At 37.8% G+C, this 107,001-nt stretch overlaps 6 protein-coding genes across 14 annotated transcripts; 4 read left to right on the top strand and 2 right to left on the bottom strand.

Moving 5' to 3' along the window:
* The first annotated feature begins 3,094 nt into the window (after nt 1–3,094).
* Nucleotides 3,095–40,007, top strand: dnmbp (dynamin binding protein). Of its 2 annotated transcripts, XM_079476438.1 has the most exons (17): nt 3,095–3,428; nt 12,292–12,491; nt 12,579–12,701; nt 14,219–16,435; nt 30,916–31,112; nt 31,201–31,300; nt 31,386–31,533; nt 33,471–33,488; nt 34,575–34,774; nt 35,189–35,319; nt 35,412–35,516; nt 35,687–35,818; nt 36,170–36,502; nt 36,585–36,764; nt 37,297–37,495; nt 37,614–38,227; nt 38,951–40,007. In XM_079476438.1, exons 2-17 carry the CDS (start codon nt 12,347–12,349, stop codon nt 39,134–39,136), a joined length of 5,028 nt encoding a protein of 1,675 aa, XP_079332564.1. In that variant the 5' UTR covers nt 3,095–3,428; nt 12,292–12,346; the 3' UTR covers nt 39,137–40,007. The 2 variants fall into 2 exon arrangements, with proteins under 2 accessions (XP_079332564.1, XP_079332565.1); XM_079476439.1 differs by lacking the exons at nt 3,095–3,428; nt 12,292–12,491; nt 12,579–12,701; nt 14,219–16,435 and adding an exon at nt 21,414–23,208.
* Nucleotides 40,008–42,817: 2,810 nt separating this feature from the next.
* habp2 (hyaluronan binding protein 2) lies at nt 42,818–46,936 on the top strand. Its single transcript, XM_079475684.1, has 12 exons — nt 42,818–42,987; nt 43,062–43,239; nt 43,463–43,573; nt 43,653–43,769; nt 43,876–43,992; nt 44,083–44,236; nt 44,317–44,411; nt 44,512–44,746; nt 44,875–45,017; nt 45,944–46,078; nt 46,179–46,324; nt 46,586–46,936. Exons 1-12 carry the CDS (start codon nt 42,919–42,921, stop codon nt 46,757–46,759), a joined length of 1,674 nt encoding a protein of 557 aa, XP_079331810.1. The 5' UTR covers nt 42,818–42,918; the 3' UTR covers nt 46,760–46,936.
* Nucleotides 46,913–50,515, bottom strand: srsf2a (serine and arginine rich splicing factor 2a). 7 transcript variants are annotated; one of them, XR_013787712.1, is made up of 5 exons: nt 50,008–50,483; nt 49,111–49,430; nt 48,178–48,284; nt 47,587–47,676; nt 46,913–47,192 (listed from the first exon to the last, which is right to left on the bottom strand). XR_013787712.1 is itself a non-coding variant. In XM_079475685.1 (3 exons), the coding sequence occupies exons 1-2, from the start codon at nt 50,364–50,366 to the stop codon at nt 49,118–49,120; spliced, it is 672 nt and encodes a 223-aa protein (XP_079331811.1). In that variant the 5' UTR covers nt 50,367–50,515; the 3' UTR covers nt 46,913–47,676; nt 49,111–49,117. The 7 variants fall into 7 exon arrangements, 2 of the variants coding, with proteins under 2 accessions (XP_079331811.1, XP_079331812.1); XR_013787713.1 differs by having other exon boundaries at nt 47,587–48,284; nt 50,008–50,473; XR_013787714.1 differs by having other exon boundaries at nt 46,913–47,676; nt 50,008–50,473.
* Nucleotides 50,516–51,653: 1,138 nt separating this feature from the next.
* rnf157 (ring finger protein 157) lies at nt 51,654–64,830 on the top strand. The gene is made up of 19 exons (XM_079475703.1): nt 51,654–52,167; nt 53,411–53,529; nt 54,362–54,450; nt 54,793–54,939; nt 55,096–55,213; nt 55,455–55,521; nt 55,609–55,652; nt 55,879–55,926; nt 56,038–56,109; nt 56,516–56,675; nt 57,018–57,130; nt 57,394–57,629; nt 57,899–58,007; nt 58,462–58,570; nt 58,657–58,838; nt 59,250–59,312; nt 59,414–59,462; nt 60,239–60,358; nt 61,728–64,830. Exons 1-19 carry the CDS (start codon nt 52,080–52,082, stop codon nt 61,874–61,876), a joined length of 2,082 nt encoding a protein of 693 aa, XP_079331829.1. The 5' UTR covers nt 51,654–52,079; the 3' UTR covers nt 61,877–64,830.
* Nucleotides 64,831–66,224: 1,394 nt separating this feature from the next.
* On the top strand, nt 66,225–69,430 carry lrrc59 (leucine rich repeat containing 59). Of its 2 annotated transcripts, none has more exons than XM_079476887.1 (8): nt 66,225–66,402; nt 66,625–66,735; nt 66,970–67,029; nt 67,119–67,277; nt 67,398–67,502; nt 67,612–67,684; nt 67,985–68,176; nt 68,321–69,430. In XM_079476887.1, exons 2-8 carry the CDS (start codon nt 66,637–66,639, stop codon nt 68,575–68,577), a joined length of 945 nt encoding a protein of 314 aa, XP_079333013.1. In that variant the 5' UTR covers nt 66,225–66,402; nt 66,625–66,636; the 3' UTR covers nt 68,578–69,430. The 2 variants fall into 2 exon arrangements, with proteins under 2 accessions (XP_079333013.1, XP_079333014.1); XM_079476888.1 differs by having other exon boundaries at nt 66,290–66,402; nt 66,629–66,735; nt 68,321–69,194.
* On the bottom strand, nt 69,164–71,311 carry nat9 (N-acetyltransferase 9). Its single transcript, XM_079476895.1, has 7 exons — nt 71,146–71,311; nt 70,984–71,070; nt 70,791–70,900; nt 70,530–70,670; nt 70,398–70,457; nt 70,228–70,322; nt 69,164–69,798 (listed from the first exon to the last, which is right to left on the bottom strand). Exons 2-7 carry the CDS (start codon nt 71,058–71,060, stop codon nt 69,640–69,642), a joined length of 642 nt encoding a protein of 213 aa, XP_079333021.1. The 5' UTR covers nt 71,061–71,070; nt 71,146–71,311; the 3' UTR covers nt 69,164–69,639.
* Nucleotides 71,312–107,001: the final 35,690 nt, after the last annotated feature.

The following is a 107,001-nucleotide window of genomic DNA, read 5'->3' as shown; positions in this document are numbered from 1 at the left end:
CTGAATAACAGGAAAACGGAAAATGTTCTCCAGGAATTTTGTGAACCAGAATTAGAAGACTCCACAGCTGGAAAATACAAGCAATGCTTCAAATGTCATAGCGAAGAATAATATATTGGAAGAGAAACGCCTACAATGACACTGAAATTGAGCCAGGAAAAAGAAGGCTGCATGCCAACTACGAGCAGATCACTTCCAATTATACCGTTAACAATTTATGTCATTTACGATCTGTGAATGCATTTGTCATAGCAAAACTGAGAGGATTTCATTATTTGTAAATGTGTTTCAAACCTCTTGACGTACTGTGGAGTGAGTAGACAAACAAGAATAAATGGCAACAAAGAGCATCAAGCTCACATGGTCTTTCTCAATGAAAATGTCTCTGTAGGAGTGACAACAGAAGCTTGTCATGCTTCCAGGATATGACAGATCTGGCATTTTCTCATAGATGCAGTGGGCATGTTGTGTCAGAGCGGCTTACAACAGAGCTGAGTGCAACAATGTGACCCACACGATACAGCATACAGTTGTTATGGCCTTCACTGACACATAGACTTTTAACTGAATTTTAACAGGGAATCAAAGTCAGGTGGTCCATGTCAGGTGACATGAACTGGAGATGGCTAAATCATGCAAAGAATGATGCCCAGAGGTCAAGGTAATCCTTAGATAATCCTACACCGGCACGTTAGAAACCTGACCGTGCAACTGTTCTTTGTTTCAATACTTTCTGTTGTAAAATAGAATCATAACACAGTGTTTTTTCTATGTGTTATACACAATGTTCAATCTGATACTGACTTTGAAGTGTCAGTGACCTGTTTTTGCTTAGTTTCTGCAGGAATTAATACTGTCACCACAACCTATTAAGCAAGGGCCTCAAATGCATCTTCCTTTCATTGTTTCTTAATAGTAAGGGAAGTTGTGGTTAACACAGACACAGCAAAAGTAATCTTACCTTCAAGAATGGTTTTGCAATTCAAACTTCATGTTCCCTTGTAGCAATAATATCGACTCTGAAGGTCCATCTCCGTCCCTTACATTAGCTGTCAGCAGGTTCAAATATCTCAGTGTCCTTATTTTCGAAGGCTGAGATAATGTGCATGAAACAGACATTATACCAAATTATCTTTGGAGCTGGTTTCTGACTGAAATCTCTGAGATCTTGAATATTAATGAATAAACGTAGATAGTTTCAGCGGCATAAACAAACATTATGCGGCCCAAACACAACTTCCGGTAAAGCAATTAGGTTGGCCATACGTCCGGCTTTTGGCCGCACAGTCCGGATTTTAAGACCCCTGTCCGGCGTCCGGCGTCCGGCGCAGCCTCAAGCCTTTATTGTCACATCACTTTAGGCTTGTTTGAGATGAGCAAAAAGTCATCTTTTTTATGGTTGCTCATACTGTATAACATTCTGGAAAAGTGTTGAAAATTATATGGCTTCTAAAATAACACACACAATTGTACTTAAAGGGAAACAGATTATCACTTATTTTGATTGTAAAGATTTACATTTATTTATTTTATTAGGTAAATTCCATATTCATGAAGCAAAATTTTCCAATTCAAAACCAAATTTTAAATTATTCCAAATTGAAATTGATTTATATATTGAGTCTCTTAAATTAGTTAAAAATAAGAAAGCTTTACTAATAACTAGAATATATTCAAATCTCTTTAATTAATAAACCCTATTATCATTATTATTACTGATGTTTGTAAGTCTGTTTATATATATATATATTTTTTTTTCTTATTATTGTTTATTGCATGCCGGTTAGAAAAGTGTCCGAGTTACGTCAGCCTTGCTCTGACGTCATGCTGACGTGTGCCAAAAACTTGGACATTATTTGACAGTACATTCAGTGAATATTATTGTAACCATCTTCATGTAAAAACAGTGGTATTTCGATTACATCCACTTAGTCTGCGATAAAAAACGCGAACGCGATCTCCTCCACTGTTCACGTTTGCAAGCGACAAAACAGCGAGATTCAAGTGTCCGACTTCAAAGGTATTTAACATTTCAGGCGAGGCAAGGCGCATCTCAAACAAGCCTGTTAACATGCCGAAACCTCCGACATCATTTAATCCGGAATGGACAAAAGACCACGAATTCATATAAAAAGCAGCAGTGATGCTTTCCATGGATTTTGCACACTATGTCGCTGTGAAGTGGACGTTAGTTGTAAAGGGAAAGCCGCCATTAACCGACATGCCAGCACTGAAAAACATAAAGGTAACCGACGAGCTGCTGTCTTCCCTTAGGTCTTAATTTCGAGAGGCAACATCACCTCAGGATGACAAAATTTCTAAAAGTCTATCATGCAGTCAAGCATCACCAGTCATACAGGAGTATCTTGAATAAATACAAATACTGTGAACAAGCACTTTCATGCCTCTTCTGTTATAGGTCTACATCAAGATAGGTTGTTGATCAAATTGTCTAGAGTAGTCTCTCAGAATCACTGTATCATGATACCATAGATATGATAGACAAAATTGTATTGTATTTGCCAGTACACCAGATGCAGTAATTCTTGCCTCACTAAATGCCGCAAATGCCTCCTTTTTGGTGTTATGGAAATGGCCACCCTAAAAGCAATGAATAGTTTAACTTTTATTTAATACAAATAATGTACAATAAAATATTAATATGTACATGAAAATGTGTGTAAATTAAATATTAAATAAATCGTTTTTTATACGTTTTATACCAAACACCGATCGGAAATTATAACTTCAGGCCATTCTCGTGCGCCCGAAACCTATATTAAAAATAAATTGTCCCTTATATTATCCTCACGAATAAAATGATCCTCATTATAGTAAGGTTATTTAAAGGAAAGCTAACGATTTCGTAAAAAACCTATCACGTGCACACTACACAAGATGCCATTTTTATGATTTGATCTATTCCTCTCAATAACGTTTCTAGATCGTTTGACTCAATATAACGATGCTGTTTCGGCAACGTATAATATCGGATAGGGGAGTATATGTACGAAAACAGGGTTGATGGAGAGCATGAATTTCTTTCAGGCGTTCTTTGAAGTCAGCCCCGTGCTCAAGATAGGTCCTTGTCAGCAGTGGGTAGTGTGTTGATGTTGATGTCAGCATGGAGGGAGTAGAGGATCAGCCTGGTGGGACTTGCATTGGGATGACAGCTGATCCCGCCGTGGCGTAGAGATGACCAGCCAGATAGGATCATCTGCAACGTGTGAGCCAAGGACTGACAGGCAGAAACGACGCCTGTCGCGCTGATCCGATGCGTGTTCATGAGCGATATTTAAGCGATAGAAAGAGCAAAAGGGAAACAGCAAAGCATCCGCTCGTATTGAAGAGCTCCTCTGCTTTTTGGTCGCGCCTTTTTAACAGCGCTGTGTAGCCACATTGAAGACACATGACTCGAGGAAACAGAGGTAAGTTGAATATTTTAGGATGGATGTTATTACGAGTTTTAAACGAAGTTCATGGTAGCGTCGTTACGCGTTAATGTTCCAGAATGGGGAGTTACACCGCTGATCTATACAGTAGATACATTTGTTAGTGGAAACATTTCTTCCGTTTGGGTTTGCATTTGTTAATGTTACTTATTTTGCATAAAACCAGCAAGCAAATCCCCGTTCTAGTTATTATCGTGATAAGTAAGGGTGCCTGTAAAATCATGCATTTCAAACGTAGACATTTTATAATAACTTTCAATCATAAACCTCAATTAGGAGAATTGTCTGTGATTTGATTATGCCAATAGTATGTTGAAGTAGTTTGCAATACTCGTCACCTGGCACGACAACTGTTGTCAGTTGTTTCGTCTCTTTTGCTAGCATGCCAGACTTTGGGGCACTATTCATGAGCGAAACATAGTATGCATACTACTCATCAGCACAGTCTAAACTTGCATATGTGTTGGCATGCTGTGTTTACCCAACGATTAACGGAACTCGGTTGTTTTCTATTTTTGTAATCCAATATTGCCATTATCACATTAGTTCCTCTTATTGACATGACAGTATTTACATTTGACACAGGGATCCATAGCACACATAGATCTGGCTTACGTCTATTTGACGTCTGCATTTACATTTGCAAGACATCCAGGATACTTGGTTTGCTCATCTGCAATACGTCTCGGAGATGTCAGACGTCATAGACCTCTACAAGATGTCTGTACGATATTTATGACTTCGAATGGATGAACAACAGCTCTTTCTAAGATGTTTTAGCAGATGTTTTTACGCAGCAGTTGTTTCCAGATCTTTAGCAGATGTATTACAGACGTTCAGACGTCTCATAGACGTATTGCAGATGTCTTTCAGATGTAAATGCAGACGTCAAAAAGACGTAAGCCAGATGGATTGTGCTATCTGGGATGCTTACATTTTGGAGTTTCAGTAAAGTGTAGCATTTATTTTTAAATGCTCCACTGATTTTGAAATACATCATCCAATATATAGCTTGCTGACAAAATGGAATCAATCACAGGAATCAAATAAATTATCGGTTATAATGTGAAAATGTAGTTGTGGTTCTCTACGGGCAGTGTGTTGGGATTTTATTTGGAACCAATAGATCACCATTCAATAGTTTATCACTTTTTAAAGTCATCAAGTCCTATGGAGATCTGTTTACAGAAAACTACATGAGACTTGATTCCTTGTTACACACAAAGAGTTTGAATTATTGATTTGGTGGGCAGTGGTATTCCCTGTCATTGGAGGCTTGTTTTGTCAATGTTGCAAAATGACAGCCATAGTCCTATACAGTAGCTATACAAAATGATATCAACTCAGACCACCAAAGAGAGTCATACAGAATATTGTTTAATTCGAAAACTATAAAGATGGCCAAGTATTGGCCAGTTCATCTGCTTGGTCAATATATTTTGAGATTGATAGGCATCTTACTTCAGTCTAAATGTTCTTCAAAACATCTTTTGTGTTTCACCACAGAAAATCATACACAGGTTTGTAATGACAGGGGGATGAATAAATGATGACAAAAATGTCTAAACCTGTACAAACATGCCTCCATAGTACTGGAAACAATCAGATCCCAGAGCAGGAACATTCCTAACATGCTTTTTCAGCCAGAACTGAAGTTTAGGCTTTATGACTCAATATTGAGTTTACAATGTCTCTCATCATTGGTTCTGTCATTGATATCAGATGTAGCCGCGGTTTGTTTTTACATTACCTGCACAACTCATTTGACAACATTAATCTCACAACAACTGATGGATATTTGTCTAGAACACCAGCTGTGTTCTTGTTACTTTAAGCTGCTGTCACAAGACTCTCTCTCTTGGACTCAGATGAAGTTCAAACTTGTTAGATTAGGGTAGGCCTATATAATACAGGCCCCCGGGCTTTAATGTGGGTTAGACTCTGGGTTTGTTTTAATTGGGTGACCCATGCACCCACATCATGCATATGTGCTTGTCGCAACCCCACAGCAAGCCATTTGACATTTGAAATAGTTGCAGCTTTAAGTAGTGCTATTGAAAGTAACAAGAACTGTTATTAGATCCTTTTTTCGGACTTGTTCCTTGAAACTGGGTACACAGTAACTGGAAGCATTGCTGTCTAAAAGGCATGACAAAGCTGAGAAATCTTCAACTTCATGCAAATGAAGAGCGATTTTTCAGAAGAGACAGCCAAGAGGAAGATGGTAGAGCTGACGTTATCCTTCTCTAGCTCTTGTAGTAACGTAAAGATGGAGGAGAGACTGGTCCTTGCTGTTAGTAATTTACCACTAGCGACCTGAACCATGTGGTATGCAGTGACAAAGTCGCTTATAATCTGAATGCAGCTTTAGCAGTGGGCAGAAGTCCAATAACCTCATTCGATTCTCTGTTGGAGATTAGCCTATAGATAAAAAACAGCCTCTCAAGGTTGTGCTTTTGGATGGGAGGGATGGGGCTTGGAAGAATTTGACATTTCAGAAAGTCTTCTTAAACAGGCCTGCAAGCTACTTGGTTTCCACGGCAAACTTTTCACTTTGGGCTGGCTCTCTCTTGTCCTCTGTCTCAGGGGAAATTCTCCACCCCATGCATGGTCTCTTTAGCACTGGATTTCGCCATAAAACTGAGCTCGGACCAGCCAAATATACACCTTCAACCCTAGTTCTTGGGAAGTCAGCCTAGAAATATGGCACTCAGAGGAAAAAAGAAAGAATGAGGCAAAAAAGAAGGAATGAGGAAGTGTACTTAAAAAAATGTTTAGAGATGGGAAAAGAAAAAGCGTTGTCTTCAATTACTTAAAAGCAAAGCTGAACTATTCAGACACTTTTCAAAAAACAAAGAAATCACACAAATGTAGTTTAAGAGAGTGTGTTCCCCAAAATGTCTTGTTTTGCAGAAGACAATGTTGGCCCCCATTGACTTCCATTGCATGGAAGAAACCACTCTAAATATCTTCCTTTGCGTTCCACAAAAGAAAGAGCCGTATAAAATTTTTTGGAGATGAGGTTGACATGTTTTAATGACATGAGCGTAAATAAATGACGACAAGATTTCCATTTTTAGGTGAACTATCCCTTTACTTTCATTGTGACTGAATGTTCTTTTTATTTCATAAATATAATAGAGAAAATATAAAGAAATATTTTAGTTCCTTGTATTTGCATTTCTTATTGATATGATCTCATTAAAATACATTATTTTCATCGCATTCTGTTTGACGGGAGTAAGCCACATAATTTGGAGCTTACATTATCTAGAAGGATCCGGTGTTGGGACTGTTTTGGAATGCTTTTAAGAGAGGCGACAGCCTCCGTGTCACAATGTGGGCACGCACAATGCAAGAGCGATAAACACACAACAGTTGTATAAAAAAGCAGCAGAACGTGTTACAATAGGGAAGCTTCCAGCCCTCAGTTTGTGTTGCAATAGCCCCCTCTCACCACCTCCCCACATTTCCCCCTATTGTTGGCATGAAATCGGACCTGTTCAATAAATAAAAAGCAGGCGGTCAGCAGATCAGGTTCCAGAAGGGAAACACTGTAGTGGAATAGGAACAGAGGAAAGGAGTTTGCGTTGGATTTTAGGCGATTGTCTTATCCGAATAGAAACCGCTGACATGTAGCTAAAGAACATTTTTCTGCATTTATACAACATTCAGGACCGGCTCAGACACAGTTATGAGAGTGAGAAATACAGAATGGAAAGAGATGTCAGGGTTTAGAAAAATCAGCAAGGATGATATATAATGTTTATTCCACTTGGGCAAAGCAAAGCCAGATGTGTGGGTTGTGTTTTAGCCAGATGTGTGCAAGTCTTACACCGTGCCCTGTCCCTTTAATGTTCATACTATGCAATATTATTAATGATAATATTGCAGCATGTCAATTCAAAGATTCCCAGATTAGGACATTAGTAGTTGTTGCATGTCATGTAGTGTCACATTTGGTTGTTTCCTGGTTATTGTAATGGCTGATGCTATTGTACATAAGAGAGACAGGGTCAACACCATGCATAGACACCCACAAACAAACTCAGCCGCATACACAACAGTGATCTTATGTCACTCTAATCCACAATGCTGAATCTTTCGTCTAATGCACAGTTGCTACTTTGTTTTGAAGCCAGCTGTTCTGTGCGTGTGTGTGACCTCTTTGAAAGACTCCAGCGTGAGTGTTAGACTTGTGTTTACAAAGCTGACTGTTGTAATGCCACCGCTATCACCCCAGTGCCAAGTGTCTCACTCACACACAAACACACACACACACACACACACACACACACACACACACACACACACACACACACACACATGCAGACTTTCTAAGAGCCTTTCTCTCCATTTCACTAGTTTTCGTTGTTCATTCATCTTTTTTTATGAGCTCAAGAGTTTTGCCCGTCATTTTGGATGACGAATGCAAGCGTGATGAGTTGCATAGATACAATTTGGGAAATTAATATATGAAAACAAGTCAATGGGTCTCATTCACCAAGCAGACATACACACAGAGCGCTTTTACAAGCACATCATGATTCACAAAATCTTTCGTGATAAAATGTATCCTAAACATAAGAGAAAAGATAGGAATAGTTAAAAGAACCCGTACGCAAAAATCACAAGTCTCTTTCTTTCCTTCTCTCTCTCGCCCTCTCTCTTTCTCTCTCTCTATGACAAAATGCTGGTTTCATCTTGTATAATAGTTAGATATTTTAAATAATATATATCTTAATTTATATATATAACAGCGCTTTTTCAGCCGGCTAACGAGAACTCTGCAAACTGCGTGTCTGTATAAAAGGTGTTTTATTGTATATGAACTGACTTTGAGGACAGTGCACTTCTACAGCATCACATGACTGAAGTGACGACAGGTGGTAAAGGAAAGCTTAGGAGGAAAGCCCTAATATGGGGGTTTTTATGCAAATGACTAAACTTGTGCACACGGGCCACTCATTTAGAATACTCCAAATTCAATAACATTTGGACGGGGTTAAGAACAAATTCACGTGCGTACACACGATTTGTGAATCAGTCGGGACGTTTTCGTGGAAGGTTCAAATGTGCGACACAATTAATAGTGAATGAGACCCAATGAATGTAATTCATTACACAGCAGATGCATGCTGGAGTGTGTTATCCATTGAAACAGTAGGTGCAGGTGTTGATTGGTCAAGCCTTGGTTACACTTTATTTGGATATTCCTAAGTCCCATTAGAGTATTAGTAGACTGTTCAGTAACGGCAGGTCAATTTATTTGCCTAAAGAAGGGGTCTTCGAGCTTTTCGGGGCAAGGACCCCTTAGATGAGAGATGCAGGGAGCAGGGACCCCCTTATACAAAATGTGTGAACAGAGCTATTTAAATAGAAACAACCCTTATTGTCATAGCAATATAATTTAAATTAATTACATTACCACTTTTATGCATGTTATTGTTGCACATACTGTACACGTTGTCCTGAACCTTAGTTTTTATTGAGGCCAGATGACTGACCCTGGTTAATGGCACAAAGACTATTCTAGTGGAGGTAGAGGTTGTCTCTGGATGCGAACGAAATCAGTGCAGATGTTATGCATTCTGTTGTAAAAGCAGGCCGTTTTATAAAGTGTAAATCTACTTTTTTTTCTGCTTCTCTGTGTGTGGTGCAGAACACACAGCTATTTTATAATTCTGACCTCCATTGTCTTTCTCGTGGATCATTGTCGCGGTGGTTACACGAAAAGTCTGCGTACGTGTGAAGCTTAAATAGAACATTGGTTGTAATATAATTTTCTTTTACAAAAAGTTGCCTAAGAGTAAACTGTCATTAGAGGACACCTTGCAGTTCCACCGCGGAGACCCCGGTTGAAGACCCCTGGCCTAAAGGGTTAGATTTATGCACATATGTTGACATGTTGTCTTTTGGCGGCCTATCATAGTATAGTGTTAGCAGATATTAGAGAGAAAGGGTTTACTGATTTTCAAGAGTTGAACTTGTTAACATCAAATTATTGAACAAACATCCCTGGACCCAGCTGTTGCTGTTGCACAATTTGAAGTTTATTGGACATGAAGAGGCAGAATTTAGAATTTTTGTAGTGAGTTTGATTTTAATAAATTGTTTTATAAAGGCCTTTGTCTTATTCAGTTTCCCAGCTTCTCCTACTGCCGTTTGTTTACAACACAAATGATACACATGTTAGTATACAAGCTGTTTGATGATGTGTGCCAATAATCTTTTATTCCAAGAAAATGTGTGGTGCATTTTAAATTAAATATTTGGTCTGTTAAACACCAAAAATATATTTTGAGCCATTTTTATTTGTTTCTATTATGGTAGTCAGTAGTGCCCCAGAAATGTCGGTTGTTAAAATTCTTCTGAATATCTTTTGTTGAACTAAATACATTTTTACAGGTTTAGAACAACTAGTGAGTAATTCAGGAAGTTACCGGTTTTGTACATGCGGTAGATGAGTGGTATATGCTATTTATTCTCAAATACAGGGCATGTTTGCTCATCAGTGCCGACCTTGTTCTTCTGCGTCAGATGAACTGAGTCAGAGGGACAAGAAGCAAAACATAAGCAGACACATGTCCTTTATTCTTTTGTCAAATGATGGAGATAACAACATTCATAAGTATAAGGTTCAATTTATATAGTAAATATAGTAACTGCTGTTAGGCGCAACATGTGCTTGGTAGCACTATTTAGAGAGGTCGCAAGTACATTATAACTTTTAAATGTGTTATAAAGTAGGTCAAATTAAATGAAGTTATCGTAAAACATAGAAGGCAAGGCAAAGCATAGAATTCATTATGAAATAAAGTGAAATAAATCTTAGTCAAAAGAGATGCAGGAAGTTTTTAAAAGCATACAAGTTCTCTGTCTGACATGATGACTCACATAAACTGAACTGTGTAGTCAGCTGGAAATATCCAGAACTTCTTGGAATGACACACTGGGATCTCCCAGTTCTGTGGGATTTTTTTCCTAAAGCAGAGAGACGCTACCCTCTCTTTCTAACACACCCACACAGATGTGTGTCTGTGTCGTTATGCTCATGTGCCTGGACATGTTCACATTGAACATGCCTGGACATCCCTTATGAAAGCAACTCACTTGACTTTTGAGGTTTGGTCAGCTTGATGTGGTGTTGAAATAGTGCGACAGCGACAATGAAAGGTGTTTAACACTGAGACAAAAAGTCTCCATTTTTTCTGTTTTACAGGGATTCCCATGTGTTGATCGTGGATCACAGCACAGCGGAAAATCTCGGGTTGTGAATGCTCTCCAAAGATGTAAACAAATGATTTTTTAGCTTCACACTCCTTTAGTAATGTTAATGTTCGGTAATGTTATAATTAATCTGTAGTTTACTGTTTACTGTCGTAGAGGATTGTGGGATTGTGAGAGTTCTATCAGTGCACATTTTTTTCGTAACTGACACGCATTGCTGTCTAAAAGACTTTGGAGATAAAGGTGTCCATGTTGCTGCCTGACTAAAAAGTTTTATGACGTTGTGCAACATACCTTGCAGATGCACATTAGTGGATTTTACCCACTTCTGTCGCTTATGCATTCAGGTTTATTGTGATTGTTTTTTTGTTTTTTTTATTACTAATTTACACCACTAATCTTACATAAAGTATAGTGGGAAGGAACCGCTCTATTCCCGTCAAACCAGCCTCATAAAAACAGAGAAATGTAGCTAACTTTCAGACACAAACTTCACACCTGAAAACCGTTACCATAGTAACTACACAAGTCCTGCTGTGACCCACATCACCCACCGGTAGGGTCACCTGTTACCCATCACCCGATACCATAGAGGTCCCTAAAGAGAGACACACTCACGCACACAGAGAAGACAGAAAGCACTTTGAGCTTCAGAAACATGTGTATTTTAGCTCTCATTTCCTCTCTTTCTATCATTCTCTGTGTGACATTCACACTCTCACTGTGGTATTTTGTCCTCCTTTCATTCTGGATTGGCAGCGTCAGTGGGTGAGATCAATCTCTTCATTTATTTGTAAATGAGGAGGACCAGAACAATATAACTTCTATATCTATATACTATATAACTTCTCGCCATCCATAAACGCTTTTATATCCTTTGGCAGTGTTCATAGTTCATATTAGTGTGAACGTTTAACAGACTTTAAATAGATTTTTCTACAGAACACACATTTTGCTGGTAAACGCCAGCACACAACATTGGCTCCTTGACTTACATTTCCACAAAACCATCAAACATTTCTCAAAATATCCTATTTTGGTTTCCACGGGAAAGAGACGTTGACACATCTTTCAAGTACACTGTCCCTTTAAGAATTTATAAAATATTTTCTTAAAGGCAAAAGTTTTTTCTTTGATTTATAGTAAAACCATAATAACCACTTGTCGCTAATAAAACCGAGGCAAATATTTTCTTAGGGCTCACAAGTAAAATTTTGTAGTTTGAATGTTCTTGCTCAGAGTTTTGACTCATTGTGATGGCATGTCCCTCGGGGCCTCCACCCCATTATTGCTCTTGTGCAAATTACTAAATATCTCTTGGTTTGGTTTATAAACACATTTCTGCTTGTTGTGCAGAGAGGTGAAATTAATCTCCCTTTTCCTTTTAAATAACAGTCACAACAAGTTTGAAGGAGAAATATTAAAACGACTAATACTGTTCTATTCCCTGGTTGCTCATTCTTGCATATTTCAAACATCTGGTCTGAAGTCATTATTTGACTTCATTGCCTTAGAATGGGAAATTGCTACAGATCTTTAACAGTAAACAGTGTAATACCCTATGGATATGCAAACCATCGATTATCCTGTTTATTTGTTTGTTCCTTAGCAGCTCCATTATATGAAGATTTCTGATGCTTGTGGCAGTCAGTGGATAAGTAAACATGGAGGCTGGATCGGTGGTGCGTGCTGTGTTTGAGTTCCTACCTAGCGTCTCAGAAGAACTTCCTCTGTTTACTGGTGATGTCATAGAAATGCTCAGCGTTGTTGATGAATTCTGGCTGCTTGGTATCAAAGATGGAGTCACAGGTAAAATACTGCATTAAACTCACTACCCGGTAGTCTCATGCCTTCTATATTTAAATGTTCATTTTCTTTCCACTGTCTTTTTTTCAGGACAGTTTCCAAGCACTTTTGTGGAACCAGTTACAATTCCAAGCATCAAGACAAGAGAGAATCTCTATGTGTGCATCAATGACTTTAATTCTGTGGAGTCTGGAACCTTACCCTTAAAGAGAGGTAAATACAGCACAAGTTTAATTGTTGAACATGCCATCACTTCTTTTTGTATTCCTATCTTCTCTTTTTTTTAGCCCAAGTTCTGCCTGAAAGCAGCATAATGCCTTTTGTGAGAGATAAATGTATCATTTTAGAGTAGAGAATAGAGCTCAGGCCAAATGCCAAGAATGCTGAGAAAACCAGCTTCTATGATCACGTTTTAAGGTTTATGCAATCTTTTCGTTATTTCATGTAGTAGAGATGTGAATCAGAAATGGAAGCTCTGACTTGTAATTATTGAACAATCATACGCATTATTTTTATGCTTAATAAGTTTTGTCCTACTTCATGGTTTCCATTTCATTGAAACTGTCTCTACAGGTGGTTTAAAATAGCATTTTTAGTAGCACTGATCCCAGTGCCCCACTAGATGTCACTAGCTGTTTTAAGAGTATATACCAATCATCCCAATAGGTTTATTATAAATGTGAAAACCACGTGTTTGTTTTTCTATTGTTTGCCTATTAGCTCTGTATTGAATCATGAATTGATTGAGTTGTCTGTCTTCTCTTCATTGCTTCAAAAATAAATGTGCATACAGTATCATACTGTAAATGTTGTAGCAGGACAAAGAATCTACTGGTTCAGACAGAACCATGTGTGGAAATTGTATGTGAAATACTGTGACCCACTTCCTTAGTTTTTTGCGAAAAACTTGATGTATTTGGCATATTCAACGAGGATCATAAACGCTTTTTTAGTTTATGAGTTGAACACAATGGGAGGAGGAGCATGTCGGTGTGGAATGTGACCCCTGTGATCCTACTGGACATTCTGGCTCCTGCTGGTGTGTTTGTTGTGCGTTTCAGACTGAAACCACAGCCGTGACTTCTTTACTACTGTCCAAACTGACCTGAGGTCAGAGGTGAGCTTCACACAGCTCCAATTGCATTCACAAAAACAGCATAAAGATATAGTGTTTTTCTTTTGTGCTGTTTGCGAACAGAAATTTTATTACAATTAAACACCTGCTGAATATATTTCTATGTACATTTAAGTCATTTAGCAGATGCCTTTATGCTTTTACACAGCATGATTTAGCATGAATGCAGTGCTACTTATATAAGTAAGTACTAACTAATGCAGATAAAACAAACACATTGTGCAAATCTATCTAAATCCATAATCTAATCCACTTTAAACCTTAAAAGTAATGTAAATATTTGTATAATGGGGACCATTTTCTCAGCGGCAACTTACTGAGTTGTAAACGTAATAATTTTTTGTGTACTGTAGTTGTGTTAGTAGTTAAGTTTATATTTGGAACAAAAGAAAATCGCTATATGTGAAAAGCAATAGAACTGTGTGAAGATCAACTAGGCATTTTGCTCCCTCTTAGAGTATATTTTCACATTCCCAAAGTTAATATATTCCATTTGCTGGAAGACCTGTCAAAATGTATTTGCTATTGCGAAGTAATTCTACAATTCATGTTTCCAATACCCATTAAGTGTTTATTCTGCTCTCTCCTGTTGTAGGTGATGTAGTTGCTGCTGAAGACAGCGTGGAGGAAGTTTGGATGAGAGGCCGTAATGAATGGGGCTCACGTGGCCTATTCCCCATGTCATGTGTCAAAGAGTTGGAACTTTCTGGTCGATCCAGGCAGCTGTCGGAGCGTAGTGCAGCTGCCCAGGCATCCGAACTCCCCCCGTACGCCCTGGGTCAGGCCCGCGCCCTGATGAGCCTCCACGCCCAGCTAGACGAAGAACTTGACTTTCGTGAGGGTGATGTCATCACCATCATAGGCCTGCCGGAGCCTGGCTGGTTCCAGGGTGAGCTGGACGGCAGGACAGGGTTTTTTCCAGAGGGATTCGTGGAGCCGCTTGGACCCCTGCGCTTGCCTCAGGAGGAGCCTGAACCTCAGGTATTGAAACAGTATTCGGCTTACAGCATGGAGGAAGAAGAGATGAGAGAAGAAGAAGAGATGAGAGAAGAAGAAGAGATGAGAGAAGAAGAAGAGATGAGAGGAGAACAAGAGATGAGAGAAGAACAAGAGATGAGAGAAGAACAAGAGAGAGATGAAGATAATTTGGTGGAAACTGAACAACAGCAGGAGAAAGAGGAGGAGGAGGCTGAAGAAGGAGCTGTATACGGTGTTGCCCTTCATGAGTTTCGGGCCCTTGAGCCCGGCGAGCTGGACTTTGATGTAGGAGATAGGATCCGTATCCTGGCCACGCTTGAGGATGGCTGGTTGGAGGGGCAAATACATGGCAGAAGAGGTGTTTTCCCACATCGATTCGTCAAGATGGAAGGACCACAACCTGAAAATGAAAATTGTGTTACTGGCAGAGAAGAGTGTTATACACCTGAAAGCTTGGTTGGACATGATCACATGGTTCCAGAATATGGGCAGGAGTGGGCAACCCAGGAAGACCACACTGTATGGGACCTGGATTACTTCGAACGCAGAGACGAAGAAAGAAAAGAGGAACGTGTTGACTACACACACTCCGATATAACTTCCCAAGAGAGAAAGGCGATGCAAAATCAATCACAACTTCAAACACAAAACCGAAGGATAGAGAGACCCCCACCACCTCAAACACAACCCCACAGGGGAGTTCAAAGAAGCAGCTCAAGCAATCACTCTCGACCCCGGTTGCCTCCTAGACCCAGTTTGCATGCCCTCAGTAACAGGCAATACAGCACCAGTTCACACACCATCTTACGGGAACCTCCACCAGCACCCATCACAAGGAATCAAAGTTTAAACCCACTAACAAAAACCTCACCTAATTCCACCTGGACAAGAAACAGTGGCCGCTATGCGTCTTATGACAGCAGGAAACCCTTCGGTAGTAAAATCTCTGGTGAAAAGAACAGGCAGAAGAAGGTGACACGCCACGCAAGCGTCAATGATGCTGATCTAATATCGAATTGTCGCAGGGACCGGTTTGGGTCGAGTTCCAATGGGTTACCTACATCTCAGACATTGGAAACTTTGTCTGTGTCCGCTGGCGATCTTGAAGCCAAGCTTTCCCAGCAGCTGATTGAATTCGAAAACAGTTTACCAGATCGTGTCAACGATCCAACCGAACAAAGCAGATGGGAGGAGATCAGCGGCGGATGCGGCAACAAAGTTTCCCGCCATTACTCCATTCTGGACTACAGCAGTGAGAATGACATCATTCGTGGATCCTCCCCAATCGACCGTCTGTTCCCCCACACATCCTCCCCAGCAAGCTCCGCCTCCTCCTCTCTCGAAAGACTAAAAAAGCTACGCCCACCTCCTCCTCGTCCACGGGTCCTCCGGCCACCAGCTCCTTCAAACCTGCAATGTCTTGTCACCAGCAATGGGCGCCTTGCTCCTCAGCCTTACAGACCTGCACGGCCAGCACCACGGCCACCTCCTCCATGCATCCACACCAACACTGTGATGCCCTGTCAGCCTCTGCCTTCGTCCAACCCCTTCTACCATTCGCCGGAAGAGGATGAGGTAGTAGAAGAGGTGGAGGATGCAGAGGATGCTCTGGGGAAAGAGATAGAAAGAGAGAGAGAACAGGAGCAGTACAGGTCACTCCTAAGGTTGGAGGAGGTGGAAAGAGACATTGATATGTACTGCCATACAGCCCAAGAGCTTAAGGCCATGCTTGAAGACGAGCAGGATGAGACCTCGAGACAACAAGCGCTAGAGAATCTAGAGTTTTGCACATACACCATGGAGACACTGACTCTGGAACAGCAGCAACTACAAGGTAATCATTTCTTTCTTCACACTCGGTTGAATATTATAGAATGTTTTGCTTTTTAAAGTAGGCACTAAGCTTTTTTCTAGTTACCAATATGAAGGACAACTTTTTTGTTGTTTTATTTTATTCAGTACATCATTCGACTGAAACGATGAAAACAAAATATCCATTCTAAAAAGGCCTGCCAAACGATTAATCGTGAATATATGTCTATGTGCATATTAATTTTGTTATTATATACACATACACGTATACATATTTACAATATTTACATGTATGTACCAATAATTTAAATTATACATAAATGTTTATTGATTTTTATATTTCTTAAATGTATGCATGTTTGTGTGTGTTTTTATAAAAACTAATTTTATATACATAGTACACAGACATATTGTGTGTAAACACAAACTTTAATTCTGGATGCGATCAATCACCATTAATTGTTAGACAGCCGGAATTCTAAAATGATTTAATAGTTATAATAACATTAATATTTATTTTATAATAATAATACAACAATAATAATATTAATTATAATTGTTTGGTGGATTGTTATATAATTATATACTTCATTAGACTCAGTCAATGAACACAAAATATTTTTTTAATAGAAATAATAATTATATTATATGCACAATACAATTTATTCAATAATAATAATTGTTTATACATTTTTAAGGTATAGTTTTATATTTATTATAAATTGTATTTATTTTCTATCTTAATATTCTACTTAGTTGCTTTGTGTCTAAATGTTTGCAATTTTATTTAATCTGTTGTGTCCTGTGTCTTTGTTAACTGTTTAAATGCTACTTGCACTAAAATCTAATGTTGCCAGTAGAAACTGCTTTGATCTGTTATCTGTTGGGTACACTGTCGGACAGAACAGACATTTCTAGTATTATTCCTAGAAACTACTACCTGCTACGAACTAAAAGCCCCTCAGGGTGTTCAGTAATGCAGAGATTTATTTTAAATAACTGGATACCTGAATTTGCACAGCACCATTCTTGCATGTGACAGGGATTTAAAAACGTATAAAATATCTAAAATATCCACATCCACAACAGTCTGCTGTTTGAGGTCAAGGGTATGTTACAGGTTTTCAATGTGTTGTTGAATCAATCATCCGAGACAGAGTTTACTTAAGTGGGTGTGTTGGTACATACAGCTTTTATGTTGAATTTCTCTATGTCGTGCGTTTCAACATGACTTATTTACTATGAAATCTATCTTTATCAACATGTACTGGTCGGATATAATGCCATCTGAGTGGTATTCTAAGATTTGATATGAATTATAGAAGTGTCTTGGAATGGTGACTCATGCCGTTTCTCAGTGCTGTTGTGTAATATTCAGCGATCTCTCATTGATGCTCTCTGATTGACCTTCACACTTTCTAGGTTATAGACAATGGGAGGTTTTCATATAGGTAAGCCAGATCAGTTCTTATGGTTTGATATTTTTCTGATGTCTGGCCGATGGTTAACAGGTTCAGTCCACACTTTCTTCTGGAAAAAGTTTCATATTTCACTAGCAGAATGCTTTTTTTGGAGCCTTTAAGCACAGTTAACATTATTAATGATTGTAAAAAAAAAAAGAAGCATTATTTTGCTGAAAACGACTATGCTAAAAATTAAACAGTGAGACCCTTCATATAGTTCAGTGTTCATGGTTTTGGTTACTGATGCAGTTTCATTGTATTGTAAACTAAAAAAATAAGTCAAAATATATTATAAATTGTTACATTATAACCAGACACAGACCGGAAATTAACTTTGACCAGCACGTGCCATGAAACAATCTATAGTTACGGACCTGTAAAGGCATTCACTTTGGTTTATTATATTTAACATGTGGAATGCTGGACCTGCCGTCTAGACCTTTCCCACGTACATATGAAATGCATTCTAAACCTATAGCGAGAGGGAGCCAGGGGCCCCTTTCTTTGCACCCTTGTGTGTCTCTTTCTCTATACCTCTGTCTATATCTCTATACCCTCATAAATCCTGTCTCAATCTTGCTTTAGTCCTATGGGAAAGTGTTGGACATGGGGTCCTGTGCACATTATGGGCACTAGTGGATTTAGAGCTCGTCTCTGGAGCTCTCTGCTCCAGCCAGTGGTGCGACTCACAGCTCTTTTTAGTCATGTTCTTAGAACCAAGACCACTCAAGTAACAGGTGAGACTTTAAAAATACTAAAAATGAGAGAGATTGTAAATTGACTGCTCAGTATGTGCTGTTTGGCTTAGTATATTACTTTATCTATATTTATGTATACTTAACTCTATCGTTCAAATGTTTGGGTGCACTAACTTATTATACTAGTTAACTCTATAACTATTCAATAATGTTTAGATTTTTCACTTCTATCAAGTGAATAGATTTTTTAGCAGTAGTGTATACTGTATTTATATATATATGTGTAATTTATAATAGGCTATATTAGGTATTCCTAACCATTTTGATTAGAGATTTATTTAGTACTTGTTTAGTTTTTCTATTTTTTTTACTTTTTCTATATTGCTGATGTATATATATTTTTTCTACATGCGTGTTTTGTTTATCATGTGACATCGTTATGTCACATACACTGTTTGCCTATGACTATGTACACATGTAGCCTGCTTTCTAGTAAGTGTAGCCTGCTTTCTAGTCATCTATTTTCAGATAAAGGACAAGAAGGAATTGGTATTTTAACATATCTTGATTTGTATTTAATAAAGGGACAATTAAGGATTAATTATTAAAGCGGCATCATCTGTGGTTAATTACAAATTATTGTTATGCATCTGGGTCTTTGTTTTGGAGCTCTGCCTCGGAAATGCTGAACACCAGCATTGTGTTTTCTACGATACTACAGTAAGTCTGAGCAACACAATTTATTTACTACTTAAGAGCCTTTTTGTTTTAAGAAAGTTGTGTAAAATATGTTAAATATATTAAAAAGTAATATAATCAATCAGTTATAACGTCCATGTTTATGACTATAGCAATGGCTGTCAGGTCTAGTAAAAACTCTTTTCATGGTTTAGTCATGGTGTTAGTTGCAGCATTTCCTTTATCCATTTATCCATCCGTTTCTACAGGGAGGGTAGAAACAATGGTTATTTATTGTTTTAGTGCCGGGAGTCGGACAAAAACATATTGCATGTAAAGCGGTTTGCTGCACAGTGGTTTTCTGCATAGAGGAAGAGACAAACTTCTTATGTCCTTATCCGTGTAGAATTTTAATAAAACTATAACGGAAATACCTAAGTAAGAGAAAGAATAAAAGATTCTGACTGCCATATTTTGTCTATCTGTAAGTTTGTGTGTGTCCCATTTAAGTTTTGCAATCCCCCATCTATAGCCTTGCTTCTAATTGGGATCTATTTGGGTGCTCATCAAAAGCATCAAGAGCTCATTTGTGTCCTGGATCTAATCTCCAGCTCCCAGTTTTTTTTTTCTGTCTCATGCACGAAAGCCTATTCAGGTTAACAGAGGACTCTTTAGAGAGCTGCATGATCCCATCGCCTGCTGAAAGGTTGTGAGAGTTTGAGCGTAGGGCTGTTCTAATAACAGATGAGAGGAGTGGAATCCAAGACCCATATGTTCACCTCTGTCACAGGAATGATTATAGATGCTTCTTGGCTGTTATTGCTTTTTGGGGTCCTGTTGTGTTGTGTGATGGGTTTGGACTAATCAAAATGTATGAAACACATCGAGGGACATTGATGTGCTTATTTAGTGTTAAGGTGTCTCAGTATCTCAAATGAGATTCTTAATTTTATTTCAACTAGTGTTGACTCTTATTGAATGTCTAGGGCTACTAACAATGTGTTAATGACGTAATTTAAAATATCACCCTAAACACTCAAATTTTCTTTGGATGAAAATGTATGAAAGGCACCAGGTGTGTACCATGCACCAAAGTGTGTTAAATTCTTAGTTCAAAGGGTTGTACTTGGGTAAACAAAGTAAACATGCGCCTACCATTACAGAACAAGAATTTCACATCTAATGTCCCTGAAGTGTGAAAACAGTTTCGGTCTGCCCTGTTTAGAGTAAAGTGAGATCTTAAACACTGATTATCAAAACACCAGTGCAATGAGAGCACATGTAATACGGATCTGCAAAATCCAATATTCTCACTTTTCATATGTAGTGTGTCTATAATCCTATAGTACTTTCCTTAACGCTTATTTTTTACTCTTTTTCACAGCAAGTTCACCAGAATGTTTAGTAGGAAATTATAGTTCTGTGTACCTTTTTGTCTTATTGTCGTGGGGAGTGATATACTATACTAAAGCGCATGAATAGCTGTTTTTTTTCTTGTCATGAAAAGATGCCGTAGCCTGTGTAACCAGGGGCAGTCAGTAACAATGGCTCATTGTGGAATATGTAGGCACTCAATAGTGCACTCTGCAATAATCAGCCTGCGTCCAACTTTCCCAGGTCATCTTGTTGAAACACGAAAGCAGATAATCAAGAAATCATGGGAACTTTTAATCTGTTATCAAGCCGGTTCACGATAAGCAAGTTACAGCAGATTCAAACTTGTATTTGAAAGAACAGAAAATCTATTCTCAACAAATACATCTGCTAAACTTGTTAAATAAAAGACATCATGTCAAAATTTCAATTTTAATTTTACGACTTTAAAGACTTAAAATGGACAATACACATTGACAAGATGCAGAAACAATGCCAAGTTTAAGGACGCCTTAAGATTGTGGTATGAAAGAGGCTAATGCTTCCTCCCCTTTCATGTGGTGGGGGGGCGGCAAAGTCCAGCCTGTGTTTGCTTGCAAACAGAGACTTCACCCAATCACAGCCTCCCTATAATCCATTCATGTGACTAACTTGAATGATTAACGCTAAACGCCTCCCCTTGCCATCTCTCTGCGTGTGTCCCTCCCCCACCTCCTTCCTCTCGTCTTCCTATTGGCTGGGTAGGCAGAGAGAGAGAGAGATTGAGTTTCTCAGCTCTGAACTAGACAGTCCTGTTTAGTCATCTGTTCAAGAAGGAGAGTTTTAGCGAGACAGATAGTTTAAGCATGTCTGACAAGTGGATTCTTCTACATCTGGAATGTGAAATTTGGGGAGGCTAACACAGCTTGCCCTTGTTGTGGGAGTGACTTGAATTCTCACAGCTATCATGAAGGGACAGGTGGTCCTAGGACACCCTATGCCGTTCGCTCCGGTGCCTTGGGAGATCAGCAAGGCTCCTCCCAAGAGAGGTAAGAGCGTAGAAGAACTGGTGAGCGAGAGTTGGGACAAGGAGATATGTATGCAAATGCTGCATCTTCAACAGCAGCAGGTTGTGAGCCAGCAGGACTTCAGACCTGCGCCTGGACACTGGGAGCCCCAGGCGCACCTTGCACAAGCCAATGGGATACGTCAACAAAGTTGGGAATATGAGGACTGGGACAAGGTCCCTTATCGAGAATGCCCGCCTCAGCAGTTCTTCTATCAATCTCCAGAAGCGGTCTATGAGGAGCCGAGGAAGCCACAGGAATTGGCACGTAATCACTGTTTTTACGAGCACAAAGAGGATTTGGATTATTCTGATCGTAGAGACCACAGAGACTACGTTCAGAGCCCAAGGACTAGAGAGCGGCCTGACCATGTACACCGGTACCGAGCTTGGGAATCCGACGATTGCTACGAGGACAGGGAGCCATATAGTCGTAGAGATCGGTATGCTGACAGTTTGGACCGTGATCATGTGGATTACTATAAGCGAGATGTTTACAATGATGTAGATCGAAGGGATCGGGGTTACCATGAACGCAAAGACCTGGATAAGTATGACCGTTACAATTGTAGGGACAAGCATTACGATAAAGAACACTATGAATCCAGAAAAGATGACAGGTACAGATATAGAGAAATAGACCGATATGACTCCCGAGACAATGACCAGCGCTATGATCGTAGAGAGAAAGACCAGCGCGATCACAGAAAATATGAACGTTATGAGCGTTCATACTTTGAGGATGACCGTCAGATATGCGACAGGTATCATTACAAAGAAAGAGACTCACGTGAACGAAGAGACTATGAGCGATATGTACAAAAGAAAGATGATCATGACCACAGAGAGAAGGACAAGGTCCGCAGGGACCATAGAGAAAGGACAGGTGCAGAACTTGTAGAAAGAGACAACTGTAAATACAAGTCAGACCTAGATACCAAGGACTTGTACGAACGCAAGAAAGGTAACCATTATGATCGGTACGATTATAGAGAAAATATCCTGTCTGAGCAGAGGGATCGCTTTGAGATTCAAGATAGAGACTCCCTTGACCCCCATAGACAAATAGACCACTATCAGTACAGAAAGAGGGATCCACAGGTTGACAAAAGTTATCAGAAAGATGAACGGTATGACAGTGGTGTCAAAGACTGCTATGAAGACAAGGTTTGTGAAAGCGATCACGGTGACCAAAAAATCAGGGAGCGATATCGGGATCTAAGGTCTGTTTCAGAAGAACACAAACAGGAGGGTTACAATAGTGACCACAGCAGTGGAAGATACAGTAAGGAGTGCGAAAATTATGTTTATCAGAAGCAAGCTTTACGAGGGATACGGCCTTACGAGGATCCTGTCCATCTCAGCTCTGAATGCGAGGACCAGGTCGGCAGACATCCAGGAAAAGATGTGGAAAGTCAAAGCCGCATGCGGAAACCCGTTTATGTGGGTTCACTAGACAGGAACAGCTTCTATAGGAAGACAGCACCCAGCTCGCTCAGGAAGTCAGATTATGCCACCAACAGGAAAAAGAAACAAGGTAAACCCATCAATACCAGCAACACATCCAGTACTATTATAGCAAAACAAAGTAGTGGTGGTGCAACATAGTCAAAGGGTGTTTTGTGGTCTCCTGGTATGAGTTGGGAATAAAAAAACAAGTGTTGGAAATGTTTTCGCCAGCATTTGACCTTCAGCTGACTTATTTCAAATCAATTCAGGAAATGTCAAAGGTGCTGATGGTGCTGTCACCATCTTAATGCATAGGTATGCATGTCTGTGAGACTGCTCTATACTGACAGCTTCAATAGCCTGTGTGGAGTTTCATGTGTGTTTTTTTCGTTAGTGTGGTGAATTTGTAAGCTTGCAGGGGGGAACTGGTCGAACTTGTTTGGTTACTTTTCTTAGCTTTTGTTGTCTGTCTCTTCACCCCTTGCTCTTTGGGTTTCTCTCACTGTTCTATTTGTTCTTGCGTCTTTTTGACTACTGTTTGATAGAAATGTGAAATAAAAAATCGTAAAAAATGATACAATAAGAAATCTATAACAGAAAAATAGTAATAAACCTTTAGATTAGATTATTTCTAACATGTATGACTTTCTTTCATCTGCAAAACACAAAAGTAGATATTTTGAAGAATTTTGCTAACTGAACAACAGCCAATTGATTTCTAATGTATAGACACAAAACCAATGGAAATCAGTGGGTTCCGCCGTTCTTCGATTACCAACATTCTTCAAAATATCTTCTACAGAACTTCTAACATTCCCTTTAACATCAATATGTGTAAGGTCCACATCTTTAAGTGCCCACTGTGTGTCAGTTATGTTTAAATAGTATCCATATCTTCCTTCAGCCATGTCAGTATAATGAACTTTTTAGTACGAGGCATCAGTGGTTAATTTTTTTGTGTCAGTGTTTGTGTGATGGCTGTTCCAGAGGGAGATGTGGTCTGTGTCGTGTCTGACACAGAGCAGGTGGTCAGTTCAGTCCAGGGTAATCTTGTATGGCCCAGTGCTCCAGTCAAGGCCTGAAGGGTGTTTGATGATGACACAAGACTCCAGGGGAAATCTGGGACTAGGATGTGCATGGTACAAAAGCCCTCCCCCATTTCTGTAGCCGAGACTTCTTAATGTTTAGTTAGGGGCACTATGAAGAGGAGACTGACTCATAGTCTGAGGTTATCATTGTCAGGCTTGATAGAATAGTACTCCCTTTTCCTTTTGGCTCATTTTTACGGTCTTTAATTGTTTCTTGATTTGGAAAATGGGCCTCGTGCTTTCAAGTATCAATTCCTACAGAGATACATCTGTATGACCTTTTATACTCTTCTCTAGTGTTCCATTTTCCTTATTTTTAAAGACAATCAGTTTTTTAAATATTTCCTCCATTTGCAGCTATAAAATCTCCATGTTTCAAAACCTGCCATTTCCCCAATATCAAATTATTATCAATTGATATTTTCAGATGGTTTAAAGATTAGGTACAGTATAGGTGTTTACTGAAAATAGCCTACAAGAAGACACAAACATTTATGTGATTTTGTGTAGAGTAACACTAAACACAGAATATTATTTTATTCAGATTAATAGGCTTTAACCCATGTTTTTTAAATTGGAATTTGGTGAGATTTGCTGGTAAAAGGAAAACACAGCAAATTAATTCACATTCGCACTGTCTCACACCTTGTGTGTTTGTGCACGAAACCGTATGTGTTGGTGTGTCATCTTTTGAGTCGCCTGTTGCTGGTCTTCATAATCCCCGTGCAACTGCCAATGCCAGTGTGCTGGAAAGGGATTAAGTGGAAACCTTTAGCCAACCCTCATGCAACATTTGTGCAACATTAAGTCAAGGGCCAGCCTGGCAGACAAAAGCCTCAAGTCACAGGCTGAGGTGGGAATTAGCAAGTTAATGTAGGTCAGGATTTCTCACACACACCGTGAAAAACAAATGCTGTAGGTTACATTGCGCCACACGCCAGTATTTTGACCTTGACTTTTATTGAACATGAGCCTCTTCTGGGTATTGAAATTAGAGATGGATCGTGATGGTCAATATTTTTCAAAATAGTGCTTTAAAGTAATAGTTTCATTCTTTCATGATTTACACATTCTACAGAACACAATAAAATATATTTTGAAGAACATTGGAAACCGAACAACATAAACCTCCCTTGACGTCCATTGTATGTGCACCAAAACCACTTTTGTGTTCCACAGAAACAATGAAATCATACAGGTTTTGAACAAATTGAGGATGAATAAAAAACTGACTTTTATTTTAAGCTTAGCTGTTTGACATAGTGCTTTGCCATATATGTGATGTTCCATATCTGTGATGTTCCAGACGTGTTGGTCTGTGACATTGGGTTTGGAGATCTATGGCAGTAGTAAAGCTCTTCTTTGTGCAGCTCTAGAGGGTGGGCTCTCGAAGGAGCCGTACATCACATGCTTGGACATCTTGCTTTGTCCTGGTGGGCCCCCCAATAAAAAGACTCAGGGTGTTAGAATGCATGTAATTATAACACACCTCTGTAATGCTAATCGCAGCCTGTTGAGAGGATTATACATGGCCAAAATGCTACATCACTGTATTTACTGTCATGAGCGTGAAATTTGCCTAGGACTGTGTAGCACTTCACATTGTTTCAAAGCATTGCTTTAATGAAAACCATTTGCTTCATTTGTGCCTCTCAACAGAGAAAGAAAGCCTTTTTAAACGGATAGTTCACCCAAAATTTTTTATAATTTACTCACCTTGCAGAACACGAAAGAATATATGTTTGTAAACGAACAACTAACAGCGATACCAATTGACTTTCATTGTTTTTGTGTCCGTACAATAGAATTGAATGGGAACCGCCATTGATCAGTTACCAATATTCTTATATAATATATCTTCTTTGTGTTTTGCAAAAAAAAGAAAGTCATACAGGTTTGAAGTGACTATCCGTTTAAGGTTCTTGCACAGTTGTTGTGAAGGTACGCAAAGTCAACACTGGCGTATCAGTTTTACTGCAATAACTGATTCCTTAAGACAGCTCAGAGCCTAAATCTCTTGAAGAGCTCCTCTTGACATTCCTCTTACTTTGCCTCTGACTACCACAGGACAAACACGTTCACGGATGTCATGAATTTGAGATGAAACAAATGTTTTTACAAACTTTAATGTTTTCGGTATTTTCCAAATAAGGCGTGCAGGCTGGATGTTTTGAAAGCTATCGAGTGGTTTGTTGAAACACTTGCTCAAGTTTATTGCAGGTGTGTCACATCCCACGTGAATCAGACGTCTGACTGAAGACTAGAGGCGTGGAATGTGAAACTGCAGCCTTTTGAACAACAAAACAAATATTAAGAAACAGTATTTGTGACGTAGATTCCTGCACCGGAACGAGTGTATGTGTAACTCGAATACTTTGTAGGAAACAGGGCTTGGGGAAATTTCTTTACAAATTCATTTACGTAGAATTTCATCAGTAAGCACTTTTATGTCATTTTCCGAATGTTTATCTCATTCTTAATGTTGACTTATAAATCTTTCTGAAGGTTTCTTGTTGTGGCTTTAAAAAGCATGGAGCTTTAATTTTAGATGCACTTTGTCAGACTCGCATCCACTTACTCTTTGTAAGTTGCTCCCACACTGACGTGTCAGTTGCGAGTAGTTTCCGTGGTAACTGGGCATTCTTGTGTGAACTTTGTGCTGAACATACTGTCCTGATAATGTGTGTGACCTAATACTGGACGGACACAAATAGCCCATTGAGTTTTGGTCGGACCATTAAACACCCTTCAGTTTTACATGAAGGACAATGATGTTAATTTTTTGCAGAACACAAAAGAAGATATTCCAAAGAACGTTTTTGACCAAACAGCTATGGTCCCCGTTGACTTCCATTGTGTGGACACAAAATCACTGACATTACTCCAAACATCTTCTTTTGTGATTCGTAAAAGAAAACGTCAAATACATGTTTTGAAAGAAACGAGGGTAAATAAATGATGACAATAGTTACATTTTACTGTGATCTATCCCTTTAAATATCATATAGCGTAAGGATTTTTGCTTCTCTTGTCTCGAAAGTGTCGTAATCTCAAATCTGAATAACATTTCAGCGTGTTTTCTCCAATATTGATATTATATTTATATCTGTTCATAGCAACTAGAACCAAATGTCACAGATTTCAAAATGATCTCAGTTCCCATCAAATTCTTCCAAGACTACATTTTACTGCACCTTGCTGTCCACATTTATATTATAAATGAATGCTATTTCTAACTTTATGTCGTTAATTTAGTCTCATTTGTGTTCATTTTCAGTCCCCCTTAGGAAAAGTGTTGATGCTTAAATGAAACTTTAGTAGGAAGTAACATCTTAAGCTATTTACTTTAACAAAGCACTTTCATTTGTTGATCGTGTCACTGAACATCATCATTTTCAACACCAACATCATCAGCGTTTACATATTATAGTGATTATTTTGGTGATTTTATATTTGTTAAAAGACATTTTTTATTACCTTTTGGAATGTTTAGTGTCTCTACATGTTTATGTATGTATTGGGATTTGCCATGCAAACACATATCAGTCTAACACTAAATATTCACTAATTGAAATTCAAAAGGATCTCGAAGCACATAAAATGAGCGCCCACCTGCTCCACTGATACACCTGAACAAAGAATCCCACTTTACACAGAAAGCCTAAGAGCGCTGAGAGGCAAGGGGATCTTGGCATTGAGAGAACTTCAATCTTGATGGAATGCAATATGAATGAGGAGGGGCCAGGTCCCAAAAGTGCCGGCCACTCCAAAAACATGGAGCAGACCTTTTGAAATGAGCGACCATTGAATCATCACTTCCCTGTGTGTGTAAGATTCCAGCTCCAGGCTTTAGTGTGCTGTGGCTACGTTCACTCAGTTGTGTGTAATAGCGCGGGTTCCCATGTATTCAGATGGTAATAGAGCACCAGAATGGAGTTTGTGTCTTAAAGAGAAAGCCTTCCCTGTTGATACAGTAGGACGGGGTGATTCCTCTTCGGTTAAGATGAATGCTCCTGTGACCTCTGTTGGTGTGTGTTCGCGTGTGGCAGTGACGACGATAAGTTTGAGGGGTAACAGGTGGGTGAAGTTTGAGGCCCCGTTCTTTCAATGTTTTTTGAGTGTTGCCGACACCGAGGCGCTAGAAGAAATATCAGTAAATTCTATTGCATGGGAACCTGGATAGATGAGTTAAAGTATGGTCAGTTCAGATATGTTACAAATCATATATGGATTATGTGTTTCTTAATAGAGGGTGTTATATGTTGTTTTGACTTTAGAAGACCTTATGACGCTTCAGTAGTAAAAATAATTGTATTCGGCATTTTAAAAAGAAATCCTTGCAAAATATTACATTCTACGCAATAATCTAGTTTTTATTAATCTTTAAATTACACTGATATTTGTTTTGTTAAGTATACAGTGAGTTTACTGGGTCAGAAAAAAAAGACAGCCTCTCTGTCCACCCTTTGGGTCTGTGTCTTTGTAGAAAATTGTGAGCCACATAGAGAAAGCTGGCTGGAGCGCGACCCTGGAACCTGACCAAACATAATGTCACAATGAATGATGTCCACCTAGATAAAAAGAGAAGCTTTTTGTGTTTGTGTGTGTGTGTCTGCTCAAGATTACTGTCTCTGCCATTGACCAGGCCATGGCATATACTTTGATCTCTTTCAGTACTGGCACAGGCACATATGGTTTTGAGGTTAAACCGTAGCTCTACTACACCACAACACAATGGACCTTGTCACTTTAGCTTCTCTTCCTATCTCTGTACTTATCTTTCTGGGTGTCGGTCTGTATTGCGCTTTTACATCCGTTTTCACCTTTGCACTTTCACAATTCGAAATTATCACACGCCCACAGTGTGGCGGCCTGAAACATCGCTTGCGTTTTGGTTTTGCTTCATAGAAAGTAACCATGAAAGGGTTTCTGACTCAAATCTGTAAAGATATAGCTATTTGACATACTCTACATATGGGACTTTCTGAAGTGTAATATAGTTTTTTTTAAAACAAAGAGAGCAAAATAGTCTTAGTCGTTGATGGGGAGACTTCGTAAAGTTCCATAAAGGACCTGAAATGCTAAACGAACCATTGAGAGAGAGTTTGTTCTACTAAAAATATTTCATCGAGAACAATACATACACTATGCCTGTTAACTAGATGTTGGTCAAAACAGATTGCATTGAAGGGGTTGTGTGTGTGTGTGTGTGTGTGTGTGTGTGTGTGTGTGTGTATATGTATGTAAACTAGAACAATTAGCACATGGATGGTTGATGCTGTATAGACCAAACATTGTTTTTTTCCCATTGCTTGAATGGACCACACACTCTGCTCAAGGCCATTCACATGACCTAAAGTGGCTACATTTCCCCCAAAAATGAAAATGACGTCTGTCATCATTTACTCGCCCTCTTGTCATTTCAAACCGTTTTACTTTCTTCCGCAGAACACAAAAGAAGACATTTTGAAGAAAGTCGTTAACCGAACAACTCTGGCCCCCATTCACTTCTATTAAATTGACATAAAACCAATGCAAGTGAATGAGTGTCGGTCTTCAAAATATCTTCTTTTGTGTTCTGCGAAAGAAAGAAAGTCATACTGGTTTGAAATGGCAAGAGGGCGAATGATTTTTGGTTGAACTATCACTTTAAGAAAAGTAACTTTATAGTAGAGTATATAACTCTTTATTTGTCATATGGTTAAAAAACAGTGTATACAGTTGATGCCATATCTTTTTTTAATGTCCCCGGTTTTGACTGTACATAATAAATGAACGTAAAATGATTATGTTTTTGCTTTATAAAACATTGAATTTGGAAGTTTAATGTTTTGTAAGTGCTGATTCGTGTTTTGTTTATAATGTAAATTAAACATAATTGCTCAAAACAGAGGCACATCCTCTCTCGTATTCTACAGAATATGAATTTTCGTGATTTTGGTTATGCTGTAACGTTTCAGAGGTCAGATTTGCAATGGCATTAAAAGGCCATTTGAATTTGATTTTCCAATCTGTTATCAGTCTTTTAGCGAATCAACAACATTAAAAGATTTATTGTAGCGTGATGTGAGCATGAGTCACTGAGTCAGATGACTTGCTAAATCTCCTTATCTCTGTTTTGATTATTAACCTCCTCACAAACACACACATACACACAAAAGTATACAGATTTTATGCTTATTTTATTCTTTTGAATGTATTATTTAAATACATTTTTTACATCTTGCTGGTCAGAGTCAATGCAGCCCTAGGTCCCATCCCAAATGCCTCCCCCCAACCTACAATGAGCACCCATGTCTCGCAGCCTGCTTTGACAGTCTTTTGTACTTCTATACACTGTACCATTTCGGGATGCATTGTGGGAAGGCACCGACGCGTGAAAGCATATCTCCCTCCCACACTCCCCTGCCCCAGAACCATTTCTGGCCAAAAAGAACTCATAAAACTCCAAGCCATGACATCCTTTTTCTGGCCAATGTCAAAAAATCATAATATCTCTCTTTTCTTACTATTCTAATTGGCATCTTTATTCATGCCCCCTTGTATTTTATGAATGATGTTTGTGTTTTCAGATGGCTATGAAAGCCAAGACTACCTTATTCACAAAATAGCTGTGTGTCTGAGGGAATAGGAGCAAAAAGCGTGGGGGACACATTAAGAACTTTTCATTTCTGACGAAATTCTCTCGTTTCTTTCTCTTGTATCAGAGATGACCCTGCTCGCCTCCCAGCCCAAGTCTCTGGAATCATCCCCGGCGCAAGCGTCCGCCACTGAGGATCCTGAACAGAGGATGCTGGAGAAAAGGTCAAAGGTCATCGAGGAGCTTCTGCAGACCGAGCATGACTACCTCAAGGACCTTCAGATGTGTGTCAAGGAGATCTATCAACCTCTGCAGAAGAAACAGGTTAGTTAAATTCCAAATAACACCAACCGTGTAAGCACTGTACACTGTACAGTACAAACGTCATCTATAATATCTGCATACCTCGTAGGTCCTGGGTATCGACTTGGATGGTCTTTTTGGAAACATGAACTTCGTGATCGACCTTTCCCGTCGACTCTACAAGAACCTCCAGGACACAGACTCGATAGGTCAGGCGCCAGTCCCACTCGCAACATTCGTCTCACGATTTTTCATATTTCTATTTAACCTGATCTCATTTATTGACTCATCCAGGTAATGTGTTCCTCGAGTACAAAGTTGAGTTAGAAGAAGTTTACAAGGTGTATTGCCAAAATCACAATGATGCCATCTCTTTACTGGAGACGTATGAGAAGGATGAGAACATCCATAAGCACGTGCTGGAGTGTCTAGAGAAGCTCAGGTAATTTAAATCAATGACACTTACAATTTCTCATTTATACTTAGAAGATTGCATGGTGTGGTTACTATTAAGCGCATGATCTCTGATCCGGTTAAGTATGCAAATGCCAGTTTTAATGTAGTGACTCATAGTTTAACCGTATGAGAACATACTGTACTAATTGTGTGGTATGCAATCTTACACATAATTCATCTGTTTCAAAAGTATTTGGAGACGTGAGTTACGTGGCTCAGAAGATTTATTTCTGCTTCATAGTATTACAACAGGGTGTGTCTTACTCGCGTCATCATTAAGATATGTGTCAATGTCGATGGGATCTTGAGAAACCAGTCCATTTTAATGTAACACTCATCTTGGTTGGATATAGGATGAGTCGAGGCATCTGCGGAATTTCAGAACAGGAAACATATTTGTCCTTTATCATTGTCTGCCTCTGAAGTTTGTTATACGTTGGCTTTCCAGCGTGGATTAATGTCAGGTAAAGTGGAGTTTAGAAAGTTTTTAAGAAATGTATTAGATTGAATAAAAATAGAGAAGGCTTTGTCTCTCTTTTTGCAGCCTTTGATGTGTATAATAGTGCTTCAATAATGCATGGCCAGAGAGGAATGTGCCTCACCTAGTTTCACCGCTCTGTTGGTTTCACTGTTTTCACGAATGCTACTGGTCAGATGAGTTAAAGGAATAGTGCACCCAAACATGAGAATTGTTGTTTATGCGCCTTTACAGTATGCCTTTGAAATCCCATTCTTGTTTTGTTTCTTTTTAAGGAATAAAGCTTAAAAAAATATAGAACCGTGCTCAAAACAGAATAGAAAATGGAATGGATTTAATGGTTATTAAGGGAATTCCATTAATGATTTTAATCTAAACTATAATGGTGTCTATAAACTATAAATGGATTCTGTAGGTGTGATTTTATCTGGCAAATAATTCACAGAACAAGCTACAAAAAGACATGTTTTAATGGGAACAGTGAATGGTTCATAATGGTATTTTAATGGAAACCATTAATGATGGTTCTGTGATGGTTTCTATGTTTTTTTTCAGCAGGGTATTAACAATTTTAAAGAAACACCTTTTGTGTTTCATTAAAAAAGATTGTAATACGTGTTCATTAAAAAGATTGTAATATGTGTTTTTGAAAGACTTTTTGCTTAAAGCAACATCAGCAATTCGTGTGAAGGTTCCTTTTGTAAACATTAGTGCTCTCAACTACCGTACTTCTTTTCAGCGAACACATTTCCTGTTAGCTTAGCGTTTTATGTTTTCTTTATATTTGCTTTTGCACTTTGCTCAACACAAGATCAAACAGAAGTAAAAGGAGATATATTTATAAGGCTCAGAAATGTGTTTTTACTCTGTTTGTCTCAAGTATGAAGGCATTTGCAAAATGAGCATTTACTTTGCCAAGATTGCAGCTTTGCTTTATCCCGAATGGCTCCGGTCGAGAAGTCGCTGTTGATTCCCTGGCAAGATGGTATAGAGCCACCCTTAAATTAGAAAAATAAATCCTCTAAAAAGCTTCTTTAGGATGATCTGGTCTCCGTGATGCAGAAATGAGTCTACAAAACTTTTAGATTCGCCCACACTCGAATGCAGTAAACTGACTGACGTTTCATTTCGGCTCCCTGTGGGAGATCAGAGAGGGGCCGTCGGAGGCCCCAGCACAGTCTCTTAGTGCTCTTCTGAAGCGGGTCAACCACGGCATGTGTCGCCTTAGCAACGAGCAGCATATTAATCGAGCACTTGAATAGTTTTGGATTTGTTACCTTACACTATTACTCGCCGCTGAATTATATTCTTTAAAATGGCGAGAGTTATTTTATTTTATAATTTCTTTTTTGAAACATTATATATATCAGCTGCTGTGTAAGGTGCTTTAACCCAACACTGTGTGTTTTCTTCTGTTTCTTTCCTCTCTCTCTTCTCCCTGACAGAGGAATATACCGCGAGTGGTAAGTTTAAAGTGACTGCATGTGAAGTGCCTGACAGCATGCCCAACATTTATTAACCTGCGCAACCCTTTTCTCCTTGCGTTTGTGTGACCAGGGTGCCTTGCTATGTGTGTTTTGTTGCCATTTCCTTATCAGGAGTCATATTCTGATAAATGTGCACAAATTGTGCATTGGATTTACTTTTTTGTCTGCTATAAATTAAATCAGAATATGATCCTAGTGGGAAAAAGTTTTTTAAATCATTTTTATAATTGTCTCTATTTTTTTGGCAGCTGACCCTAATGCTTTCTGGTGGCATGTTAAACATTTATTAACACAATCTCTAAGCTGATGATGTGGGAAATAATGAAGTTAATGGGTACCGAAAACATCAATGTTATGTGTTTTTGTTCTGTAAGAAATGTTAACAGTAGTGAGAAAGTTGAAGTTATATGTGTTTATTGTTGCTTTTTGCTTGATAATGTTAAGGCTTTCAGTATATCCAATAGTTAAAATGTTTAGGAGTTCTTAAAATAAGATATACTGTTTTAAAAAGAGAAAATGTGCTAGTATTTTCTGCTAGGACGTTAATTTTTGGGACATTTAATTTAACCATAAAACACAGTACAATGCAGTGCAAAATTCACAATACAAATGAAAAGCTGTAAAAAACTAAATGGGGGAATTCCTTCATATAAAAATAGTACATTGTTCCCTATTTGTACAGTTTTTTTTGCAGTGCATTTCCTTTTTCTAAAATATATGGAGAAATGTCTAAAATACATTGAAAACTGTAAGACGTGTTTTCAGTATATCCTATTGTTTAACTATCATCAAAAGGCTTTTTGCAATTTAAGTGAACGTATCTTGTTTTTAATGTGCTTAAATTTTTACTAGAAAACCTACTGTATAAGGAACAATTTTTTGCAGTGCTTACACCTCCTACTGTGTTTGCTGTAACCATGTTTTAAAAAGGCTGACAGTTTGCCAATGGATAATTGATGGATGAAAGCAATGTGTGTTCTGTGACCCAGTCACACTGTCAGAGGAGGATGAAGAATGCAACCTTGATAAGTATCTAAATATCTCCCTTTTGTTGTGTCACAGGGGAAAGACAAACTACATTAATCTGGGTTCCTTCTTGATAAAGCCGGTGCAGAGAGTGATGCGTTACCCGCTACTCCTCGTGGAGCTTTTGAACACCACTCCAGAGTCACACCATGACAGAAAACGGCTCACAGAGGCTGTGAGGTCCATCAAAGAAATAAATGTCAATATTAATGAATTCAAGAGGAGGAAAGACCTCGGTACGTGACTGGCTGTAAACACGCGGGATAGTTTCACAATTAAGCAATAATGTACAGTATAAAGCTGTCATTTTATTCAAAATAAACCTGAAGTTAAACAAACCGTTTCTAAATTACAAATACAATAAAGGAATAAAAGTGATTTTACTGATCAAGCTTCATACAAGCACTATGTTTCTGCTCAAAGATAATGGTCCCGGACTTGAGGTCAATAGTTGGCTTCTTCGAGTGCTGCGCAGTGATATAAACATTAACGTGTTGAACAGGTGTTTTGCGTCATAATTATTATTATTTAGTATTTGTTGCATTGCACCCAGTTACCATATTATCAGCTTCAAATAATATCATGGTTATCTTGCCATCTGTGCCTTCACAAACTTCCGATAACTCACCAGCGCCATCTGTTGTCTTTAGTGGTGAAGTACCGCAAAGGCGATGAAGATCGACTCATCGACAAGATCTCGAAGCTGAGTATGCACTCCATCATCAAGAAGTCCAACCGAGTAAGCAGTCATCTCAAGCATCTGACTGGAATCTCATCTCAGGTACCTCAACGCTGTTATCACTATATTAACATAACCCGACCTGAGAGACGTTACAATTTGTATTTAGCGATTTTTCCTTCATATTTTGTTAGATCAAAGATGAAGCTTTCGACGATGCAGAGAAAAGATTCAGACTCCAGGAGCGACTGATCAAATCCTTCATCAGGGACATCTCTCTGTATCTGCAGCATATAAGGGTATGGAAACTAATCTTATGCGTTGTACGTTGACATGACACGCAGTTATTGCGAAATACTAATGTCATGTGTTTCTATTGCTTAAAAAGGCAAATGTATGAATGTAAACTATTCACTATATTAATCTATAGTAGATTAAGGAATTTTGTTGTATCTTTTATATTAAACAGGAATCTGCTTCAGTAAAGGTGTTGGCCGCGATAAGCTTCTGTGACATCTACACAGAACGCCATCAAAAGATGGATCCTGAACGTTTTCAGAGAGCTCATCGTTGCATCAGCGACAAACAGTTTACGGAGTTTGTGAGTACTGAAGCCTCTTACTATTGCACATATGAAATGCCTGACCCTCTGTATTTAAAGGGATAGTTCACCCCCGAAAAATTGTCATCATTTATTTTGCCTCATGTCGTTTAAAACGTGTACATGACTCTTTCTTATGAGGAACACAAAGGTGGTTTCGTGTCCATACAATCGAAGTAAATGGGGGCCTATATTGTTTGGTTACCAATGTTTTTCAAAATATCTGTTGTATTGTGCAGAATAGAAAGTCATACAGGTTTGGAATGACGTGAGGATGAGTAAGTGATGAAAAACATGATTTTGTGAACCTTTGAAATAGTTCTTCACCCTCGTGTGTCTTTCTCTGAGCAGAAGGAGAGGACAGAAGCTCTGGTCATCACTCCTCTCACCCAGCTGCTCAACATGTTCGCCGGGCCGCATAAACTTATTCTGAAACGCAGAGACAAGCTGCTTGACTACGACAACTGTAAGGAGCGCGCCGAGAGACTGAAGGACAAACGCGTGCAGGAGGAGCTCCAGGCCGCAAGGAATAACTACGAAGCGCTAAACGCCCAGCTACTGGACGAGCTGCCGAAGTTTCACCATGCGGCCGAAGAGCTCTTCACCAGCTGCGTGAGAGGCTTCACACAGGCCCAGAGAGACTTCATCTCACTCACGGTGGGAGAGCTCAGACCACTACTGCAGGTGAGGAAATTGCCCACTGAATAATCTCTGAGGTTTTGTGTTGTATTCCACTATTTGATATTATTCTGTTTCTTTCTTATAGCTGTCTGGATTGGCGGGTACAGAAGGGAATCTGGTGTCCTTGTTTCAGGAGGAACACACACGTGTGTTGGATTTACTGCAGAGCTTCAGTTTCTTCCCTGACAACCTTCCCACTACCGTACGCAAGACATTTGACAAGAAGACTCTGGAAAAGCAGAACTCCAAGAAACCGCAAGGACTTGTGAGTTTAACACCGCAATCCAGACACCGGAAGTTTTGAAGCTGTTGCTGGAAGTTTGGGATGCATTGTCGGATATGAGGCTTTTTACATTACATTGCTTTTTTCATTATTATCTGGGTAACATTTGCTCAAACTATAGACAAACATTAAATGCAACAATTTCTATTATAGGAGGGGTATTTGTATTAAAATCATAATGATAACTGAATTGAAACAGCACAATGCTATTTTAGGATTTACTGAATTCACCCTAAAAATAAAAATTCATAATAAAAACATAGCAGACTCACCCTCATGTCATTTTAAACCTGTGAGACTTTCTTTATTCAAAGATTTTTTGAAGAATGTTAGTAAGTAAACAATATTGGCCCCCATTGACTTCCATTGTATATTTTTGAAATATCTCTGTAGTTTTGTGTCCCACAGAAGAAGAGCCATAGGATAGGGTAAATAAATGACAGAATTTTGTGGGTGAACTATACCTAACTTAACAACCGTTTTTGTCTTATTAACGGCTCTCTTTTCTACATAGCCGAACTACGTACTACAGACGGACAAGCACCGTGCCAGTCTTCTGGCCAGATACGGACCTGAAAAACTCTACCAGGCTGAAAGGAACTTTAATGCGGCGCAGGACCTGGATGTGTCCGTACTGGAGGGAGACATAGTGGGTGTCATCAAACAGCAAGACCCAATGGGCAGCCAGAACCGATGGCTGATAGACAATGGAGGTTTGTGTTGTATTCAGTGTTTGTGTGAGTCCTTGTATGTGCTTCCATTGCCAAATACAGAAACTTTATAGAAAACGTTTTTGGCTTTAACTTTGGCTTCTTTTTCATTTTTCTGCAGTTACGAAGGGCTTTGTGTATAGTTCCTTTCTAAAACCCTACAACCCACGGAAGAGCCAGTCAGATGTTTCCATTGAGAGTCAGTCATCAAATGAGTCGGGTTATGGTGGCTCGTCCCCAATGTTCTCACGGCAGAACAGCAACAGCACTCTTACCTTTAACCAGGAGACATCGACTGTCAGCTTCTCAACAGCCACTCCCCCACTCCAAGCTCGCGCGAGCCAAGACACCACGCCCAGGAAAAACAGAGAGGCTTCCAGCAATCATAGGGATTCCCTCGATGCTATTTACAGAAACTCGCCCAATCTCAAAGAACTGTCTGAGACAGCTTATCAAAATAACAGAGACTACTCAGAACCTTCTTACAGAAATACCACCAATCGCAGAGACTCTTTAAACTCGGGTCAGAGCACTCCAACCAATCAAAGGGACCTTTCAGACTTCTCTGAGACAGATTCCTCCGATAAAAACTCGTCTTCCAGGTACAACGACTCACATGGTTCTTACAGCTCACAGCCGATACAAAACGGAGACTGTTTGGTACAGAAGAGCCCACAGTGTGCTCCTGAGGAATATATAGATCCAGAACCTGAAGCCGAGCTAGATGGCCACCAGGTATGTTACAAATAGTCCAATTAATTTAGTAAAAAACAAAAATAGTGCAAAAATGAGAATTGAGTGTCAATGCCGAATTACAGCAGTTGCCAAAAGTGATCTTTTGGGGGGGTTCAACAATATTTTTGGGGTTAGATGAAACTATCAACATACAAGGTTTGTGATTCTAATTTTAAAACTTTTAAAAATGCATAGAAAACAAAAAGCATGCAGGAAATACACCAAACATCCATGTTTTGTCAAACTTCTTTACACACGAAGCTCAACTACACACCTGGATACAAATGCTTTATTCGTCTGTAATAATACATTCAAATAGCTTGCAAAAACATCAGTTGTCTAAAGTTGGACATATATCACTTTTGGTCACTACTGTACTGTAGAAAATAGTATAGAACACTTACATTTTAAGTGCCATTTCAGAGACGAAGCAATTTTGATTCATTTAATGTTAGTATATTTTTATTACATTTCAAGTTTTTGACTTCTACAGACCACTTTGCAAGATCTGAACTCTGATACATTTTTAATAAAAAAATTGTAGTCCTTACATAACTAAATCTTAAAGATATTCATTTAATATTTTGATTCAAACGTTTGTGCAGTGTTTAAAAACTGAACAGGAACAGGCAGTTCTTCTGTTGGACCAGCGTTGTTTACGTTTTCTGAAATGGTCTATAGTTTCACAGTTCTCTTTTAATTGTGCCTCTTTTTTTCTCTCAGATATATTACGCAATCTACTCATTCAGTGCACGGTGTGCCAATGAGCTCAGCATTTCAGCCAATCAGAGGGTCCGTATCCTCGAGTTCCAGGACATGAATGGAAACCAGGAGTGGTGGCTGGGTGAGGCAGGGGGACGAAGAGGTTACATCCCATCCACCTATATCCGCAAATCAGAGTACACATGATCCCCAGCTATACCAGATCCTTACAGCCAACTCAATGAAAAACACTACAAGAGGACATGTATGTGCCTTAACTGTTGAGGAGATGCACTGATGTGGTGAACTGCTTATTGAAAGAAAATATCATCACAATGGCATTTAATGCTTCAGTCTCTGTAGGAGTGAATGTAACTTCTGTGTGCCTCCTATTGGTCACAGAAGGAATATCAGACGACCGTGCATGTGAAACCTGAAGTGGAAAACAAATAGTTGGGACTGTGAAATATTTTCGGGTGGTCTGACTTGCTCTTCTCGAGCACTCCAGTTATAGTATTAGCGCTTACATGCTCTGTAGTGAGCGTAGATCTTTTGAATGTTTGAGAGTGGATGACTTGTTTTGGGCATGTGCATGAGACACTGGAAAGAGACTGAGGTTGATCGTCCGGGACTGGCAGGGTGGTGATGCCCTTACGTGTGAGTGTGTGTTGTGTGTGTTAGTCAGAGGTTAGGTTTCTTTGAGATGTTTCCACCCATCATTTGACAATCAGTGAAACTAGAGAGAAAAATGATGGTAACTTGCCATGTGATCAATGTGAAAAAATCTTTCATATAAAGTGTTTGGATTTAGCCTCCGTTACGACTCTCAGATCATAGCGATATTATCGCTGTTGACCATTTCATATTCCTCAAAAACATGAAATGCAAACGACACTTTTTTTAGGTACAGTGTTTTTTACCTTCTTATTTTTTGATATCGTTGAGTTTCCACTTGTGAATGAATTTGCAAGTTAATACTGATATTTTGTGCCGTGGCTGTTATATACTGAGAATGTACTTCTGCACTCCAGTGTCAACTGAACTGTTTATCCTCTTTTGAGTAAAAAAGAAAAACATCTGTTGTCTACAGTGTTTTATTTGACAATACAGTACCTTTCATTTTGATAATTATTTGTTTTTGGAACATGTCACTAAATGCACATTATCCCAAAATATTAGTTTAAAGCTGTGTGATTCTAAGGTTCATGTAGTTTCTCCCTGCATTGAATATTTCTCAATTTGATCTGTTATTTGGGTGTATAACAGGCCTAAAGTACACAACAAAATAAGCTTCCATGGCACCTGATGTAGATGATTTATGTATTCTAACATTTATTAATTTGATTAATGCAGAATAAAAGCAGATTAAATTCGAGTTTTATTCTATTCTTAATAATGTTGATTTTTAAACCGTCATATTGGCTTTACATAGACTTCAACTGCAATTCACCACTGGCCAAAATGTACAGCGGTAAGTTGACATGAGTTGTTACACCAATTTGATTGCAACATTTTAAAACAAGGGCTGGAACAACTTCCCCCCGGCACAAACCACCCAACTCCCCTACAGCCATTTGGTTTTTAGATTTCCAAACAATCTATAGATTTTATTACATTTAAAATCTGAAGCAAAGATGCTGTCCAATCGTGAGGAAACTGAATACTGTTAAAAAACTGAATAGGCCTACTGGCTGTGTATTGTAGCTCGGCTCCTAGCAATATGGTCAAATAGGGACAAAATGTGCTTGAGGCAAAAAGACATCCGGAAAAAATCCTAACTGAAAAAAGCATTGTATTAACAGTGCTTGCATTTTAAGGTTCTGCAATTCAACATGGTTGCATATTTAAGCATTTAAACTCGTTATTAGGATGCATCGTGGGATTGAATGAGTGCAATCAATAATGTCCACTACGAATTCTGACACCACTAAAAATGGATGTCCCCTCAAATAGTGCACTGCATTAGGGAAAAGGGGGCTATAACGGACACGGCCCTAGATTTACTGATGGCAGTGATTGTTTGCTGGTCAAACATTTGTTTTGTAATCATTCTAACGTTTGTACAAAGTAGTTTATCCGAAGCGGTATAAACATATTTATCAGTAAAGCTTGTTGCGATAACATGTCATATTTTCGTCGTTGATTAATGTTTTGACCGTTTACATTTTTTTATAATGATATAACAACATTGATTTTCATGATTCCTGACTTAATCATTAGTGACCAGTAGGGGGAGGTAGAGGGAGCAGGGGAAGATAATAAATGGAGGGAGTAATAAATTGAGCTAACATGTGCGTGGGGTGGATGAATTATACTACAATTACAATCATAACATGAAACATTAAGAGAAACTGCTTATGAAAAGAACCCAATGGTGTCTGGTTAATCCGTTCTTTTTTATAATTGCCTTGTTCTAGATAAATGTCTTTTATAAAGAACAGATGTCAATGTGCACACAGTGTTGAAACCAATTGAATACCTCTGCCCTTGAGACTGAGTTTTAAAAACTGTATACATTCACCTTTTACCTTGTTATTTGAGGGGAAAAGCACACCAGTTCTTAATATGCAAATCAATTATTAATTAAATACATTTAATAGAACATGTTATTTGTTTTTAGTTCGTTTGACTAAAATGGTGGTTTGATGAAACCTTTTTCAACATTTATTGTCAGTCCAAAGGCTATATTGATTCAATGCAAATAACATTGACATATCAGCTATTTTTAACTATTAGCTTTTGCAAAACATATATGAGACATTACATAAAAAAGTCTCCTTGTGTTCTCGTCTTGATTCAAATGCATAAAACCACAATTCATTTTGACATTACGCTTACTACTTATTATTACTTTGTTCATGTTTTATTCTTAGTTTTAATAGAAAACTTAATAATGAATACGTGAAATACTCGTATGTTGCTTGAGATGTGATGGTTTATTCAAAGACTGCCCCACCATGTGATGATGGAGAGGGCAGAAAAGGACTTCACCGTGGTTTTACTTCATGAAAAAGTCTAAAGCTCAGCAGAATGCTCGCAGTGATGGCAGTCAGTATAGCCCTAAGAATAACGGTATTTACAACTCTGTTGCATTGAATCCGTGTTGAAAGTATGAAAGGTCACTTAGTGACAATAGTGTTAACTCCAGTTTAATGGGGGTCAATACTAATTCTGATTATAAGGGTCTGTATTTCAGAAAAGTGGTTACATTTCTGTGCATCATCAATAAAGACATTCTGTTATATTATTTACAGGAGTCAACTATTTTCATAGTAAATCTAAATTCATGTTTTGCCGGCACTGAATTGAATTGAAGGGTGATGCTGCAAGCTATAATAACACAAACACCAATTGGGAAATTAATAAATAAACTCAAACACAATTACTTGGCTCATTTTTGCTTCCACTCAACAGTAAATATGACTCAAATGCAATTCATATATTGTTTTATTATAAAAAATGTTGAATATACAGATATAACATTGGTAACATACTCTAGATGTTTCATGGTTGTGCAAGGCAACACTAAACACTTTTTAACTATATACGTTCTATAATTACATAACATTGAACCAATGAAATATAATAATTGTTAACTTTTATAAATCTTTTTTAAACAGAAATAATATGGAAAAATATTTAATGTTGTATTTTAAAAGAAGTTTTTTGTATTTTTCAATTTGAAATATTTACAGCTTAATTGTGCAACCATATTGAATTGCAGACTCTAAACATGCAAAAACTTGTAATGCAAAAGATTTATTTTTCATTAATGCTACTTTAACATGCATTTTTTTAATGACTAATGTCATTAAAGTACTTCCATAGACCAACTTAAAAATCAATGTTGTTAGTTTAATGATTACCGAATGCATGACCCATGGAACTACAGAAATGCAGTTCCAGGGGTTATGTAGGCTTAGGTCAACTTAATAACAGCCCACAGTTAATTTGGTGGTAGTGGGGGATGTGCATCTTTTACTCCAAAAATGATGTCTCCAATCATTTTACTTTTAATAGGCATTTCTGACCTAACTTCACCAGTGCAAGCAGTGCCGGTATGTGCCCATGTGTGAATGCTTTGAAAATGTTTCATTTATAGCTATGGCTGAAATTGTTTCTACTGATTCAGGGTCTATTGGACGATCTTTTGACTTTAGTTGATGATGTGGAAGTTGCTTTTTCGGACTATTTTATTTCAACCAAAGAAATATATGATTATGGTTTCAATGATACCGAGGAGGAAGCATCTTCACCTGATATTATTGATGAAACCATTGACTGGATTTTTGACCTCTTTGATGAACCAGGCAAGTATACTTTTAATAGACGATAATTTACGACTATTACAGGGGTTCAGTTTTGTGAATTATGTCCTGAACCCCACCCGCATGTGCTTGTTTGTTGTTCATGTATTACGAAACATTTTTTCCCTGAAATTTTAACCAATCAGTATTCTTATCTGTAATAACATGCAGTTAATACTCCAAATTTTAATACACAAATTCATGTTAAAAATTGATTTATCTTAAGATGAGTGTGACCCAAATCCCTGTGAGAATAACGGTGTATGTGAGGCTTTGGAGAGCGGCGGTTTTAAATGCATCTGTCCAGAGCCTTTCATTGGCAAAAAGTGTCAGGATGGTGAGATCATCCACACACTAAACATTATTTATTTACTTATTTTGTGATTACATTATTCACAGCATGTTTGTGTTTTTAGAGAGGAATGTCTGTAAGAATGTGAACTGTCATAATGGTCTATGTGTCAGAATTCAAAAAGCACCATTCTACGAATGCGAGTGCTATCCCCCTTTCAGGGCCCCTAGTTGCAAAAAACGTGAGTATCTCCAATTTATAAAGACAAACAAATTACTTTAAATTCGTTTTTCAGCTTGGGGTAAATGTAAATTTGTTGATTTATGTAATTATGTCTGGGATGTTAGCCTCTGCTTGTAAGCCAAGTCCATGCTTGAATGGAGGAACGTGTGTTAAAGGCCGAACAAGATCCAGCTTCAAATGCGAATGTCCTGGAAACTACACTGGGAGATTTTGTCAAGTTGGTAAAGGGCTGCATTGCTAAAATCCGTATCTATACAGTTAATTTTTGTCAGCCAGGATAGCCTAGTCTACATAAGACATTGTGCGTTCAGGTCTGAATGACTGCTATGAGGGAAATGGGGAATCATACCGAGGTTTCGTAAGTGAGACAGTGGAAGAACTGGGATGTTTACCTTGGAACTACCATCGTATTGCAGTTAAAGACTTTGAAAAGAATGATGGCATCGGACCTCACAGTTACTGCAGGTAAGAATTTATGGAAATCTTCCTAAATCTTATAATGATGTGTGATGGTCACTAGTAGTCTTGAGATTTATCTTTGTCAGAAATCCGGATGGAGAACCACAACCCTGGTGCTTTGTCAAACAGAAAGGCAAGCTGCGTTGGGACTACTGTAATGTCAATCCCTGCGCTAAAGAAGGCATTGATTTTCTTCTACTTTCTTTTATATACACAAACCCATGAATGCATATCCTTGCCTGTTTGATCATCCGTGCTAACACTATCTACTGCATTTACAGTTCCAGTAAAACCCACCTTGGCCCCTACAAAGCTTACATTTTCCGGCTGTGGAAAGACGAGTCGGTCCAGTATGGCATCCCCAAGGATATTTGGTGGGAGAAAGTCCCTGCCCAATGCCCATCCCTGGCAGGCCTCTCTTCAGTTTCGTCCTTTGGGCTCTAATGAAACCTTTAGTCATGGCTGTGGAGGAACTCTTCTTGACTCCTGCTGGCTCCTTACAGCAGCTCACTGCATGCAAGTATCACTTAAGAATGGATGAGACATTGTGAAAGATAATATTGTCAACCTCATGGTTTGGATGTTTGATAAAATCCCCTTGAATCCATATGTTTTCATGCCTGTTTATGGCTCAATCACCGCAGTGATCAGAAAGAAGAAATAAGAGTGGAGCTGGGTGGTACTAACCTTGAAAAAGATGACCCTGCAAAGCAGTTTCTAGAAGTGGAGAAAGCCTTTGTTCATGAGAACTATAAGGAGACAGATGAAGCCCTGTTTAATGATATAGGTCAGTGATTAATCTGTCTGTATTTATTTTTGTACACTATTGTTTAATAGTTTAGCTAACTTTATCTGAATTTTAATAGATATAGAAATAGAAATTTAAGCTTTTTAAGGTCTCACCATGAGATGCTTTTAAAACAATAGTAATATTTCCATCCATGCTGGGCTTCTATTTTGTAATTCAAGAAATGAATACATAACAATTAATTTTTTGCTTTTAATTCACCATGAAACGGATGCAATTTACTTCTTTTCTGTATCATTACGTGTATCTGAGTGAAACAGCTTCTGAAATTAGAAACAAAGTGTAGTGCTTCCCTTTTGATTAGTTTGTAGTAAGTTGGGCCTGGAGGGAAGGGCTAAAAATACCTGTCCATTGGACAGCCAGTATAGTCCTACCTCTGTTTTTAGTTGCTGACTTCATGTGGCGAAGAGTTCTTGTTGAGAGGGGGAGAGGAGCTTTTGATTAAAGATGTAATTTTTTAAAATAATGTTGTGCACGGATAAATCATTTATTATAATCACTGCAACACTGTGTAAAACCCTAATAATTTTCCTGTTTGATAGCATGGTGACTTTAAACATTATTAAAAACATTTAAGCATACATATCAAATGTTCTTTTTAATTACTATATCTACATTCAACTTTACAGCGATAAAAAATAAATATTCTGTGAGTAAATACTCCCCCTCTTGTCATTTCAACGGCGGTACCCATTCACTTTATAGACACAAAACCAATGGTATGGGTACCGCAGTTTTTCGATTACCACCATTTTTCTAAATATCATCTTTTGTATTCCGCAAAAGAAAGTCACACAGGTTTGATATGACAAGAGAGTAAGTGAAAAAAAACATTTCCTGTAAATATTTATTTGGTCGACTAACGTTTCTAAAATTCTTTTCATGGTGTTTCTTACTCATGGCAGCTTTGCTGAAGCTAAAGGCAAAAAACGGACACTGTGCCTTAGAGACTGACTCTGTCAGAGCAGCATGCCTTACCAGAGATTCATTCCCGGATGGAACACAGTGCACAATATCAGGCTATGGAGTCACTGAGAAAAGTGGGTTTACTGTATTGTTTTTCAATTGTTACAGATCTATTAGTCATTAAAAGCCCAGTGTCAATGCAGTTTATATCTGCCCCATCTCTCTTTATCACAGATGACACAATTTCTCCTCAGTTGCTGGATGCCAAAGTTCTCCTGATCTCACAGAGGCGTTGTATGTCTCGTAATATCTATGGGAACAGAATGGATGACAGCATGATGTGTGCTGGATATGTGCAAGGAAAGACCGACTCTTGTCAGGTGTGTCCAGCGACCGAATAAAATGACTTTCAACAGATGGTGTAAATTATAATTTCCATTACAAAGACAACTTTTTCTGTAGGATATAACAATGGTCTATTGGTTGGAGCATTGGACTATTGTTGTTCCAAATAATGTCTGACTTTTCAAAAAGAACATGACCGAAATGATCTTTTTATACATTTTCTAATCATTTGATAAAGACAGCAGTTATTTGAATTAAATGTAAATTACAATTATAAATGTTTTAAATGTATTTAGGGTGATTCTGGTGGTCCACTGGTTTGTAAGAAGGATGATACACACTATCTCCACGGAGTGGTGAGCTGGGGCGACAGCTGCGGAATGAAGAACAAGCCCGGAGTCTACACACGCGTCAACAAATTCATAGACTGGCTCCGTGAAAGATTTGTTCAAATTCATGAAATATATTGAGAAATAAATTTACAGAAAATGATCTTCTCATTTCCTTATAGATTCATGGTTATGTACATTCTGTAAAGGATTTGCATCTATAGCAATGGAACAAAAGCCTCAAATCATTGTGTAGTAATAAATGTTTGACAAAAAACAAAGACGACAGAACAATGCAATAAAATGTTTTATTCAGAGAAAAAGACCCTTTATTGGCATTCACATATCTTCTATAACTAATTTCAAACAATGAAAATTGCAGTCAAATGGAAATCTTGCATAACTTCCGAAAATGTGCAATAAGCTCCGATATTAGATTACTTCTGCAAAAAAAAAAAGCTGTAGCCAATCTTAAATCAAGGTGCAAACAGGAGAATACTGGAAACAGCCAAGCACTCTGCACCGCATCACCTTAACAGCTAACCAGCAAAACTCAACTGCTATGCAACTGCACCTAGTGCATAAAAATACACAAGGGAGAATATCAGAATCATTTTGCTGTGAAAATTTCATTTAAACCATAAGATACCTGCACAGTAAGCAACATATGCTAAGAGTATTACAAAATCTACACAGTCTCTACCATTCTAAACCCAAAGAAAATATTTGCACAACATTCCAAGTTGTCCATTAATGTGTATTAAAGGGACAAATAAGTTGTGGTTAAAATGAACTTACTGTAATCTGGAAGTTTCAATAACATGAGGAAATAAAATGCAAACCAAAACATGAAATGACTTCACCTAGTAGCCCCGTTTAAGCATAAAGATCATTTAATATCACAGAAGTATGAGACAAAAACAAAAAGCAAAATTCATTAAAACAAAAGTAGACCAAGTCACATTAACCTTTCGGTCTGATATATGGATTATCTGGGTATCCTCAAACAGACGACATCATTCAACGTGATCCTTGAAGGTTCTACCATGTGACATCATCTAGAGGAAATAAAAGAAAATCAGTATGTTTCCAAATAAATTCAGGGGGAAGGATCTTTTACTCCTGATGTTACAAAACTCGATTTTGGTCTTCGCTTATACAAAACAAAGACAAAGTTTCTCTTTATTTGCAGAAAGAATTAGTTTAATATGGACCACGCTCAGTTTTCTAATGTACCAGATTTTGTTCTGAGAGAAACCTTGAGCGAAACGAACCTGAAGGTGGAATACACCTCTCTCATAGCTACTTTAAGTGTCAGAAAGCTGAGGCACAGTCCAGATATTGTCATAACTTTTACATCTTATTACTGGGTCTATATAAAACTCATGGACAGCAAGCAGCACGACAGCTTAAACCAGCTCTGAGAACACACCCCCTATCCATCCTGCGTTTGCCTATGCCACGATAGACATGAGCGTGTGCCTAGGATGATGAAAAGGTCTCAGTCCATTGTCCTTCAGACGTACCTCAACACCACCTCAACACTCAATGAGACCAACCTGCTCCATAGCAACCGCCAATCAGCAGCAGGCAGCCAATGGACGGATCACACACTAACTGCTCTCAAACTGCCCCAAACTCCTCTTTTGCAAACAGGAATCAGCAGCTTGGAGGAAAGAATTCCACATTTAGATGAAACGTGTACTACCCATATCCATTGATTTCACAAACAAAAATACTTACCGTGCGCAAGATAGCGCCAAACCCCATTGTGAGGTTTAGGATATGCATTTTAAAAACCCTTAAATCATGGAGGTTTGATATCAGCTCGAACCCTGTATCTAGCACTGTACTGAACATTGGAAGGGACACGACATCCTCAAAGGCAGAAGGTGAACCGGGTTCGCCCAATAATGAAAATTCTGTCATTTACTCACCTTCGCGTTATTCCAAATATGTTTAAACGTCTTTGTTCTAATGAATACGGACAAAGATATTTGGAATAATGCGATGTGGGGCTAGATTTGTTTGGTTATAAGCATTCTCCCAAATGTCTTTGCGTCTATCAGAACAAAGAAATTTATACAGATTTGGATCAACTTAAATGTGAGTAAATTACCATTAAAATGTTCAACCTATGGTGGTTTGTTACAGTCCCGATATAAAGGGCAACACGTGAAAGCATGACGCACCTTTTAACCTACAATAAATTTAGCTCGGTGTACGAATGTCCTGAAGTACTTTGTGTAAGAGAAAAGCAGAGCGGGGGAAATGGAAGCAACACGCATTCGCCCCAAATTTCAAAGTGACTCAAAAGACTGAGTTCACTTTTCCAACTTTTTAAAAAAGGTCTGCAATTAGTGTTCTCAGAGAGCAATGTGTGTAAAAAGTTGATTTTTAGAAGCTATAAAGAACAATGGAAAAAGGAACAAAAAGGTTTTTGTTTTAGGAGATTCTATAAGTTTACTCTTATACCAGACTCTTCAGCTTACCTAAATTTCACGACTCGGCCGTAGTTCCATTAGCCTCTGGAGATTTGGGTCTGCTTGTTGATCTGGGTCTGCTTGGTGATCTAGATCTTGATTTGGACCCTTTGTTTGATCGTGGAGTGGGACTCCTGGAGCGAGACTTGGACTTGGACTTAGACTTTGAAGGCGATTTGGACTTGCTCCTGCGTGGTGTGCGGCTTTTAGATCGGCTTTTAGACCGAGAATAGGACTTGGACCTGGACCGGCTGTAGCGAGATCTACTGCGGGAATGGGATCGGCTTCTGCTCCTGGACCTGCTGTGCCTCCTGCGCCGAGGACTACGGCTAAAATCAGAAATGGTACAAATAACAACCTTAGTTTCATATGCGCAAAAGAAGTGTTTCTTCACCTTTTGAGGTTAGTTGTGGCCAATATAAAAGTTAAAACTGTTTATAACTGCAGCACCTATAACATTCTGGTGGTAACTATCAGGCAGTTTACAAATCCAGACTGAGATCAACAATAATTCACGTAAAAGAAACATTAAAAAGATAAGTAAAAGTAAAGTTCAAATTACTAAACCTCTGTAGAAAAGTTATTTAGATGATAAAACAGTAACTAGGCGATCAACACGAGGCACTCAAGGCCTCATTTTATACATGTAAAAAAGTATGTACAATTATAAATAAATCAACACAGTATTTTATAAAGTACTGATATTTTTTAAACGGTAGACCATTTAAATAAATAAAACATTAAGTAAAGTAAAGTTCAAACTTCTAAAACTGTAGAAAAGTAATAGATTATAAAACCGTAACGTTAACTAGGCCATCAACACGAGGAACATTACAAGTACGTTACAGATATTTTCTAAATAGTAGGGCATTCGATTATATAAAAGGACATGAATATAGGCCTTGCCTGCGGCTTCTCCGACCGTAGCCTCCTCCGTGTCTCCTCGGCGGGGGACCGCGGCGGCTTTGGTGCGACTCCGGCGGACGCCCGTATCTCGCCATCTGCACGCGCAGTTCACGTCCGTCCAACAACGCGCCATCCATGGCGTCCATCGCGTCTTCCGCGTCCCGTTTATCGTGGAAACGGACGAAGGCGAAGCCACGGCTTTCTTTCGTGTACGGGTCTCTTGGTATGTAGATATCTCCGACCCTACCGTACTTTTCGAAAACTCGCCTTAGCGTTTCTGGAGACGTGCGGTATGTTAGATTGTCGACTTTTAGAGAAGTCATGCCCTCAACGTCCGGCGGAGGCCTGCCGTAACTCATCTTGGATTACTCTAAAAAACAAAAGAGTAACTTGCGAAACAAACAGAGAACGTACTTAAGCCCAGACGAACACGCTGTGCGGATGACTCTGTAAAATGGCGGTAACCGGATTTCCGCGATAGGAGCTGGTTTTTATTTCCTGCGCGGGGACAAAATGCTGACACCTAAAGGCCATTTAGTTACACTGCAAGTTTCATGTATAGGAGCAGAGCCAGATGGGGTCCCAAAAAATGCAAGAATTGTACAACATATAGTAGTACTCTGTGGTAATTTATTTTATATATTACTTATATAATTTCTGTAAGAATGTATACTTATTTACTTTCGGATTTCAGTTGTTTATCTACTTTCCCATTTATTTCATAATTGATCCATAGGAATGATATGGAGTAGCAATCAAATTCTGAAGTGCATCCGAAAAACACTAGCTTATACAATCTTATTCAGATTCCGAGATACGATATTTGTTACAGATGTGGTGTATTTTCAAAATAAATATTCTGAAAACGTCCATTGAGTAATGAGCAGACCTACAGCCTGTAATCTCAAATAAGAGGCGATCTTTTTGTTTGAAAATATCGAATAATCAGACATCACATTGACACTAATAGCCCCAATAATGCCCTTCCGGCCTGCGGTGAATTTCTTTACACTTTGAAGCAAGGTCACGTTTCACGAGGCAGTATCTGTTTTGTACTGCGCAAAACCTCAGGTCTGGATTTAAGCCTGACGTCAGGGGTGGCAAATAGCGCTTCTGAGGACAGTAATACAGTACTGATCATTGGGTGGCAGGTCTTATTCGAAATCTGTTAATGATGTACAAAATGGCGTTCTTTCTCTAGGGGGCGCTCGGCGGCTCAGAAAGCCTAACATGCCATTGAGTTGCGTTCAAATATCAGGGCAGGTTTTTTTCACTGAAGGAATTTCTTCACAACAGTTTTTATGTACTAATAACTATGACCGATACAAGACACATACATGTCTATTTATTCATATTTTAAAACCTTCATCGAGGAATGTCAAACGACTGTGATTGGCGTATCCTGACCAGCGCAGGGAAAAGTACACTGCGCCACGTGATGACGCTGTCTATCTGCTACTCAAGCTGCGGTCTGGACCATTTTTATCCCGAAAGGCACCAATAGAAAACTCAAGAACCTAAAAAGAAAGCACACAAAAATATTACAAGTAACCCATCCTATGTGACGAATCAGAAACTAGGCACAAGATTATTATCTCCGCCCACTTTTTTATTCTAGCATCATAGTCACCGGCATTCTACCCATTGCATTTCTATGGCACCAATACGCATCTGCATCCCATCGCTCAAGCGCACGGAGAACACAAGATACAGGGATGATGATAAATATACAGAGAAACTGTGTTATTACAGACAACATCTCACTTAGTTTGGAAGGCGGTATTTACGCCTCATCTTGGCCAAAGATGCCGACCACGGCAGGAAAGGCAGCCTTGTAAACGGGAGACAGTTGTAGGACGCAAAAATCAGCTTGTGTCTGCGGACGAAACAACGACTGCGGGACTCTGTGCGGAGCTTATAGAGCATTAAGAACACAAACTAATCCCGTGCATTGGTTAAAACATCAAAACTAAGAGCGATTTGACAAAGGAAAGATGATGTTTGTTTAACGAAGATGGAGCAGCAGTAGTATTGCGATCATTTAGTGTCATTTTAATCGTAGCCTGTGTGAAATGGGAGCTTTGACAAGCCGTCAGAATGCCGGAGTCGAGGAGGTCGATATACCGTCCAATTCTGTTTACAGATATCCACCCAAAACAGGTGAGTTTTTTTTAATGAAATCACTATATAATTTGCATTTACTTTAATCATAATTTTGTGCAAAGTTAAAATACACATTTAGGTTACAATTTAATTTCTTTATGACTTTTTCTTGATTTTAAAATGAGATGGGCCCTCTGTTCCTCTTACTAGAGGCACAGAGCCACCACCCACTGTGTCTTGGTCAGCAAGTCTGTCTCTCAGAAGAGCAAAGCAGGCCCACAGATGCTTGCACTTACTGTATATTCATAGGGGCCTCTTCATTCCCATCAGTGCCGTGTCTATTGAAATATAGATTTGCATGCATCACCACTCAACATCCAAACGTATGATATGAAAGCGCAGTGTACATAGTGGGTCAGAATTGTTTATTGTACAGTAGATTTGTTTTGTCGGGTATCCTAAAAAGTCATTTTTTATTCAAATCAAAACATTATTCAAATCAACATTGTTATGCCAGGGGGTCAAAAGGATAGTTCACCCAAAAAGAAACATTCTGTCAAAATGTATTCACCCGATGTTGTTCAAAACCTGTATTTCCATCTTGCTGGAATACAAAAGGAGATATTTTGTGAAGAAATGGTGGTGTTTTGTCCTCACAGTGGAAGTCAATGGGAGCCAGTGTTGTCATTCTTCAAAATATCTTCTTTTGTGTTCTGCAGAAGAAAGCCACACAGGTTTGGAATGACATGAATGTGAGTCAATAATGAAGAAATACAATATTTGGGTGAACTATCCATTTAAGGTAATATTTGAATGTTATGATATTTTACAGTGCAAAATAATAGAATTTTACACCAGTTAATATTGCCTTTACAAAAATTATAATTACATAAACATTGGTGTGTCAACCAGGTACTCAACAGTCTATGCGCTGTGATCATTTTAAAAGTGGTACTTATGTGTAGCTAACACCCACAACCTGCCTTTATGCAAGAACTACTGGGAAAATGTTTTGTCACCTTATTAATATTCATGAGTTGTGGAGGTTACTAATGCCCTATCGGTAGCTATAGAATACAATAATGTATTTCATACCAATAGTTTTAGGATGTACCTCATGTGGTAAATGAAGAGAAAAGCATTACTAAATATTACAGAACTACCCTGAATACATACGGTTGTGTCGGGTAGGTTTCAGTGTACATCTGGACATGAATGTATTTTTAGTATCTGGAAAATCTACATGGAAGTTATGTTCTGTATCAATATAATTTCATTAAAATATTTTTTTGTCATACAGGGAGTTATTTCGCTAGTCACTTCATAATGGGAGGAGAGAAGTTTGAATCAACTCATCCTGAAGGCTATCTCTTTGGTGAAAACACTGATCTTAACTTCCTAGGCAACAGACCAGTAGTGGTAAGATTTTATTTACAATTCTGGTTACATTTGAATACGATTTGCAAGGGGTACATTTTGCAGAACAAATGTTGAAATGTCATAAAAGCAGATACAAAAATTGCATTCTAAATACTCAAATATTTAGAAAAAACATGCAGAAAAGTATGAGCATACATTTATAAATAATGTTTTATTGAGGTCTAGCAATGCATGTCATGTGGGCATATTCTGGACTTCAATTTATTACAATTAATTGATAAATTAATATGTGTATATTTATATAAATTTCTTATAAAATACTGTATTTTAAAATAGATTTGTCTAATTTTCCAAAGTCATATCTATGTCTAAATGTGATTCTGTCCTAATGTCATTGACACTAGAGTCTTTGTGAGTGTTTATTTACAGTGTGTGCATTAGCTGGTGGGCCAGTATCAAATAGACTAGCGATGATGTGGATTTAAGCAACAGTTTATATAGAGAGCCACATTCAGTCTGAACTCCGGGTTGGGGGAAGGGGAGGGAACAGGCTCTCTCAATGTTGACCTACGAGTATACACACGCCTGTGGCCCCTCAGACACGTGGACATGCCTGTGTATCGCTTTTTTAGGGAGACACACACCCACACACACACACACACACACACAAACACATATGCATTAACAGAACAGCTTGTCCAGAGATTAGCATCTTTGTAATGTGGTCATTTTGGCAGATAAGGAGATCATATGTTTGCCGCATTTGTGCGTATGTCATGTATTATAATCAATAATTTTACCTTGACCCCAAAATTCACTTTCAATAATAAAGATTTGTTTATGCTAAATCTGTTGTGAATATGATTTGTAGTTTCCATACAATGCCCCCCCTCCACATGAGCCGGTCAAAACCCTCCGCAGTCTCATCAACATCCGCAAAGACACTTTGCGACTTATACGGTAAGATTTCTCTAAACGATATGTGCCAATGCTTCCCAAGACTTCCTGAAATTATTTGATAAGCACAGATCTTGCGATAAAATAATTTCTTATTAAAGTTTAGTCAGGGCATATAAAGGGGACCTTGCCAGCTGTGAAACATTTTTCGTTTTGTAATCTTTTGAAAATGATAAGACATTGACAATTTTTTTAATATTCATAGTTTTATTCCCCTTCATATGGGTCCTCAAGTGAACAAAAAAGGTCATATTTTGTACATTTATATTATATATAGTAGGCTACATCTTTCACAAACTTCACAATGGTGTCAAACTAATATTTTAACCGTGATATTCTCTTCAGGTGTAATGAAGACATGAAGCTGCCGGGACAGGAAGCTGGGAAGAGCCACAGCTGCTATAATATTGAGTTTACCTTTGATGCCGACACACAGGTCGCCATCACTATATACTATCAAGCCATTGAAGAGTTTCACAATGGTGTGCCAATGTAAGTTTAGACACACTTTAATAAAACACACATTTAAAAAGTCTGTTTATCAACAAGTTAATCTTTACGAGCTGATCACAGGGCAGCAGGTTAGGACATGACAGCAAACGTTGGCTTTTGATTGTTTTGCTCTGTTTATTGTTCACATGTTAACAGATACTTGCCACAGGACAGCTCTCTGCAGTCAGAGACGGTGCATTTCAAACGCGGCGTCTGCCAACAGTTCTGTTTACCTTCTCATTACGTCAACCTGTCAGAATGGGCAGATGAAGAGGTATCATTTACATTTATTCATTTGGCAGGAGAGCATAACCTTTTGTCAACACGCTAAACAGTACCGTATCACATCTGTAGATATCACATCTGTTATCCTTGCCCTTGTGTATGTGTGTGTTCTAGTGAGAGAGGCTGGAATAAGTCAGGTTGAAATGATGCACATCTTACTGAAGAAATGATTGAATGATTCGTTACGCATGTGTGGTTATGGCGGCTAACTGTGATGTATTATTACTCAGCTTTTGTTTGATATGGATAAAGAAGTCTTCCCCATGGTTGTACAAGCAGTAGTGGACCAGGGAGATGGTGAGTATGGCGTCATTCTTTTTATTAATATAAATCATAGTTCTAAAAGCTAAAACTCAAACTGGAATTTATTTTTTGGTTACGCAGATCACTTAGGACACTCGCATGTTCTTCTCGCAACCTTTGAGAAGGTACGTTGTTTTTGTTGTGTTAAAATGCAATCCATCCTAGATTGTTGGTATTGTTGTGTATTTTCCAGAAGTACATTTGCCCTTATCATTTTTCTACATAGAATTAAGGCTGACTAATAGTACTGCATGTGTATGTCTGCCTGATCTGAGTCTCTAAAAGACTTTTAAAAGATTAATTTTTACAATTAATGTTGATCTTTAAATGATTACTTTCCTTTTCTCCCAGCACATGGATGGAAGTTACTGCGTTAAACCTCTAAAACAGAAACAAGTGGTAAGTCTTGACTTCGATGGCTTTGTTAGGAGTCCTTTAATATCAAAAGACACATTTCCAAAAGACATAACTGTTCATTAATATCATAAACTTGTGATTAATCTCTTTTAGGTGGATGGTGTCAGTTACCTACTGCAAGAGATCTATGGGATTGAAAACAAATACAACAGTCAGGAATCAAAGGTTAGTTCCGTATGTACAAAACATAATAAAATCTGAAAACTGTGAAATGACTTATAGTGTCATATTTATTTATTGGTGTAAAAAACATTCATGAACATTCAAAACATTCATGAGTGTTATTATTCTAAAGTAATATTATATGTAAAATGTTTAAAAACAAAATGGGCTATATGCATGCGTGACTTCCGCGTTTCACAGGAAGAGCCCTTGGCAGTTTCCGTATGGGGAGACTTAATGCAGAGAGAAGTGGGAAAATATGAAAATAGTTACCAAGGGTTCTTCCTGTGAAAAGCAGAAATCACGCATGCATAGAGCCTATTCACATCGATACGGTTCAAGGTCTGTCATTGCTTTCATTTGATTCTTTGATAGTGAAATGTGAAACAATACACATTATTGTTTACAGGTTACTGAAGATGAGATCAGTGACAACAGCGCTGAATGTGTAGTGTGTTTGTCAGATGTGCGGGACACACTTATCCTACCCTGCAGACACCTGTGCCTGTGCAACGCCTGCGCAGACACACTGCGTTACCAGGCCAACTGTTGCCCCATCTGTCGACTACGTAAGCCCCAACCCCTGCACGACACTCATTCAATAGGACTCTTTGATTGAGATTAAGTTCCATCAAAATATAACGTGCAGCCTGCATCACGAAATAAACCCGAAAAGGTCATCAGAGCAAAATATCATCCGATTTTCTTCCATCCACCGTTTCAATCTGTGTTTCTCATCAGGTTTTTTGTGTACGGTTTTTCTTTCTTGCTTTATCTATAAAATATTCACACTTACAGTAGTATATATTATAATATTAATATTGTAATTTTCATACAAAGGGAAATTATTTTCTACAATACATCCACTACCGCATCAATCATTTAAAACTTTCTTTTCCAAATCCCTGCAGCATTCCGCGCTCTTCTGCAGATCCGAGCGATGAGGAAAAAATTGAGCCCGCTCACTCCAACCGGATTCAACCCTGTCATTACTTCCCACACCTCAGACTCAGAGGAGCATTCGGTAGCTCACTAAATCTGCTTTATTGTGGTTTCTTATGTAATCAAAACATTCATGGCCATCATTGTAGAAAGAATGTCTTAAAATCTAAGATACTATTCTTACAGATACATTCTCTCATATCGCCTGGCCTGTATGACATTTTTTGCTAAACCGATGAAATATTGCATACAGCTAATATAAACATTGAATTGTTTGTGTGTTTTTACTGCCAATATCTATACATTTCTGTCATTAATTGTACTACACATGTATGTTTACTACAGGCATCAGAGCACATCCCACCAGGCTATGAAGCTGTGTCCCTGTTAGAGGCCTTGAATGGGCCCCTGAACCCGTCTCCATCTGCTCCTCCGCTGCAGGGGCTCACCAGAGGCCATGTTTCTGGATCTGTGTCCACATATGGCAGCGATAGCCACCACACTCCCGCACGCTCCCTCTCTCCACTAGAACACTCTGTCAATTCCAGCCAGAATGTGAAACACAAAAAAAGTAGCACTAAGTGAGTGAATGCCAACTAAAGGGTAAATTATTGACTGAACAAAACTGTGGACTAAATTATTGACTGAACAAAACTGTGGACTGTTATTATGCTCTGCAAAAATACTAATTAACATCTACTAAACATTTGGCAAGTGTCTGTTCTGGTACACCTGGATATTATAAAAAAGATAGTGTCAGCTCACTTAATTACCTGTGGAGGTTAAATTATGGTCTGAGGAACCACACAGGTAAAGAAGTTGTTGCTAATAATGTGTTTTGAAACTCTAGATCCCTTTCCCAGAGTTCTTCAGTGCTTCCTGAGGAAGAAGATGAGAAATCATGCAGTGAGTCTGAAGTGCAAACGTGTAGAAGAAAACTACACGTGGAACAGCAAGAGGTACAGTCATTCTTAACATAAGTTGAACCTTTATATCAAAACTTGGGTTAATCATAAGAATAAAAGAGGACAAAAGGTATGTCTTATAGGATAAATAGTTTGCATTTACTTTCTTAAGCTATGTATTTTTTATAGAAATGTGAAGAAAAAAAGAAAACAAAGGCAACACACTATAGGCAAAAACGTGATCAGTCAATATTAAATATAACTGCTTCATAATTTATTTTTATGTAAATTCATTCATTCACCAAACCCTCTTGGACTACGTACAATACAATAAAATAAAATGTTGAAAAATATATAATGCCCACTAATATATATATATATCAATTAGTAGTGCTTATATCTTATAGTCAATAAATGAGGCATACGAATAAACTTAATAACTAACCATCCACACTTCGCGCATGATGGCTAAATGGTTATCATTGTGTGTGTGTGTTTTTTTTTGCAGTCTGGGGTGACCCCAGAAAGTGACAACCTCACCCTGTCATCCTCAGGGGCAATAGATCAGTCCTCCTGCAATGGGACCCCCCTCTCCTCCACTATTACTTCTCCAGAGGGTAGAACTCTTCAGTGCATTCCAGTTAACCAACAGTAACACAGAGTTCGTTTTCACATTTATTTGCTTATTTCCTGTCATTTACAGATCCAGTAAGCAGCAGCCTGGCCCAGTCTGTGATGTCGATGGCATCCTCTCATAGTCAGCATTCACAAATCAGTACCGACACACTTTCTTCCATGTCTGGATCTTACATGGCTGGGGCCGAGGGAGAGGAGGTACCTGAGACACCTGCAGACAGCAGGGCTCCATCCCACCATGAGGGTGAGGTAAGGGATGGTGCTGACATTATAGTTTTACAGTAGGCTTAACATTAGTATTTAAACAGCAGATGCTTTTATTTCAAGCGACGTACAAAGATGAGGAAAACATGATGGTCCTGGAAATGTCTTAGAAGGAAAGAAAAAATGACCAGGAAAATAACACAATAAAAAATTAAATATAGATTAAAATATAAAAATATAATAAATTAAACAATTATATGAATGTAACTAATACAATATCATATAACAATGAAAAGGTCCTTGACAATTCTGAGGAAGATAAAAATTTATCATAATACATGTTATGTAATATATGAATTAAACTTGACCTAATCTATAAAACATTGACTTAAAATTGCTCTTTGAAAGTTGTTTGTGCCAGTTGACATAATGAAAACTTGCAAATGTCCTCTACAGAAAATGCCAAATTTGGAGGCAAAAGGGCTTAACTTTGTGGCTGCAGAAGAACAGGATTCAGAGGTAAAACATTATAACAGCAAACCGTCTAATTAAACCCAACATATTTCACTCGTTTAGTTGTTTTATTGTTTATTTATCCAGCTCTCCATTTTTTTCCTCAGGGAAATGATGTCACAGAAGAAGATTGTGGATCTCCCACCAAAGAACAGGGTAATTGTAACCTCAGCTTGGGTGATTATTGCCTTTGGATATCACTGCACTGTGTACTATATTACACTTACTTTACATTTATGCATTTGCGTTGCGCTTTTATCCAAAGCGTTGTCAATGCCATGCCCTTACCACTGAGCTACAGGAAAGCTATTTAAAAGAAGGAACACTCTGCATTAATGTGAACCGTAGGTGGTATTTCACCCACAGAGCTTCTAACCCACTGCCTACACACCCGCTTGTTTTAAAAAGGAGTGTTTGCAGGTGGGCCACAGGTTGCTCACTACAGATATAAAGGTCACGTGATTCATTTGTGGTGCATTCAATTCGGTTTCGTGTTTTATTAATTCAGCCCACATCAAAGCACATTTGTCATCTGCCTTTTAAACACACATCCAGTATGCAGCCTATTCCTTTAAACTGTGTAGGGTAGTATGATTTATCTGGTCAGACTGGTCTGGAGACCACCTTAAACCAGCTAAGACTAACGAAGTGAATTTTATCATTTTGAATGACCATTTGGCATTAATATGTTTCGTCTGACATCATTTGTTGTGTATATATTTTGACAAAAGTAACGAATGTCTATAATAGGCCATTTGTCAGCACTTTCATATGCACGTGCCAATCGCTTCCGCTCTGCTTTCACACAAATATATGTGCATCCATCAACACAGCCATCACAAAATGGCTGCCGTAGCATCCTGCGCCCCGACCCACTCAGCCGCTCTGCCCTGCCTTGGCTGCTCTTGTTTGACCTCTGACCTCGCTTGCAGGTGGGCGCAGGAGGAGCGAGGTGCCTTGTCCAGAGTTTGACAATAACAATCAGGGACAGTCTGACACCCACATTATGACAGGCCTGGACAATGAGCAGCCTCCTGACGGCCGATTCGCTGGTGAGTGGCAACCCCTCGAACATGGACTTTCAGATTGGAAGCAATTGGGTGAGGTGTCCCTTTAAAAAACGTCACTGGCTCTAAAACCCTATTGGCTTTCTCTGCTCATGCACATTCTTTGACCCTGCTGTAGTTTTGTTTGGCGTGAATTGGTATTGTGGCCAGTGAACTCCACCCCCCCCCCCTCTTTTGTGTGCGTATGTGTGTGTGTGTGTGTGTGTGTGTGTGTGCGACTTGTATCTTTCTCTCTGGGTCACACTAATGGCTAAGTTCATGTTCAGTGTCTGCCAGCTCAAAGTAGCTTTGCAAGTCCCTTTCTTTTCTACATTCATCTGTTCATTTTCTGCTCATCCTTACTCTGTTTCTAACCAGCATATTCGATCCATTTTTAACATTCAACATGGTTTATGTTATCTAATGAAAATGTTGAAGAGTCAAGGACAATTCCTTTCAGCAATCACCAAAACTACAAATTTCTTCAGGTCTCCAGTCTGCATTGTTCTATAAATATCATGTCTCGCTTTTAGAGGAAAAAGTAACACTTACTGTTGGCTAATATGAAAATGCACTTAAAAATGTATTAACCTTGATTTAGCATCCATTAAATGCTATAAAGATAAAATGCTGTAGTGAAAGTGCGGTTTTCTCAGAGGAACATCAGCTACCAGAAGCATCTTCTCTCATCACCTCATTGCATTAGATTCTTTTCTCCCTCTCAATCCCACTCTTTAGTTTCTGTGGATGGTTGATTCTCTTGATGTGCTGTAAATGTGCTGTGTTCTCTCTCTTCCTGTATCTGTTTTCCCCATCATTTCCCATCTCTCTTTCTCACTGTCTACCTGGATGTCTGTGGAATGGACAGATGAGGACTCGTGTCCTGTTGACATTGAGGAATAGGTATGGACTTGTAGCAAGTTAATGCACAGAGGTCACGGATTTTGTCATTCACTATTGTCATCCGTTGGATTCTTGCCTTTTGACCTCTTTGGGGTAAAAGAGCCACATCATTTATTTAGGATGCATGGTGAATAGTCAGGGCAGGACCTTTCGGTTTAGAGAAGTCTTGGAGAACAATGCATAAAAGTGTTGGTCTTCTTGAGGGACATTTTGGCTAAATTACTTTAAAACCTCAAACGGACGCTTCGAAGAAAGATTTATTTCCATTGATCTCCAAGAGCTACTCCAATACAAGTCTTGGAGGGCCTAGTTCTGATTTGTTCATTTCTTTCTTATCTTCATTTCCATGCATCGACTACACAATCCGGATATTTTTAGCCTTCACAAATATCACTTTTTTATTTCTCGTCTTTGTTTCACACCAATCTCATATGTAACTTCTCACATGGGTTCTTTCTGTCGTATCTGTTAGGTCTGTTATACCTTGACATATACCGTCACGGACGAGATCCTTTGACACACCATGCGTCCACCAGCAATATCAACCTGGAGGAGCCAGAGGTCACCAATGAGGTGTCAAACCCAAAGAATAAATCTCACCGTGGACATCTGGCTGTGTGAAATCCTCTTAGCCACTGTGCTGTCCTTAACCAAGAACAGACCAACACAACTTCTAAGACGTCTTCATGCCACCCAAACTTGTGTCTGATTTTAGAAATTCCCATGATTCACATCCTACATGCAAACCAGGGTCTTGGAGGATGAAGTGCGTTGTTTCCCCTCTCCATTGTTCTAAGTGTTGTGTTTTCAGTGCTTTTTGATGTTCACACTGTAAAGCACCATGTTTACACCAACGCTCTGCCCTCCTCCATATGTACGAGCTGAGGGAGGACTCGAGCAGCTCTCCTGATGAAATCTTGAAAAACGAGGTCATGGTTAAGACTCCAACCTCTGATCCAGGCAACACTGCAGTCTCTAACAACCAGGCAAATTTCACGGCTACGCTTTTGGAACGCTCAGATGAAACATGTTCACAGAATAATCTATTATATTTAACCCACATAAACACGAATCATCGTCAAATCCTGTTATCTGAATTAACAACAGTTTTGTCGGGCACTTGTGGTTTTGAATACATAACTACAATAACTATAGTGACATCACATCAAACTCAAAAATGAAAATACTGTCATTATTTACAGTTCACCTAAAAATAGAAATCCAGTCAAATATTTTCTCACCCTCGGGTCATTTTAAATTTGTATACATGTCTTTGTTCTGATGAACACAGAGAAAAATATTTAGATGAATTCTTGTAACCAAACAGTTCTTGGACCCCATTGACTATCATAGTAGGAAAAATGACGATGGTTGTCAAAAGTGCCCAAGAACTGTTAGCTTTCCTACATTCTTCAAAATATCTTGTTTTGTGTTCATCAGAACAAAGAAAGTTATACTGATGTGAAACAACTGGAGAGAGAGTAAATTATTACAGAATTTTCCATTTTAGGTGAACTATTTCTTTAAAGGTCCAGTGTGTAATTTTTGGGATGATCCATTGATAGAAATGCAATATAATATTCATAGCTATGTCTTCAGAGGTGTATTTAGAGCTTACACAATGAAGCATTATGTTTTTATTACTATAGAATGAGCTATTTATCTATTATCTACATACACCGCGGGTCCCCTTGCATAATTCGCCATGTTCTGTCAGCTGTCGCAGTGTTTCAAAAGGGAGGGGTGGAGTGAGCGGTTGGTTGCAATTCCCAACATTGCCGCTAGATATTACAGACTGGACCTTTAAGACAAAGAACAGATGAGAAAACATTGAGAATTGGAAAATGAATCTAAACACAATTTTAATTCCAAACATTTCTGCCCTCCTAGTTTGCTGTGGCTCACTTTGAGCGATACATACGGCCCCATGCATGTCACAAATATACTAGGCTACTGAGCTGCCAGATCTGCATCACACATTATACCGGCCACGGAGAAGACACTTAACTGCTTATTGCTGAGCCTTTTGAAACATTTTTGTACTGGGTTAACCTGCCCATGAGGTCCACATCTGTGGTCATATATCTCTGCTGTTAATGGTATCCTAAATGTAACACAGCTACTGTCAAGATTTTCGTTTGTTTAACAAACAGGTATTCATGTCATGTGTTAGGTGCAATCTAGCATATACATAAGCTATACACTTTAGTCAATTTATATCCAAGCCTTGTAATTACAGAAAAAGCAAAGCTAATGTATTGTAGCTCTTCAAAAGAGTGTTGTTGGACTGACATGTCTTGGTATGTCAAGTCATCTATGTAATGCTCATGTATTGCTTTTGAAAAGTGTTGCACTTTTGGGGATACAGTGTTTGCTTAGTTCTTAAAGTCTTGAACTGTAAGACAAGATGTTGAAAAGTGTGCCACAACTTAAAAAATAACAATTGATATTAACAGTTCTGCCAAACATATTTAATAGAAATATGACCTGTTTTTCTGTGGGTTCACTTTACACAATTCCTTTAGCTAAGACGGTAATGTCTGGCTCCTTTTTTAAGCTATTTGAACAACAGAGAGGATTAAAGTGATAGTTCGCCCAAAAATGTCATAGTTTATTCAGCCTCTTTTCTTTTCATACCTGTAAATTACTTTGTTCTGATGAACATAGAGAAAGGTATATGGAAAAATGTTAGCAATTTCCAATTCTCTGACATCATTGACTGCCATAGTAGGAAAAAATGTAAAATTGTACTAAAACAATTGTAGGCCTATATGGTAGTCAAAGGTGCCCCAGAAGTGTTTGTATTCCTAAGTTCTTCAAAATTATTTTTTTGGGTGAACTAGCCTTTTAACAGTAGGCCTACAGTCAGATATCGATATGTCTTCAAAATGTCTATCCTACTTTAGAAAACAACCTTTCCATTTGTGTGCAAAATATTTTCTATTTGTTTGTTAGATTAGCTCTTGTTATCAATGTATCAGTCTGTTAAATGTGTGGTTTAGTTAGTATATGAATGGTGTGGATTTGCTCCAAACGGGATTGTGTACTTCACACGTGCACTAGATTGTTTCTCCCTTGACCGCAAATGTGCGGTGCATGAGGTAAGCGCATGGTAGTTGCAGTCAAGAAAAAAAGAAGATTTCCATCTCTCGTTTGCACTATTATGTCTAGCTCTTGCACACCGAGCTTACACACACAAACACATACACACTGTGTAAGAAGTTTTAAATCACAAGACAAGCAATACACGGGCATAACAACACGCTGTCTTAGAAGCAATACAGTTAAACACTGTAGCCGGATGCATTGAATGTTTTGCAGCGGAATGTCAAATTTACTTGCTTCTTTTAAGGGGCCTAGAAACTAACATGCATACAGCATGTATGTATTCAAGGGTTTTCTCGAATTCTGTTATCTATTGCTTTTATGATTCTGTTTTGTCCTCTTTCTGCACCAGAAGGAGTGACACTAATCTAATGCTATGTTAGGAATGGGTTTTATCAATACTTCATCACTTTTTTAGAATGAAGATTACAAAATGTCCAAAAAACACAATAAACATTTTGTTAAAATTGTTTTGGTTTGGAGCATCTTCTATGAAAGGATATAACATATGGATGGTTGATATTTATAATTGCATATGTGCTCACCCAAATTTTCATTTTGGATATATATAATGTGCCTTGCATTATAAAATCCCTACATCTTTCAATCAAGCTGTTTCTTTCCCAGAAGATTGACTTTTACTGTGTGGTTAGATTTGTTTAACATATAATAGGCCTATACTGTAGTAAAGTAGGCTATACAGAGTCATCCAGGTGCTTGCGGCCCTGCCGATGGCGACCTTTGCAAGCGTCGAAAAAGTAAAATAGTGATATAAAATATCTTACCTACATAACATAGCTACTGTAAAATATTTTCCATAAGCCCACAGTATAATATTTTCCTAATATTGTATTCTGTATTTATTCACTGTATATCCTGCACTTAATAACACTTCTGGTTAGACCTAAACTACATGTTACACTGTCCTTGTATATGTGTAATGACGATAAAGTTGAATCTAATCTAAAAAAGAAAATGCTCGATTTTCAAGATTTTTTATTTTCCCAATGCAAAAGAAATATTGAAAAACGATCAAATCCTTTTATTGTTTTTTACTTTTTGAAAGAACCTTGTAGGTATTCTGATTACCTTTGGTGGTATTACTATTATAGTAGAGATCTATGTATTCATAGTCTGTGTTATTTTACCTTGTAGGTATTCTGATTACCATTGTTGGTATTATCATAACTGTACCTGCGGTAATATATGGTGTATATCTAAGATATGTTGTGTTTTTTTTGGGGGGGGGTTCCCCTTATTTTCTCTCTTTCATGTTTTTTCTCATATGAATATATAGGCCTATATAAAATTGTAATCGAGTGTTTTGGATAATGTCAATAAGGAAGCACTATCTTTGTTTCTCGTTTTTTTTCTGTTTGTTGTTTTTTGTTGTTTATCCTGTGAATTGCAACCGGGGTGGGTTTGGGTTTGAATTCTACCCACTCCTTTTCGAGCAAAAGTTGGAATTGTGATGTTAAAGTATGATGAATTTAAAGAGTTGTACAGACTTATCAAAATACTTTATTTCCTTTGTGTAATTATTGCTCGAAATAAAATAAATAAATAAATAAAAAAGTAAGTAAGTAAGTAAGTAAGTAAGTAAGTAAATTCATTCATTCATTCATTCATTCATTCATTCATTCATTCATTCATTCATTCATTCATTCATTCATTCATTCATTCATTCATTCATTCAAAGTACGAATATCGAATAACCCGAAAATAGAGAGATTGTTATTTTTAATTTGCCTCCGGAAAGCCAAAGTAGCTTCAAATAAGGACTGAACGCGACCCAGAAAACGAAAACGGCAAAGTTTGAACAACAGCAGCGTACTCAAAAGAGACCTCTAGGCCTCCCGCCGCTAGGGGGCGATCATTGCAGGCGCTCTTCCACACACGAGAAACGATGTCAGCTGCTCCTCCTGGCACAAGCGAGCGATGACGTGGATTTTCATCCATTGCTGTGGCAAATCTCTTTGCTGACTCTCCACATCAACAATCACTGCAGGGACTTTGGAGTGTTTCTGAGCATATTTATCAAGGTAGTAACTTTCGCTATTCACAATTAGACGTAATAGTAAACATCTGTTGTTTTGTTTGTAGTCAACTTTATCTACGAGAACCCTTTCGCTTTGCTCAAATCACGAAGCTGTCAAAAGTTCTTCCATTTATTCTTATTAATGCATTTAATAAAGTGGTACCTTAATAGACCAGTTTAACTTCTTCTTGTTTCTTCATTTCATCATATTTGTTTTTGTGTCTAGTAAGGAAGCAGCATGAATAAAGGCAAAGTTGAAAACATTAAAGACAAAATTGATGGTAATGAGGTTGATCTCAGCCTCAGCAACCTCACTGAGGTGCCAGTTAAGGAGCTGGTAAGTGTGGCTAAAGTTCTTACGTTTATAATGATTATGTTATTTAAACAAACCAGCATTAAAACCTTGGAGGAAATCCAAATCTAGACCCCAGAGTTACATTGTCTTTGTTAACTACACATTATTTGTGTGATCACTGTTTACGCTTTGGTTGTAAAACACATTTTCACATTCAATTAGCCAAATTCAGTGTGTGTGAAGACTGACAATACAAAAACATTACTTTTTCTACAGGCTGCATTTCCAAAAGCAACAGCGTTGGATCTATCCTGTAATAACCTCACAACCTTGACTGTAAGTAGAAACTCTAAATCAACAGAGTATATTACAATGTGTAAATTAGAAGCACGTTTTAAGTAATGTTTTTATTGTTACTTCACCAGCTTGAATTCTGTAACCTGACTCACCTTGTCAAAATCGACCTCAGCAAGAATCAGCTTGTCTGCTTACCAGAAGAAATCGGACAGCTCTGTAACCTCCAGCATCTGGATTTATACAACAACAAACTGAGAAAGCTTCCCGTCAGCTTCTCCCAACTAAGGGTGAGTATAGGGTCTCATGGCTAGGACCCCAGGACATTACCACTTCCATGCGTTAACTTGTTTAGTGTATGTCAATACGTTTGTCAGCAGCGGATTATTACAATGCTTTTTTTATTGTAGAGTCTGAAATGGCTGGATTTGAAGGATAACCCATTGGAGGCAACGTTGGCCAAGGCTGCAGGTGATTGCTTGGATGAGAAACAGTGCAAACAGTGTGCGTCCATGGTGAGTAAAAATAAAAGCATTCGACCAAATGAATACGTTTTTTTACGACCAAGTAGACTTTGGAACTATCTGTCTCAGTACACTAAAGAAAAATCATGTCTGTATTTAGGTTCTCCAGCATATGAAGGTCCTTCAGGGGGAAGCAGACAGGGAACGAGAACGTCAGCTGTTAAAGGAGAGAGGTAGGGGCTAGTAGTCCGAGCTACAGCTGTGCATTAAAACGTCCAACTAATCTAAAGTATTTAGCATTTTATTTAATGTAATCTCTTATTCACAAATATATCAACAGCATAACACTTTCAGATAGAAATTAAGATACATTTGAGTATTTTAAATGTCATTTGAAATAAGGAAGTCTGACAATTTAATGTCACAAATTAGTTTGCTTAGTAAACTTGAAATAGGACTGGATCCTAAATATTTCTTCCTCATTTTACATGACTTATCCTTGGGTTTATTTCCAAAACATGAAATGATTACAGAACAAGAAAAGAAAAAAGAAGCTAAGCAGAGGGAAAGGGAAGCCAGGGAAAGAGAGGCACAGAAAAAGAAGAAAGCTGAAGAAAAGGAGAAGAAGAGGCAGGAGTATCAGGCTCAGATGTCTGTTCTCGCTTCTCAAGAACAACAAAAAAAGAAGAGGGAAGAGAAGAAAAAGAAGGCTTCTCAAAATGACGGTATGTCCATGCAATAAAAAATATTTATGCTATTAAATGTTTGTTAAGAATACGCTATAAGTTGCTTTATCAAAATATGTGAAATGTGCCAATTTTATTTGAGCTTAAAACATTGTGACACTTGTTGCACTCTCTTCTTCACAGGTAAAAAGGCCAAATCAGAGTCTGCGTCCAAAGGCAAGCGGTCCATCTGCTCCTTGTTCTTCTCTTTCCTCCTGAAACTCCTCCTTCTGCTAATTGTGGGAGTTTCAAGTGTTTTAGCAGTTTGTCAGTTGACTGAACTGAGAAAAGAAGCATACTGTGTTCCACTAAATGTACACTTTGGGGAAACCGTGAGATGGGCTCAGGGTCTGGACATCGTGCAGCAAGTCGTACAAAAGATTTCTGATCTCAGAGCGTGAGATTGACACGTCTGTCAATAATCCATCCTGCCCTGGATCTGAGTCGGCATGCAATGCAGTGGGACCAAGTCACAGATCTGTCTGCTCAAATTCCTATGGAATTGATTTTCTCTTATTTTTTTAAATGATCATTAATACTTTGGATCAGTCTGTGAATAAAATCTGGCCCGTGTGTCTTTAAACTGCCAAATCAGGACAGGAAAATACCTTGAAAACTTCAAGAAACAGTTTGAGTTATTACATTTGTGACCTTTGTAGTCTGATGTACAACAACATCTTATAATAAAGGTTTTGATGAATTTTCACATGCTTACATATTTGCTGTCCACGTTTCCAGGGATAAAAGAAAATTAAACTTTTAACCAAATGTAAACTGGGAAACACTTATCCGTTGGTTTTCTCAAACAAGTTTGCAAATAATCATTATCTTGTCCTGAGTAGTGTGCGCACCTAAATGTAGAGTCTGTATGCGTTATAGGGTGTTACAAATGCTTAAGATTAAAGCTGTAAATTCATAACATAATGCATGTAATATTGAGGTAAGCATTTTTAATGTTAAAAAGAAAAACAGCCACAAAGTATTTTTAAAAAGATCTTTATGTATTTTGATGGAGGACATTAATACCATTTACTTAAACTAAATTTACTACAAGAGAAACGGTATGTACATAAGAATACCTCTTAAACTAAGTCATTATTATATTAAAATATTGGCTAAATCTATCATTTATATTCACTTTTCAATATTGATTGTAATCAAAACAACACCATGCAGATGGAAGGCTTTAGATTGGAGTTTTACAATCCAATTTCTTTATATATGCCTTAACAAAATAAAATCACACAATATGACAACATACAGTACAATGTTTGGTTGCTTTGAGTTATAATTCTTGTTACACTTAAACATTACAGACAAATGTCACCTACTGGAAGTATATCAGCTTTTTGGGACACAGTGAATCATTAATAATTAATATGCACCATAAGGCTTTTTTAAAAACGGAAATCAAATCTTCTACGAAAGCCAATTCTGCCTTAACTGCATTGTATTAAGGCTATTCACAGAGAGAAAGGCTGATTTGCGGCTTGTCTACTATCTCTTGCCTTTCCGTATTCTCTCTGCAGCATGAAGTCCATGTTTCCAAACAAAACTTTCCGTACATTCTCATTCACAGTGACCCCAAGAGTGACCTCCTTAAAGACTTCACTGACAGAGAGCTGCAAAAACAAATGAATAAATCGTTTTATGCAGTATTCTTTTATCGTAAGGTGTCATGCGACAGTAAAATGTAAATTCGCTCTTCAAGTACTCACCCAAAATTTTTTATTCTGTCACCATTTACCCACCCTCAGATTGTTCCAAACCTGTACACATTTCTTTGTTCTGATGAACACAGGGAAAGATATTTGAAAGAATGTCAGTAACCAAACAGATCTCATCCCACATTTACTATTATAGAAGGGAAAATAAATACTATGGGAGTCAATGGGGAATGAGATTGGTTACTGACATTCTTCCAAATAGCTTCCTTCATGTTTAGCAGTACAAAGACATGTATACAGGGTCGGAACAACCCTGAGGGTGGGTAAATGGTGACAGAATTTTAATTTTTGGGTGAACTATCCCTTTACGTTTATTTCTCTCACCTCCTTAAAGTGAAATTTCTTGAACATGGCAATGCTGGTTTTATTATCCAAACCAATCTTCACCTCGAATTTTTGAATTCCAAGCATGCTGATGCCTGTTTGGATAAAACAGAAATACTGTAGTAACTGTAGTAATGGTTCCTCATTAAAAATCATTAGCTTCATCTCACCATAGCACATCATCATCCGAGTTACTTCTTTGCCAAGTCCTTTTCCTCTATAGCAGGGCACTAACAAAATAAAAACTAAATGTTACTGCCAGACCTAGTAAAGCTTATTTATTAAACAAACTAAACGCATACCTGCGACCATGATCTCCAGTTCAGCCAAAGTTGGGTCACTGGGGTCTGTCAAGAAAATGTTGACATCTCCCACCATGCATTCCTCTTCTGGTATACTTGCATCTGCCCATTTCTGTTTGTCCAAGACGATGAAGGTGCACTCTATTATGGGGGAGAAATCAAAGACGAATGAATACAGAAACATATCAAGTAGAGAGCATGTGCGTGAATGACAACAGGACACTAACATGAAACATGTGCATGTGTAAGGTGGAAGCTCACTGTCGGTATCTTCTTTCCAGCTCTTTTGCATGTCATATTCCTGCTCCAGGGTCAGGGGCTCTGATGCGGTCAGCTTCTGCAGATCGGGAGACGACATCCATTGATGATATCTAAACAGGGATTAAATTAATAGATTTAAATGAACTGCTACCACCATCACACAAGATGACGTCCTGAATCCGCTATTCGATACCTGGGAACATGATCTGCGTTGTAAGGTACCAGTACAACCCTCTGTCCCTCTAGTAATGTATCTTCATTTATCCTCATTATAGGTAGCCTGTAAAATACAGCGCTTTAAAAACATAACATGGCAATCTAAATAGCTGTGTATCATGTTTTGTCGCTGTCATACCTCAGATTCAATTTTGTAGAATAGTCGCTAAAAACTGTCCATCTGTTTAATTTACGTATTGAATTTTAAATGAAACGCACACTCTATGAAAAAATCTTCACATCAACAGCGGCGCACGTAAACTGCGTCATCGCCATGAGTCGAAACGACATTTCCACTTTCATCCGCAAGAGGGCACAACTCTCAAAGTTAAAAAAACTCAGAAATTAAACAATGATTATTATAGTAAATTAGACAAACATTGCTAGATTTTATTTTATGTTATGCCATTTAAAATAGATTTAACATTTAACTGTCAGTTTTTAATATTTAATGTTTAGTTGTGTTTTACGGTCTTCACATATAAACACAAGGTGGGGCAAGAGGTGCGCACAGAAGACAATGGCAGACTGGAGCAAATAATGATAGGTTCTTACATCGCAATTTCACAATTAAAAGGATCATAAAATATACTGTTAAATAATCCTAATCTTTATTTGAAAGTAAAATAAAACTATGAACAACCTTTAGCCTTTTCTGTCGCTGTGATCCATTTGTGGTTACCAAATGGCACGCCTGCGTTGATAAGAGGCCAACGTCACCCAAAAATAAATATTACACTATTTACTCATCTAACTTTGTTAAAAACCTGTATGACTTTCATTCTTCTGTGGATATCAAATCAAGATATTTTGAGAAATGTGTTGGGACAATGGGGACCATGAAGTGTTGTTTTGCTCATTAGACATTCCTTGAAATATCTTCTTTTGTGTTTTGCAGAAGAAAGTCCGACAGGTTTGAGATGACAAGAGGGTGAGTAAATGATGACAGAATTTACATATTTGGGTGAATTTGTCCCTTTTAGAATGAAAGGGATACTCCACCCAAAATGTTTCCAAACGTGTTTACATTTTTTTGTTTCTTTTGAGATATAATGTAAGCAACCAACAGTTCTTAAGCACCATAGACTGCCATAGAAGGAACAATTTAAATGGTAGTCAAAAGTGCCCCAGAACTGTTTGTTTTTCTACATTTCTCAAAATATCTTCTTTTTTATTCAACAGAACCAAAAAAAGAAAAAAAACGTTTTCCTATATGGCAGTCAATGGTGCTTCAGTACTGTTGGTTGGTAACATTATTCCAAAATATCTCTCTTTGTGTTCAACCGAACAAAGACATTTATACATGTCTGTAACAACTAGAGGGTGAGTCATTAATGACAGAATTTCCATTTTTGAGTGGAGTATTCCTTTAAGGGCCGCTTTGTTCTTAAAGTGACCAGCTCCTCATATGCATTTCCCTTCACCCCGTCTATACGGACTCTCTTTTTGGACAAGTGGTGCATTTGGCATCATGTTCCTGCTATGCCAATCATCCACAGTGTCATGGCGATGAGCCGTCACTCAATGCTAATGAAAGGGATTCATTCGGCTCACTCGCTGGGAACGCGCCTATCACTCCCCTTCTCCGAAATGAGTCTAATGGAGTCCACACAGCCTGATTCCTCTGAGGTAATGAATTAAGTGACAGTGAAGGGGCCATAAGTACGGGGCCAGCCTGTGTGATAGACACTCAAGCGGACAAGACAATCCATCTCTCGATCTCAAAGATCTGCATCTCGTTGATGTGCCTGTAGATACAAATAAACACAAAACAGCCGACAGGCTGCAGACCCAGTTCGGGAGGGGACATGTGAAAGATTTATTTCACTGACAGGCTTCCCCCCAAAAATTCTAGCACAAGGTGATTATTTTGGTAATTAATATTTTCCGACTTAATGATCCTTTCCGACGTGCCCTGTTAAACTGCAGAAAATGCACAGGAGAAATCAACAGCCTGTTATAGGGCTCATATTTGAACAGAGAGTCGTGATTGATGACTGTCCTCTCTTGTCATGTCAGAAATCTTTTGCAGGTGCCATTTATTTTGACGGCTTTATAAGTTATGATACATGCAGAATTTGTGATACAGACATTTTTGTGTCTAACTGAACGCAAAAGGCGATTTCATTCGATTTAAACACATCACATCTTTCACAGGCTGTATCGCTATTTGCTAAGTAGAGTCACAACAGCATAGCAATACATCTCTTATTTCTGCCTTGTGTGTGTGCTCGAATTTACTTTTTACATCAAACTAATAAAATTAGATGATACTTGCAGGTACAAAGTATATTCTTATTTTTGCCCCACTGTAAACCCGACTAAGTTGGGAAAACAAAAAAAGATACGAGGTAATCAGTTACATAAAAAAAATCTTAATTCCTTTTAAAATTTAACCATTCGGAAGGTAACTTTTTTATTTACAGTTTTATATAAAACTTAAGTTACACTACTTTAACTATTTAATTACTTTGAACATTACAGTCCAGAAAAAGTTATTTGGACATTTAAACCACTCAACAGTGCATAATAAAAAAAGAATAAATAGGCCTACATAGCCAAGCAAAACATTTAGAGAAACAAAACAATAGATATATTGTTCAAGTACAGTATTTAAGCACTATTTGTGATACTTTACACAACAATAAATTCAATTTGCAATTACTGACTGAAAGTATGATTTTAAGAGTAAATATACACAGTCAGGTTTACACTGAATAATATTACACCTGTCCCTCATGAACCCTTCTTATGGGACGTTGTTGTTTGTAAAATCATGACTTAAAATATTCAGTTTATTCCATTAGGACATATAAATGCGAATTCTTACATCTACTCCCGCACTCTAATGTGAAATGTAATTTTCTTTTTTCTTGTGCTTCATATTTTGCATTGTGCAAAAAACTTTGCTGCATACTTCTTGCCCTGAAACTACATCAATGTAAGGTAAATTGATGTGAAATCTAGTCCATGAACTTTATGAAAAGCTGCGTGTCATTTCAGATGGGTTTTTAAGCATCCCCATTGCACTAATACATTCATGGCTTACTTCGGTGTTCCATTGGCTTTGAAGATGCTTTAAAACGGTCCAGATTGAAAATTCATTGGAAGGACTAGATATGGTTCTGTGCATTTGTCAATCTGACAAGACTTATAATAATACCAAAGAAAATATACAGTATACATCAGATTTCAGGGCTGTGCATGCATATAAAGCTAACTACAGCAAGAAGTCAGACATAATATTTACAATATCAATGGATTACATAGCTTGAAAGGGATATTTATATTTATACGAAGTCAATAATAGTAACTGATACAATCTAAAAACATGCTTCTTATGTTTGTTTTAAGATGAACATTTTTATGTTATACCAAAACATTCATTTAAAAAGCAAATGAAACCTTCCAAAATATGTAATTATTTTTTCCACTGTTGACACAGATGCAAATGAATCCATTAAAGTTTAATAGCCTAAAACTATTGCTTCTCAGAGAACAACGGCACATAATTACACTTGTGTTGTATTACTGCATGTCTGATGCTTGTCGCAATTATTTCCATAATCCAATGACAGCTGACTATATATTTTCCACATAAAATGATGCTCTAAGTTTAAGATGTGTCTATACTTTTAAATGTTGTAGTCGCATAATCTTGCACACAACATAACTGCATTTATGTAAATATGGTACACTGTCAATTTTTTATAATTAAATATAATTAAAATTTTATATAATTAAAGTTTCATTTTTATTACAATAATTATGAGGAAATACATGACAATAAGATATCACAACCACTTTCTTAAGAAAACATAATCAAAGTCTATCTAAGAAAACACAAGTTCGTATATAAATGTTCGTATATAGAGTCCATCTCCAACCAACCAGAACATTATCCGAAAAGTCCACACAATGAATCTGACAACGTTATCTTCTATCTTTGACCTTGTAGTTTATGTATTAATTATTGAACAAGAACTTTGCACCATCCCCTTTACTGATGGATGTCAGTGTTCTGTCACCTCACCCTCAATGAGCACATGCGTCATTCTCTTAACTCTGCGGACAGACCTCCACCGGTTTCCGCTCTGATATTTTTCATCATCATTGCCAATTATGTCATAGGAGGTGTTTTTTGTGTGTGTTTGAGGTATTGAGGCATTGTGATGGCGTAGTGGGGATGCAGCAGGATGACGTGGCAGATGGTTTATTAGAGATGATCTCAGCTGGAAAGCCTGAATTATGGAGAGGGCAGAGACATTCTGACAGCCAAGACACACACGTATACACACACACATGACTTGGCCACTTTCTGATCTCATAGAGCGTTTCCAAATCACACAGCGATCTCAATGACCACATATGCCCGACACATATTTATCACGGACAAACATGATAACCACTGTCTGTTTATTATGTATCTGAATATTTCACTCAAACAGTTATATTTGTGTATACTTGATTTATATATGCTTTTACTTATGGTTGGGGACTTCCATAAACCCCTGAAATTCAAACTTTGGTCTGTTTACAACAGAAATGAATGATGCCTTGAATGAATTCAATTGTGTAGCTTGTTGAGGAGAGGTGTGCTATTTTTTTTCAAAGCAATTAGACTTTTTTTCAGAAGTTTTGTTTGGCGAAAGATAACACAGATGAAAAGATTTATAGTAGGGATTCGAGATTTGGGGATTGGTTCTTTTGACAAGTTAGCAAAGAATCTAGCAACCATTCTAGCAACCATCCAAGAGGTCTTCAATGGCATCCTCCCAGACGCTGTGATTGGGTGACCTCTGAGAGAAAGGACAGATGGTGTTCGGGGAGAGAGGGGTCTTCAGGATCACACTGTTTACCCAGGACCATCATATCAGTGGTGGGCCATGCAGCCTCTTGCTGGATGATATGGCAGTGGTAGTTTGTCTTTGGGTTATCTGACATGTCTTTTGGAGGACACAATGCACAAGCAAAGCTAATGAGAGGTAATAAAGACTCACGTACACAGCTGTGAAAATGGGCTCATGCTGGGTACAAAATTGCAGTGGATGTGAAAAAGTGGCTGTGTCACACAAGGACGGAGCGGGTGATCTGACCACAATCACTTATTTAGTCCTGGAAACAGTATTCTTAGCAACAACTGTGTTTTCAATGTATTTAGATTGAATACAGTATGGAAGGTGCATATCATTCTAGTTTTTCTTTGTAATGCGAGTTTATGAAAGTTATGAAATTGTAATAGGACACAAATTCATTCTCTGACATGTAAACTGAGGGTTGGCAGATATGGTCGCTGTAATATAAGTTAAAGGCTCGATGTAGAACCTTTTTATGGGGGGTTAATTCTAGGGTCGGAAGTGTTACAAAAGTTACAAAACACTCTTAAAATATGAAATGTTACTGAATTCTACATTAACATCTCATGAAGTTACTAATGTGTTTTTATGGTGTGTATTTTTATATAAATATCTTTAACTTTAATATGGTTTAGTATCTCTCAGTGAAAGAAAACCAGCTGATTTTAGCCTTCATTGAAGCCTGTTTGACCCTTTTAACCTTTTTATTTTATTTATTAATCACAAGCTAATGATACTTATGATTTATTTCAGAATTGACTTAACCTGAGAATGATAAAAATAAGATTAAAGGTGTTAAGATTTAAATACACACTGTAAACCATTCAAGACTTATTATAAAATAAATACTTAAACATTTTACAATAAATTGAATGATTGAAATGAATTGAATTATTTTGTTTAGTGATACTATCAAAGGTCAAAACAAACCTCTTAAAGTTGCACCAAAGTTAATTTCTGATTCAGCCATTCACTCTTATATGAGTATTTCGTATCTTTATGAACAAACAAACAAATCAAAATACTGTCAAGTACACCGCTTGTCTTGTTTAAGACACCTTAAAGAGATTCAAAATGTTTTGTGAACTGAGAAGAATCGTGTTTTATTCATGCATGATTCATCATAAGAGAGTGTCAATACAGGACTAATCCCTAACTGAGACTTTCTGGGAAAATGAGGTCCATTTAATGAGATATGTAAAATATAATTATGATTATGACCCCAAGATGCAGAAATCCCTGCATTATTAAAATGACAGCTGGAGATATTGTAGCCCAGCAGCAAGAAAACAAAGCACCATTGAGGAGAAAAGCGTATTCAAAGTCTGCTTACAGAACAGTGACTAAGTTCAGTTTTCAACAATATTCAGTGGATCATCGCAAAGTAATTTTGCGTTTGTTCAAGTTGTGAAGAATAATAAAAAACTAGATCGAGTTTTAAAAAGTGCAATGTCGAGAATTTTGCGGGATCTAGTGGCGAGGTTGCGGACTGCAACCAACGGCTCCCTCCACCCCTCTTTTTCACTACGGTGACTGACACACGATGTCGTCGCATTTTCATTTCGCCGAAGCAGATAATAATTTACAAAACCTGCTTAGAGCAGTCTGTCCGTTTAGGGCTAGAAACAACATACCATGTTAAGGGAAGCGTTTGTGTACTGTATGTAGATAGAAATAGCTCATTCTAAGGTAATAAAAACATAACACTTCATTATGTAAGGTCTTTATAAACCTCTGAAGACATAGTTATGTATATTATATTGCATTTCTGTTAGGAGACGCTCCTTAATATTACACCATGGACATTTAAGAAAAATCTGAGGTAATATGCCTCAGCAAGGGTCAAAACACAATGGCAAGAAAAGTAAAAACGCTACCACCAATTATCAAGTTCCTAAAAATGAAATACCATATAACCGTGATAGGTTCTTTACTATTAAAGTATTGTGTCTTGGAACTTTAAGCTAATTTTAGTAAAAAGACATTGACATGTAATACAAGCCATAAGGACAGACATCATAGTTAATTTAAAGTAATTTACTTCTCTAGACTTCTATTACACATCAGATCCAGTTCTGATAAAGGCAGATTTTAGTATTTAGCTCAGATCTTCTCACACTTTAATGCCTTTTTTTTAGTCTGACTGAATCAGGTTTGGTGTCGGTGGAAGAATGAATGGCTGATGAGATTTCGATGTGTTTAATTCTAGAAGTTTAAATATCAAATGAAGACAGTGACATAAGGCTTGCTAAAATCACATAACTCGAACAACTAAAATGAAACTTAGAACTATAGACAATTATTTGAAATTCCATTTTAATCAAAGTTATTTTCCCATCAAGCTGAAAGAAAGCTCAAGAAAAGGTCTCTTGTGAGTCCTCTTCCTTGTTCTGTGTGGAAACTGAGCAATTCTGACAGACCTGACAGTCCTTGTCTCCCACAACAATTACAACTTTACACGGAGCAGCTTTTGAATATAAGGTGCAACCTTTTCTCCTGATGAGTGCCATCTGATGGACATCAAAGGAGAGGACACGGGCCGGACATGGAGGGCCTTTCACGGTCACCGGATAGAAGTCTGATCCTCTCTGACAATACCAATCCCTTTTATTCCTCACATGATGGACTTACTGAATAATTCATTCACACAGCTTGTGCTACATTTTATGTTTCAAAGCATCAGGTGCAAATTCATTGTATTTATTGTGGTGATAACTATTAAATGAGGTAGATATTGAAGATATGTGACAGTCGCTTGGAATGTTATATTCGATAAAGTATTGTCTAACTTTCTCCAGAGGAAAATGTTTTTGCTCATGAGTCAGAGAGTGAAAAGGTTTTGGTCAAACGTGTCTCCTGAATTATTACTAATTATTATGAATACATATTAATTAGTAATAATTCAGGAGACACTGCCCCAGTATGGAGTCCCCACAATATTCACACTGAGCCATTCAGTATTTAAGCATCATAAACATATTCATTAAAACCAGGTCAGAGGCAAATATAGTCATGAAGTTTGACGACTCCCATTTCTTCATTAATGGAGGGACGACTTTGAAACGGCAGCCCTGGAAGCGGAAAAGCAATATTTTGAACGCGTGCATCCATTTCTGGACTAATTAATTTAGCTTCTTAATTATGCCGGTTTGATTGTAATGTATTCAGTTGATTAATGATGCTAAAGGAAGGCTTGACTCTCATCTGGAGAGCAATTATCAGCGCACCCGAGCTGCAGCGCACCTGTCAAGCTCTCAGCTCAACTCTCAGGTACTCGGGTTCCATCAGATTGCTTTCCACAGAGACCTAATGGTTTGGGCTCAAATATAATAACTGTATTTTGAGGACTAATGTGGACGTATTATATTTCACTGTTGTGTGGGATACAGATGGGTAACAGCTTTTGATTTGATTTCAACTTAGACTTTGTGGATTGACTGAATCCTCACTTTCAACTGTGATGTGACTATAAATATGTTTAACTTATGATGCTTGATTCTTTCTATAAGCAGTGGTGATTGTTAGCGTATTGTGTGTAGAGGCTGTATTTGTGGTTTCACAGCCAATTTAACACTCGGTAGGAAAAGAAATGAATGTTACCATTTAATACCGCAGTAATTTGTTAAGAACAAATATCTTCGTCTCTTTTTACAGATGGCTGTTGTCTCGAATTGAATTTGCCATTTATCTGGATCTATTTAGAAGAAAACATTTGAACAGGATTAACATGTAATGTAAACTTTTTATTTCTATTTTGGAAAAGATTTACTTCACTTTATTATAAAGCACATAGCATACTTTTTACTCCACTACATTTCATAAATACATCTGCATTCTTTTTTACTTAAATACAAAGAGTACACAACAAATCTATATAGTACTTTCTAACAAATGTTTTTGTTAGTAAAAATGAAAAACTATTTAAAAAGTACTAGATTTTGAATGTCCTTTGGTATTAAAAGTACAAAAGTATATGCTTTATATTTTAGTAGAGTAAAATGTTTCCTAAAGAAACCTAATAAAGCACAGATACTTGAAATTGTACTTGAGAGTTAAAATACTTTATTTCTCTCCACGTCTGTTTACAACTAGCAACACCAAATAGAGACCGTACTTGTAACTTTTATTTAAGTGAACTTAACATCATACTTACTGTTTATTCATATAATTTTTATTAAGGTATTTATTTTATACTTGAAATATACACTTAACTTTACTTTATACTTCATAGTATATTGATCAGAAGATTGAGTATAATTATAGGGCAAATATACTTTGACTTTTTCTGTCAGAGTGGGTCAGCTATAACTTTAATGACAGTCTTAAAAATAAAGGTACTTTAAAGGTTCTTCGATGCCATCTTTGTAGAACCCAAAAATGGTTATTCTATGTCGTGAAGAACCTTTTAAGCACCTTCAAATTTAAAGCAACAACGACCTGTTTTTCGACCTAAAAATCACACTTGTAACTTTGGTACGCGGGTAGGTTCACAGGCCCCGCCCATCACCTGCTTTACGGCATATGTCACGTTTTCCTCATAGCCTGGGTGAAGTAAGCCAAAATCTAACAATAAGACAAGACCATCCAGTTCAACGCAAGTCTCCAAACCATCACCATGGCAGAGCCTACAAAAAAAATCAAAGAGGGTTTTGTCAGACGAAGCGATGAAAAGAAAGAGAGAGAGACTGATCGGACACTAGCCCAATCACAAATCAATATCGGACTTACACTCGGTGGCGAGAGCTGAAAGAGGTAACGGGTTGCAAAACTGATAGCGGTCCTGCTACTGGATTTGTAAGTGTTATATGTTATGTACACTCCTGAACTTTTGAACTTAATTGTTATTAGTACGTGTTCAGGTGGTTCATTGGCGCACCACCCGTTCACAATTTATAACCGTAAGGTAGCTGAGTGATAATATTTAGTAAACAGATTTTTGTTTAACTTAGTTTAAAAGACGTATACTAATAGCACACTTGAATTCACTTCTTTTTTTGTAAGGGTAGTTACCCTTACATGTTAATTTTAGTGTTGCACAATACATTTTAAGATTGAAGGCTAGAAGCTTAATACAATCCGTTACAAACTATATTGCTTGTTGTTAATTCAAGCTAAAGCATTTACTAAGGTTAACAAATACGACATAAAGTGTTACCAACGTTTCATGTTATTGACCCCTGAGTGACCCGCCATATTTGATTTAAAAGTGAAAAGCTAACAGTGAAATGTAAAATTAATGGCTAAATGTCAGACTGTTCCTCGCACAGAGCTACTGTATGACTTGGGATATGGCACCAGTTATTTGATCCATTTTCATCATGCTTTTAAAGTACTTTTTTATCATTTTTTAATCTTGACAGCTCATGGCTACATTGTCACATATTCCACTTTAAAAAGGAACAAAGCCTTCATGTTTGTTACAGCATGAGGGCAAGCAAATGCTGACAGGATTTATATGTTGATGTATTAACTATTCTGTTAATCCCATGATGTTTACCACAAAAGTGACACTTAAACAGTGGAAAATGGTTACATCATACGTATACATGCATGATGGGCAGTGTGTAACTCAGCAGGCTTCCTCCTTCTGCGTGGCGTGCAAATGTAATCAGGGCGTCTCTCTGCGGGGGCGTGATGAGCTCATTAAGATGGATCAGTCTGAGGAAGCAGCGCCTGCTGAACAGGTAACGGCACATCCATGTACCTGTTCCTGCCATCCTGGTTCCCCATCGACCAGACATCAGGGCACGCTGACATCCAGAGCCATACATCTTTACTGCTCCTCTGGAGGGATGGATGGAGTCTTTCATCTGCGCTGTGATGAGAAGCTCTTTGATCAGTGCTATTATTTCAACGATTCGTCATTTTGATGTGCGGTTACTATGTGGCTGCCGCACATGTTGTCAGGTCCTGGGCGAGTTTCCTTGGGGTAAATATCCCCTCGGAGTCTGAAATTCAGAGACTCCTCAGATTAGACAGATCAATGGTGATTGTTCAGTCTCTATCTTCGGATGTCAACGCCGTGGTTTGGTTTTAAATCATAACTGACAGGAGCGACGGCATGTGTCATATACAGCCGGAAACGTACTTCAACGCCTCGTGTGAAATGTAACAATAGACCCTAGAAATAACATGTTAGCAGATGTATTAATTCCTCCACGGCTGTGGCTATTTTTGGGCCTAGCCTAAATGTTTCGTAATGCGTGTTGTGACAGAGAAAATAAACAAATAAATAAATTAATGGGAAAGACGTAGCCAACGAAACCTATCGGTGGGTATTGGTGTCTGTTGTGAGTTAATAGGATGTCAGTGAAGATTGATGGCCCGGCCATTGGGGGGAGAGGAGACTCGAGACTCGTGCATTTATGAAAATGGGGCGAAGGGACAAGAGTTGAGTATTATTCTCAATCCACGTGTAACGTTTGGATGAGAATTTAAAGGTTCACCCCAAAAATAAAATTCTGTCATCATTCACCTGTATAATTTTCTTTCTTCTACAGAACACAAGATTATCTTTTAAGATAGTTGTTAACCGGTAACCATTCACTTGCATTGATTTTGTGTCCATACAATAGAAGCGAACGTTTTGAAATGACAAGAGGGTAAGTAAATGATGATGACAGAACTGTAAAACATACATCTGTGATTTTGATTTCGGGAGCTGTTGCATTTATACACTGTACACATTACAACAAAACAAAATCTTTATTAAAATACAAATGTTATTTTCTTGCTTTTTTAAACTAAACTAAAACCATCATTTTCAAAACATCGTTGTTTTCCACAGAAGAAAGAGTCATATACAGCTTGGGTGAATACATTTCATTTTTATTTTTATTTGTGAACTATCCCTTTATACCCTTTAAGTTTACTAGTCATGCCCCATATGGAGCCGCAGAGATGAAGTATTTTATTTAGGCCAATCCAGAAGTTAGTGCTGCAGTGGTTTCCTCGATTGAAAGCCTATGCATTTTTCCCATAGACCTTTGGAAGATTGCAAAAAATAAGCTTATGATATTTACATGTTTTGTCTATCAAGATAATATTTTAAAATGAACACAATATTTTTTACTTTTGAAGCTGAAATACAATGGCCAGAAGTAAAAAGCTAACATGAGACTGTAAACAGACTACACTACGGTTGTCACCACAAAAAAAATCAACGTCACTACAACACTTTAAAACTTTCAAATAAAGATTTTGTGCCCATGTTGCATTATTTGTATGTGCGATGACTTCTAACGTCCCTGCCAAAGATAGTAGTCGCTTTTAGCAACTTGTTACCAACCGCTGTTTTTAAGACGGAAAAAGGCTTTAAAAAGGCTTCTGGGGTTTGCATATGTACAAAAATTTTATCTCTGCAGCTCCCTATTTCAACCTCTTTACTCGGTTCGGCTCTTTTCCAGATCCAATCAAATCCTCAAACATACATACTGTATGATTATGGAAATAAAGTGGTTTGCAGCTGCGTTTCACATTGAATGTAAAGGCTTGTCCACACCGGGACAATAATCCCACGTGTTTATCTTCGAAGTTTGACGCCTCGTGACTAAACAAAGGGCACCAATTTGCACAAAACGGCAGGTGTAGAAGCGTCTTCTTTTTAATGCCCCTGGCTCGTTTTTTTGGTTTGACCCACCGCGTTGACCCACCGGTCGACCAATGAGTGCTTTTGTTCAAGCGCCTGGAGCTGCAGTAACAGTACAACACAACTCGGTGGTGCTCAAGCACAAAATGGTCTTGCCGAGCACACATTGACGAAGAGGAAGCAAGATGAATTCTTCTGTGTGACAAGCGAGTGTCAGAAGCATAAAATTGCTCAGCGCCACCTTGTTTACAGGGATGTTTCTGTTTTTCATTAAGCGCCATCTATGTCAGGGAGCGAACTTGGACGTTCACTCGGCTCATTGCCAGTGAAAATCGTTTGGGTATGAACGCCGAAAAACATCTTGGAAAACACTGGCGATAAGCGTGTGCGATTATCGTCACGGTGTGGACAAGCCATAATGTTGACTTTTGTCAGACCCAGTGCTGTTCGATCTCTGTGTTTCGACCAGTCCCTCTAAATTGCAGTGTTTGACTGAGACTGACTGAAAGTGTTGAGCTTGTGACCCTCAGGTGAAGTGTAGCAAGTGTTTTTCTGCGTAAACCTGACACGCTATCTCCAGGGGCCTCCACACCATCTCGGTTTTCTTAGATTAGCCTCCCTCCCTGGATCTGTCAACTATTGAGACCAAACCTAATTCTGTACACACTGAGAATGCAATCTCGCCATTTCCGCCATTTTTGTCATTCTCGCTCTCTCACCCACTCCCTCCACTTCTGTCTCTCTCCCTTCCCTTCCCTTCCCTCTGCTTCTTTTGGGTAAGAAAAGCCCATTGAGACTTCTCTGTCGTTCTGAATCTCACATCCATCAGTCAGCCGTTGAAGCGGAGTGTTGCCAGTGTGGATGAGATGAGTACTGTGCGGTGTGTGCGTGTGTGCCCTGTTGATACCTCAGACCACCGTCCCTGGGCAGTCTCACAAGCACGTCAGAAAAGGAGCCATCTGCTCTCTTCAGAGGATTCGCGTCAGGTCAAGCTTGAACCAAACGTATACTGAGATGCTTCTTGAAAGCTCAATGAACTTGGTTTCATTTTACTACAACAAAGAGCTGCTGGTGAAGCGTGTGGTCTGTGTGATGCTGATCAACGGCTCAGTCAGCTTTTCCAGATGGATGGCGATGTCTTGAGGGATTCCAGAGGATAATGTTATTGGACAAAGCTTGATCATTTGTAGCTCGGGAGATTTAATATAGATCTGTTATGTAGACATGTTTGATTGTAGACATTGGGTTAAATTCTGAGGACAGATTAAGAAATTGACAAAAATGTGACAGGATCTTTTTCACAGGAGAAAAGCTTTATTGAACACAAGCCAAAGTCTCAATTTGCTCTTCATTTGAATCTTATTTCTGTCTAGGAAAAACAAATAAGATATTAAAGAGAGATTTCTTTTTAATCTTTTCTCACTCCTATTGTTTTCACTCTTCTAGTCAGCCAGTCCATCAGTCACAAGGGGTGACTTCCATCCCAATCTTCTCTTATCCTTCAGCCTGACAGCCACGACAGCCAATACCGTTCGTGATTGGGCTGACACACAAAAGGAAACAGACGTATGGAGATGATCACCCTCTCTGGCACCGACACGCGCTATCCGTAAATCAGACCACCCGTTCCACCTTCAAAACCTGCCGGACAAACGTGTGGGGAAGCAAAGTTTATTTATACAAAATCAAACAAAAGATTTATGTTCTTGTTTCAGAGTATAAGCACTTTAACCGTCAAATGTGTGGTGATTTATTCAGGTAGTTTTTAAGCCCACTTCAGTTCTTCATTTTAGTTTTGAGGGAAAATCTATCCGTCATCTATCCATCATCTATTTGTCTATCTGTCTATCTGTCTATCTGTCTCTCTGTCTCTCTGTCTTTGTCTCTGTCTCTGTCTCTGTCTCTGTCTCTGTCTCTGTCTCTGTCTCTGTCTCTGTCTCTCTCTCTCTCTCTCTCTCTCTCTCTCTCTCTCTCTATCTCTCTATCATCTATTTCCAGTATATCTTTGACCTGAATATCTCAACCTTGGACCCTCTATCCTGCATTTCAAAACCAACTCTTCTGTTCCACTTTTGGGATCGCGATGAATGTATTTCTGGCCCGAAAATAGAAAATTGTTTAGTGATGTGCCCAAAAGCGTCACAAACTGGTTGCGGTCCAGTGCGGTCAACATGGCTGCATGCATAGATACCAGATGTCACATTGGTACCTCTGTAGTTAGCTGGAGAGACTACAGATATCACAATGCAGTGTCAACTCGTCTTGTGTATTTTGGTGATGTGACAGTAATTCTGACTGGCCGAAGCGTTAGGTGAAATCGAATGAAGGTTAAACGATCGGCGTGATTATAAAGAGATCTTTGAACTATAATATGCGGTTAGCTTTGCCGTCTAGCCATCTTTACCGTAACTGCTCTGCTATGCGTGCTTGTGACAATTTATACTTAATACATATTTTTAAATAACTGCAGCCATTTTTCTATAGGCTTTGACATTAATGAACATGAATGAACAATCTTACAATCAATTTTGTATGAAAATTGATTGCAAGAAGAAAGTTCAAATCAATTTTCAAATTAGCTTCAAAAAGAGGCTAAAGTTATGTCATAAACACAGACTGGTAATGATGCACCTCGTCTTTGGCCCGGTTGTAAGTCAACAGCCGTAATTATGATCCGACTGTGAGCTGCTGTTGAATCTAAAAAGTGTTGAGATTTACTGTGATATTCCCTGGATGATGAGAGAAGCTCTAATTAAACACAGCAACGGGGGGATTAACGGACCTCGGCGGATTTGCTACCTGTGGAACATCTGAATATCAACAGATGACAAGCTCAATATGATTCATTTATGACCTGCACAATGTATCACAGGGGAGTCTGGGCCACATCAGGTATAGCCTATAGTGTAGTATTATTTTGTGTAGTAGGTATACTAATGTATATCGTTGTACTAGTAGTATACTTGTAAGTATACTTTTTCTAAAACTGGGTACTAAATTGGTCCATTGCCTATAAAAGTATATTTCAAAGCATACATTAAGTGTAATAATCGTAAACATTAAGTACACAACTAGTTGTTTTACAATTTTATTGCAATTATACTACCTGTGAACTTATAGGTAGCCTATACTCATAGTTTTCATCAATATGTTCAAGAAATTGTAAGTATAGATCAGAAATACTTGTAAGTATAGGTCAAGTATACTTCACTGTAAATTAGAAGTGTAAAGTATATTTCTAAGTATACTACTAGCACATAAAAATAAATGTATTTTCTGTTACGTGCAAACAATGAAATTGAAATGCCCACCTAATCTCATGAGAATTTATAAAAATTTTACAAGGTGATTTATGCGTATGAATTTGTACGTTGTAAATCGTATCGATAACTAGAAAAAAGCAATATCGAAACCCCACCCCCAACTGGCACGAAAGCAAATCTCACTAAAATATACGAATAAAATTGTATGAATTAGCCAAAATTAACCATATCATAAAATAGTTACTTTTTTGCTGTGAGATTGTATGGGAAATGCTCAAAATCACCTCTAAATTCGCGATATTTTCCAAAATAGCACAGAACAAAAAATACTCAAACGTATCCATTACATTGTTTTTCGAATTAAAATATATAATGATACTATATAGCCAATATAACTAATTTGCATTGTCTTACTACATAAAAGTGAGTTCACTTTTCTGTTTGTGTATGCAAGTCTGTGTGTGAAGGGGATGGAAGTGAAGGTGATGAGTTCCTGAGAGCTGGCCTGTCATCCCGAGCTTCGTGTGATTCAAACAAAAGTATATCCTCGTTGTCTCCATCAGGGACAAAAAAAAAGTCTGTGTGACAAATGTGCCTTGTCACATCTTTTCTCCCGACATCTTCTCACCCCCGTCCACATTGACTCAGGAGTTTGACGACGAGGCTGGTAATACTTTAAAGTGCCCTCAGGATAAAGACATATTATGATGCTTGCAAGATCGCTTGCAAAGCTTTAGGGGTATTTCCTTCCAGCTGTGTGGCCATGAACTCATTTTTTTAAATGAATTCAGGTGAATCAATTTAAAATGTTAATAGGGTTCATTTAGAAATCTCAGAATTTGCTAAATAAAGCCTGCAGGATAATTGATGAAATGAGCAGGTCCTTAAAAGGTTTTTAATGGCTTTTTGTTGGGGTGTGCAGTTTAAATGCGGTGCATTGAGTGATTCCAGTTATTTGTAAATGAGAAATGTATGACACACATTCACTCATATTGATCGATAATAAAAAAAAGTTATTCATAGGCAATTCAGGCTCAAGTCCAGTGACCTGACACAGTTTTTAAACTTGCAACCACTGATAGACATGCGTTTTGTTGAAGAGCTTTGACATTTTGTTCCATGAAAAAAAGGAGTCCAAATTTTTGACATGAGGATTGGTATACAATGAAAGAATGACAGAAAATGCAGTTTAAACTAAATGAATGATGAAACAACAGAGAAAGAGACGTCTCCAGGTCTACACCAAACAATCTGTGAACAACGCGATACTATTTATATAAAAGAGAGTGTCTGGGGTGCTATGTCACTCCTGTGAGAATGTGAACTAATTTGCTTGTATTCTATTTAGAGCATTTTTTTTCCAGGAAATCCCTAGAAATAATACAATTTATAAACTATATTGGAATAATATGTTTATTCATCTTGAAATCTTTAAGAAACTACATATTACCCTTTTATCTGGGGAACACAAAAGAAGATATTTTGAGAAATGTCTGAGTGGTTTTGTCTCCATACATTGGACGTCAATAGGGCGAGTGTTGTTTGGTTACCAACATTCTTTAAAATAATATTCTTTATAATGACATTTTATAAAAATATTTTTGGGTAATCCATCCCTTTAAGGGCATCATGGTTGATAATATAAACCTGTAATACTCTTTACAAAAGACTCCTACAATAAGCATGCAACCGAATTTGGAAAATAACTAAATATTTTATTAGCCGCATTTAAAATCCTGAAAAAGTTGAACTTTTGGAAAGATTGTGACAAGATCATATACCATGTTCTAACAATTGAAACCTTCAATCTTTAACACTACCGTGTATACGTTAATTCCCATCTGTCTTCACATCACATGATTTGAATCATATGAGCGATCAGGAGGCTGCAGAGGGAAGAGGTGATGGCTTTTCTCACAGAAGCAGATGAGCGATGTGTGAAATAGATTTTTGTGCTCTGCTGTGTTCCTTTCACACTTTGGGCTATCATAAGCTCCGCTAATTCAGCTGTGTTGCCTCAGCCCATGTTAATTATAGACTCATTGACAACAGCTCCTACTTCGGTGCGAGCTAACCAGCGTGCCAGCTTATTGAGGGTCGACTGAAATGAGATGGAGTTTTATGAAAGCCCCCAGAAACTTCAGCCATGGCATAAAGCAATCTTGATAATTAGATCCTGTTACACGGCTCTCAAATGACGTTAATGCTTTACTTGAACCCCGTTGTGAAGAGAGTTATGTCAAGAAATGTCAACCTTTTCAACATGTGATATAAATGTCTGCTACATGAAAAAGCTACTTGTTTGGGTAAGTGTATTAAATGAAAAGTTTTGACCGGCCTTTTAATGACAGGCCTTAAAGATTTTACTACAGTGACACACAATGTTTTAGCATTTTTATAAACTGTTTTTTATTTTAAGGGAAAGTTCACAGAAAAATTGTAATTCTCAAACCTCTATGACTCTTCTATGAAACACACAAAAAATTATATACTGAGAAATGTCTACATTCAATGAATTTCTGTCCATACAATGAAAGTCAAAAGGGACAATGTTGTATAGTTACCAACGTTTTTCAAAATACCTTCTTTGGTGCTTTGTAGAAGACAGAAAGTCATACAAGTTTGGAATAACATGAGGGCGAGTAAATGAAGTAACAATTTTCATTTCTTTCAGGTTCACTACCATCAAAATTGATTGACAATTAGCAAACAGTAAAGATTGGTGGTCTGGTTCTGTTCTGGGCCAAACTCCCTGCCCATCCATGCAGCCAGCTGAAATAAGAGAAGGGAGTGCAGCGATAATCAGATAAGCAGATGTCATTTGTTCTTAAAGACATTTTAGTGTAACACATATAACACATAAAATGTAGTTGAGACTTATGAAAAGTAATAACAGAAGTTGAGTCCCGATTGTAAATGTGAAGTGGAGCTGGGGATGGAGGAGGGTAATGTGCTCCTGAGCAAAGAGATAAACTGCTAATAGCTGAATGAATTTTAAAATGGAAGATGTGATTGCATCATATTTCTATAGCTAGAGGAGGATCAGTTGATGCAAGCTTGACTCACGTGACCTGCCAGAACTAACGATATACGCTTGATTTTTGGGTGAACTACCTTTAAGAGTCAAACCCAACACTCCCCCCAGAAGACATCAAAAATGGGTTTTAATCCCAAATACCAAATTATGTATAAAAGGATTGAAATGTTGTGGCTATTTTGTTATATTGGTATATTATTGCAGTTATTAATGCAATAATTAATAGAGAAAACAAAAATTAATTTTTGTCTCTCATAACAGACTTTCAACTTAAAACTGAGATAAACTTATATAACTATTGTAGTGAATAAGATTATAAATGTTTTCTGTTTGCAATTCACAAAGTAAAGGTGTCCAATATTTGAGAGGCAATGTATTACACTTATCTTTCGGCATATTGATTCTTAGCTGGAAAACAAAACTCATGTTTTCTGAGGAGTACTTTGCTTCAGTCACATTTGTCTTCATCCACGTCAGGGGCAAACCAAATGAGAGCAAGCCAACATACAGTATCTGCCAAATTTCTTTTCTCACTGGAGGAAGAGCAAAAGAACTCTTAGAAGCAGCTGAGTTTGCCTTAGTTTTCGAAATATCTAAAAATAACTGTGAATTATAATTTTTTACATGCACATATAGACATCTCTTAAAGGTCCAGTGTGCATTTTTGTCTCTATTGACAGAAATGCAATATAATACACACCATGACTAAAGTATGTCAGAGGCGTATAAAGACCTCAAGCATTTGGTTCGTGTTACCTTAGAATGAGCTATTTCTATCTACATACACAGAGAGTTTACACACTTTACATTTTAAAGCCACAAAATAACTTCTTAAGCACCTGCATGGGGTTTATATACTCATGGCAGATACATTTCTTAATCTTGCTGTTATGGGAGAAACTAAACATCCACAGAGAGTGAAAGTTTTAACCGTCTGTCTTTTTCTTTCAGGAAATGAGTTAATCCTGCAACACTGTGATTAAAGTCCTTGGAGTGTCCATTATTGCTGATGTGCAGCCTCTGCTGATAAAGGACCATCCAGTGAGGTCTCTCTTTAATTAACTGAATGACCAAAACCAGAGGAGACAAAATCCCCATCAGAAGCTTCCAAAACAGCAGAGAAAATACAAAACAGCTGCATAGATAATTGTCTTTTGACAACCCCACACCGTAAAAACAATCCCGTAAAAAAACAGAGAAAGTACTGGCAGGAAATTAACGTTAATTACCATTAATTTCCGTTAATGCTCAAAATTGATTTAATGCAGTGCAATATGTAAACTACGTAAACAACTGTTAAAATGAATATGGAAAATTATTTCATATTAACACAGTATATTGTGCCCTATTTTTACAGAGTGTATGCAAACTGACGATCAGAGAGTAGCCTTCTTTTAAAACCAGTGCTAAAATTGGCGCGATAAGCGCTCTGAAGGTTCAAGCAGTTCAGCGATTTCATCGACATCGATTGTAGGGCTGTATAAAAATCATTAACAGGACACGGTTGGCCCCTGGGCCAGTAAATAATGAGCTTTGCTCTGGACTATTATAATTTTTAGAGCCCCTAAGGTATATGGCTCACTTTTCCAGAAAGTTATTTCAAAGGTGAAAAAGACAATATATGAAAACCAGATTGGGCGGTGGGTCACCAGAAAATACTGTCTGGCTGGCATAACAAAAAGCCAGACAGGGAACATGTCCAGAATGAATCAGACCAGGAAGTGAGTAAACGCCACAAAAGAAGTTGACTAAACTGGAGGCGAAATACACACTGCTGAGAGAGGGATAAGACCAGACTACTCCTCTATCTCTATCATCCTCCGTTCTCACACTTATGTGGGATCAAGCCTTATAGAAAAACTCATCCAGAAGAGAGAAGTTTAAGAATCAGATTAAAGTCACACTGAACAGATCGATATCACGTTTGCAGTCGTAAGCCACAGATCGCATTTTATGCTGATAATCAAACACCCAAAGATTTGAAGTAAATTCGTGTCCCTCTGGAGCTGGAAATGTTATCTGCTGTCCCACAAAGAATAGGATGCATAGACCCTGCTGTACTGTACTGCTGTAATTTTCAATGTCTATAAATCCATAAATCAATCCAACCTATTTCCTGTATTCTAAACGCTAACACTTTACTCCAAATGTCAATTTACCACAAAACAAATGTACACTGTTAAAACATTTTCACAGATTCCGCACATGTAATGTAAAAACAGAATTATACTCTTTTCTAAAATACGATAAACAAAACAAATTACAGAAAAAGACTGCAAATTTTACACGGAAAACAAGTTATTTGTTAAACAACTATAATAAACCAAAATCTGGTGCCCAGCTGCCGTAAAATTACCATTTTTGTTACAGGAGTTTTTACAGTGTAGCGGTTCCTATGTTTTAACCCAGATTATGCAGTATGTTGGACATTAATGACTAAACAATACAGTAAACATTACATTAAACAAGTTGTCCTTCAAATATTTGTTTCCAAATATTTGATGCTCTTACTCAAAATGTTGGGTTATTTCAACTCATCATTGGGTCAAATTTGGACAAACCCAACGGTTAATAGTGGGTTATAAACATAGAATATTTTTACTGATCCAACAATTGGTTAAAAAACTCAAACAACCCATTGTAGGTAATTTTAGAGCTCTTTTAGTGTATAGGGAGGTAGTAGTTGGAATTGATATAATTCATCCAAATATGAAAATTATTTCTTAATTTACTCACCCTCAGGCCAACCCGGATATGACTACCTTAGCTGAAAACAAACAAATAATTTTATTTAAAAAATGCTGGGATGCAATTTTCTCATAACTTTGGCCAACATTCCAAATCTCGGAAAAGCACATCCATTCATCACACATTATTGAGAAAGAAAAAATTATTATAATTTAATTCATTAATTTATGTAGAACGACATATTAATAATTAAAAATAAAGTCATAATTAATATGAATATATTAATAACATAGTTAATTAAGATAACATAATATTTTAAGATTATTTAGCGACCAAATTGTTGTAAACAAACAAATCAAAGTGCTAAATTTAACTGGTGGCACATTAAAAACCTTGTGTGTCTTGTGCACTTGTGTGTCTTGTGACAGTTTGTATGCCTGTTTTTTCATGAGCAAGAACAAAGTTGTCAACGTTCCTCCATACTTCGATTTTGACCTTTTTGGTCAGGGTACTGTTTCTGCCTATTGGGATGACGTAGCAGTATTTTAAAATAATCTTTCAACTGCAAGACTAAAAGTAGCTGAAAACTTTATTGTGCTGTCTCATATCCCACATATAACCTGTGGAAGTTTCCACATTAGTCTGTAATGTTCCTTTAATTGGTCTTTTAATTTGGGTCTGCGGCGACGCCAGCAGACGTGGCCGGCTCGGGGCAGTGCAGCCCTCTCGCAGTTTCTCAGGTCACAGTGTTTATTGCGCCCACCTATTTGCTTTCAATCTGTCAGCAGCAGGGCAGAGCGCAAGAAGAGAGGAGAGGCATTTGGCAAGCCATCTTTCACATGATACCCAAACAGTGTGTCCCATCTGCCAGACAGCCGTCCAGGCAGGGACCAGCATTTGGAAGAGTCTTGTCTGAGATACATTCCCCCCATCCTCACTCCTTTTCCCCCTTCGAGGTATTATTTTTTTGATGTGGTGGATGAACTGATGAGGTCATGTGCTTGTTGCTTGACTGAATGAACCTCTGGGTTTTATCTATTTTCAGCTCCGCTGAGCTCCCAGGGTTCGGCTTGCTTTCTTAAGAAGACCACCTCTCTCTTTTTAAACTGTGTGAGTGTTTTCAAACGTAGCGTATTTCAGTGGTTCAGCTTCATCTTTTCATTTGGGGAAAAAAAAAAATGAGACAGGACGACACATAAGAAAAACTTCAAGGTTTAAACTAAACACGAGGGCTGAAGGGGACCCAATTAGTTGTCATTTTTGCCTGTCTGATCGCTAAACGCAGAAAGGCCGGACCCCCGCAGACCTCTGGATGGACACGTCCTAATTGGAGGGTGATTATCAGGTTGTCACCTGTCCTTATTAGAGGTGCGAGTGGCTTGCCTACCAACTGCTGTTGTCCTGACTCACCCACAGTTAGTGGGCTCTTCTGCCCGGAGCAGGATTATTTTCAACTGACTGCACCTCATGCAATGTTTCTCATCTTTGCTTTGAACGTGCTCATTTACGATGTGATGACAGGCAGGCAGGCATTTTTCTGTGAGTAGCATGTGTATTTAGACATGCATGTATGCGCCCATGAGTATGTATAAAAAGATAGAAGATACGTGACATTTCACTGAATCGGTATGGTGCTGTTTCACATGGTTACACCCGACCCTATTGCAGAAGTCACCTATATATGACGATGAAGTAATTTGAATGGGGCAAATGGAGACATTTGTCTAGTGCAATATAGAGCTCCTGGGATAGAAAGTATTTTAACATAAAAATTTCACATATTTCACATTGGAAATCCACAATCCAACAGTCCAAAACCAAAAAGGCTCATTTACCTCTTGATTTGTACAGGTAAGTTATTTGTATTTCTGTTATTTGTTGAAGGCCTATTTCAATTCCGGCATTATGGATGTGACATTTTCAGTCAAAACAAAGAATGTATTCATTTCCAATATATTGACCCGTCTGTGTATACTGTATTTTACTATATCCTTGATGGTAGAGTCCAGGCATCAGAAAATATCTGTAAAAAGTTTTTTATTTTAAAAGAGGATGCACGTTTTTGATAGACAGCATACTTTATAGGATTTCTGTGAATTACCAGAAGCAATAACAAAAGGGATGGCTCTTCACTGAACATAAAATAGGTATTTTATTGAAATTTGATGTGCACATTTATAAAAAACACATGCTTTAAATACGAAAAGTGCCTTTTCAAGGTTGATGTTTACAGATTACAATCACCTCCTAAAAATCGATTGACTTAATTGATTGACTACCTTCATTTAACATTAACTTTCTTTATATATGATATTTGTTTTTATATATAAAAAAATATATTTACTTGATATATTTTTTCTCTTCATATTTTCTTCCTTCTATATCTATATATTTCTAGTATATCTACATAACATCTGCTATTCTCTCCAGGGCTTTCTCTCTCTATTCTACAGTCTCTGGTCTGCCAGTCTCCTTCTTCAGTTACATTACCCTGAAATAGGACATTCTCTTTGGCCTTTTCCTGTTTTATATAATCCAACACTTTCTATAACTGTCTTTCTTTGATAGGTAGAAGCTGAATAACCCAACAGTGCATATGAGATGTTCACTGGACCAATGGCATACTTTCACAGTTTGCCAGTGTCTAAAGCTTTCTTCGAGGGACTTAATCTTTTGATAAGTTCTGAGAATCCATCAGTAAACATTCAGACATTACAGTTTTTACTTCATCCAATTTTAACTCAGATATTAGCCCTGCATCTGCCAACTTCCGCAAAGCAAGCGAAATGCAAAGTCATTCAAATGACTGTCATCTACCTTTGAATTAATCTTTGCCATATACAGTAAATTCATCATGATGTGGAAAAGAGATACAGTGATGTTAAAATACATTCTGCAAATATACAATAACCTTGCCTGTCTCCATACACTCCACACCTTCACATCGATAAAGATTTTGAGCCTGTCCATCTATCTGATCCAAAAGGACTCGAGGCAAAACAAACCCGATTCACTCATAAAATATGTATGTCTGGTGTCTGGTTCCATGTGAAAGCCAATAAATCAAAACATCAGCCTGTCTAATAAATGTAAGAGACATATAGGGGAGACTTGTTTCATGTAACGTCCCTTCTGACTACAGCAAAAATTGATAGTAATGCTCCTGATATCATAGACGTGAGCTTTATCACACACTAATTTTCTGCATTTTTACACCGGACATCATTGAGCCAACGTGAGCCCTCTCTCTCCCATATCTGCTGAAATGCCTAATTTTGCACCTGAGGCTGCTCTGTATGTGGGCCAAACAGGCGATGACTAACAAGTTATACAGCTTGGGATCTACTCACCGCTTACTGTTCTTCCTTGTAAGCCCTTTAATTCAGTCTGCTTTCCAAATCCCTGTGGACTGCTCATCTGTTTTAATGACACATCATAAAATGTCCAAGGAACAAAGTTGGCTAAATTAGGGGATGTGTATTTGGACCCCCACCCATGGACTTCCATCTGGTAGGCCTCCGGAGTGAGAAATCTAGTGTGGTAGAGCAGATTTAACAGAGAGTCTGTAGATGGATGGAGGGAACGGTGGGGGGTCAGACAGCTCACAGCACAGTGGAGCTTTTGCCACTTGTGATCTGAATACAGAACGCCACTTGACTTGACGATGATATTAAATGACAGCAACGGCATATGAGTGATGGAGATAGATACAACAAGTGGCTGTGATTGAAGTTCTGGCTGAATATAATGCTGAATATTTCACTGCTTGTAATTTGTTGTTTACACATTCTGTTTATAATGATGACCAATAAACCAATCAAACTGATAGTTCACACAAAATAGTCTGAATGATTGTTGATAATAAATGTTTTATTCGATTTGGATTTTACAGTATTCGTCTCTGTTCATTTTTGCGTATGAAAAGATGACACAGTAAACTCAGTTCAACTTTTCTTTGTCCTTTTCTTTCACAAAGTCAAGTCAAATACAAGTTTTGGGTGCGATTAATTTACTAAACGATGACAGTGTAAACCGTCCCTTTAAATGACAGTCTGTCAGTGAAAAGTACTTGCGTTTAAGGAATATGAGAAATAGGAAAAGTGATGTATATTGTCAGAACAAAGATTTTCCATTTTTGACTGGAAACTAAAATAAATGGGAATATGCTGGGAAACAAATACAATAAAAATACATTTCAATATATTGGAACGAAGTGCATACATATTGCAATGTATAAAAAGCAGCAGTTTCTTATGTATTGTTCAATATACAGTAATATTGAAATATATAAAAAACACTGTAAAAAACACTATTATAAAAAAACACTATTTCAATAGTATTAAATTAAATTAAAATGACTCAACCGTTATTGAACGGTATTGGAAAGAGATGTATATATACATATATATATATATATATGTGTGTGTGTGTGTGTATATATATATATATATATTATTTATATACATCTCTTTCCAATACCGTTCAATAACGGTTGAGTCATTTTAATTTAATTTAATACTATCAACACAACACAACAAAATATTAAAATAACTTTATATGAACATAAAATAAATAAGTGATATACTATACACGAACACCGACCGGAAGTTAACTTCGAGCCAGAGGAGTTCGTCCGATGAAACCATCTGTATATTGTCAAATATGAATCAAATGATTTAGTATAGTGACAGTTAATAGGAAAATATATTCTCTTTGTGTAATCGAGTGAACCTCATTTCAATGGTCATTCATTTCAATGTTTCAAACGAAAACACGTGTTTGAGTTGCATACTGTACATTACGATGTACAGAACATTAACCATTTTGAAATGCGAGGCAGTTGAACTTGTCAGTGATTGACAGGCTGTTCACAGATTCATTGATTATGTCCCACATATGACTGGCTTCTTTTCTCTCTTGTTGGCGCGCCTGGCACTTGGCTGATGTCACACTCATTGATCTGTGCAGTCTCAATCACATCACTGACACACCAGCAGGTCTATTTTTGCCTGTCCTTTAGGGACTCATACTGCCTGCATACGTTGGCACTTCATATGTCAAAACTGCCTGGATGATCTCAACTCGCTGGACAGTACCTTCTGAGAAGGGCAGTCTTAAAGGGGCAGTGCACTCAAAAAAAAAAATATATATATATATATATATGTATCTTGTGCACTATATTCCAAGTCATCTGAAGTCATTCTTTATGTGGGGAACAGATTAAATGTATTCTTTAATTTCAAAAAATCTTTACCTCTCTTGCCTTACTGCAAATGAAAAAAGAGAGAATATGAATGCTGAAAAAAAATTACTAATCATTTTTCACCCTATGTGGTTCAAACGGTGTTTATGACTCTTTCTATTGTGAAACACAAAAGAAGACATTTTAAGAGAGTGGTTTTGTTTCCATACAATGGATGTCAATGGGGGCCAATGTTGTTTGGTTACCAACGTTCTTCAAAATATATATATTTTTGTTATGCCGGTTTGGAAGGACACACGGATGAGTAAGCGACAAAATTATTTGTATTTATGGGTGTACTGTACCTTAAACATCTGTTCCTTACACTATCATATAGTCTTTAAATGTAGTATAAATACAGTACTATGATACTTTACCATACAATACAAGATCATACTAGTTTGGAATAAAACAATTCAAGTTCTACACTGAACTTTTTATTTAAGGTTTTTACAATACTCTCTCTTAAGTCTGATTCATCTCAAGGAGCATGTGATCACCGAGCTGCATCTCCACAGATTCGGCATCAGTTCCTTTAATCTCTTTATCTGCAACTTTCAAGATGAGGCTAGAGGTTAGCAATCCACTGGACTGTTAGCTCTTGTCTGTCTCTGTCGTTCACGAGACCTCCACTGTCGTGTTCTCCATCTTCTCATGTCAAATTCAAAAATTGATTTCCGGCCGATCTTTTCACCTTTAATTATTTGAGAAAACCACGTCCATCACTTGCCGCCCTCAGTCAAATGCAGCATGGGCGAGGGAAAGATTCATAAATATTATAATAGTCTCTTACAGGACATACAGTCTGTGATCAGGTGACAAAGTGATTATAGTCTATTAAGTGTATGTGAGTGAGAGACTGGCAAAACAGATCAGAGGTCCAGGGAAAACAATACGGTTCATTTCCACCTTCTGAGTAACTGGGACAGTGATGTGCTCAACTGACCTGAAGACCATATTTTGCCTTTTTACACCTCAACAATGTTGTAGTCTATTTTTGCATATTCATAACCGTTATTATTGGTCTAAACGGGTTAGGTAACCCAAAAAGGACAATTCTACTCACTCCTATGTCATTCATACAGATCCATTCAATACATTTTGTGTCCGTCCCCCTTGGTGGCTGAGAAAATCTCATCATGATTTGTCTTGATGTCCGAAAGCACACAGCAAAGAACGCTCCTTTTGTAAAGAGAAATGGCAGAAGCCCGAGCCAGAAAAGAGCTCTGAATCGTCTTTGTCTCGCGAGCTCCTGGCAGAAAAAGAAGTTAATTTAGTTGCTGAAGGCTTAGAACATGTCATTTCACCCCAACTCATAGCTCAGTTATAACATTAATTTATCACGATACGATCTTTTGTCTGTCAGGGTAAGATCAATTGAGATTCTATTCAACAAAAACTGATATGGCAGACTCACACGTGGCATTCATTGAAAGCACGCACTAATCCTCCAGTCTCAGCTACAAGTTTACATAATAAATCTATTCTGTTCGTAATAAAATGGCTCATTATTTTACCAAGTAACTGAATAAATGAATATCAAGCGAGTCATTCGCGGTCCTCCAGCACAATTAGGGCTAATATAATAGTCTATTTAAGAGGACAATTGACTTCGCTTTAGTTAATTCCTGGTGGCTGTTTACTAAACCGCTTACATCTTTCACACAGTTGCGTTATAAAGCTCTAAAGAGGACCTAATTTCATGAGCTTTAAAGGCATCCATCCCAATTATACAAATAAAGACACCCAACCCCATGTCTTTGGTCCAGTGTCATCTGACCGTCCACCCTGTGGGGATTGCCGATCGGCTCTTCAGATACACATTACCCAGGTCTCTTAGGGACTGTGCCACAAATGCAATGTAATATGGGTGCTGCAATTTTCCCTGGGATATATATCCGTATGGCAGGAGCGAATGGATCTTAACCTGCACAGTCTATTATATTGTGTATTAGGCCAGGCAAGGGCTGAGGCTATCAGTGCCTTGTGCACTTTATCACGATAATGAAAAATCTGCTGAGACGCGTCGGACCGCACCTTGCTTTTTGCACATCTCTTGAATTTGTCAGAACGGGGCGGCACGGGGCGTACGCCGGCAGCCTGCGTGAAAAAGGAAACTGGTGCCGGGAGGAAAATGTAATGCTGCAAAATAACGTATGAGTTAGTATGCATGAGATTTAATGGTTACACTTGATAATAACATTTGTTTGGAACATTGACTTGATCATTTACGTATATGCATTCAAATAGAAACAAATATACTTTCTCATTTAAAGTATCCAAATCCAGAGAATGGATTTTAAATACTGAATGTTAAAACACTTCTTGCATAGGGTATGCTTATTGGATATTTATATCTAAAATGTTTTAACTAGAAACATAAGATGACGCATATGTTATAAAGTCAGGATTTTGTAAAGCTTTTCTGCAGATTTCAAATGTTAAAGGGACAGTTCACCCCAAAAAGTCATCATTTACGCAACCTTGAGTTCCAAATCTGTATCAATTTCATTTTTTTCTGATGAACACAAAGTAAGATATTTGGAAGAATGCTTGTAACCAAACAATTCTTGTTTACTATTGACTACCATATGTAGGAAGAATGACAATGGTGGTCTAAAGTGCGCCAGAACTGCGTTCCTACATTCTTCAAATATCTTCTTTTGTGTTCAACAGAACAAATAAATTTGCACATAAAATGTCCCTACTATGGTAGTCAATGCTGGCCAATTACTGTTCGGTTACAAGCAATCTTCCAATTACCTTTCTCTGTGTCATCAGAACAAATAAATTTGGTAACACATTTAATGCATTGGCTAACATGAACGAAAAATGAGCAATGCTTCTACGGCATTTATTATTATTAATTCATGTTCATTTTAGCATTTTCAAATACATTATTAAAATCAAATGTTGTCACTGTTAAAAGTAGTTAATGCACCATGAACTATATGAAATTACTGTATTGACATGAAATGACAAGGAGTGAATAATGCTGGAAAACTAAATTGTTCATTGTTAGCTAATGCTAGCTAATGCATTTACTCATGTCAACTAATAGCACCTTATTGTAAAGTGTTGCCAGAAATGTATACAGATTTGGACCAACTTGAGGGTGAGTAAATGAAGACAGAATTTAATTTCAGGTCCCCTTATGGGTAACCAATACTGTTTGAGTTTATTAAGCTTTTGGAGATCAGGTTCTTTCCAAAACACTTTCCAAAATCCCATTAATATGATCCCTTTAATGCAAAGATCTTTAAAGATAAGTGTTAATGGCCCTTTTGTGCATTTTAAGTGTGTTTAAATGAATTGAGACACTATTAAATGGACACTTGCCCTGGGCTCCCAGTGTGAACATTTGTATTCTAGAAAACCCAAGAGTCAAGCTGTTCTTTACGTTTAAGACCGAAAAAGTGATGCACTCTAATGATGATTAAACATCAACTAAGTTATTCTTATGATAACATTAATGACGCCGGATATTAATGATATCAGAACGGACACCCTGCTGTAATACATTCAGAGCAAGAGGGTTTTTAATTGCCTGAGCTCATTCGTCCTCTGCTACAAAACACAGTAGGATGACCTTCTGCATGATATAATACAGGTGATCATCTACAAGATATGATCAATGTGCAGGTTGTACATAAACACCTCCTCAAGGTTAATTCCTCCATTGTATTATTTATTTGTGAGGAGCTTTGGATAAAAGCATCTGCTAAATGAATAAATGTTAATGCCTCAGCTGTCTGTTAAACTTTCAGAACTGTAAAAAATCACCCACCTATATTTGGATTGTGTCTAATTTAATCCGCTAGTTCCAGCATGTTGTTTCTGTCAGTGATCAGGTGGAGTTTTACTCTCCCGTGACCCAGGTTGTTCATCTGCCCTCGGTTCCTGAGGGTTTTACAGAGTCAGAAAATGGGTCAGATTTGTGGAGCATGACTGAATCTAAATTGTTCCTGGACTCTATATCATTTTTTTACGACTGCGCTGCAGGCAAACAGTGCAGTTTGGGCCACAACTATATACACAATATAAATACACAATTATTCACTCTGAATATGAAACGGATACACACTTGGTGCCAAAGTCAGCCTATTGGGTCTATCCACCTGAACTTCAAAATATGCAAATTCTTTAAACACAGGCATTTTTTATTTAAGAAATTTTATTTTTTACAGAGGCGTCTTTCAAGGTCGCTTTACAAACCTCAAAACGACAGTCACAACTTATGTTTCATCCTAAAATGGCATTTCTCATTTCAGACAGAGCCGTTCTGCCGCAGTGGCGGAGCGAGAAAAGTGATTTAATTAGAGAGAATTACAGAGCGTTCATTTCATCTCTGTAATTGCTCTTTTTTTAAATTTGATGAGAACAGAACAATTGTAGAATCGCAAAATAAATCAAACTCATTGATAACATTATAATTAGTGAAGCTATTGTGTAAAACCCTCTTAGGCTGAGACGCGGTGTACAAGATCGAACAGAAGTGCAAACAATGGCACAGCGGTGAAAGAAAAGCTTCTTTTCTTAAATGAATAATACAATGCAACTAAATGGAGTGTATTGTCTGTTTGTACTGTAACTAAGTGAAAGACAGACAGAGAGAGTTATCAATTGAAAAGATATGAGAAAGAATACAATTGTAAGCAAAAGGGTCGGTTTGCCTTAAAATAACATGCTGTCATCATTTATTCACCCTCATGTCGTTCAAAACTGTAAACTAGCAAACATTTTGAAAAGTCTGAGTGGTTTTGTGTCCATACTATGGAAGTCAATGGGGGGGTCAATGTTGTTTGGTTACCAACGTTCCTCAAAATATCTTTATTTGTTGTCATTTAGGTTTGGACTGACATCACATACTGTACATTGGCTTTCTCAGTTCCACTGCACAACAATACTATGTACAACAGAATACAGACTCCGAAGCTACTCAGACAAACAAGTGTGTGTCACAATGCTCTGCTAATTTTTTAAACACAGTCGAGCAGAATCATGAGAGGAAAGTGGGACTTCGCTTGGCATTCTCATACAGATTAGATTTTAAGTGCTCATTTGAGACCTCGTTTTTTAGTAAACATCCTCTTGACCGGCAGTTTGCATGCTTTGAAACATTTCAGAATCTCAAATTCATTCTAGAGGAATTGAAAGTGTTTGGTGTAGATCCTCATACTTAATTAAGCACATCAACTGCGCTGTCTTTCTCATTATCTTACATCGATAACACAAATCAGAGCGAAAAAAATTACTAATTTCTCTAAATCTATACCGGGAGGCAGTTATTATGCTAAAACATCTGCAGAAAAAATTAAGAGACTATTTTTAAAAGTCTCATTTTATTTTTTTGTTTACTTATATGTATGTTAACTACGCTAAATGGTAATGTTTGTTTCATTACGTGAAACAATATTTCTACCAAATTTGAAATAAAAATATTGTTTCTATTTGCATTTATTTGCAGAAAATGAAAACCGGAGTCACGTGTCAAAATAACAGAAAAGATGCTCTTTGTTTTAGTCAGACCTCAAGTACTGCTAAGAAAACAAGTTCTTATTCACTTTTAAGCAATACAACAGCAATATTTATGACAGTTTGTACGTGTCTTGTCATTTTTGTCAGTCTTTCACATTGCTGTTGGATGACTTTGTCAATCCTTAGGTTTGATTTTGTTGAAATTCAACAGACACTGGATCGGCCAAAATACACATAGAAATGCTGATTAAACGAAAATGAAATGGTCTCTTAATGTTTTCCGTGGCATTTGTATTCATCTAAATTTAAAAAAAGTATTTACTGTAACATTTTAGTCACATCATTCCATTTGCCAAATTAGCAAAGGCAAAAGAAATGCCCTGGGCTGCATTTTTCACTGTTGTAGAACTGAAAAAAAAGACTCATATTTGATCTTTTGAGCCATGTATTTGTAGCGTAAAAAGGCTTGTGTTGTAAACTCAGTCGGTGGTTCAATCTGAAGCTCTTCTTAATTAGAAATGAATTTGTATCCAAGTGCTCACTGGCAGGCTGCTAAAGTGTTGTCTCACCCATACCGGGGCCTATGGCATGACAACCTAGGGGATGTTAATTTGCTGCCGTGTTAAGAGCCAAGGCCAACTGCTGGGGCTGTCACCTTGGAAGGACAAAAAGAGAGATGATAAACAATGTAGGATTTATTCAGGCATCAGTCATTATAAGTTTAATCTTTACTTTGTGACCTTAATGCACCGATATGACATTTGTCTGGCTGTTAAATTTTTGCCTCATTGTTTGTTTATTCAGCTTAGTGCCTAGAAATTGTTCTGAATAAAATGTTGCATATGGATAAAAACAGGATCCCATGTCTGGAGGCAAAAACACAAGTAGGATATCCATTTCTTATATCCTAGATTGGCTTCATTTTCCATGGCCCATAGAGCAGATGATCTATTGTTTATATGTGGCCCTGTACATAGCTCCTGACACAAGGTGAAATTGGTCTTCGCCAACCCATTTTGAACTCCATCTAAAGATAGAACCTCTTGCAATTTGAGTATGGCTATGAACAGAGCAACTGAAATACAATAGTTTGATTTTACATATATTTACTGGTCAACTCTCATTTTAAGCCATGTTAAAATACCACATAATCATTTTATTGTAATTGTTAAATATATAATAATATATAATTTTCAAATAATTATTTATATAAAGCCATACAAAGTCATTTGTACGTTGTACATTGTTGTTTCTAAAACTGAATTAACTTTTTGTTCTGTTGCCAGATCAGTCACTTTCCATCCAAAGAGTTGCTCTGCAAAAACTTTAAGTTAAGGGTAGAAAAAAATCCAGTGTACTTTTCATATAAAACTAAGCAATTTTTCTTATTATTCATTGGTAACAATAGTTGAAAACAAAGGAATATTACAGTAGTTGAACGGTGTGAATGCACACATAGACGTGGGAAAGGATAGTAGTGGGAAATAGTAAGAAAAATTGCCTTGTAAATGTATTTTTTAACACAAAAGAAGATATTTAGAAGAATGTAGGAAAGCAAACCTTGACTACCATTGTAAAACTATGGTCGTTAATGGTGGCCAAGAACTGTTTGGTTACAAGCATTCTTCCAAATATCTTTCTCTGTGTTCATCAGAACAATGACATTTATACAGACTTGGGACAACACGAGGATGAGTAAATGAAGACAATTTAGATTTTTGGGTGAACTGTCCCTTTAAGAAGCAGGCTACCTGTTATGTTTCCTCCAACTAACCAGGATGATATCAGATTGTTTGACCATCCCAGTTTCTGTCTTTTAAGGTCCATCACAGCCCACGGAGAGAGGCGGCGGTCTCACCACCATATCCAAGACAAAGACTGCCAGCTTCTGATGACAGAACATACCCTTATTATCCCCAAGCTGTCACTGAAAACACAGGACCATGAACACTTTTAAATAATTAGCCAGCGGACCGTGCCTTTGATTCAACAGAGCGGTTATCCAAAGTTAATAACCCCATAAACTCTCTTGTGAGGCTAGTTGAAAGCTTGGCAGGATTCAGGTAGAAAGTGCAGACAGGTCAGTTCAGTCCGTGACCTGCTGCCGCACGACGAGATCCCTTTTGGGCAAACATGAGAGCCAGAACAGATAATAAGTACAAAGGTTGGGAAGTATTCATTCACACACCACAGAGATGCTTTAATTAAAACTGAGCGGTAGGTTTTAACACGAGTAGACTACAACCATACGAGAAGGGAATGCAAATTTTAGTTAGAAGCTAGACCGACTTAAAATGGATGGAATACCAGTAATCCAATCATTTATAAAACCTGGTCCATAGAATGAAACCATTGATAAATCCCAGAGACGGACTAGGAAAAAACATTAGTAAGTAGTGTTTAAAAATAATACCACTAGTCTTTTGATGAATTCTCTTTAATTTGCAATGTTTTGTTACAGGTCTTTTTTTATAGATAGATGTGATCTTTACTTTGGATTCCTGATATCACTGCTATTCTTTAATGTAAAACATACAGAACAGCATATAACTGTACACACAATTCTCCACATTGTGCCTAGCAACTTGATCAAATTACCTCATTTGAGAGCATACAATGTATTTAACTTCCCATCTCTTATACACATTTTATGATTGTGTAGTTACCTACAATACATTAACAGGTCTTCCTTGTTATAACCTAGTGGTTCTCAAACTTTTTCAGTATGATGTCCCTCTTGTGTAGGGTGCATCCATTTTTGGTCTTCCCCAAAGAAAATGAATGACATAAAATATAATTATTAAATAACTTTGGCATTTGCATATTTTCCTTTTCAGTATTTTAATTGAGCTAAAAACATAATAAATCATATATTATGGTTGCTGACTTCCTCTGATGTCTAATTTCATAAAATGTATGTTAAATTCCAGATTTGTGTGAACCCCCCCCCCCGAAAATCATTCTACATCATGTAGAATGAGGACATTCTTTGAAAATGCAACCTTGATATCTTTTCCATTGACTAAGGACATGTTAAAGCTTGAAAATAAGGTTTTCAAAAGCCAACTTATAACCCTGTTTAAAGATATTAATAAAAAGTAAGTGTCAATTAAATCCTTAATATGGTTAGTATGTACTACATATACAATAAATTAGTACAGCATCTTGAAATGAATAATTCACAAAAAGTGCAGCAAAATGTTCTTCACAGTGATGCCATAGAATAATCATCAGAATCAGAAAGGTCTTTAGAGAACCATTAATTCTTCTATTTCTATGGCATTGTGAATATGGCCTTTTTTGAATAGGCAATGACTACTTTGTTGCTTCAAGTGTCATAATAGAGTGTGCTTTAACTTTTGAACTTCATCCTGGCTTTCAAGGGTCACATTTCATAAAATGCCATACAACTGTGGACCCCCTGCCACCACCTCGGGACCTCGGCCACCAGTTTGAGAACCACTGTTCTAACCAGATTCATTATTCTTAGGGTCATGAAAGAACATAGCATAAATAGTACATTTTTAGATGTTTATTGCTGCCTACGAGCAGTGACTTAATTCTGCTATTCATTAGTCTATTCAGAACGTCATATATCCAGCCTCTCTGCGCTGTCTTCCTCCATCACCTTTCCCCTCTCCCACTAAGCTGCAAAGCCCTTGCCTCAAGGTGACCAGCAGCATCTGGGACAATTAACAGCCCCCGAACTGACATTTTAGAAAAATGCAACTGTATGAAGGCATGGCAAAGTAGGTATGAGTAATAGTCATATTGAGCGCGCCTGTGCTCTTATAAATTTGGAACTACTTCTTGCTCTTTAGAAAACAACACTACTACATATAC

Source organism: Barbatula barbatula, assembly GCF_947034865.1.
Source record: "Barbatula barbatula genome assembly, chromosome: 16".
NCBI classification, from domain to species: Eukaryota; Metazoa; Chordata; class Actinopteri; order Cypriniformes; family Nemacheilidae; genus Barbatula; species Barbatula barbatula.
Note: the sequence above shows the minus strand (reverse complement) of the source record. Positions and strands in the feature narration are given on the sequence as shown.

Excerpts from the sequence above, each read along its gene's own strand:
- srsf2a (XM_079475685.1), bottom strand. The coding sequence starts at position 50,366 with ATGAGTTACGGCAGGCCTCCGCCGGACGTTGAGGGCATGACTTCTCTA. Across the intron at positions 49,431-50,007 it reads TACGGTCGGAGAAGCCGCAG|CCGTAGTCCTCGGCGCAGGA; the intron begins GCAAGGCCTATA and ends TTCTGATTTTAG.
- lrrc59 (XM_079476887.1), top strand. The coding sequence starts at position 66,637 with ATGAATAAAGGCAAAGTTGAAAACATTAAAGACAAAATTGATGGTAAT. Across the intron at positions 67,503-67,611 it reads GCAAACAGTGTGCGTCCATG|GTTCTCCAGCATATGAAGGT; the intron begins GTGAGTAAAAAT and ends GTCTGTATTTAG. Across the intron at positions 68,177-68,320 it reads GAAGGCTTCTCAAAATGACG|GTAAAAAGGCCAAATCAGAG; the intron begins GTATGTCCATGC and ends TCTTCTTCACAG.
- dnmbp (XM_079476438.1), top strand. The coding sequence starts at position 12,347 with ATGGAGGCTGGATCGGTGGTGCGTGCTGTGTTTGAGTTCCTACCTAGC. Across the intron at positions 12,492-12,578 it reads TATCAAAGATGGAGTCACAG|GACAGTTTCCAAGCACTTTT; the intron begins GTAAAATACTGC and ends TCTTTTTTTCAG. Across the intron at positions 34,775-35,188 it reads CAAGAGGAGGAAAGACCTCG|TGGTGAAGTACCGCAAAGGC; the intron begins GTACGTGACTGG and ends TGTTGTCTTTAG.
- habp2 (XM_079475684.1), top strand. The coding sequence starts at position 42,919 with ATGATGTCTCCAATCATTTTACTTTTAATAGGCATTTCTGACCTAACT. Across the intron at positions 43,240-43,462 it reads TGACCTCTTTGATGAACCAG|ATGAGTGTGACCCAAATCCC; the intron begins GCAAGTATACTT and ends ATTTATCTTAAG. Across the intron at positions 44,237-44,316 it reads GGACCTCACAGTTACTGCAG|AAATCCGGATGGAGAACCAC; the intron begins GTAAGAATTTAT and ends TATCTTTGTCAG.
- rnf157 (XM_079475703.1), top strand. The coding sequence starts at position 52,080 with ATGGGAGCTTTGACAAGCCGTCAGAATGCCGGAGTCGAGGAGGTCGAT. Across the intron at positions 55,927-56,037 it reads CTCTAAAACAGAAACAAGTG|GTGGATGGTGTCAGTTACCT; the intron begins GTAAGTCTTGAC and ends AATCTCTTTTAG. Across the intron at positions 57,630-57,898 it reads CACAAAAAAAGTAGCACTAA|ATCCCTTTCCCAGAGTTCTT; the intron begins GTGAGTGAATGC and ends TTGAAACTCTAG.
- nat9 (XM_079476895.1), bottom strand. The coding sequence starts at position 71,060 with ATGAGGATAAATGAAGATACATTACTAGAGGGACAGAGGGTTGTACTG. Across the intron at positions 70,323-70,397 it reads TCGGATGATGATGTGCTATG|GCATCAGCATGCTTGGAATT; the intron begins GTGAGATGAAGC and ends TTATCCAAACAG. Across the intron at positions 69,799-70,227 it reads AGAAATTTCACTTTAAGGAG|CTCTCTGTCAGTGAAGTCTT; the intron begins GTGAGAGAAATA and ends TTGTTTTTGCAG.